Below are 144179 nucleotides of genomic sequence, written 5' to 3'. Positions count from 1 at the left end.
GTGCAGCTCAACTAGTAGAGGTTGGGAGGGGACATAATGATAAGACATTTGCATTCCTGTTATTTTTGAGAAAATGTAAAGACCTGCATATCCTCTATCGTTGCTTCACTTGACGAATTTCACATCAAGTGGGAGAGCAAATGTTCTCCATGAAAGTCACTACAGGCATTAAGAGATGAAAAAATCATCTGAAATGAATTTAAATTTATGCAGTAATTTTTTTTTAATTTAGTAATTTATTGTATTTTGTACGTTATTTCAGTTAGGAACACAGTATTGTAGATGTATGGTACAGTATTTCACCTTGTACATTGTTTTATCTGGGCAAGAGATGTCTCAAAGAATCTAACTCCAGATTTACCATTCGTTCCTAGGGGAGCCTGTGATTTGCTTAAAATTGTTTCACTTATAATTATGATTTCACAGAATGTAACTGATGTTAAGTGTGGAAGATGCAGCAGGGTTTCAGATGAGCTCAAGTTTATGGAGAGTTGTTGATGGAAGACTGGTCAAGCGAACATTGAGTAGTTGAATCTGGTTGTGACAAAAGCATAGAGTAGGGTCTCAGCGGCAAATTAACTGATGCAATGGTAGAGACAGGCGATGTTACAGACGTAGGCAATCTTTGTGACAGAGAGGGTATGGGGTCAGAAGCCCAATTAGCTTAGGAGCAGATAAAACATTGAGGAGGCAAACAGTCTGGTCCAACAGTGGACAGAGAGGGATGAAATCTGGCTGGGGGACAGTAAAGGTGGGGGGGGGGGCCGAAGAGCACGGTCTTAGCCACCCCAATCTTCAGCCTCTCCTATCCCAATCTTTGTTACTGTTCAGCAGGTAACACAAAGACACTCCACGTAACCACTTATGCAGCTACTAATCCATCTTGAAAACATTCTTGTGTGCAGTATCCATGGAAACATGCAGATGTAATTACTCAGTTGATATTGTGTCTCTTGCCTAATTTCTACAAGACGTTCAAGATGCCTCTTGATTAACCATTGTCAATACATCCTAGCAAGTGTTGTCTGGAGCCTGTTAGATTCATCGCCAATTATTTTCAAAACGAATATTATAAAATAGAGTTACAGAAATCACGAGAGTCACAGAACATGACTTTATTCCTGGTATTCTTGATTATTATTTAAGGAGATTGTACTGCCATCACACTGAAAGGATGATTGTATATTTCTGGGTGGTTATTACATCTCTTACTCTTCAGCTGAATCCGTTCGTAAAATGAAGCATCAAAATAATGTCAACCTGCCAATAGACTGTGCTGAATTAGAGTGCACAGACTAACGATGCAGTATCAATTTAAAGATGATAATCAGTGATTATTACAGCTTCGTAAGAGTCTGTTAAACTGTATTAAACACCAGTGTGTGAATTCCATCTTTTCACGCGGTGTCATTTTAAATGCTTTAATTTCCAGTCAACGTTCGTTCCATACTGATTTGCTTCTCTCCGACATGTTGCTAAGAACAGCAAAAGCAATCTGCTCTTTTGAAAGGACAATAATTATTCAAACACAATTAATTAACAAAGATTCTGCTTTTCTTATGTAAGCAGCCTATTATTGTCATTTAGCATCAGGAATGTGGAGGGCATTACTAGAACGATTGTGTATTTTCTGTGAATAATGCTACTGTTTCAGTTTGCAGTTAAAAATATATGTAGCATTAAAATGGTTCTCCAAGCTGTGCAATCCCTACAGATTAAATGTGTTGGTTTTGTTTCCCCTTTTATTTGCTGATGGAACATGGGTGTCACAGGATAGCTCAATGTGGGAAACAGTGGAAACAGCACAAGGAGAAGTGCTTTGTAACATGGGCAAATTAGAAAACCTGGCAAGTTATAAAAACTAGGACTTGATCCTTTCAAATAAAAATATTCATTAAGGTAAAATAGAAAAATAATCATTAAATCAGTCGAGTTGCATCTCACATCTACTGATCAAAAGGCCCAAAGGTTGAATTGCAGACATTTGATTTACTTCTCTTTAACATAAAATATACTGTTACTGTATCTAACAACCTGTTTATTCTGCTTTACAATCACTCGGGCGGCCATGACTGTACACAACAATGGCCCAATTTCTCCAGTTTAAATTTACCAGTCAGGATTCTGCACACACAGCTTTGCTCTTGGGGCTAACAGCGAATATCACGTTACTTGATTGGTAAAACTGATCCTACTTTCATCTAAACACAATGTTCTGGTCGGTATTCACCCAATGAAGAAATCCCTAGTGAAATAGTGGGAACATTCAGCTTTCAAACAGTGGTTTGCAATTGCAATTATTTGCAATTATTTTTGGTGACAATGAAAAGTAAATAACCACCAGCCATGATACTCTTGCATTAATGATCTTTTCATTGTGTTCAAGGGGAGGTAGTGGCATAGTGATATTGTCACTGGACAAATAATCCAGAAAACCAGGGCAATGCTCTGGGGACCCACTACAGATGGTGAAATTTGAACTCAATAAAAATCTGGAATTATAAGTCTGTTGATGACCATGAAACAATTGTCATAAAAATCCATCTAGTTCACTAATGTCCTTTCAGGAGGAAAATCTGCCGTACTTAGTTGGTCTGGCCAACGTCTGTCTACAGATCCACTGCAATGTGGTTGACACTTAACTTCCCCCTCAAGGTCAATTAGGGCACTGTGGTGGACCTCAGTTGTGCCTTTGTCCTATATGGACCACCGTTGTGTGTGCTTGTCATACCTGGACACATCCCCTTCCAGTTTGGTCCTCCCCTCGGCACCTAGTATAAAGGTGGCTGTCTCCTCCCCCTTGTTCAGTCCAGGTTGGTTATTTGTTGGGATGTGCTCCTGATTCTGTTGTGAATAAAAGCCTACACTTGTACTGGCACACCGGTAGTCTTTCACCTTATTGATAGCGCATCAGGCACTTAATGCAGGCCCGGCCAGTGACACCTACGTTCCATGAGCAAGTAAAAGAAAAAAACAACTAACAAGCCCTTAACCCAATGTCCAAGTTCATTAATACATCTGTGGAGTACACAGGGTTTACATAAAGACTCAAACGTCAGGAGTAGAATTTTCCACCAGAGAATTTTCTGTGTGTGCTGAAGTCAATGGACTTTGAACAGCTCGCTGTATTTTCCAGCCCCACCCCCTCTGTGTCGGGGCCATAAAATTCAGCCCCAAGTCTTTGCCAATGCTGGAAACGTCTGTAATGAAGCAACAGAAGGACCGTGTTTTGGTTTCAATAAGGAAGGGCAGCGCCTAATACACAAAGAGGACACCAAATGTAACAGTGTGTCACTGACAGAGAGAAGTAAAAACAGAAAATGTTGGAGAAATGTAACACCAGCATTCTAAATAAGAGGCTAACTATTGGCCAGAACTGGAAAGTGAGCAATAAGCAAGGAAGGATGAACAAAAAAAAATGTTATCAGTGTATCTAATGTCAACCCTGTTAAGAACAGTTAAAGCGATCATCCAGCTCTGTTCTTTACTTCGACCTTGTTTGTTTCCCTCAGTCCTACAAAAGGTCTAGTTTGGAGAAGACCCCACACCTGAAATGTTAGCCTTTTTCTTTCCCTTGTAGTTATTAATGGTCTTTGTGTGTCTCCAACATTTTTAGTTTATATTTCAGATCCAGAATTTCCAATTTTCTTTCTCTTTTCATCTTTCATCACAATGGCATAAAAGACATAATAAAAAGTCTTGAAGAAACTGTGTTACTTAAAAGATCCCCAACTGTTAAAGTAGCAATGCTGAGCCGTTTTGAGCCTGAAGGAATATTGACATTAAGCGTGTATGTGAAATTATGATATGTAGAAAATTGTGCATTAGAATAGGGCGGCGCGGTAGCACAGTGGTTAGCACTGCTGCTTCACAGCTCCAGGGACCTGGGTTCGATTCCTAGCTTGGGTCACTGTCTGTGTGGAGTTTGCACATTCTCCTCGTGTCTGTGTGGGTTTCCTCCGGGTGCTCCGGTTTCCTTCCACAGTCCAAAGATGTGCGGGTTAGGTTGATTGGCCATGCTAAAATTGCCCCCTGAGATGCGTAGGTTAGAGGGATTAGCGGGTAAATATGTAGGGATAAGGGGGTAGGGTCTGGGTGGGTTTGTGGTCGGTGCAGACTCGATGGGCCAAATGGCTTCTTTCTGCATTGTAGGGTTTCTAATATAGTAAAGAATGGTTTAACAGTGAACATAGCTGTGCTATACAAATTCCAAAATTGGGTCAATAATACTGGCTGAGCACCGCCAGATGTTCAACCCTTTGCGCCTATATAGGATGGAAGCAGTCTCAGACAATGCAGATTCAGCTCACTGACTACCACTGCCAGCGGATAGTTCCTGACATACATTGGGAATGCCATAGTGCATGTGGACACCAGTTTGGGCAGCAGTGGGTGTGATTGCACTGGAGGGGGTGCAGAGGAGATTCACCAGGATGCTGCCTGGGATGGAACATTTAAGTTATAAAGAGAAGTTGGATAGGCTTGGGTTGTTTTCTCTGGAGCAGAGAAGACTGAGGGGCGACCTGATTGAGGTGTTCAAGATTATAAGGGGCATGGACAGGGTAGATAGGGATCAGCTGTTCCCCTTATTTGAAGGGTCAGTTATAAGGGGACACAAGTTAAAAGTGAGGGGTAGGAGGTTATGGGGGGATTTGAGGAAAAACTTTTTTTACCCAGAGGGTGGTGACAGTCTGGAATACACTGCCTGGGAGGGTGGTGGAGGCGGGAAGCCTCACATCCTTTAAAAAGTACCTGGATGAGTACTTGGCATGCCATAATATTCAAGGCTATGGGCCACGTGTTGGCAAGTGGGATGAGGTGGGCAGGTCAGGGCCTTTCATGCGTCGGTGCAGACTTGATGGGCCGATGGACCTCTTCTGCACTGTAGGATTTTGTGATAGGTGCTGAAAGGCTGCTGACTGCCTCAACTTTGCATTCTTTTCTCCTTTGTGGTCACTGATGATTTAAGGCTCTTAATGAATAGGACTGCTGATGAACGAATAAAAATTTGTCCCTCCAATGAAACATGCTCCAGTATTCGGGATGGGCCCAAGAATTTCCACTATCTTCCCTGAAGTATCCATTCCAAACAGGCACTTAGTGACCTGAGTGATTTGCCTGCCAGTCGCACTGTGGGATGGTCCGCCATTCATGTTGTTATCGACAAGTAAACCTTGCCACAGTTTCCCTTTGCCCCCCTTGCACTGATCAGCCACATAGTGGGATGTTTGGTACCTTGGACATGACATAGATCCCACATCCCCAATTCCAGTAATGGGATTGTTCCAATAACGTCGCTTCAATGGCATGAAGAGAGAAGTGACACATTGCGAGAATGAGTACCAAAATATCCTGCCTGTGTCAAGCTCCTGCCTCTACAGTTAATTTGTCGTCATTTTCCTGTGGGGCTTTGGAGACTTGTCCTTCAAATACATAGACTGTCCCATTCATACATCCTGATACAATTCTAAGTCAAGACACAAGCAGCCCAGGGGTGGATGCCATGCTTGTTTATGTTTATATCAGCATTGTTCCTGTGATGGCAGAAGTGAGTCATTTTGCCAAACCGAATCCATGCAACCAGCAAAATGGAGGAATAGACAACTGCTCAAAATCGTTAGACCTGTGAATAATTGAGTAACACCAACGCCAGCTAAAGGGAAGTTGATTTTTTTATGTTCAGGAGAGCTTGAGGATTAATCAAAAGCACTCAGTTAAGGTAAAAATTGCAATTGATTTGCTTTGGAGGGAGGTTAAAGGGTAGAGCTGATATACACATATATACAATATTAATCATCTATTGGATGATTGGCATATGTTGTGCTAACATACCCACACACATAGACTTATAGGGGGCAATCTTAGCCTAACATGCCTGGCCACAAACCCACAGGAACTGCTGGGACGCCGGTTGACTTCAGTGCCCAGTGAAATCAACATTGCAACTGTTCTCAGCAGCTGCCGGACATATGGTTTAATTTAAAATTGCTCCAATACTGTACAATCTGCTCTCTCCACAGAGAGAGAGCCTCCAGATACATCCAAAAAATTCAACATACCTGAGCAACCACAGCTACCAACATTGATGTGTACACAGGAACCATCTGGGAGCAACTACAGCCTGCCACCAAACTGATACCAGTTATCATTCTCCTTCCTACAGTTGTGATCTTCCTCAAGATGCGCAGTTTTGTTGACTGCCCTTCATTATTAACACTGGTAGTGCATTCCACAAATTCATAACCCTCTGAATCATAGAATCCCTACAGTGCAGAAGGAGGCCATTCGGCCCATTGGACCTGCACTGACACAATCACACCCAGGCCCTATCCCCGTAACCCCATGTATTTACCCTGCTAGTCCCCCTGACACTAAGTGGCAATTTAACATGGCCAACCAACCTAACTTGCACATCTTTGGACAGTGGCACAGTGGTTAGCACTGCTGCCTCACAGCGCCAGGGACCTGATCTCGGGTGACTGTCTGTAGAGTTTGCATGTTCTCCCCATGTCTATGTGGGTTTCCCCCAGGAAACTGGAGCACCTGAAGGAAACCCACATAGACACGGGGAGAACATGCAAACTCCACAGACAGTCACCCGAGGCCAGGTCCCTGACACTGTGAGGCTGCAGTGCTAACCACTGTGCTGCCCTATTTAAGATAGAGATTAATAGATTTTTGATAAACAGTAATGTAAAGGGTTATGGGATAGTGTGTCTAAAGGTATTGAAGTGTTTGATCGGCCATGATCCTATTGAATGACAGAGTGGGCTGAATGGCTTCCTCCTCTTTCTGCCTATCCTCTGTCTATCCTCTCAGGCACTAAAGATCCCATGGCACTATTTCAAATACAACCAGGAGGAGTTTCTCCCTCGTGTCTCTGGCCAATATTTACATCAGTAATATGGATCATCTTCTCATTACCAGGTGATGCTGTTTGTGGGAGTATTTTTAAATTATTCATTCGTGGGACATGGGCGTCGCTGGCCAGCCAGCATCCATTGCCCATCCCCAGTTGCCCTGCATTAATAAAACTTCTCCTGATCGTGATCCTAAATCTGTTTAATCTTAATTCTAGGGCTGCGTTTTTTCGGCCCCCGGTGGCATGTTTTCCAGTGACTGAGGTGGCGCACTATTTACCACTGGTGGGTCTTTCAGTCCCACCGAAGTCAATGGCAATTTGCGTTGCTCACCCCACCACTGGGGAACCCGTCAGGGGAGGTCACCTTCGGCAGGACTGGAAAATCCTGCTGGCGGGAAGGGCTGGAAAATCCTATCCATTTGTGTTCTGATGTTGAACCTTTTTATTAGTCTATTCTAATCGATTTTGTTCCCTCCCTTCATAATTATAAACACTTACATTAAATCAGCCTATAATAATTTCTATACGGATAAAAACAGCCTTAATATTCCAATTTTTTTCTTTATACCAGGCTGTGTCCCAGTGAACCTGTTTCATGGCCATTCTATTGCCATAGGAGCAATTTCTATTAATGTGGAACCCAAAACTGCACACAGTATTCCACCTGTATATTGCCACAAACTTTATATAGATTAACCCTTACACATTGGTTTCTATCTTCCATATATAAGCATTCCATTAGTATTTTTATGGCCTTATTCACTGCTGTTAATGTCTTGTGAATCTGAACCCCCCGGTGCCTTTACTGTTTCACGTCACTCACTGTTCCTGCATTCAGAGCATGGTTCTTCCTTTTCATAGCCAAGATATACAATCTTACAAACACTGAATTCCATCTGCCACTTGTTTGCTCATTCCACCACCTCATCAATCTTCCCCCTTCAGTCTCCTTTGACCCTCAGGTTCATCGGATGACTAGTATCTTCTCTACTTCTGGCTATTTAATAGTTTGATCTTTAATTAAAGATTCCAGCATTTTGCGAACTGCAGATGTTAAACCAACTGGGTGGCAATTAACCAGGTTAGCTTGTCTCCATCTTTAAAAAGTACATTGGTCATTCTTCCAGCGTACATCCATTTCCCAATAGAAATTAAAAGATCACTTTTGAAGGCTTTGCCTTTCTTGGATGTATCCTTTCAAATCCTCAACACTTTGCCTTCCTTTAGTTTAACCAACTTCTCAAATTCTTTTTATTTATTATAAAATATATCACATCTCACTTTTAACCAACTCGAGCTTTATCTGCACACCCTCCACCCCACTTATTTTATTTTGCAAGCATTCAAGTAAAGAACGTTAATGTTCCTGGCAAATCTTAAAGTGCTGTGCCCCAATCTCTTCCCACTTCACCTCAGCTAGCTAGCCCCTCATCTTTCTCAACTCTGCCCAGTCTAACCACATGCCCTTATTTTTGCTTTTCTCTTTGGGTCCTTATGGTCATTACTCCTAAGGTATTCATTCACATTTAACTCATGGACTTGATCTGTTTCATTAGTCATAACCAGATCTTGCAATACCTCTCCCCTCAGATCAAATGAAATATTGACACCTGCCCCACAACATCGCTTAACTTTTTCATTCATGCCTACTTATTTTATTAGAATCATATCATAGACATGGAAGGGCATTCAGCCCATCACGTGGGGAGATGGTGGCGTAGTGGTAGTGTCACAGAGGCCCAGGCTAATGCTCTGGGGACATGGGTTCAATTCATACTACAGCAGCTAGTACAATTTCAATTCAATTAATAAATCTGGAATTTAAAGCTAGCTTCAGTAATGTTGACCATGAAACTATCTTCGAGTGTCGTTAAAACCCTCTGGTTCACTAATGTTCATGATGTGGAGATGCCGGCGTTGGACTGGGGTAAGCACAGTAAGAAGTTTAACAACACCAGGTTAAAGTCCAACAGGTTTATTTGGTAGCAAAAGCCACTAGCTTTCGGAACAGGCTGTCCCTTCGTCAGGCGGGTGGGAGTTCAGATCTCCCACCCACCTGACGAAGGGACAGCTGTTCCGAAATCTAGTGACTTTTGCTACCAAATAAACCTGTTGGACTTTAACCTGGTGTTGTTAGACTTCTCACTAATGTTCTTCAGGGAAGAAAATCTTCCAACCTTACCTGATCGGCCGACAAGTGACTCCAGACCCATAGAAATGTGGTTGACTCTCAACTGCCCTCTGAAATTGCCTAGCAAACTACTCAAGGGCAATTTGAGATGGCCAACAAGTGCTAGCCTTGCCAGCAATGCCCACGTCCCATATAAAGAATGCATGTAGTAGCTCTTTGAAGGAGCTATTCAATTAGCCCGACTCCCATGCTTTTTCCCCATACACCTGGAAATCCTTCTTACTTCAGGTATATATTCAGTTTTCCTGTTGAAAATTATTATTGAGTCAAGTAGGACATTTCAGATGGTAGCAATTCACTGCAATAAAATGACATTCTCATCCTTTTGCATGTTTTTCTACCAATTATCTTAAATCTGTGGTTTCTTGTTACTAACTCACCTGCCAGTGGAAAGTTTCTCCCTATTTGCTTCTGTTAATACCCTTCATAATTTTGAACACCTCTATTAATTCTCCTCTTAATTTTCTCTGCTCGATGAAGATCAAGCTCAGTTTGTCTAATCCTACCAGTCAACCAAAGTCCCTCATCTCTGGTAAGTCCTCTTGAACCTTGGACCAGCAAAAGTAGGAATGAGGGATTTGAGTCCACATTACTACTTCTGTTTTAAAAACAAATAAATGAATGCATACGGGATTAAAAATCTCCGGGTTTATTCAGATCACAGAGTGAACCAAGGAGTTTGACTTGGTTCTTAACCAATGTTGATTGTACTCAAAAATATTAACATTATTGACTGCTAGGAAAACACTAGATTCTAGAGAGTGAAGGTAACTTTCTGTTCAGTACTAGCATTGAAGAGCCACTAGCAGCATAACAGAAAGTCATAGAATCCCTACAGTGCAGAAGGGGGCCATTTGACCCATCAAGTCTGCACCGACCACAATCCCACCCCATAACCCCACATATTTATCCTGCTAATCCCCTGACACTAGGGTCAATTTATCATGGCCAATCAACCTAACCCGCACATCTTTGAATTGTGGGAGGAAACCGGAGCACCCAAAGGAAACCCACGCAGGCACGGGGAGAATGTGCAGACTCCACACAGACATGACTCAAGGTTGGAATTGAACCCAGGTCCCTGGGGCTTTGAGGCAGCAGTGTTAATCACTGTGCCACCGTGCTGCCCTGTCTTGACAAGTGTTGCGATGTTAAACTTTGGGCTGCCATTCTTTATAAGCAGGGGGGCCCATTCATATCATGCGATCCAAGGTTGTGCCTCAGCAAGTGACTGAGAACAGCCTCAAAAAGAGCTTCGATTACCACTGATTTGATAGCCTTTAATTAGCCTCTTTCAGGCATTGCACTGAAGGGAGTCCAGCTGACTGCCCGAGTTCGATGGGAATTCATCCTGGACTCCCCTGCTAGCCGCACCTACTTTGATAGTGGACCTCGAATTGTGCAAAGAGCATTCAGTACTCGAATGTTTAATGTAGACCAAGGAAATTTGTACGATTAATAACATTAAGAGAAATTCACAACTAGCTAGTTCACGCATAGCAATTGATTCCACTGTTCAAGTCTTCGGACTTGACACTGAATATGATTTTTGACATCACTATTTTAATCCCTATTAAAACCTGAACCCTTAACATCAGATTCAACTGTTCTGAGGCAGATTGCTTCAATGTATGGCTCAGTCAGCAGCACTCGGGCGATACTGCATTCGCGACTTTCATTCCTGTGACCACGGCTGCTAAATGTTGAATGTTTCAGGGAAGGGCCAGATGGGGGTGTCTGCCCTCACTAAACATTAAACAAAAATTCCGTCCACATATGTCAAAACGGTGAGAAAACCGGAATGATCTCCATCGGTGTGTTCAGCGCAGACTGGACTGCTTTCGTCCCATGCTTAGTTATTTTTTGGGAGAGTGATGAGTTGCATGTCGGTTCGGGGAGTGGTGGGGCCTACATACGCCAGTGAGCCTGGCTGAAAAGCGATCGGGTGCCATTTTGAAAGGGCGCCCCAATCACACAGTGTACTAGAAGACCACCTCCCTCCCCCCACAGACATCGAGACCTCCTCCCCCCCCCCCCCCCTCCCCTGCCCCCGCCCCCCCCCCCCCCCCCCCCCCCCCCCCCCACACACACCCACCAAGTGGCATATTTCCCCACGCCCGACACGGATCGTTGCCATTGGGACCCTCCCAAGGGGTCCCCCTTCATGACCCCCAACATTCCCCCCTTCATGCCCCTTTATGACTCCCCCTCATAACCCGCTTGTCATGACCTTCACTCAGGCCCCACCCCCTTGCCACTACCCCGGCACACTGACAGTGCCCAACTGATGGGCACTGCCCAACCATGTCACCGACCAGCTGGGGAGTTCACTAGCCTCCAAGCACCCCCGTGTGACCATTGTCCCTGGTCTCCGCTAATGGAGGCTAGTAGTGATTCTCACTGGGAAGATCTGGGAGCTGGAACAATGCTACTTTAAATATGCTCATCAGCCTCGCGCCCTTTCTGAACGAGATCTGGTTTGTGCCGGTTGCAAGGGACCAGGACGATTGCAAACCGTTTGGTTTGCCCACACGCAATTTTCCCCGATCAGCAATCTGTGCCAGGCACAGTGAGGCTGGAAAATCACCCCCAAAGTGTCGAGCAGACCAATTCTTTTACATGGGTATCATGCCAATAACACAAGTACGGTAAATAACAGGCGGTCCTGTGATTTGAATACCACAGAGCTCCTTCCACCCTCGACCACATTACATCACTTCCACCCAATCGCAGTGCCGCTGTGGGCAGCATGGTGGCATAGTGATTAGCACTGCTGCCTCACAGCGCCAGGAACCCGAGTTCGATTCCCGGCTTGGGCCACTGTCTGTGTGCAGGTTGCATGTTCTCCCCGTGTCGGCATGGGTTTCCTCTGGGTGCTCCGGTTTCCTCCCACACTCTGCAAGATGTGTTGGTTAAGTGCATTGACCCGAACAGGTGCTGGAGTGTGGCAACTAGGGGAATTTCACAGTAACTTCATTGCAGTGTTAATGTAAGCCTTACTTGTGACTAATAAATAAACTTTAACTTTACTTTAAAAGGCTTAGATAGATAATTTTACAAAGTGTCCTTTATCAAGTTGGACAGGCATGGGAGGATCATAATTCTATATGATTTTGGCCAAAAGGGTGATGTGTTTGTCAAGTAGGAAAAATTATTTTATTGATACTCCAACTTTCTGGCTGACTTACCAAAGGTAGGAATTCCACTAGCTAGTTGTCCTATCACTATGTTGCTTGATCGTGCAGTTTAGTTGAATAATAGCTTTGAAATATCGCTCAATATCAGGGCAGTAATCAGATGAGGCATTGGCAGAGGGACAGGAGGTCGGGACTGAATAATTCTCTAATGCTGTAAAAGCGATTACCTTTGTCAAATGGACTCAGATTGACTGACCGAGAAATCAGTGTTATCAAGTTCGCATCAGAAGTTCCAGCATACGAAGAGAGATAACTGATCAGAAATAGATGTGTACTTTTGCTATTATTACAAACTCGTGGTCGGAAGTCACCAGGTCAAAAGTAAGCTGGGTTAAGCTCCACTTTCAGGTTTAACAAATAAGAAAAACATAACATTCAGTATGAAGGTAAGTAAAATACTCGGTACACTGATACTTGATAAAAATGGGTAACTGGCTGGGCTGATAATGTCTAAAGCATCTCTATGGTCAAGTGATATCCGAGTTGGTTAGGTCATTAATTACAAATCTTCTCATTTTTGTTGATGAGTTTCATATGGCAGTTTGTGATGATGGAGTCAGTACAGCTCCCCATATATCATTCCTGTTTTTAATGCTGGCTTGACCGTTTGTTGATTTTCTTTTTTCTAAATTCCTGCAGGGTGTAACAGATGGAGTGAGAGGACATAATGCACGTCCTCCTCCAGACCACTGACCGGAATCCAGTGATTGAAAGGAGGGTGCTGTCACTGGCAGTTAACCCTTTGGCTTACTTGGGATGTACCAGGTCCTTTAGGCCCAATGTGGTCCTTATCCCCCAAGATGCTGCTCTATTTTGTTTAATTTTCCACAGGTTATCTTTATCTATCTCCCCATATTTTCCATAACATACAAAATTTAAATATTTACTTACCCACCTGTCCTTTTAAAAGTACAGTATTGTCTCCTGGTTACTGTGATGGGATTGCAATTCAATAATCATTTGCAACTTTTCCCCTCCTTCAGTTCTTTCTTGCCCCACAGCTTCCCATCTGTAATCTTGTAAAGTATGCCATCACTAATGAGCAAAAATAGAATTGGTAGCTGTCTGCTGTTTTAGGCATTTAGCTGCGTAATGTTGCTAAGGAAAACTGCAGAACTAACCTCAGCAACAAATGTGTAACACACCTCATTCCTTTAGTTCATGGCATCACACACTGCTACGAAAGAGAGTAAAATTAGAAAACATCATCAGTATTTACTAATGCTTAAATATTAACTGATCAAACATCAAAGATACTTGCGTTTTTATTGGATTGGTGTATCACTGATCAAGGTCAAAGGGGATATCGGGTTACATTGCTGCAACTTAGGTTTAAATCCAACATAGACAAGATAAAGCCTCCTCTGCCCCGATAGTCTTAATGTGCTAAGTGAAATAAATTATAACAGCTACAGTGCAATTTTCAGTGGCTATCATTCTTCAAGTAAACTACCCTCAGTGTTGTGTCGGGCACATTTAGGAGGGATAAGTGATACTGTGTCTTGACAGTCTGCTGGTGTGGGGAACGGAGAATTGCTTTTATCATTAGGGTTTATTTTATCTGGGCCAGTTTAGTGGAAACTATGGTGTATTTACACAGCTGGGCCGCAATTCTCCCATAAAAGATTAACGCAATGGGCCGGGAGATTCTCGTGTCGGACAATTCGCAGTGTCCGTGTTGGCCCACCGTTGGCCCGCCGGGGGGAGGGGGGGGGGGGTTCCTGCCGCAATGGTGTCAGCTCTGTGCCGGAAATTGGCGGGGAAGGGCGGAAATCATTTAAATACTTACTTGAATTTCATTTAAATGAGATTAGCGAGTCTGGGACTGAAATCTGCAGGCCCGCTCGCTTCTCTTCTGCCCCCCTCTCCCCGCGGGGGTTAGTTCGGGGCTGGCCTGGGAATGGTCAGGGGGGCCAGCGAATGGGCCATGGGGGGGAGCTCAGAGAGCCGTCAATGTGGCAATTGAGCTGGCCAGCAAGTGGGAGGCCGGCAGTGCGGGGTCAGTGCGAATGTGCCGATCTCAGCGCTGACAGATTGGCGCATGCACAGTGGCGCCCACTCAGTGCCATGCTGCCGGCCTCTCGGGCGGGAATAGACCCCGCCAACAGCTTTGTAATGATATTCATACTCATGGCCTCTGTAGTGCACAGAGTGAGGGAGATTCTTCTCTGAACTCCCACTGAAAAAACCAATGTGAATTACTCCAGTTTTCACGCAAATTCGACACTTCGAATTTTTGGGGGAGAATTCCGGCCCTGGTCTTACTGTGGAGAGGTGGTGGTGTAGTGGTATTGTCACTGGACTAGTAACCACACACCCAGGGCAATACTCTGGGGACCCGGGTTTGAATCCCACATGGCAAATAGTGAAATTTGAATTCAGTATACATCTGGAATTAAAAATCTGCTGATGATAACCATTTGTTGATTGTTGTGAACAAAAAACCATTTGCTTCAACTAATGTCCTTTTAGGGAAGGAAATCTGTCACCCTTACCTGGTCTGGTCTACTTTAAAATGCCCTCTGAAATGGTCAAGGGTAATTAGGGATGTGGCAATAAATGCCGGCCCAGCAGGCGACACCCACATCCCCGAATGAATAAAAGGAAAATAATTTCTCATAATTCCAGGAATAGCATTCAAAAATTCACCATTCCACAACCTAACAAAATGCAAAAGCATCGTATTTTGAGGTGAAAGCATTGCTGATTTTTTTTCTCAGATTACCTATTGGGCCACTCGCAATTATGACTTATGGTGGAATATCACAGCCCCTTCAGCCTCCGGGATCTTCCAGTCCCGCTAAAGTAAAACAGTTTTGAATGGCTCACCACGTTTTCTGGCCCCACCCCAACCGTGATGGGGCTGTAAAATTCTGCCCCTAATGGGGTAAATTTAATTAAGATTCTCAATGGAAATAAATATTAAGAGAGATGTAAAAAGTTGCTGCCAACTGACTCTCATCACATAGTCAAAGTTTTATCCCGTCGTGTCTTAATAAAAACTGACTCTTTACAATGTTACAATAATCCATAATTAATATGAATACAACTGTTGTACATCTGTATGCCTAACATTTAAAACGGAGATCTGTTAGTACAAAAAACATTGCCTTGAAGCTGCCACATCATGATAAATCCAAATTTTAATAATACTTAATTCATAAATATTTAATTTTGCTTGCAGTCAATGTGCTTATCCAAACAACACCATCAGATGTTGATGTAATGAATACACTGGAATGGTAATTAGAAGAAGCGGTTATAAAATAAATTCCCATGGGAGGATTCATTAGTAGCACCAATTACGTGTGAGATGATTTTGAACGTAACATGTACAGTTTTCAGCATGAGTGTTAATCTGCTTCTTTTGAATAATAAGAAGTCTCACAACACCAGGTTAAAGTCCAACAGGTTTATTTGGAATCACAAGCTTTTGGAGTGTCTCACCTGAGGAAGGAGCAGCGCTCCGAAAGCTCATGATTCCAAATAAACCTGTTGGACTTTAGCCCAGTGTTGTGAGACTTCTTACTGTGCCTACCCCAGTCCAACGCCGGCATCTCCACATCATCTTTTGAATAGAGCAAAGGAGTTAAGTACAAGCTCATTGGGATGGTCCTTCGGCACCCAGTGTGGATTTATCGCAGACTTAACAATATAGTGTTCAGCATTGAAAGAAAGCAATGGTTTCTAATTATGGAAAGTATCAAAAACAACATTGTGGACTTTAAACAAATATACTTGAACTTATTTATTACCAATTTTTAGTGCAATTTTGTCCATAAATACGAATTACTCTATTGTCAACATGGCCTACCCTACTCTCAAACTCTGCCACCACCAACACAGCCTATGGCATTCTCAAGCACAGGCTGTGCCAGCACCAGCACAGTCTACTTTGTTCTGAAATACAGCCTCCATCGCCATTACTATAATATAGCTTACAGTGTCCATGTGTTGAGCCTTCAGGAGTTGGCATTAAGCAGCATGTGTCTTGTGTAGTGCCAATAGCATATGAATTATTTTTCCTCATTTGATGCATGTTGCAATTATTTCGTTAGATTTTCCCTCTGTGATTATTTCTACAGTTCATATTTTTTGCTGAATCTTAGTCCATCTTAAATTAGGGGAATGTCAGTAATCTGGGGTGGGGGACCCAGGTATCCATCACCACTGTTGACTACTACCAGATGCAGAATAAATCTTCTTTTACTCAGTCCTAACAACGTGCCTTAGCTCAATCTTGTACAGGCAGTCCTCAGACCTGCTACACATTGGTTCCTGAAAACTGTGTCATAAGTCGAAATATCATAAGTCGGAACCAATTTCCCCCTAAGTACACTATTGAAAATGGATGATTGGTTCATGAATGCATGTTAATGTCAAGGCTTTCAGTTTTTTTTGTGTGTCTGCTTTGTGGTCCCAGGTAGTGGTAAAGCACTTGTCTGAAAGTATTTGTCAGCCAATAAGTCGCTGTAGGAAATTAAATCACACAGATACGCTTGGAGTATGGTGTTGGCATATTCACACTCTGTCCTCAGTGTAAGTGTCTGTCTAAGTGGGCACACAAAACCAAGACAGAGAACACTACCTCTCCCTCTCCACTGTTCCTCGTCCATCTAACATCCTGACTGTCTCTATCTCTATACCTCTATTCTGTAAGGCCACATCTTTACCAGAAAATTGGAAGGTTTCTCCTCCTCTACAGACTTGTTCAGGGTCAGTGAGTCAAAAATATAAAAGGCAGGCAGTGCAGAAAGTTGTAAGGTCAAAACCGGTGTTGTAAAGCCGAAACAGAGTGCAAATACATAAATGTTCTAAGTGCCATTCATCGTAACTCGAACGTTGTAAAGTTGGGGACTGCCTGTATAAGCATTTTGTCTTCCCTGTTGCGGGGTAACATACATTTCTCACCAATCATCCTTACACCCTCATAGCACAACACTGGAAAATTAGTGCTGAATTATGATTGTTCTGGTCTAGATGGTGACTAGCCACATTAATTTTGTGAAAGATTTTTACAAGTCAGTGACCTTTACCAGTCCAGAAAACACTTTTATCTCATCGGTCTGGATCAGAAGTGAACCCAGGCTCAAAGAAGTGAAAGGACAGTGCATTAATTTACTGTACCACTGCCAATCTGCTGAAAAGTATCTAGTGCTAAAACTAGTGCTAAATATGTTTTTATTAAGCCATGATTGAAATGTGTCATTAGGGGTCATTATGAAATTTATTCCGTGAGAATTTTTTAAACATCGCCCATATGTATATATTTAAGAAATCAGATTTAACCGTTAACACTATGACGATGAGAATGTTCTTGTTAAAAACAATGAAAGAGGAGATTTTAGTTGTTTTCCTCTATGTAGTGACCTGGAGCTGAAGAGACAGTGGCTGTGGTGTCTGGACTGAGTTTCTAATTGATTTTAATAAATATAAAAGCCTGGCAGCATTATCTGCAACTCCTCAAGAATGGAATTTTTAAAAAAAATAGGATTTGACAGTCCCTCTCTCTCTCTCTCTCTCTCAAAACATATCATTTTCATCAGGGATTAAAATTACGACCAGGACACAACATTAAATGGCAGCAAACAATATTTTTGTTTCTTTTTTAAAGAAAATGAATGTTAAAAATGTCCAAGAAGAAAAATAAAATTTGCGGGGGCAGTTAGCAGGCAGCAGCAGGAGAGCATGGACTATTACCACCAGCGGTCAGTGAGAAAGCATTCTCTCCAGAAATTATCACAAATAAGACACATTGTACAATAACCATGACTCTGCATGGCCAACTGTCCTGTGTCTGTTAGGAATTGCTAAAATGTTCTATTAGCTCCAATTTGCTTGCAAGTCACTGTTTAAAGTCAGGAGTGTTAGTACTTAGCATGATTTTTTGTGAATAGTGACCTCGACAGCTTTGTCAGAGAAAAAAGTGCAAAAGCTTACTTTGGTAAACAAAGCTAGTTTTTTTTCTCTCTCTCCTTTTTAAACTCTTGAGCCTGTATACTATGAAGCTGAGTTAATGGATACCATGTAATTTCAGTGTTAGTGACGATGCCCGTCACAAAACGGGCAGGATTGATTTTTTTTTTGCTACTTCATCTAAAAGAACAATTGTTTCTGGTGCAAAGATACAGTCGGTCTCTTGTGTACATTTGTACAGTAACATTTATAAAGTTTTCTACACTTTAAGAAAGTATTTATAATTTCATCTGTTCTATTCGATATCAGCTCTTTGAACTGCAAATATCAATTTGTGTTTTGTGCAAAAGTTTGGTGAGGTTATCATGTTCAGATTATTTATGCCAATAAAAAATTTTGAAAATCATTGCATCACAAGCCTTTCTGGTAGATTGTGTTTTTTTTTATTGCTTGTTCTTTCATTGATAGCCATTGATAGTAATACCCTAACACAGAACTAATATATTATCTTATATCCTTCAGTTTCCTCTTCTTACAGTCTCAGGGTTTTCAAAACCCAAGTTGGGCATCACCAATACATCACTACTTCACCTATATTGTTTTCCCTTGTACTCTTTTTCATCTTAATGGTCTCCAACACTGTGGTTTTTGGATTTTCACTTGCGTAGCTCATTTTAAATAATTACTTTGAATATGAAACCTCTATCACCATTCATCATTTTTGTGAGTAGTAGTGCATCACCAAATGGTTCTCCACCTAGTTTCAATCACTCGTGCTGATTTGGAGGAAGGTAGCAACAATGATGTTGGATTAAGTATTTCAGAAAAATCATTAAAAATCATTTGACACTCTCAGGGAAAGATACAATAATGTCTTAATCCAAAATCCATTTGCTGAAATGTTGATCCTTCAAAAGGGTGATAAAACACACAAAAATCGTTGGATTGTGAATGGTGGAGTGGGATGGGAGAGGTATTAAATCTTTCTGTTCTCCAACCCTAAGCCACTGCCAACCTCGGTGTGGAGATACTGGTGTTGGACTGGGGTGGGCACAGTAAGAAGTCTCACAACACCAGGTTAAAGTGCAACAGGTTTATTTGGAATCACAAGCTCTCGGAGCACTGCTCCTTCATCACCACTCACCTGATGAAGGAGCAGCGCTCCGAAAGCTCGTGATTCCAAAAAAAGCTGTTGGACTTTAACCTGTCGTTGTAAGACTTCTTATACTGCCAACCTCAGTCACTTCTAGGTTTTACAAAGTGGAACAAGGAAGTGCTGTCAAACGATTTCCTGGAGGCGAGTTGGCAACTTAATGACTTTAGTGAGACTGGAGCCTCTGATCGAACCTGTCAGGTCAGCACCCCCCCCCCCCCCCCCCCCCAAATCAGATTCCAGCTTATGTTTGAGGATCGGAGCCCCCGACTGGAATGGATCCCTCCCATTCCCCCCACCCCACGATTGTACATCATTCCTAAGCAGTGCTCCCTGTAAGATTGGAAGCCATGCCTAGCAATCAGGCTGACTTCCACATGGAGAATCTGTCAAGTTTAAAGGTTGCCCATCATGGAGTTCAAATTTGACACCATATGGGGGAGACCAGATTTCCAAGTTTCCCGCCTGGCGTAACCTCCTACCCTGTTAATATCGAGGCCAGTCTCTTCTTGCATATTTAAATGTTTTCAAGGATACAGACAGCTTTGCACACACAATGTAGGCTGTTAGTGACGCTTTCTTAGAGTGTTTGTGGGAGAAAGTTGCTTGAAGGTTCTAATGATTTATACAAAAATAAAAGTAAAACTACATGATTCAGACACTGTAAACGGTGCCGAATGTTACTTTAGTGCACAAAAAATAACAAATATCCAAATTAATCAAATTAAATTAATTGAGAATTCCAACTCTTTCTCTGTAGATGTCTTCATAAAAAAAAAGTGGCTGATATCATTTGCAACTTTTTGGTTCAATTCAGTTTAATTTCTATAATTTCATTTTATTTGACAATTTTAATCTAATGAATCATCTTTTTCTGTGACCAGCGATGATGATGGACACATTCAAGACAACTTGGGATCAGGTAAGTGGAACTGAGTCCACGAAAAGATCAGCCATGATCTTATTGTATGGCGGAGCAGGCTCGAGGGGCCAGATGGCCTACTCCTGCTCCTAGTTCTTCTAAAATTTTAAGTACCCCCATCTCCTCTCTCACCCATCCTCAGTTGATTACAATTTCTCACATACTATCCAATTACGCTCGAATTGTACACTCTTTATTCCATTCTTGCACCAGTTGGTGACATGAGATAAATAAGCACCAAATTGAACAAGAAATTGTCCTTTTCTGAAATACAATTTGCAGAATCCATGTGCGAATTAACATAGAGGAGAAACATTTTGCTTACAAGTCAAAACACTGGCTCTATTCTCTCTCCACAGATGCTACCAGACCTGCTGAGTTTTTCCAACATTTTCTGTTTTTGTTTCAGATTCCAGCATCCACAGTATTTTGCCTTTAACCTTTTGTTTAGGCCTGTATTCAGGCTTCTGGCTCATCTATCTGATTTCAGTGTGGAACTGGGCTACCTGACGTTTCACCCCTCTTTACACCTTGGTTTGCCACCAAATGGTATTACTAACTTTCATTCTGTCCAAATCTCCCGACTACACTGGCTCTTCATTCCAAAACATTGTATTTCTTTACTAATCACTCAGGGTTGATATCCATTCTAGCAAGCAAACCTTTGCATACCAGCTGATAACCAAGCATCTGGAGTGGAACTGAATCCCTTTATTCCATATTTCAGTTTTCTGTTTTCCAGGCAACCTACTGGTCTATTGCACATTTACAGCTTAGTTTGATTATTAAGCATCGATCAATAACAAGTCCAACATATCCACCACATTATATTTCATATCCAGTAGAGTGTGAACTGTATGTACAGCATACTTCCAATTCATGAATGCTGACCTATATTGCATTCTGTGTCCCACCATTTGTAATTCCCAAGGGTAGCTGTCCTCTCTTCGATGTCAGCATTACATTGTTTCATATACACTGTCACTCTTAATGTCGGGGCTTTTAAACTGGAGAAGTAGTCCAAGAAAGTGGTTTCCTTTACTACTCCCCAACCTTCAATTCCAGTATCCCCTGGTGACCTCGCTTGCGGTTATCTAAGTCCTCATCTTGTTAGCATCACATACCTATCTTGAGTCATTTTCTCTGTGAGTCTATGGGTGGGATTTTCCGGCCGTTCCTGCCAGTGGGAGCTTCCTGTCCCACCTACGGTGACTCCCTGCCATGGCAGCGGAGAATGCAAACAACGAGAAATGCCATTTGACGGCAATGGGACCGGAAGATCCAACCAATGGCGCCTCCGATGCCACAATACATGCTGTTGTAGGGGTGGAAAATATGTTTTATTTGATATTGCACATACAGGCAAAGGAAATAGTATATTGTGCATAAAGCTAAGATGTACTATATTACTTCAAAATCTTGGACTTGTGATTCTTCAAATCTTCTTCCACGGTTATCCATCTTGTGGATATTCGTGCTAAGTATCATTTTACTCTGGCTCTCAATTCTCCCAATTTCATTGTGAGTTGAAAAGAACTCGACCTTGAAATTTGGAATAAAAATGGAAAATGCTGGAAATACTCAGCAGGTTTGGCAACATCCGTGGAGAGAGAAACAGTTTAACAGGTGGAATTCTCATCAAATCCTAAATTCCCAAACATCCCTCTTTAATGTCAATCCTTCTGAAAGGTACCAGGAGACTTATTGATTAATACAACAGTCTCCTCCTCCCCATTCCAGTTCCTCATTGCCAGAAATAGATTCAAACTGAGCTGGTATTGTTGAACCAACAAGACTTGTCCATTCTCAATTTTATTTCCAAAAATAACTTTCTTCCTTGATTTGCAGGAACCATTTAGACTGGACTGATATTTGAACAAGAAAATATTATTATCCCTAGCAACTTCAGATTAATCTTCCCGTCTTGAATGATTGGAAAGCACCTCATATGGGATTTATCTCAACAATTTCGATTTCGCAGCGAATTTTGCCCATGCTTGTGAATTTACTCAGTCAGCAAAAATGCTGGCAATTGATTTTGCAAGTAATTCTTCCATATCTCCTGCTCCAGCCTGAGTAATTATCTCAGAAGATAGGAAATGACTCTGAATGGGTTAAAGCCACGTCTTTGAATGGCGGAGTCCTAGTCTGATTGGTCACCAGACTGTGACTTTTGATATCGGTTGATGAAATCTTAAATACTTCACACCATTGGTTCACCTCCTGCGCCAACACTTTTCCAACAAAGTTGGCCCTGTGAATCTGTGAAGCCATTGTTATGTCAAAGAACTACTTCTGGTAATCCAGTACCATCAACACTCAAACAGGCCGAAAAACGGGGATGACTGTTCTAAAGAAAGAAAAGCAAAAAGTCCATTGAAGCTCTTTTTGAAAAATTAATGGGAAACAAAGAAACTAGGAGCAGGAGTAGGCCATTCAGCCCTTCAAGCCTGCTCTGCCATTTGATACGATCATGGCTGATTCTCTTATCTCCAGCACTCTCCCCATACTCCCTGACAACTTTAGCGTCCAGAAATCAATTTCCTCCTTAAATATATTCAGTGATTTGGCCTCCACAGCCTTCTGTGGAAGAGAATTCCACAGGTTCACCATCCTCCGAGTGAATAAATTTCTCCTCATCTCGGTCCTAAATGGCTTATCTCGTATCCAGAAACTGAGACCTCTCTTTCTAGATCCTCCAGTCAGAGGAAATGACATCCCTGCATCCAGTCTGTCCAGCCCTGTCAGAGTTAAATCCTCTCTCATTCTTCTAAATTCCAGTGAATACAGGCCCAATCTTTCTTCATACGACAATCCTGACCTCCCAGGGTAGCATAACATATAGTTGTCAATTCCTGATTTCCTTCTCCCACCATGGAGAAATAGCCACTCAAATTCAGGAACTTAAAGTTTAAAAATGCCCAATTTATAGGAGGCGATGGCCCAGTGTATTATCACTAGACTTTTAATCCAGAAACTCAGCTAATGTTCTTAGGACCCGGGTTCAAATCCCGTCATGGCAGATGGTGGAATTTGAATTCAATTTTTAAAAATCCAGAATTAAGAATCTACTGACGACCATGAAACCTTTGTCAATTGTCAGAAAAACCTATCTGGTTCACTAATGTCCTTTAGGGAAGGAAATCTGCCGTCCTTACCTGGTCTGGCCTACATATGACTCCAGGGCCACAGCAATGTGGTTTACTCTCAACTGCCCTCGGGCAGCTAGGGATGGGCAATAAATGGGTGGCACGGTGACACAATGGTTAACATTGCTCACAGTACCAGGGACCTGAATTCAATTCTGGCATCAGATCACTGTCTATGCAGCGTCTGCACATTCTCCCCGTGTCTGCATGGGTTTCCTCGGAGTGCTCCGGTTTCCTCCCACAGTCCAAAGATATGCGGGTTAGGTGGATTGGCCATGCTAAATTGCTCCATAGTATCAGGAGGAATTAGCAGGGTAAATACATGGGGTTGGGAGGATATGCCTGGGTGGGATTGTGGTTGGTGCAGACTCGATGGGCCGAAAGACCTCCTTCTGCACTGTAGGGATTCTACGATCTCAGCTTTTTCATTATGCCTTCACAAATGTAGACTGTGTCTGGTCATTCTACCACATAAATGTTTCAGATTAAGCTCCACATTTTGTTAAAGCATTTAGCATTTATTTAAGAGGTGGTCAATATTAAATTTCACATACTTAAGCCAGCTACAAGGTTTGCTGTCATTGAGATGTTGGCAGATCAGCAGATTCCACCCAGTACCCCTTCCGCCAGTATCCCCCCACCCTCCTCACCACCGCCACCCCTATCCCACTCACACAGTCACTTCCATCTGACCATAATCAGTCACAAGGTTAAAGGGGACTGGCAGTTTGATATCTGCTATCACATTCCACAAGATGCACTGAATTAACCTTTGTTAGTCAGATGCTGTTCTCTAATCACAATTAGACTCTCAATTTGATTGTCTTTGTTCTAATTTCATGTCTAGAACTAAAGATTTTCTACATAAATTACAATAATCAGATTTTTATTATGGCCACGATAGATATTTACATAATTTAATAGGTTAGATTACCTCAGTAACTGAATTGATTCAGCAACTACTTAAACTTAGACAATAAAGGACATCAAATACCCAGGAAGGAATATCACCATAACTGTAAAAACATGGAATATGGCTCACTATCCTTCACCATGGTAACATTGCTAATCTTATAAACAAGGGGTGTGTGTTGTATTGCAGGGCCAGCAGAGTGGCGCAGTGGTTAGCACTGCTGCTTCACGGCGACAGGGACCTGGTTCAATTCCTGGCTTGGGTCACTGTCTGTGCAGAGTCTGCACGTTCTCCCCGTGTCTGCATGGGTTTCCTCTGGGTGCTCTGGTTTCCATCCACTGTCTGAAAGATGTGCCGGTTCGGTGCATTGGCCGCGCTAATTTCTCCCTCAGTGTACCCGAACAGGCACCAGAGTGTGGCGACTAGGGGATTTTCACAGTAACTTCATTGCTGTGTTAATGTAAGCCTACTTGTAACACTAATAAACTTTTAAAAAAACATGCCATTGTCTTGAAAAGGTACAGCAACTATGGTACAGCAAGAGTCAACGTGGGACTGGAGAATGGCACTGCATGTGGTATGATGTATAGAGTCACATAACAGAAGCTAGAAGTAGCACGCATGGAGACAATGGCGGACTTTCACCAAAATTTGTCAGAGTGTTGGCCGTGATCTCTCCAGATGCACAGCCTTGCTTTCCCTCCAGATTTTCTGGCACGCAATAGACCAAAAATCTGGGAGTTTGCACCTGGTGAAGTGGGACTGGCCCCACAGAGATCGGAGCACTATCTTTAGGGGGCTCCCCAAACTGCACTGGAATTAAACTACCTCCCACATAAGTATTGCGGAACTCTCCCACCCCCCCATTACTACACAAGTATCTGGGGCACTCCCCCCACCACCACATTGGTATAGGGGACACTCTTTTCCCCCCCTCACAGCCCTCAGCTCTCCTCTCTAACACACATGAGGGGAATCACCCCCAGGGGTAAGAGGTAAGAGAAGAAAAGAATCACCCAAAAAGAAATGCTGCTGTTTTGAAGTTTTAGAAGCTTAAAAAAAAATGAAGCGGCCAATTACCAACAAGCCCGGCAAAATGGTAAAAGTGCAGGAAACTCTCAGAGAAAAAAACTGGACAGCCTGAGTAAAAAAAGGCTTCTGCACTGATAGCCTTAAAGGGGTGACAGCATTTAAAGCTGTATCTACAAAAAAAGGCCATGGATCGAATATTGGACAAGACCTCAGAGAGCCCATGTGAGACCGAGGGGCTAGTAACTGGATAAAGCCCTCGGACTGTCTCTAATCTCTAACTGTGTATAATTCTATTGGGAGTTGCAGAGAGTGACAACAGCCTCGGAATGAATGCAGCTGAGTGTCTTTAGAGTACAAGCTTCCAGTCAAGGGGTAGCACATAAATGACAGATGGCATGGCTAGGATTTTACCCTGGTGGATCCAATAAATGATCAATATGCATATCCTGGAGGACACAAAGGGGTAGATTTCCACTTGCTGCCTCAATATAAAATTGGTGTTGTGGCTCAGGCATTCATTGCAGAAACACTGAATTTCATTTCCATCTGTTTCAATGCCAATGACAATAAAACAGCTTCTGTAATGGGCGCCCAATCTGCATCACCAGTTTGACACCTGGGTGGTAGGTTGAAAATCAACCCCGTAGTGTCGATGACTTGTTGGGTAGGAATGAAGCCACGAGACTGCAGTGCCACAGAGGAAGAGGAGAGACATTTGAGGAGGGCCCAATGGTCAATGATAAGGAACCCAAAAGCAAGAGGTTGAGGAAGACGAGAAGGGATGGTAGGTGACCGTTGATGTTACACCAGACTGCTAACTTTGAACAGGATGGTCCCAGGTGGTGTTGACATGGTTAAAGTCTCTGGCAGGCATTGAACAAGAAGAGTGTAACTGTAATTCAAGACTTTCGAGGAATAAAAAGTATAGCTTTTACCCAAAACTATTTGAGTGTTTAATTGTTAATTATTTTGTTGAACAAACTTTATTATTATTTATTAACCTTCTCCCGTCGGGAAAAAAATACAAAAGTCTGAGGTCACGTACCAACCGACTCAAAAACAGTTTCTTCCCTGCTGCCACCAGACGTTTGAATGGACCTACCTTGCATTAAGTTGATCTTTCTCTACACCCTAGCTATGACTGTAACACTGCATTCTGCATCCTCTCCTTTGCTTCTCTATGAACGGTATGCTTTGTATAGCATACAAGAAACAATACTTTTCACTGTATACTAATACATGTGACAATAATAAATCAAATCAAAAATCAAATTATGCTTTGGAACCACTTTAATTGGAACATGGGGAAGGTAGATGTAACTGTGAATATTCTAAGCTATGGAAGGCTAGCCATGACATTTCCTTTGTTAAGTCTCAATGATAAACAAATATGCTCAGGGACATGGTGCACTAAAATATAGAATTCACCAGTTTGGCAGCTGAGAAAAATTGACGTTTTTTAATTGGCTAGAAGATAATTTCTCAAAGATAAGATACAAGCTGGCATGCGGATACTTGTGGACATATTTGGACATGACTTTGCTCGTGAGATGTCATCTTGGCCTGAAGTATCTGTTATCTTGCAAAGAGCCCGTCTTCTGAGTGCAAACATAACCAACACTTATCTCCACACTGCCTGTGCGGAGTCTGCACATTCTCCCCGTGTCTGTGTGGGTTTCCTCCCGGTGCTCTGGTTTCCTCCCACAGTCCGAAAGATGTGCTGGTTAGATGCTTTGGTCATGCTAAATTCTCCCTCAGTGTAGCCGAACAGGTGCCGGAGTGTGGTGACTAGGGGATTTTCACAGTAATTTTATTGCAGTGTTAATGTAAGCCTACTGGTGACATTAATAGATAAACTAAACTATCACATTTACCTGTGGCTGTGGTTTTGAGACCCGCACCGAGTTCTGAGCTCATTGTCCAGCTCTATACACCAGTGGCCTACTGAAGGGTAATGTTTATTGAAAATGTACTGACCAGCTAGGATCTCAAACTGAGCCTCATCTGCCCACTCTGGCAATTCAAGTAGATGTAAAAGATCACGTTAAAGTGTTATTTCCAGAAAAATCCTGGCCAACATTTTCTTCACAGTTGAAATCTCCAATAAATTAATGAACTGATCATTCACCTATCTTACTGCTGTATGTGGGGTATTACTGACGAAGAGTGGCTGCTGTATTTATCTATATAACACTCATCGCACTTCCTAATAGAAGATTAATTGTGCAAAATGCTTTGAGATTTTGAGACGAAAGGTGCAATCTAAATGTAAATGTGTTATATTCGGATTCTGACAGAACACAAGGGCAAGTCATAGCACACTTAGCCATAGAGTGTTTGACTGGCTTGGACAGAACCAAGGCAAATATACATTGATCCATTATCCTCGAATCTCTGATAAATTCACAGCAGTCTTCAGGAGACATTCTTGATTCAAATCCACTTTGACAAATACATTTTGTTAACCGCTGCAATAAACTCCTGTTAACGTAGACTCATCCAATAAATGTTTTTATTACTTGCACAGTGATTAGCACTGCTGCCTCACAACGCCAGGGACCTGGGTTCAATTCCCGACTTGGGTTACTATCTGCGCGGAGTCTGCACATTCTCCCCGTGTCTGCGTAGGTTCCCTCTGGATGCTCCGGTTTCCTCCCACAGTCTGAAAAGACGTGCTGGTTGGGTACATTGTCCATGCTAAAATCTCGCTCAGTGTACCTGAACAGACACTGGAGCGTGGTGACTAGGGATTTTAAGTTTATTTTTTGTTAGTGTCACAAGTAGGCTTACATCAACACTGCAACAAAGTTACTGTGAAAATCCCCTAGTCGCCGCACTCCGGCGCCTGTTCGGGTAACACTGAGGGGGAATTTAGCATGGCCAATGCACCTAACCAGCACCACTTTCGTACTGTGGGAGGAAACCGGAGCACCCAGAGAAAACCCACTGGGACACAGGGAGAACATACAGACTCCACACAGGCAGTGACCCAAGCAGGAATCAAACCCTGGCACTGTGAAACAGCAGTGCTAACCACTGTGCCACTGTGCTTTTCACAGTAACTTCATTGCAGTGTTAATGTAAGCCTACATAAATAAACATTAAAGCTAAAAAAACTTAAAACCAGCCCTTTAAACCTGACTTTGCGCATTACTGAAGGAAATCTGTCTGATCAATTCTGCTGCCATCTCCTGTCAGCATCAGGAATTACAGCGACACACTGCTGATCAGAGCTCCCCAACACTCCCCTACAATAGCTCTTAACATAAAAAGCCCCGCATCATGAGATACTGAGTGACCCCAAGTTCCCACAGAGACTGTGCCAATTTAGTCGTAGCTGTGAGAGGTGCCGAATTCTGAGAAGTTTATTTTGCTGTAATCTTACATCTACCTAACTGGATGGAACCTGTGTCTGATTCACTTTACGTAGAATTCTGATGGCATATAGAGAGGACATTTTCATCCCACTATCCATCACAACATCTGGCTCCCATTCTTCAGGAGAAGAGGTGACTCTTGCTAGAAGTCATTGTGAAACATCTATGCTGCAGAATGTGTTGTGCCAAATTAAGTGTCCTGGACGTCCTCTCGCCCAATGTTACTAAGCAGCAGGTTCATTACTGGTGAAAATCTTTACTGCTTCAAGATAGTTTTCCAACATTTGGGTGCCAGTGGATAGACGGTTCTGCATATATTTAAGTGCACACTGTAAACGTTTATTTATTAGTGTCATAAGTAGGCTTACATCAACACTGCAATAAAGTTACTACGAAAATTCCCTGGTCGCCACACTCTGGAACCTGTTTGGGTACACTGAGGGAGAATTTAGCATGGCCAGTGCACCTGACCAGGATGTCTTTCAGACTGTGGGAGGAAACCCACGTAGACACGGGGAGAACGTGCAGACTCCACACAGACATTGACCCAAGGCTGGAATTGAACCTGGGTCCCTGGCGCTGTGAGGCAGCAGTGCCAACCACTGTGCTACCGTGCTGTCCCATGCACAGCACCACTTCTCCTCAGCACAGATGGTTGAGAGATGGCAGTATAACTGATATTAAACTGGTACTTCTAACCCGCAATGCAACCGTAGCTTCAGATATGAACTGTGCACCCGATAGAACATCCAATTAATGAAAGCTCAGCCAATAGTCCTGTTGGTTAGATGTGTGTTCTGTAAACAGTTCTGGAGTGATCCAATTCTAATACATGATTGGTACGCTTCCAGAAATGTTTCCAGAATGGTAAACCCCTGAACGTGCCTTCCCTTTCAGCAGGGTAATGGGATCAATGACCTCCAGTGGAGCTCAATACGGTCAAGCAGCTGCCAACAGATTTACATTATTACCCAGCTCACAAAGCTTTGTTATTAACAGGATAATGATACTCCAGACTACGAACAAAAGTTTTCAAGCTTGTCACGGTATTACCGAAGAGGTTTCACACATGTGAATATTGAGTGCCTCATTAACTCAATATTGATAAAGACTTTTTTCCTGAAACAATGGCTAGATTACTTAAAGTACAATCATTAGAACCACAACAGAGTTGCCGAGTGCTGCAAACCACCAGGGTAGATTTTTCAATTTGCTGTGCAATTAAATTGAAATTAGATTTCTTCCTCTCTGCTATGCTGAGAGTTGAGCTTGTAAGGTACAGGGCATGTAACCTCTAGGGGGAATCAAAGTTGACTAATATACCTTGGCTACTCTTCTGTTTTTGCTGAGCAATTGAGCTATGTACTCAGGCAAATTCTGATTCATTTGGGAAATGAGGACAATTGGAGACTGAGAATGTTATTGTCATTCTTCCTTCCCTCTGAGCATTTCTTTTTGAGATGGTAAGCAATCATGTCGATCGTGACTATTCACACCCTCAAAAACATCCCGGTTTCAGTGCCTCCATCAAATCTACCTCTTTCTGCACTGGATCTTCTGAAAGATCCTCCCTTTTCCTGAGCTGAGGATTCCTCTCTGTAACAGTCAATGAGTCCTTTGACTGGGCCAATGTTCCATTTCCATCCTGGTCCTTTCCCGCTCCTCTCAGAACCATGAGAGAAGTCTATCCAACCCCACCAACCTCCCAGATCAGCCTCTGCTACTTCCAAGTAATAAGAAGTTTAACGCCGGCATCTCCACTTCCAAGTAATACTCAGGGCATTTTCACACTTAAAAATTGGTATCACTTGAGCCTTCCATTTTCTACACACAGTTCAGTCAATCACCTAATGGTATAACTGGAGTGTCTTGATACATGAGTTTATGATTTTGTTATAAAGGGCACTGTCTCCCCTAGTCTGCCCCACCAACCCTACTTGACGAGTTTATGTATAATACATTTGCATTCCATGCTCCCCCATACCTCTTCCTGTGCATTGCACTGCGATGAACAAAAGGATCATTCCTCAATAAAAAAGGCCAAATATGTCCATTACTTCAGGTCATTCCCCATTTGTTTTAATGAATGATCAGAAAAGAGAGCATGTCACATTCAGACGATATATTAAGTCAGAATGCTAGCCTCTATCTGGGATTAATGCGGAGAGTCTAGTCAAACAGATCATTTTATAATATTCAAGTAAATATTGAATAACAGTTCTAAAGGCAGAATCTTTGTTACAAAACCACAAGATCTAGCAGTAAGAGCAGAAATGAACATTTCAAATGTAATTGAAAAGATCTAGAAATAACACAAACATAAATTGTATCCTCACAGAATTCTCTCCTACAATGTAATGTTCTGTTGCTGTGCAATAAGGGCATATTTTGTGTTTTAAAATCAAACATTCTTCAGATCACTCCAATTATAACCATTCCAAAAAGGGTTTTTGACTCTACTGGTATTTCTTGGGGAGGTTGAAGACAATGAAAACTAATTAGAATTAGTTCAGTTCACCTGCTGTCAATCAAATACACAAGTGATAAATGATATTTTTTATTATTCATTCGTGGGACATGGTTGGCCAGCCAGCATTTATTGCCCATCCCTAGTTGCCCTTGTTCAGAAGGCAGTTGAGAGTCAACCACATTGCTGTGGCTCTGGAGTCACATGTAGGCAGACCGGGCAAGGACGGCAGATTTCCTTCCCTTAAGGACATTAGTGAACCAGACGGGTTTAATCAACTTGATCTGCATTAACATAGCGGACAAATGCATACCATATTAACAATATAATTTATCATTTCTATACTTTAGTACAGCCTCAGGATGATTCTGTGCTGTTTTCGGTACGTATACATAGCTTTATTTCAGAGATGTGTGGTCCATTTCAAAGCACACAAAATATCCTCCAAGTAATTATACTCTGTTTCTGCGCCAGACAGAAATTTGTAAACTTGCCTCACAATGTGTGCCCTGGAGTAGAGTCTGAACAACGCAGCAAGAATTTTCTGTAAATGTAATTGGCGAGAAGATGCTAATATATGCTGTTCCTAGGGAATACATAATAATATGCTTGCTCAATAAATTTAAAGCAATTAGTATTGAGTTGTGCAAAGAAAAAGAAAAATATTAGGTGCAGCATTAAATCAATTTTATTTCACTATAAAGGAAATACTTCACAGTTGGTGATCCATTGCAATGACTATTCCATAGCGGAACTGATCGCTTAAATGAAAGACGCTACCACCGGCAACACGACAGGCCTGCTTAAAAAAAGGACAATGCACGATACCTATCTTCAAATCCCTCCATGACCTCACCTCCCTATCTCTGTATCGTCCTAGGACTTACAATCCTCTGGGAACTCTAATTCCCACCAGCACTGGCTTCTTGTGCCTCTCCCACTTCCTTCACCTCACCAGTGGTAACCTTACCTTTAGCCATCCAGGTGATAAGCTCTGGCTTGATCAAGGATCTGGACTATCAAGTTCAGTGCTGGGACCACACCTTAGAAAAGATGCTTGGATTTTGCTAGACTGATACTTGGACTCCAAGGGTAAAATTACGAGGTAAGGTTACACAAACTGGGGTTTTATTCTGCAGAATTTAGGTGATTAAGGGGTGATTTGATCAAAGTTTTTAAGATATTAAGGGGAATTGTTAGGGCAGATAGAAAGGAATTATTTTGTTGGTTGGGGAGTCCAGACTAGGAGATAAAGCCGAGAGCCAGAATGTTACCACCATTCACTCTGGTGGGATTTTCCCATTCCGCTGCAATGAACGGAGATTTAGCTGGGCGCCAAATTCTCTGACTTGGCTGCAGGGGAACCATGGTGCCCTAGGCCTTTCAGGAGTGATGTGAAGAAACACTTCTACACGGCAGCACGGTAGCACAGTGGTTAGCACTGCTGCTTCACAGCTCCAGGGACCTGGGTTCGATTCCCGGCTTGGGTCACTGTCCGTGTGGAGTTTGCACATTCTCCTTGTGTCTGCGTGGGTTTCCTCCGGGTGCTCCGGTTTCCTCCCACAGTCCAAAGATGTGTGGGTTAGGTTGATTGGCCATGCTAAAATTGCCCCTTAGTGTCCTGAGATGCGTAGGTTAGAGGGAATGGCGGGTAAATATGTAGGGATATGGGGGTAGGGCCTGGGTGGGGTTGTGGTCGGTGCAGACTCGATGGGCCAAATGGCCTCTTTCTGCACTGTAGGGTTTCTATGATTCTATATAAAGCGAGGTAGTAATCCCACAAGCAGCAGTTGATGCGACATCAATTGTTCATTTTAAATCTGAGATTGATAGATTGCTAGATTAACCAGGGGAATTAAGGGACAAGAGGCAAAGGCAGGTATCTGGAGGTTGGTCACAGATCAGCCACGATCTCAGCAAACGGTGGAACAGACTCAATGGGCTGAATGGCCTATTCCTGCTGCTATGTCCCTATAAACCTCTGTCTTCTCCACCTTTCCTACTTTAAAATGAGAAAGCAAGTAAATGGGATCTATCAATGAAAAGGTGATAAGATTTCTTTCGTGTAATTTTCATTTCCTTTTTTTAAACAATTCTCACCTTCCAAAATTTGAATTATGTACCAAAGAATGAAAAAACTAAATAAAAGCAAAGTACTGCGGATGCTGGAATCTGAAACCAAAAGAGAAAATGCTGGAAAATCTCAGCAGGTCTGGCAGCATCTGTAAGGAGAGAAAAGAGCTGACGTTTCAAGTCCAGACGACCCTTTGTCAAAGCACTTCTGAAACCAAAAGAGAAAAGAGAAAAAACTAAACGGGTTTGCATGCATTCAGCACTCTTTAATTGCTCAATTAAGTTTATCTTGTATTAGCCATATTGAACTCAACTTGTATTTGTAGAGTGGGGTGATGACAGTCACGTCACAGTCCCTGTCCAGCTTTGTGCAGCTGGCGAACTTCTCTATAATATTACACCCAATGCCCTAACATCCAAATTTCCAGAGTTTGTATGGAACAGCGGCATGAGAAGGGATAGTGCAATACAAGAGGATTTGTAAAGCACCCTTGACATTACTTAGATTTCCTAATTCCATCTCCTGTCTTTCACCTACTGTCATCCACAGCCCATCCAGAACTTTCCTCCCATCTTGTCTCAAGTCATAGAATCCCTACAGTACAGAAGGAGGCCATTTGGTCCATCGAGTCTGCACCGGCCACAACCCCAAACAGCCCCCATCCCCCGTAGCCCCGCGTATTTTCCCTGCTAGTTCCCCTGACACTAAGGGGCAATTTAGCATGGCCAATCAACCTAACCCGCGCATCTTTGGACTATGGGAGGAAACCGGAGCAACCGGAGAAAACCCACGCAGACACGGGGAGAATGTGCAAACTCCACACAGACCCAAGGCCAAGAATCGAACCCGGGTCCCTGGTGTTGTGAGACAGCAGTGCTAACCACTGTGCCACCGTGCCACTAGTTGCCCACCGCCTGTCCGCACTAGCCTACATTGGCTCCCAGTTGCACACTGTCTATATGAATGTAGCTTTGTGTTTATTTTATACAGGTCATGATTTCCTTGCTGTTTTCATCATTTCAGGAGGATACTGATGCGCTCTTGCTTCAGGCAAGTTATGACTTAACAAACCTTTTACAATGACTCAAGCTACTCCAACATTTCAAATTTAATTTGTTGTAACGTGTTTTTATTCTGTTTAATTCTGATCGCATTGTTATTATTTGATTTTATAAACAGCTTACCATGACTCAACATTGCAATATTTTGCATCTTGTTGTGAAACCAACCAAAAACTTTTGTTCTTCCCTGCTAAGGATACATGGAGTGGTGTGGAGAAACAAAAGAGAATTGACCATAGAATCCCTGCAGTGCAGAGGAGGCCATTCGGCCCATCGAGCCTGCACCAACAACATTCCCACCCAGGTCCTATCTCCATGACCCTACATATTTACCTGTTAGTCCCCTAACACTAAGGGCAATTTAGCAGGGCCAATCAACCTAACCCACACATCTTTGGACTTTGGAAGAAACCTGAGCATCCAGAGGAAACCCACGCAGACATGGAGAGAACGTGCAGACTCCACACAGACAGTCATCCGAAGCCAGAATTGAACCTGGTTCCCTGGCACTGTGAGGCAGCAGTGCTAACCACTGTGCCACTGTGCCACTCGCCATTACCTTATTTCATTCTGCGTTTGATAACCCAAATGGTAAATCTTTGCACTTACCTTCATACTATGACACAGTAAGAAGTCTCACAACACCAGGTTAAAGTCCAACAGGTTTATTTGGAATCACGAGCTTTCGGAGCACTGCTCCTTTATCAGGTGAGTGGAGGTAGGTTCACAAACACAGCATATTTGGCAAAGACACAATTGCAAGATAATTACAGATTGGAATGTGAAGAATGGTTGGAATGCGAGTAATACAGGTAATCAAGTCTTTACATCTTTATAGGTACAAACAGTGTGCATGGAGAGAGAAATAATCGCAGGTTAAAGAGGTGTAAGTTGTCTCAAGCCAGGACAGTTAGTAGGATTTTGCAAACCCAGGCAGTATGTTGGGGGTTACAAGTAATGTGACGTGAACCCAAGATCCCGGTTGAGGCCGTCCTCATGCAGAACTTGGCTATCAGTTTCCGCTTAACGATTCTGTGTTTTTGTGTGTCTTGAAGACCACCTTGGAGAACGCTTACCCAAAGATCGGAGGCTGAATGCCCGTGACCACTGAAGTGTTCCCCGACTGGAAGGGAACACTCCTGCCGGCGATTGTTGCACGGTGTCGGTTCATCTGTTGTCATAGCGTCTGCATGGTCTTGCCGATGTACCACGCCTCCTTTCCTGCAGCGTATGAAGTAGACAACGTTGGCTGAGTCACATGAGTACGTACCATGTACCTGGTGGGTGGTGTTCTCACGTGCACGATGGTGGTATCCATGTCGATAATCTGGCATGTCTTGCAGAGGTTGCTGCCGTGGTATTGTGGTCGCTGGTCTCCTGAAGGCTGGATGGTTTGCTGCAAACAATGGTCTGTTTGAGGTCAGGTGGTTTTTTGAGGAGCCCTATGCACCACTCCTCTATTGAATGGGTGGCAACATGGGCCTCATTATATCAGGTCTCCGCATCAGTCTCAGGCCTCCACTCAGGCATCATCAGCCAAGTCTGAAGAGGATACTCCATGTACCCCATGAACCATCCCTGCACCCTGGGCTCCTCCTCAAAGACCTCCGGGATATCAGAACTCCTCAATATGAAGCTGCCATGCACGCTGCCGGGGTGTCTGGCACAGATGTGCATGATATTCAGCTGATGGTCACACAGCAACTGCACATTTATTGAATGGAAGCCTTTTCTGTTCATGAATCTCCCTGGATTCTTCACCAGGGCCTCGAGAGTGACACGGGTGCAGTCTATAGCCCCCTGCACATCTGGCATCCCCGCGATGGCCCAAATCCTGCAGCCCGGGCTTCCTGCTGGGTCTTGTCCAGGTCAAATTTAATATACTGGCCACCCCAGGCATACAGGGCATCCGTGACCTCCTTGACACAATTGTAGATGGATGGTTGGGAAATTGCACAAAGGTCTTCACTGGTGGTCTGGAAAGACCCGGTGGCATAAAAGTTTAAGGCGGCCGTCACTTTCACAGCCATCGGGAGTGGGTGCCCGCCACCCCACCCCAAGGTGCCAGGTCCTGCAATAAATGGCACAGGTGTCGCACTGTGTCCTTTCGGAGCTGGAGCCAATGTCTGACAGTTGCTCGAAGGACACTCATGTGCGGAACTGCCAAGGTCTCCTCCCCCCCCCCCGGGAGCGAATGGCAGCCACATTCTGCCTCTGGTGGCCGTCTCCCTCTACTCCTGTAAGTGGTAAGGCCTGGGCCTCCTCTTCTTTATTTTGAACTGTCTTAAATAGAATTTTCAGCCATAAAGATTGATCAGAGAAGTTTGGGCTGTTTTCCTTGGTGAAGATACGTTAGAGAGGATATCCGATCAAGATATTCAAAATCATAAGGGGGCTGAGCAGAGTGGACAGGAGAAACTGTTTCCATTGGTGGAGGAATGGAGAACCAGGAGGCACAGGGTTAAGGTCATTGGCAAAATAGTGACGTGAGGATAAACCTTTTCACCCAGTGAGTGATTAGAATCTGGGAGGCGCTGCCTGAAAGTGCGCTGGAGGTTCATTCAAAGTATTCAAGAGGAAATTTGAGTATTATCTGAAAAGGAAGAATGTGCGGTGGCGTGGGGGAAGGGGGACTAGTTGAGTTACTCCTTTGGAGAGCCAGTGCAGACAAGATGGGCCGCATGGCCACCTCCTGTGCCGGACAATTCTGAGATCTTGTGATTCTCCAATTCCACAGTGATTCCGGCAGGTAAATTTCAATGTATCATAAATATACATAATGTAATTGTCTCTCATGCACAGACAGTTTAAATAAGACCAGAGTATCTGCATTGGGGAAACTCTTCACATGGCGCTGTTAGTCAGCAACAATCCCACCACACTACATGGCACAACAGTATCAGAGCAAGAGTTACTAAGCTCCTCTGCAACTCTGATCAGAATCCCCTTCCAGTTTCATTCGCTGCCAATTATCCCTTTCAACAACAATAAGAAACTTCACAAAACTCTTTGGCAAAGATTCTTAAATTCAATCTCCAAACTCTATCCCAAATAATGGTGTCCTGGTCCAGACAGCACACACTGGTTTCCCTGCTCCAACCGGACACTCCTGAGGTTTTTTAAAAATTCATTCCCCGGGCATTGCTGGCTGGCCAGCATTTATTGCCCATCCTTAGTTGTCCTTGTTCAGAGGGCAGCTGAGACTTAACCACATTGCTGTGGCTCAGGAGTCACAAGTTGGCCAGACCAGGAAAGGATGGCAGATTTCCTTCCCTAAAGGATATTAGTTATCTCTCTCTTGTGGGACAGGCTCTGTATTCAAGATCTGAAACATGAGGTAAATGTATATTTCAGATATATATTTCTTTTTCTTTACTTATTGTCACAAGCAGGCTTACAGTAACACTGCAATGAAGTTACTGTAAAAATCCCCCAGTTGCCACACTCTGGCGCCTGTTCAGGTACACTGAGGGAGAATTTAGCATGGCCACTGCACCTAACCAGCAAGGAGGAAACCCGCACAGACATGGGGAGAACGTGCAGACTCTGTACAGTGATCCAAGCCAGGAATTGAACCTGGATCCCTGGCACTGTGAGGTAGCAGTGCTAACCACTGTGCCACCATGCCACCCTATATTTCTATCTATTTCTATAGCACCAGGCATAAGCACACACTAAGTTAGCAACACTTCCACCCAAGCTATTTGGTGAGTGGGACCTGGTGGATGCTCAATGATCAGCTCAGAAGAGTAAAGATTCGCAGCTTCAAGCGGTGTTTCTTATGGAGAATCCTCCCCAAACACATTGCATGTTTTCTGGAAGCAAAAGGAATGACTGGGGTGGTGGAAATTGACAAGGTGAACCCTGTGCAGCTGCTAGCAATTCTAGGAAGTCCATTGCAAAAAGAAAAGGGGACAGTACTTTAACCCTTGCTACATTCCTCCCTCTCTTTAGCTCTGGAGAAGAGAGTCATACAGACTGGAAACATTGTCTATTGTCTCTCTCCACAGATGTTGCCAGACCTGCTGGGTTTATCCAGCATTTTTCTGTTTTTGTTTCAGATTCACAGAATCATTTTGTTTTTAGTTTAATCCTTTGTTTATTGGCTTCCTCTCAATGCTATCCTCTTGTTATCCTGCCTTTCTGGAGGCCTCTTCCCGTACCTTCTTGTAACCCAGTCATGATTCAGGAGTTAATATCCGTGGTAATGTATTGATTGCTAATGCCCCCCCACACACACCTTTGCAACTTGACACTGGAACTGTGAAGACGCTCATTTTCCCGCCTCCCTGCGCCTCTTGAAACTCACCCTCCAGCAGCTTCCCACTCCGATCCGCCCCATTTCTACATTTATTCGTACACGGCTTCACTTAGACATCAGGCTTTGAGAGTCAGGATATGACCCTGTGGTCGGGGGTTCATGCTCTCTGGAGCCTGGCTGCCTGGTCTCTGTGGGTATCATCCCACACTGTTGGGCCAGTCCCAACTATGTTTAAATCATGTTTATTTGTCCCTGTTCCTTTAGCTGTTCTTATTGCAAACTGTCGGGGTGGGTGGGAGGGGGGTGGGGGGTGGGCAGTGGTGTAAATTGGATCTTCTCGGATAGACTTCATAATGAGGTGGAGATGCCGGCGTTGGACTGGGGTGGGCACAGTAACAAGTTTGACAACACCAGATTAAAGTCCAACAGTTGGGATCACGAGCTTGACAACACCAGATTAAAGTCCAACAGTTGGGATCACGAGCTTTTGGAGCGCTGCCCCTTCATCAGGTGAGTGGAGAGGTAGGTTCACAAACACAGCATATATAGGCAAAGACACAATTGCAAGATAATACAGATTGGAATGTGAAAAATGGTTGAAATGTGAGTCTTTACGGGTAATCAAGTCTTCATGGGGACAAACAGTGTGCATGGAGAGGGGGATAATCACAGACTTCAGAATAATTTGGATTATTCTCTAAAAGGGAAAGGTCTTGGGCATTTAGTGAGTTCATTGTGACTGAGGAGATTCCAAAGGTGTGCAGGTTAGGTTGATTGGCCGGGCTAAATTACCCCTTAGTGTGTGTGTGGGGGTGGGGGGGAGGGATTATCAGGGTAAATATGTCCGGGGGATAGGGCCTGGGTGGGATTGCTGTGGGTGTTCAGGCTCGATGGGCTGAATGGCCTCCTTCTGCACTGTAGGGGATTCTGTGATTCATTCCAGGAAATTCCGATACTTGGGACCAGTTCTGGTTCAGGTTGCCCAGTGGAGGTTGGTAAGCGGGTTATTCTCCACGATTCGAACTGGACATCAACCCTAGGGGCAGGAGCATTGTGACACCTTCCCCTGCAACCTAGACTAGTTATCTTATTCTGATGTTCCCTCCCCACAAAACCTGTACCGTGCCACAATGAGAAAGAGTTCTCTCTCTCTGGCCAGCTGGGTGATGTTGATCCTCAGTACTCAAACATAACTCGAACCCACTCATGAAAACATGAAATTCCAACGCTTGCTGACTCTGTCAAGCCAAATCATAAACCGAGTGGAAACGAGACCAAATTTACCGGCTTCCAAAGAAAAAAAGAACAAAAATTTGGGTCCTGTAAAATAATATTCGTAAAACAGCGGCGGACCCACTCTATCGATTCTCTAACAATGGAAGTGGTGTCCATCCGCGATAATGTGACACCTCAGCCAAGTCCCGGGGACAAAACCCAAGCTGGATTTGCCAGGGCAACCGCTGGGCTTGGCTGTTCATTGATGAAGCACTTCACACAGAGAAGCGGCGTGTGCATTAACCAGATTGGCGGTGCCCAGTTCTAATCCAACATGGTGTTTTCTCTCTCACTCTCTCTTAGTGTCCCCGTTACATCTTTCCACTGCCGGCCTGACACCCCATTTACTGCCCAGGTTCGCTCCACTCTGCTCAGTTGGAGTGACTCCCCATCACTCTTGCATCGGGGTGTTCAGCGCCAAGTTTCCTGGAAAGGCCCGGAGTAACCGCATCTCTCCGAAACTGACCTTCCCTGTCAACCCCACAACTTCCCCCTCGTGCCCAGACCTCTCCCTCTACAACAAAAGCAGGAGATGCATTTCCCTATCCCCATAATCTCCGGCCTGAGTATACTCACCACCGAGCACCCACAACCCTCCCGTGTAGGGAGATCCTAAAACATTCAGAATGCATTCTCTGTTTTTGGTTCAGATTGCAGCTTCCGCTCTCTGCAACTGGGACCCAACGTTTCCCTCTGGGAATTGGCAGATTTTGAGGTCTATATGGTGCCCTGTGTGGTTAAATGTAACATGATGATGTTACCAGTTACCAATAGTTGAACCAATGAAGGCAGAGTGAATTTTTGTTTCACTTCATAAATAGGGACTGGAGTGGCTACAGCTCCCCTTAACCCTGCCCCGTCTGCCACTTCCCTGCCGGATTTCCATAATCCCTGATTCCTTTTAGATTCCTATAATCTCCAGCCTGAATATGTTCACCTTTCAGCACCCACAATCCTCCCGTGTGGAGGATATCCCAAAACATTCATAATCCTGAATGAAGACATCTCTCCTCACCTCAGTCCTAAATGACCCACCTCTCATCCTGGGAGGCACGGTGGCACAGTGGTTAGCACTGCTGCCTCACAGTGCCAGGAACCTGGGTTCAGTTCCTGGCTTGACTCACTCTCTGTGTGGAGTTTGCACGTTCTCCCCATGTCTGCGTGGGTTTTCTCCGGTTTCCTCCCACAGTCTGAAAGATGTGCTGGTTAGGTGCATTTACCTGAACAGGCGCCAGAGTGTGGCGACTAGGGGAATTTCACAGTAATTTCATTGCAGTGCTAATGTAAGCCTTACTTGTGACTAATAAATAAACTTTATTACTTACTTTAAAAAAGGTCATTTACCTGAGGCCAAAAGAGAAAATGCTGGAAAATCTCAGCAGGTCTGGCAGCATCTTTAAGGAGAGAAAAGAGCTGACATTTCAAATCCAGATGACCTTTTGTCAAAGCTAAAAGGCATAGAAAGTGGGAGGTAGACTGCAGGGCGAGGGAATGAAAGATGAGTCATAGCCAAAGATACAAGGGGAAAGGCTGCTAATGGCAGTCCATAGAGAGAATAGAAGGTGTGAATGGCCAAACGGCAAAGAAGCTGAAATCAGAGGATGAGCTGTGACAGATGAAGATGTGAGGGGAGGGGAATGGGTGGGAGAGAGATAAAATTTAGAAAAAGGGAGAGAGGGGAAGCAAAGGGGGAGAAAAGTCAAGGAAAGGAGGGATAAAGTAGGGGTTTCAGAGTGCAGCATCCGCAGTAATTTGTTTTTATCACTTAACTGTAGGCTTTGGGGCCAGAGGAAGCAAACCCCTCGGTATCTCCCTTGTCAAGCCCTTTCAGAATCTGACATGATACAATCAGGCTATTCGGGCAAACTCTTGTAAGGAGAGTATGGACCTTTTCTACTCAACCCTTCTCCTCATAGAATAAGCCGCTCAAGTCAGGAGTCAATGCACAGAGCGCCTTCATTGCACGCTATCTGAAGCCAGTATAATCCTTCCTCAAGCGCAGAACCCCACACTGTACACAATCTTCCAGGTGCAGTCTCACCGAAGCCCTCTACAATTAAGTGCAGCAAAATTCCCCTTCACTTGTACTCCAACCCACTTGCAATGGAGGCCAATGTACTATTTGCCTTGATTGCTTGCAGTGAACAGTTTGTGCTTTGTGTACAGTGGTACCCAGATCCCTCTGAACGTCGGCATTTATTTTAAAATTCTATTTCTCTATTCTTCCGAGCTGGTCGAATAACTTCACATCCCCACCACCCCCCCCACCCCCGACCCCCATCACCACCTTATACTCCAAACCTGCAATTTCCCTGTGCTGACTCCTTGTGTATCTCCTCCCCACAGCTCCAGTTGCAGAGAATGGCACTGGAGTGAGATTTGCTAAAAAGCGGTTTTAAACAAAACTGAGTTTCAAAGCAGTTGTGGATTCACGCAAGGACTTTCTGTTTCAGACCAGCCTCGCTGTTGCAATAAGGAACAGCTACTTGGACCCACAAACATGACACATTACTCCATAGAACACGTTTGAAGTCGTGCTGTGTGACTAGGTCGCAAACATTATGCTGTGGCTTTGGGAAATTTGAACTGGGGAAAAGGCATCACTTATCTCTGCCTCAGGGTTTGATTTGTGTCCAACACGGAGCATCCTGTTGCAGAGGGGCATTTTCACATTTTTCAGCTCAGTGTTTCTTTGCACCGCGGCGTGTTGATGTAATGTTGTATCATTTATAAACGTCGTTGGGCTGTCAACGATCCATGACTTTCTGGCCGCGCCGCTTCCTTAATGAGGGTTATATTGTTTCCAGACCAGCCATAAAAGAAACTGGTTCGACGTCAAACTTTAATTCGTTCAGTGATGACAGGGGGAGAGAGGCACATTAACTAATGCTTCCTCACGACCCTCGGCAGAGGGTGGAATTGCTGCATATTTATGCTGCTGTCAAGATCTCGGAGTAGTGAGAGAGAGAGAAAGAAAGGGAAAGGGAGGGAGCTTGGTGAGTGTCAATAGAGTTGGATGAGGGTGAAGGGATAGGTAAGTCCATTCGCTGCTGACTGGACCACACATAGGGAGACTGAGGTGGCTGGACATCAGACAATATCACCGTGGATGCAGGTAAGTGCCTAATGCATACCTGCATGTGGCTGTTTAAAAAAGAGACTTGTGCTGTTGCTTTATTCCCAGCTTTCAGATTCCCCCTCTGGAGGGTCGAGGCGGATGTGCAGAGGGCCAATACTGAGAGAGGCCAGTATTGTCTCAACACAATAGACAAATACACATTGACTGATAGCCAATGCCGGCTTGCCGAATTCGGAATCCAATCTTTGGAGTGAAATAGAAAGGAAGGGGCTAAAGTTGGTGCATTCGTTACACTTGGTGCTACTTAACTCATGATGTGGAAATGCCGGCGTTGGACTGGGGTAAACACAGTAAGGAGTCTAACAACACCAGGTTAAAGTCCAACAGGTTTATTACAGGTTTGCTACCAAATAAACCCGTTGGACTTTAACCTGGTGTTGTTAGACTCCTTACGCTACTTAACTCACCAGGAAGGAAAGGATCAAACATTATTACACTAGACAGCGAGGTTCTTGTCTTTGCACCTGAATGCCCCAGAACCGAAACCGTTATTAGCTTCTATTTGTTACAGTGCTGGAATGTGACGCAGGGATCTGTCTTTTTTTTTGGGAGGGGGGTTATCCATGTGCAAAGTTAAAATTTGAAAGGGTGGAATGCACTCCCCGCGGAAAAGTGGAAAGTCTGTGGAAAGATTCTATCCAAGTTTGCTCGCTCTGTTGTGGACTTTTCATCTCATGGTTCTCGGAAGAAGAGGACCTGGTTGCCTTTAGCAGGTACTTTTAGTAGGCCGAATTGCCTACTTCTGCTTCTAATTCCTGTTTCCATTTCTGCTCCTAATCATGAGGAGGTGCTGCACACAGAGCGGGGAGTTGATTATTTGGACTAACAGTGTGGCGTTGTGTCTTTAGGGTTAGCCACGGCGCGGTTGAGTTTGTCCTTGCTATGGGAGAGTCAGCTAACTTGTCCCTTTAGATGGTCATAGATCGGTGAAGATACATACTTTCACTGCCGGCGAGGGGGGGTGGCGGAGGGGTGGGGGGGAGTGGTTCGCCTTCCTAAACAAGATCAAGCTCCCTAATGCAAAGGAGAAACTTGAAGTTAATTCTGATGTTATTTTGCCTGGAAGACTCTTTCTTTCTTCCTGAGCCCGGCTGCTTCAGAAGCACTGACGGTTCGGCAATTATCTACTGGGTTGAATTCGTTCTGTCGTGTTGCAAACTTACTAAAAACTGACTCAAAGAGGCGGGTCTGAAACGAGGACCGGGACCTTTATTTATTCAGTAAGGTAACCCCAGAGAAGGCTCAGTTTTTAGTTGATAACATGTTGCATTGTTATAGCGCCGTTAGCAAAGGAGCCTCACGTTATCACCCAAACAGGACATGGACCCCCAGAGGTATTAGGGCAGTTGAGCTAAAGTCAGAGAGATCGGTTTTAAGGAATACCTTAACGTGAGGAGAGGGAGAGGGTGTCAGAAGCTGGTGGGGTGGAACTTTCCAAAGCTTGGGGTCCAGTGTTGGGGACAGCGGACACGAGAGACCAGAGTGGGAGGGAGGCAAAGTTATAGAAGGGATCTTTAGATGACTGTGGAGCTGCTGGAGAAGACATTGATGGGGAAGGGGGGCGGGAGGAGGGGGAAGCCATGGGTGGCACAGTGGTTAGCACTGCTGCCTCACAGCGCCAGGGACCCGGGTTCGATTCCCGGCTTGGGTCACTGTGTCGAGTTTGCACATTCTCCCCGTGTCTGCTTGGGTTTCCTCCGAGTGCTCCGATTTCCTCCCACAGTCCAAAGGGTTGATTGGCCATACCCCCAAATTGCCCCTTAGTATCAGGGGGGATTAGCAGGGTAAATGTGTGGTGTTTGGGAATAGGGCCTGGGTGGGATTGTGGTCGGTACAGACTCGATGGGCCGAATGGCCTATTTCTGTACTGTAGGGATTCTATGATACATGAGGATGAGCATTTTAACTTCAAGGCGTTAGTGAGAGCAAGATGCTCTCTGGGCTGAGGGGTGAGTGGGGTTTGGCAGGCTGTACTGAATGATCTTACACCTCCGCAGAGGTATTTTGTTTTCCAATTTATCCACGGTTCCATTGATGGTCCCGTGTGCAAAGAATATCCTGAGCAGACTGGCTCTTGTCCAGTGACTCCCAGCACCGCAGGAAGGGTCCTGACTGCATGTGTTGTTGGTGCGGTCAGGTCACCTTCCACTGTCCTGTAAAACCAGTGAACTCGGTCCAGATCCAGCTTCGAAAGAAAAGCTGTAATTGAGTCCCTGATCCGAGGTACAGCTTCGCAGTTTTACAACTGAAAAAGGCTGAATGAAGACCCGGGAGCAAAGAGCTCTTCAGACGCGTGTTTATATGTGTGCAGAAAGGAGTCACGTTTCATTCTGAAGATTAAAAAGAAAGAGCAGTTATTAAGAACAGAAAATGTTCGCTTATTCTGAACAGCCAGCCCACCATTTCCCGTTTGCATCTTTGCATGTTTACATCATACCCTTTTTCCAGTATTTACATCACATTTGGTTACATTTGACTTGTCTCTGTCTCACCAGGGACACAGTAAGACAGGGACACCCAACCCTGTACTCCACTGCCAGCGACAAGTTCAACTCCGCCAGCTGCCATTCAGCATGGTTCTCAGAATTAGGGTACATCAATAAAGTCGCACATTGGCACGCACACGCATTGCCCTCATCCCTGGAGATTGTCAAGAATTTTCCTTCCATTTAGGATTGCTTCCGTGAACGCAAAAGTTTGCGGATAGCCCCCCCCCCCGCGCTCCTCCCCACTTCCCCGGTTCAAGTTTAGCGGATAAAATGACTAATGGGAGTTCTGAATCTTCTTCATACTGGGTAAATGAATGGGGGGCAGTCGGATACATAGCTCTCATGGTGGACGGAATTGTTTGCTCTCGCAGGGTACCAGGCAGGTGCCATTAGCAGTTGGTGACATTGTACACCTGCCCATTGAGATAGTTGGTGCCCGGTTTAGTCGAGTGAAGAGTTGCATGAAATTGAGCGAAACTTTCTGGCATTTACGGGTGTGAAAGAGGGGGGTGGGTTCCTTCTTGAGTGGACGCGGCTGTATAGTTAGAAGATCAATAAAGGATTGTAATGCCCCCACCCCCCCGCCAAACAAAAAGTTTGTGAATTGCATCAATTTATTGAGAAAAAATTGTTTTTCAGTCAAAATCTACTGGGTGTCGAGTTAAAGATTTGGCACTTTTCAGCACTGACTACATTCCACACTGACATGGAAAGGGCGATTAAAGAGCAGATTGTCTGTTTTCTGAGATTAGGGTGATTTAGGATAAACGGATAATTCAGAAGTGAATTTTTTTTAGCCTCTTCGGTAAGAGCGCGCTCTTGTGGCGAGTGGAAGATGAGGGTATGGTCTTCCACTGGGCACTTTCAGAGCGAGAGGAATGGAGAACTAGCAACAGGATGTTGGGTAAAAGCAAATTACTGCAGATGCTGGAATCTGAAACCAAAAGAGAAAATGCTGGAAAATCTCAGCAGGTCTGGCAGCATCTGTAAGGAGAGGAAAAGAGAGCTGACGTTTCGAGTCCAGATGACCCTTTGTCAAAGCTTTGACAAAGCTGACAAAGCTCTCAAAGCTTTGACAAAGGGTCATCTGGACTGTTTGATAAACAGGGAAATCTTGTTTTTGTTTCAAATGAATGCTTGACAATATTCATGTGAGTGACAAAAGCTGTAGCTAATGCTGTTAGCATTAGGCAGGTTCTGAGGAAAAGAGCTAATTATAAATTGTTGCTAATTGCGGTAGTGTACATTCTTAACATTTCGAAAGATGTTTGCAGAGTTGCAAAAGTAAAAATTAATGTTCCCCCGTTTCTGGCATTTGTTTATTTGTGGTTTTTTACACCTGTAGAAAGTTTGTAATCTTCTTCTGCAATCACTCATTAACGAGCGTGATTGTCTACCTCAGAAACACAGTGTCACTGGTCATGGGTCCTGTGAGGTCTTGCCTGGCTGATCAGCCAGATCCTAGAGATACATCTCCAACCGCACATTTGGCAGGTACTTCTGGGAAGTGGGTTAGATCCTTGGACTCAAGAGCACTGGTATTCCTTTCTCAGGCTCCTTTTTTGGGCCTCCTCTCGCCGTCGGGGGTCTTTGGAGATTCGTAGAATCATAGAATCCCCACAGTACAGAAGGAGGCCATTCGGCCAATCGAGTCTGCACTGAACACAATCCCACCCAGGCTCTATTCCCATAACCTCACATTTTTACCCTGCTAATCCCCCTGACATTAGGGTCAATTTAGCATGACCAATCAACTTAGCCCGCACATCTTTGGAGTGTTGGAAGAAACCGGAGCTCCCGGAGGAAACCCATGCAGATACAGGGAGAATGTGCAAATTCCACACTGACAATCATCCGAGGCCGGAATGGAACCCGAGTCCCCGGTGCTGTGAGGCAGCAGTGCTAACCACTGTGTCACCGTGCCGCCCCAAATTGTGTCCCTTCGATCAGGAAGTTCCTCCAGGTGGGTCTTTTCTGAGCAAGAGTCTCCTAGATGTCAACATCTATGTTGCATTTTTTGAGGTAAGTTTTTAGTGTGTCTTTGAAGTGCTTCCTTTGTCCTCCTCTTCCGCGGGAGACTTCCTTGAGCTGGATGAAGATTTGTTTAGGCAGTCGGGACTCTGGCATCAGAGCGAGGGTTCCATTACAGGGCCTTCCAGTTCAATAGTAATACCAAATGGGATCATAACAGGAGTAAAATGTAGACCAGGTAAGGATGACAGACATTAGTGAACCAAATGAATCTTTATGACAATCGACAACGTCTTCATGGTCATCACTAGATTTCTAATTCCAGATTTTTATTGAATTCAAATTCCACCATCTGCCATGATGGGATTCGAACCTAAGGTTCCCAGAGAATTACCCTGGGTTTCTGGATTACTAGTCCAGTAACAATACCACTGCACCTGAGCTATCGCCTCCCCTGCTGTTGAATCTGCTTCCACAACCGTTTCAGATGGTAGATTCTAGATTATACTAACATGCTCCAAAAATAATCCCCTTGTGTCACGTTTAGTTCTTTTGCCAATTACCTCAAATCTGTGCCCATCGGAATACCAACCCTTCTGCCAGCGTATACCATTCATCCTCAATTAATCTCTCAAAACACATAAGCGCCGGAATTCCACCACCCCCCACACCCACCATGGAATCGGAGCGGGCAAGAGGCGGACAATTGTCCTGGGGTGGGATTTTCCAGTCTCACACAAGCGAGGTCATAAAATTCCACCCAATGACTTTGAACATTTTTATTAAATATCCTCAACCTTTTCAGATAACAATCCAAGTTTCTCTAGCTTCTCCACATGACTCAGAAGTTTCTCCTCATTTTCTTCTAAATATGGCCCCAGATCTTGTACTGCCCCGCTAGTGGAAAACTATTCTCCTCATCTACCTATCATCCCTTCATCATTTTGATGATATTCTAAGGGGAAAAGTGCCCTGCCCCTGCCTGATCTTTCCTAATCCCTCTGTGTCCAGTGATCTTAATGAAATCACCATGGAAAGCACTATCATTGCGATCGGAATTCAACACTTTTCCAAAGTTAGTGGTAGTAATTCTTCCTTCAATGTTACCGTCACACACTGCCCAGGCAGATTTACTTGGCATAAAACATTTAGGATGCCAGAGTCCGGACTGCCTAAAAAAATCTTCACCCAGCTCAAGGAAGTCCCCAGAGAAAGAGAAGGACAAAGGAAGCACTTCAAAAACACACTAAAAGCTTACCTCAAATGATGCAACATATATGTCAACGTCTAGGAGACCCTTGCCCAGAAAAGACCCAGTTGGGGCAACCTCCAGGGCATCACTACAGGAAATCCTCAGGGTGATGTCCTAAGCTCAACCATCTTCATCTGCTTCAGCAATGGCTTCCTTCCATCGTAAGGTCAGAGATGGTAACATTCGCTGATGAATGTTCAGCACCATTTGTGACTCCACAGATATTTAAGCGGTCCATCAGCAGTCATCATAGAATCCTTACAGTGCAGAAGGAGGACATTTTTGCCCATCTGTTTTGTGTAAAGGTGATAGTGCAAAAAGATGTCAGGGTGCAAGTGCTTAAACCCCTGTATTAAAGACCATCCAGACAGGTTTAACCCAATGGTACATGCGGCACTGTTGCCTAAGTGGGCAAAAGAGTTCCACGTTAACCACAGAAAGTTAGCAATGTCCCAAAGCAAAGTACCTTTCCGTCCGGACTTTATTAAGGCATTCGGGGTCAAATCATGCCAATCACATGGGTTCATGGGAGCCATTCTCAAACAGAGGGGGTGTGATAATAGTAATGGTGGCGACACTGTAAATGATGCAAATGCCATCTGTGAGACACCAACAGCAAGGAAGAGGTAAAAGAAGTGTGTAAATTAGACCCTGAGAGTTTCTGACCACGATCTCCACTCTGATATCCCAAGAGGGAGGAGTATGAGCGATGTCCACTTACCAACCTACCACTAGAATCTGTGAAATGCAGGTATACCCTGTGAAACAGGGGTGTCTTCCGGTCTAGGGAAGAGTAGCATCAGCATGTGAGGGTTGGTCCTAGATAATCCTATCCTAAAGGAGGGGGAGAAGCCTTAACCTCTACTACCAATGAAACACATTGGGGTGAAATTCATTACCATGTGTCACACAATGACCAACAGCTTGTTCACATGGCATACGTGGATGGGATTACTTGGGTAGCCTCAGGTTTGTCTGGGTGCGCACAGAAAGGGGATCATTTTGTTTGCCTGTATAACTCAGCCCTACTGTCTGAACAGCTTCCGGAGCTGTTATAGAGGGTTAACACTTCCAACAAACATTTTCATATCCTTCCACAAAAGAACAAAGAAGAGAGAAATACCAGCTATTGGTGACAATAGCCGCCAATAGCTGCTATTTCTATAGAGGTTGTAATTTTGAAATAAATATTTAAAGACTGAAATAAAGTTTTATATATTTTATGTATTACAGTCAGCCAATTGAGGAGGCTGTGCCAACTTTCCACGTGGCACTGCTTCAACTGAACTAGGTGCAAGATGACCTCAAAATGCAAAACCTGCATGCCCAAAAAAGTGCTCAGACAAATCTTTAGCTCTAAATCCCTACTATTCTTCTTTTGACATTTACCCATTTATTCTAGATGTCCTCTCCTTGTTCCTCCTCCTAAAAACTCTCCTGAAACAAAAGCATTTCATAGCAAGGTTAGGTTTGGCTATAATTTGCTCTATCTGTTGATTGCTGCACACCTCTGTGTGGCTGTTCCTTCCGGCAAAATAAGGTGCTGGAATATCCTGGGGCGGCACAGTGGCACAGTGGTTAGCACTGCAGCCTCACAGTGCCAGGGACCCGGGTCCAATTCCAGCCTCGGGTCACTGTCTGTGTGGATTTTGCACATTCTCCCTTTGTCTGCATGGGTTTCCTCCGGGTGCTCTGGTTTTCTCCCACAGTCCAAAGATGTTGTGGGTTAGGTGGATTGGCCATGCTAAATTGTCAGGGGGATTAGCGGGGTAAATATGTGGGGTTGCGGGAATATGGCCTGGGTGGGATTGTGGTTGGTGCAGACTCGATGGACCGAATGGCCTCCTTCTGCACTGTAGGGATTCTATCAATCTATAGAAAAGTTGATCAAGTAACCACAATTTGTTAGGACTGTTTTCATGTAGTTAATGCATGCACAAAAGTCTTCCTATTAAAGAGGGTTACAGAGGACTATAACTCTTTTGCTTAGAAAACATGGAGGAACAGAGTCACATGACTGCCAATTAGTTTTTTAACAAGAACAAAAACACTTATTAAACATGAATAGTTTGATTATAATATAATACTCCTCCACTTCCCCCTTAGCTTTACAAATATGTGCAGATTTCAAGGGTAACACCCCTGTCTGAAATGAAATAGCCAATGCCACTCAATCGATCTTCTGTGGATTTCTCCTCAGATCCCCCCAGATGTTTGTCACATGAGTGTTTCCAAGCTCCAGTCTCAAAAACACATGCTTTAAAATCTTCTTCCTAAACCAATGCTTTCTCTCAGCTGTTTTCATCAAGAATCCACCTCCAGGCTTTCCAACATTCCTCCAGACAAATCTTCCTCTTCACTATTTTAACAAGGATCAGCCATTTCTAGATTTTCCAACTCTCCTCTCAGGATTCCTTCATCCTGAATGCTTTTACACAAACCAGATCCAGCCACAATTATTTCAACTAACATCTCACAAACTGTGGTAAAATATCACAAACCTTAGAACCACTTCCAATATCTTTCTGGCTTCTCACTCGCCAAAGCCTTCTCAGTGCTGTTGGTGATTTCACTGAACAATATCCTATTCTAGTTCTAATTTCTTCTGTTCCTTTAACTTCAGGCTCCCTGGAAACTCCTCTTCATTTCTCTAGTTTCCTTAATGAGCTGCCCTTTAGATTTCTGGCACTTGCCTTCTTTGCTTCTTCCTCCATCGTATGGTTTTTCTTCTAGCAGCTCTGAGAGATGGTCCCTCTCTCCTTGCGAAACATCTATTCCTCTGGCTTCCAGATAAATATTAAACTCAAGAAGTTCTGCTCCCTAAACGTACTCCAGGTTGCTAAGCAATATCTCTTTCATTCTCCAAGCTTTTATTTACTTTTCACACTTTTCTCTCAGCACAATAGAAATACAGCTCTAACTGAAGCTAACACCCCTATACATGCAAGTACCTTTGTCTAACGTGAATCTAACTATAGTTTTACCTTTCCTTACACAGCAATACTAAATTAAACCCACTTTAATTTATAAGAAAAAGGCAAAACATGGCGGATGCTAGATTCTAAAACAAAAGCAGAAAATGCTGGAAAATCTCAGCAGATCTGACAGCATCTGACAGCACGGAGGGTCATCCAGACTCAAAACTTTGGCTCTATTCTCTCTCTACAGATGGTGTCAGACCTGCTGAGATTTTCCAGCATTTTCTGTTTTTCTGCCATTTTAATCTATAGCTTATTTCTAATATTTAACAATACAAATATAGATTTTAAAACTACCTCTGTTTTCCTGACACGCCAGCAATGTGGTTGACTCTTAAATGCCCAACAAGCCATTCAATTCAGAGGCAATTAGGGATGGGAATAAAGGCTGGCCCAACCAGCGACACCCACGTCCCAAAAAGAATAAAGAAAATAAAGAAAAACTTGCATTTATATGGAACACTTTTCATATTTTTAGGATGCCCCAAAAGTGGTTTGTAGCTAATGAAGTACTTTATAAAAATACTGGGTGAAATTTTACTGCCCTTCACACCTACAGCATTTTCTGGGCCAGCCAATGCCGCGGCTGGGGGTGGATTCAATGAGAAATCCCATGGACAGTGATGGGACCAGAGGATCCCGCCACCAGCCGATGTCAGGCCGCTGCCTGCCACTGAGAGCTACGCCTTGAGGGGAGCTGGAGAATCTGACCCGTAGTCGCTGTCGTAAGGTCGGAAGTGCGGCAGTCATTTTGTGCACAGCATAGATAGTAATAGGATAATGATCAGGTAGTCTGTTTTTCTTCCAAGGGATGTTCATTGAGAGATATTAGCCAGGACATCAGGAACAGCTGCCTGCTTGTCTTCAAATAGTGTCATGGTATTTTTTTATCCCCACTTGAGAGGGCAAATGGAGCCTTAATTTAACATTAGAGCTGAAAGATGGCACCTCTGAAACTGGAGCACCCCTCAGTACTGCAACAATGTCAAGGCACTGTTTTGTTTCAAATGCTGCTCCCCCCACTCATCCCAGCAGAAGCAATGTTAAGATATTTTGGAGACAGTTATAAAGAACAGTTCATCCCACGTTTATACGTCCATTATCTGTCTGTCACTGGCCACTCCTGGTGGTGAATATCCCTCTTAGGCTTGGTTTTAAGCTTGGGCTTTGCTACTCTGCTTTTTTCTGACAGCTACAATAGATGTGAATTCTGAGCCAAAAATCCAATTAACAAGTTCTTACTGAAGACAGTTCGTATTGGTTCTTTGCAACAAACTAGCTAATGTAGAATTTACTAACTGATTTGCATAAGTAGGTTGTATATTTCTCTGAAAACAGCTGTGAAATGTACTGGAAACTAACATGGAAGAGAAAATGTTTAATCAGTAGTATAAATTGCATCCCATAGAGGAGAGGATGGCCTAGTGGTATTATCGCTAGTCCATTAGCCCAGAAGCTCAGCTAATGTTCTGGGGATCTGAGTTCGAGTCCCGCCACAGCAGATGGTGGAATTTGAATTCAATAAAAAATATCTGGAATTAAGAATCTACTGATGACCGTGAAACCATTGTCGATTGTTGGAAAAACCCATCCGGTTCACTAATGTCCTTTAGGGAAGGAAATCTGCTGTCCTTACCTGGTCTGGCCTACATGTGACTCCAGAGCCACAGCAATGTGGTTGACTCTTGTGGTTAACTGCTCTTGGGCAACTAGGGATGGGCAATAAATGCTGACAAAGCCAGTGATGCCCATGTCCCACAGATGAATAGAAAAAAGATTGTTTTGCGAAACATTTCAAAGTTATTCCGCTTATAAAAGGGATTCAGGCTTGTAACCAAGGCGTTTTCTCAGTTGCAATATGATCATTTTTAAAAATCTGACCCTGTTCTCAACTGTGATGAATACAGTGGAAGAGAGAACAACAATCAGGAAACAAGTTAATTGTCAGATGTTCTGCCAATGAAAGATCATCGATCTGAAACATTGCTTCTTGCTCCACAGATGGTGCCTGACCTGCTGAGTGTTTCCACCATTGTCTCTTTTTATTTCAGGTTTCCAGCATCCATGACCTTTTGCTTTTGTTTCATTGTTAGATTGTCAGGCACATGTGTAACTTACTGCAAAGCCGGATGATGATCCGGGAAGTATGCCATTTGAAGAGATTACCTGAGTGAACCTTGCTAGACAAATACGTGAATGTTGCCATGTCATTAAATTACAAACACAAAAGACTCAATCAGTTCCTTTGGTATCAAATGATGAATGTAATGACCAATTAACAAAGTTTTTTTTGTTGATTCGGAAGGACAATTTCCTTCTTGATAGCAAAGCGTCTTTTTAAATCAGGTTGAAAAGGTATAAAACCAATGATGTAAACTATATTGATGCAAGTTATCTCAGATGACAGGCTATGTGGGAGAGGAGAAGAGTGTGATGATAAAGGTGTGGCAAATAATATATTGCTGTGAGATTTGGAAGGGTAAAAAGGTTCTTGCCAAATTTGAAAATTCTTATGTGACTACACATAATGTATTTTGAAAATCCTGTTTTTAAAATTATGTTAATTTGTAACTTCAAAAGTGCTGATGCCATTCTTTCTACTAGCTGTAACCTGTTCTCTGTATTGGTTCTAAAGTAATATCAATAAATTTTATTTTTAATAGGAAAGTTTTTTGTGCATGCATTAACTGCGTGAAAACAGTCCTGCCAAATTGTGGTTACTTGATCAACTTTTCTATAGAATCATAGAATGCCTAGGAGGAGGCCATTCGACCCATTGAGTGTGCACCGACCACAATCCCACATAGGCCGTATTCCCGTAACCCCACATATTTACCCCACTAATCTCCTGACACTAGGGTCAATTTAGCATAGCCAAACAGCACATTTTTGGACTGTGGGAGGAAACCGGAGCACTCGGAGGAAACCCACGCAGATATGGGGAGAATGTGCAAACTCCACACAGACAGTCACCCGAAGCCAGAATTGAACCCGGGTCTCCAGCGCAGTGCTAACCACTGTGCCACCGTGCCGCCCCAATGTTCCATCGCCTTATTTTGTCGGAGCAACATTGCGAGGGGAACAGCCACATAGAGGTGTGCAGCATTCTACAGATAGAGCAAATTATAACCAAACCTAACCTTGCTATGGAATGCTTTTGTTTCCGAAGAGGGTTTAGGGGGAGGAACAAGGAAAGGACATCTAGAATAAATGGGTAAATGTCAAAAGGAGAACAGTAGGGATTTAGAGCTAAAGATTTGTCTGAGCACTTTTTTGGGCATGCAGGTTTTGCATTTTGAGGTCATCTTGCACCCAGTTCTGTTGAAGCAACACGACATGGAAGCTTGGCACAGCCTCCTCAATTGGCTGACTGTAATACATAAAATATATAAAACTTTATTTCAGTCTTTAAATATTTATTTCAAAATTACAACCCCTCCCAATCAAAAATAATGCATTGTGTAAGTACTGACAAATCGTGCAACCCGCTTTCTTCAGAACAAAGGCTTTTTAAACTGTTATCAAAATCCTTTAATCCTAATTCAGAGGAAAGACTCCAATGCTTCCCCCCCCCCCACCGTCTGAAAAATTATTAAATCCTGAATACGGTCTCTAGTCCAAGACCAACCCAACACAGGATGAATCATAATCTCTCCCAGCAACCCAAATTCCAATCTATACTGTCGTTGGTCAGAATTAATCTGCCTTCGACCCAATGTCTGGGTGGGATTTCCCTTCCATCCCCTGCTCCCACGTGTGCGTTTTGCAGCGGTTGTCTGCCATTGGCCGGCGGTGGGATCTTCTTGCCCTGCTGCTGTCAATGGGGTTTCCTGTTGTTCGTGTCATCCACTGCCAGGGAACCCACGGTGGGGGGTTGCCATTGTCAGGACCGGAAGATCTCACCCCATGTTCCTAGCACCACACTATAGCCCGCACCACAGTTTTACCGACAAACAGAAATTAAGTGAAGTGTAATTAAAAATGCCGAACAGAAATACAAGAGACACAAAATCCCCTTACTGAATCCACCCTTTAGTGGACAATTATGTTGATGAACATAATGGCACTTCCTAATCTAATCCATTCGCCTTATTCCATTACTGCAGTAACATTTTCATCTGTTATTCTACTCTCCTATGTTTGTATGAATGATGTAGGTCCGACATCAGACATCCTACAATAAATAATTGTGCAATATCAACAGTGCCGGATTTAGACTTGGTGAGGCCCTAAGCTATATAAAGCTTGGAGGCCCCTTGTTAAAAAGTTACACCAAAAGCTCTCACAAAGGTGCGTACCAAAACAGGACCTTGGGTCGCCACAAAAAAATTGAAAACATAATTATGCATTTTAATTATTTAATAGCAAGGTATTTAAAGTGAAAAATACAAATTATTTTCAAATGAATGCATTTACTGATTACATATTTATCATTTGGCTGGCTTGATCTCTATCATAGGTTTTGGTAATTTTGGTAATTTTTTGAGTTGCTCTTCAAGCTGGTGCTTTCTTTTTCTTTTCTGGTATCCGCTCTTAAATGTTCCCTTCATTGTAAACCTTCTGAAATTTTGTGAGGCCCCTGCGGATTGTGAGGTCGTAAGCTGTAACTTGTTTAGCTTATGTCTAAATCCGGCACTGCATGTACATCTGACATAATTGGTATATGATGATGTATTTTGAGTCCCATCAATGGCTATTGTCACCAATAGCTGGTATTTCTATCTTCGTTGTTCTTTTGTGGAAAGATATGAAAATGTTTGTTGGAAATGTGAACCTCTGTAACAGCTCTACAAGCTGTTCAGACAGTGGGGCTGAGTCATAGCCAAAATAGGCAACATGCTATGTAGCCTTTCATTCAAATCATCCCTTTTAGTAAAATTTACCTGCCCATGAGCATGGAAATGCAGTTTAACAAGTGGAGCTGAGAGAAAAACACAATGTGTCACCTGGAATGGGACAGCTCAGATCCAATGTACTGCTATTCCCAGTGTATGATTGTTACCTAATATTCCCGCTTTCCTTTATATGCTATGTGTTGGGAATTTCTCTCCCTGAGTTGCCAAAACCATGCAATTGGACCCTTCCTGATCCCAAGTGAAGCCACAGTATTGTGCTGAATTTTCAGTTACATGATACAGGCAAACAAATTGATCCCATTTCTGTGCGCACCCAGACAAACCTGGGCGACCCAAGTAATCCCGTCCACGTGTGTCACGTAAACAGGGTGTTGGTCATAGTGTGACACATGGTAATGAATTTCACCCCAATGTCTTCCATTTGGAGAAGTGGTTAAGGCTTCTCCCCTTCCTTTAAGATAGGATTATCTAGGAACAACCGTCATGTGTATTTTGAAAATCCTGTTTTTAAAATTATGTTAATTTGTAACTTCAAAAGTGCTGATGCCATTCTTGCTACTAGCTGTAACCTGTTCTCTGTATTGGTTCTAAAGTAATATCAATAATGTTTATTTTTAATAGGAAGATTTTTTGTGCATGCATTAACTGCATGAAAACAATCCTGCCAAATTGTGGTTACTTGATCAACTTTTCTATAGAATCATAGAATGCCTACAGTGCAGAAGGAGGCCATTCGGCCCATCGAGTCTGCACCGACCACAATCCCACCCAGGCCGTATTCCCTGAACCCCATATTTTTACCCTGCTAATCCTCTGACACTAGGGTCAATTCATCATGGCCAATCCACCTAACCCGTACATCTTTGGAGTGTGGGAGGAAACCGGAGCACCCGGAGGAAACCCACACAGACACGGGGAGAATGTGCAAATTCCGCACAGACTATGATCCGAGGCCATAATTGAACCCGGGACTCCAGCGCTGTGAGACAGCAGTGCTAACCACTGCGCCACCATGCCGCCCCAATGTTCCAGCGCCATATTTTGTCGGAGCAACATTGCAAGTGGCTGATAGGCCACATAGAACTGTGCAGCAATCTACAGACAGAGCAAATTATAACCAAACCTAACCTTTCTATGGAATGCTTTTGTTTCCGGAGAGGGTTTAGGAGGAGGAACAAGGAAAGGACATGTAGAATAAATGGGTAAATGTCAAAAGGAGAAAAGTAGGGATTTAGAGCTAGAGGATAGTGTGGAGGAGGATGACTCTCCAGGGATAAGCCACAGTGACCAGGTCACTGGCACACAGTCAGGCTCTGTGGCCCGGAAAGGAAAGAGAGGGATTAGGAGAGCAATAATGGTGGGGGATGCGTCGGTTAGAGGCACGGACAGGCGATTCTGTGGGTGCGAACAGGACTCCAGGATGGTAGTCTGCCTACCTGGTGCTGGGGTACTGGGTGTCTCCGAGCAGATAGGAGGCATATTAAAAGGGGAGAATAAAGAAATGGATGTCATTGTACACAATGGTGCAAATGACATAGATAGGAAGAGCAAGTGGATCCTACGAGAGCAATTCAGGGAGTTGGGAAATAGGCTAAAAAGTAGGGCCTCCAGGGTGGCAATCTCTGGGCTGCTCCCAATGCCTAGGGCCAGTGAGGCTTGGGATAGGGAGATAGTACAATTGAACGCTTGGCTAAAGGACTGGTCCAGGAGGGAGGGCTTAATATTCCTGCATCACTGGGAAGTTTTCAAGAGAGGAGTCCACCTGTACAAGAAGGACGGGTCACAACTAAATTGGAAGGGCACGAATATCCTGGCTGGGAGTTTTGCTAGTGCAGTTCGGGTGGGTTTAAACTAATATGGCAAGGGGGTGGGGATCAAAATATTATGTCTGCAAGTGTAGAGGCTGGGGACAAGCTTGGGTCATGATGTGGAGATGGCCAGGACAAGGCTGGCAAAGAAGAAGAGCACTCTGGGGGAGGATGACCTCACTGGGCCTGGAGGTCTGGAGTGCATCTACTTCAATGCAAGGAGCGTAGCAGGTAAGACAGACGAACTTAGGGCCTTAATGTTTACGAGGAATTTGGATGTGGTTGCGGTGACAGAGACTTGGTTGAAAGAGGGACAGGACTGGCAGCTGAATATTCCGGGGTACAAGTGTTTTAGGCGAGACAGAGGAGGGGCCAAAAGAGGTGGGGGAGTAGCAGTATTAGTTAGAGAGCATATTACAGCGGTGCAGAGGGAGGACAATTCAGAGGGGTCGTGTAACGAGTCACTGTGGGTGGAGCTCAGAAACAGGAAGGGCGCAGTCACTATGTTGGGCGTATACTACAGGCCCCCCAACAGCCCAAGGGAAGTGGAAGAACGGATATGTCAGGAGATAATGGATAGGTGCAGGAAAAATAGGGTTGTTGTAGTGAGAGACTTCAATTTCCCTGGTATAGACTGGAAATCGTGTAGGGCTGGGAGTCTGAATGGGGAGGAATTTGTAAAATGCATACAGGAATGTTCTTTGGAACAATATGTAGATAGCCCGACTAGAGAGGGGGCTATACTGGACCTAGTACTGGGGAATGAGCCCGGACAGGTCTTCAAAGTTTCGGTAGGGGAACATGTGGCAAATAGTGACCACAATTCTGTTAGCTTTAGGATAGTGATGGAAAAGGATGAGTGGTGTCCCAAGGGCAAGGTGTTGGATTGGGGGAAGGCTAACTTTAGTGGGATTAGGCAGAAATTGGCAGCTGTTGATTGGGAGAGGCTGTTTGAGGGTAAATCCACCTCTGGCATGTGGGAGTCTTTTAAGGAACAGTTGTTAGGGCTGCAGGATAGGCATGTGCCTGTAAAAAAGGATAGGAAGGGTAGGATTCAAGAACTGTGGATAACCAGGGAAATTGAGGGATTGGTCAAAAAGAAAAGAGAGGCGTACATTAGGTCCAGGCAACTAAAAACGGAGGGGGCTCTGGAGGAATACAAAGAAAGTAGGAAAGAACTCAAACGAGGAATTAGAAGGGCAAAAAGGGGTCACGAAATGTCCTTGGCAGACAGGATTAAGGAGAATCCCAAGGCATTTTATTCATACGTTAGGAACAAAAGGGTTGTCAGGGAAAAGATCGGACCTCTCAGGGACAAAAGTGGGGAATTATTCTTCAAGCCCAAAGAAGTAGGGGAGATCCTAAATGAATACTTTGCGTCGGTATTCACAAAGGAGAGGGATGTGTTGACTGGGAGTGTCTCGGAGGGGAGTGTTGACCCGTTTTCGAGAAAATCTCCATTACAATGGAGGAAGTGTTAGGTTTTTTAGGGAATATAAAGACTGACAAATCCCCAGGGTCTGATGGAATCTATCCAAGGCTGCTCAGGGAGACGAGAGATTAAATCGCTGGGCCCCTGACGCAAATCTTTGTCTCGTCACTGGACACAGGTGAGGTCCCAGAGGATTGGAGGATAGCTAATGTGGTCCCGTTATTTAAGAAGGGTAGGAAGGATAACCCGGGAAATTATAGGCCGATGAGCTTGACGTCCGTGGTGGGGAAGTTGTTGGAGAGGATTCTTAGAGATAGGATGTATGTGCATTTAGAAAGGAATAAACTCATTAACAATAGTCAGCATGGTTTTGTGAGAGGGAGGTCATGCCTCACTAACCTGGTGGAGTTTTTTGAAGAAGTGACTAGAATGGTTGACGAGGGAAGGGCCGTGGATGTCGTCTATATGGACTTTAGTAAAGCGTTTGACAAAGTCCCTCATGGTAGGTTGGTGCAAAAGGTTGGATCTCATGGTATAAAGGGGGAGGTGGCTAGATGGGTGGAGAACTGGCTTGGTCACAGAAGACAGAGGGTGGTAGTGGAAGGGTCTTTTTCCGGCTGGATGCCTGTGACTAGTGGTGTTCCACAGGGCTCTGTGTTGGGACCTCTGCTGTTTGTGATTTATATAAACGATCTGGAAGAAGGTGTAACTGGGGTGATCAGTAAGTTTGCGGACGACATGAAAATGGCTGGACTTGCAGATAGTGAGGAACATTGTTAGAGGCTACAGAAGGATATAGATAGGCTGGAAATTTGGGCAAAGAAATGGCAGATGGAGTTCATTCCAGATAAATGCGAAGTGATGCATTTTGGTAGAACTAACGTAGGGGGGAGCTATAGGATAAATGGCAGAACCATAAAGGGTGTAGATACGCAGAGGGACCTGGGTGTGCAAGTCCACAGATCCTTGAAGGTGACGTCACAGGTGGAGAAGTTAGTGAATAAGACATATGGCATGCTTGCCTTTATAGGACGGGGCATAGAGTATAAAAGTTGGGGTCTGATGTTGCAGTTGTATAGAACGTTGGTTCGGCTGCATTTGGAATACAGCGCCCAGTTCTGGTCGCCACACTACCGGAAGAACGTGGAGGCTTTAGAGAGAGTACAGAGGAGGTTTACCAGGATGATGCCTGGTATGGAAGGGCTTAGTTATGAGGAGAGATTGGGTAAACTGGGGTTGTTCTCACTGGAAAGACGGAGGATGAGGGGTGACCTAATAGAGGTGTATAAAATTATGAAAGGCATAGATAGGGTGAACGGTGGGAAGCTTTTTCCGAGGTCGGTGGTAACGTTCACGAGGGGTCATAGATTCAAGGTGAGGGGGGGGAGGTTTAACACGGATATCAGAAGGACGTATTTTACACAGAGGGTGGTGGGGGCCTGGAATGCGCTGCCAGGCAAGGTGGTGGAGGCGGACACACTGGGACCGTTTAAGACTTATCTAGATAGTCACATGAACAGAGTGGGAATGGAGGGATACAAAAGAATGGTCTAGTTTGGACCAGGGAGCGGCACGGGTTTGGAGGGCCGAAGGGCCTGTTCCTGTGCTGTTTTGTTCTTTGTTCTTTCTTCTGAAGATTTGTCTGAGCACTTTTTTGGGCATGCAGGCTTTGCATTTTGATGTCACCTTGCATCCAGTTCTGTTGAAGCAACACCACATGGAAGCTTGGCACAGCCTCCTCAATTGGCTGACTGTGATACATAAAATATATAAAACTTTATTTCAGTCTTTAAATATTTATTTCAAAATCACAACCCCTCCCAATCAAAAATAATGCATTGTGCAAGTACTGACAAATCGTGCAACCCGCTTTCTTCAGAACAAAGGCTTTTTAAACTGTTATCAAAATCCTTTAATCCTAATTCAGAGGAAAGGCTCCAATGCTTCCACCCACCGTCTGAAAAATTATTAAATCCTGAATACGGTCTCTAGGCCAAGACCAACCCAACACAGGATGAATCATAATCTCTCCCAGCAACCCAAATTCCAATCTATACTGTCGTTGGTCAGAATTAATCTGCCTTCGACCCAATGTCTGGATGGGATTTCCCTTCCATCCCCTGCTCCCGCGTGTGCGCTTTGCAGCGGTTGTCCGCCATTGGCCGGCGGTGGGATCTTCTTGTCCTGCCGCTGTCAATGGGGTTTCCTGTTGTTCGCGTCATGCACTACCAGGGAACCCACGGTGGGCAGTGGCGGATTAACTACCACCCGGACCCCTAGGCTGAGCTTTAGTAAGGCCCCCTGACCTTGCCCCCTGCCCTCTGCCCCCTGCCCCACCCTTCGTTGAATAGAATAAAGTGACGTTAAGTGACGTTAGATAACTTATATCGTTTACTATGTGTAATGTACTACAAGTATAATATCATAAAGTTATATGAATCAGTTACAGCCCTTTTATTCATTTATGTTTCATTTTCTTTACATTTGTACTTTAAAAAGCTTCCGCATTTTTTGGTTTACAAAAGTGTCGATAACAGCATGTAAATCAACAGATCGAAGCATGTCTGATTCAATGTGCATGAGTCCCAGATGACTAAGTTTCTCATCGCTCATTGTTAAATTTCTCAACGCTCATCGCCCTTAAAAGGGTTAAACCAATTTTATTTTGCTCTCGGGCCCCCTTCCCTTCCGGGCCCCTAGGCTTAAGCCTACTCAGCCTAATGGTTAATCTGCCACTGACGGTGAGGGGTTGCCATTGTCAGGACCGGAAGATCTCACCCCATTTTCCTATCACCTGGTAAGATCCCCACACTATAGCCCACACCACGGTTTTACCGACAAACAGAAGTGAAGTGCAATTAAAATTGCCTAACAGAAATACAAGAGACACAAAAACCCCTTACTGAATCCACCCTTTAATGGATAATTATGTTGATGAACATAATGGCACTTCCTAATCTAATCCATTCGCCTTATTCCATTACTGCAGTAACATTTTCATCTGTTATTCTACCCTCCTATGTTTGTATAGGTCCGACATCAGACATCCTACAATAAATAATTGTGCAATATCATGTACATCTGACATAATTGGTATCTGAGGATGTATTTTGAGGCTAAGACCAATGTCCCATCAATGGCTATTGTCACCAATAGCTGGTATTTCTATCTTCGTTGTTCTTTTGTAGAAAGATATGAAAATGTTTGTTGGAAATGTGAACCTCTGTAACAGCTCTACAAGCTGTTCAGACAGTGGGGCTGAGTCATAGCCAAAATAGGCAACATGCTATGTAGCCTTTCATTCAAATCATCCCTTTTAGTAAAATTTACCTGCCCATGAGCATGGAAATGCAGTTTAACAAGTGGAGCTGAGAGAAAAACACAATGTGTCACCTGGAATGGGACAGCTCAGATCCCATGTACTGCTATTCCCAGTGTATGATTGTTACCTAATATTCCCACTTTCCTTTATATGCTATGTGTTGGGAATTTCTCTCCCTGAGTTACCAAGACCATGCAATTGGATCCTTCCTGATCCCAAGTGAAGCCACAGTATTGTGCTGTATTTTTAGTTACATGATACAGGCAAACAAATTGATCCCATTTCTGTGCGCACCCAGACAAACCTGGGGCTACCCAAATAATCCTGTCCACGTGTGCCACGTAAACAGGGTGTTGGTCATAGTGTGACACATGGCAATGAATTTCACCCCATGTGTTCCATTTGTAGAAGAGTGGCGCAGCGGAAGCGTGCTGGGCCCAGAGGTCGATGGGGAACATGTGGCAAATAGTGACCACAATTCTGTTAGCTTTAGGATAGTGATGGAAAAGGATGAGTGGTGTCCCAAGGGTAAGGTGTTGGATTGGGGGAAGGCTAACTTTATTGGGATCAGGCAGAAATTGGCAGCTCTTGATTGGGAGAGGCTGTTTGAGGGTAAATCCACATCTGGTATGTGGCAGTCTTTTAAGGAACGGTTGTTAGGGCTACAGGACAAGCATGTGCCTGTAAAAAAGAAGGATAGGAAGGGTAGGATTAGAGAACCGTGGATAACCAGGGAAATTGAGGGACTGGTCAAAAGGAAAAGAGAGGCGTATGTTAGGTCCAAGCAGCTAAAAACGGAGGGAGCTCTGGAGGAGTACAATGAAAGTAGGAAAGTACTCAAACGGGGAATTAGAAGAGCAAAAAGGGGTCACGAAATGTTCTTGGCAGACAGGATTAAGGAGAATCCCAAGGCATTTTATTCATATGTTAGGAACAAAAGGGTTGTTAGGGAAAAAATCGGACCTCTCAGGGACAAAAGTGGGGACTTATGCTTGGAGCCCAAAGAAGTAGGAGAGATCCTAAATGAATACTTTGCGTCGGTATTCACAAAGGAGAGGGATGTGTTGACTGGGAGTGTCTCGGAGGGGAGTGTTGACCCGTTTTCGAGAAAATCTCCATTACAAAGGAGGAAGTGTTAGGTTTGTTAGAGAATATAAAGACTGACAAATCCCCAGGGCCTGATGGAATCTATCCAAGGCTGCTCAGGGAGACGAGAGGTGAAATCGTTGGGCCTCTGACGCAAATCTTTGTCTCGTCACTGGACACAGGTGAGGTCCCAGACGATTGGAGGATAGCCAATGTGGTCCCGTTATTTAAGAAGGGTAGGAAGGATAACCCGGGTAATTATAGGCCAGTGAGCTTGACGTCCGTGGTGGGGAAGTTGTTGGAGAAGATTCTTAGAGATAGGATGTATGCGCATTTAGAAAGGAATAAACTCATTAACGATAGTCAGCATGGTTTTGTGAGAGGGAGGTCATGCCTCACTAACCTGGTGGTGTTTTTTGAAGAAGTGACCAAAATGGTTGACGAAGGAAGGGCCGTGGATGTTGTCTATATGGACTTTAGTAAAGCGTTTGACAAAGTCCCTCATGGTAGGCTAGTGAAAAAGGTTGGATCCCATGGGATAAAGGGGGAGGTGGCTAGATGGGTGGAGAACTGGCTTGGTCACAGAAGACAGAGGGTGGTAGTGGAAGGGTCTTTTTCCGGCTGGAGGCCTGTGACTAGTGGTGTACCGCAGGGCTCTGTATTGGGACCTCTGCTGTTTGTGATTTATATAAATGATCTGGAAGAAGGAGTAACTGGGGTGATCAGTAAGTTTGCGGACGACACAAAACTGGCAGGACTTGCAGATAGTGAGGAACATTGTCAGAGGCTACAGAAGGATATAGATAGGCTGGAAATTTGGGCAAGGAAATGGCAGATGGAGTTCAATCCTGATAAATGCGAAGTGATGCATTTTGGTGGGAATAACGTAGGGAGGAGCTACACGATAAATGGAAGAACCATAAAGGGTGTAGATACGCAGAGGGACCTGGGTGTGCAAGTCCACAGATCTTTGAAGGTGACGTCACAGGTGGAGAAGGTGGTGAAGAAGGCATATGGCATGCTTGCCTTTATAGGACGGGGCATAGAGTATAAGAGTTGGGGTCTGATGTTGCAGATGTATAGAACGTTGGTTCGGCCGCATTTGGAATACTGCGTCCAGTTCTGGTCGCCACACTACCAGAAGGACGTGGAGGCTTTGGAGAGAGTACAGAGGAGGTTTACCAGGATGTTGCCTGGTATGGAAAGGCTTGGTTATGAGGAGAGATTGGGGAAACTGGGGTTGTTCTCCTTGGAAAGACGGAGGATGAGGGGAGACTTAATAGAGGTATATAAAATTATGAAAGGCATAGATAGGGTGAACGGTGGGAAGCTTTTCACCGGGTCGGTGGTGACGTTCACGAGGGGTCATAGGTTCAAGGTGAAGGGGGGGAGGTTTAACACAGATATCAGAAGGACATATTTCACACAGAGGGTCGTGGGGGCCTGGAATGGGTTGCCGGGCAAGATGGTGGAGGCGGACACACTGGGAACGTTTAAGACTTATCTAGACAGCTATATGAACGGAGTGGGAATGGAGGGATACAAAAGAGTGGTCTAGTTTGGACCAGGGAGCGGTGCGGGCTAATTGTTCCTTGTTTCTCGTTTCAAGGCTTCATTCTATGATCATCTTGCTGGTGCCAGTACAGAGCGAGACTGCGGATAGTTGGGAACCTGTCTCGGGGGCAGGGAATTCATATGGTGTTCGTGGAAGTGGAAATGACTAGGGTTGGGAAGCATTTTCTGATCAGGGCCATTGTGATCTCCTGGACTCGTTTCGATCGCCTCAGGGGGTCGGAGAGGAATTTCCCAGATTTTTTTTCCCCATATTGGCCCTGGGGTTTTCACTCTGGGTTTTCGCCTCTCCCTGGAGATCACATGGTCTGGAATGGGGGGGTGGGGGTGAGTTAATAGGTTGTGATGAACAAAGCATCGTAGCTGTGAGGGACAGCTCGGTGGATAGGATATTGGTATGTAGATAGGCTGGAAAATTGGGCGGGGATCCTGGATTCAGGATTCAATCCTGGACCGGGGAGCGGCGCGGGCTTGGAGGGCCGAAGGGCCTGTTCCTGTGCTGTATTGTTCTTTGTTCTTTGTTCTTTGATCGAATCCATTCTCTGCTATTTACGTTTTCAGGATCAGTTAAAAAGAAATTGCTGCTCCCCGCAAGTATCACTGCTATTTCTTTTGTTCTATGATTGAGGGTTATAGGTAAGCCTATATATAGCCTAGGTAGGTAGGGACATGACCGGCACAACCTGTGGGCTGAATTTGTGCTGTATTTTTCTATGTTCTAAGGCTTCTCCCCTTCCTCTAGGATAGGATTATCTAGGACCAACCCTCACACGCCCATGCTACTCTTCCCTAGACCGGAAGACACTCCTGTTTCACTGGGTATACCTGCATTTCACAGATTCTAGTGGTAGGTCGGTAAGTGGACATCGCTCATACTCCTCCCTCTTGGGATATCAGAGTGGAGATCGTGATCAGAAACTCTCAGGGTCTAATTTACACATTTATTTTTCTTCTTCCTTGCTGTTGGTGTCTCACAGATGGCATTTGCATCATTTACATTGTCATCACCATTACTTTTATCACACCCCCTCTGTTGTAGGATTGATAGTGGCTCCTCATGATCCCATGCGATTGGCATGATTTGACCCCGAATGCCTTAATAAAGTCTGAACGGTCAGGTACTTTCCTTTGGGACATTGCTAACTTCCTGTGGTTAACATGGAACCCTTTTAACCACTTAGGTAACAGTGCCGCATGTACCATTGGGTTAAACCTGTCTGGATGGTCTTTAATACAGGGGTTCAAACACTTGCACCCTTACATCGTTTTGCACTATCACCTATGCATCATGTTTTACACAAAAGTCTCCTTTTACACTGTAGGGATACTGCTGATGGATTACTTAAATATCTGTGGAGTCACGAATGGTGCTGAACATTCATCAGCGAATGTCACCACCCCTGACCTTACGATGGAAGGAAGGCCATTGATGGAGCAGATGAAGATGGTTGGGCCTAGGACGTCACCCTGAGGAGCTCCTGCAGTGATGAGATGATTGACCTTCAACAACCACAACTTTCTCCCTTTGAGTTGGGTATGACTCCAATCAGCCGAGAGTTTTTTCCCGATTCCCATTGACCTCAGTTTTGCTAGGGCTCCTTGATGCCACACTCAGTTAAATGCTGTCTTGATGTCAAGGACAGTTACTGTCATTTCACTTCTGGAGTTCAGTTTGAATCAAGACTGTAATGAGGTCAGGAGCTGAGTGACCTTGGCAAAACTCAAATTGAGTGTCAGTGACTAGGTTATTGTTAAGCAAATGTCATTTGATAATGCTGTTGTTTACCTTTTCCAACACTTTACTGATTATTGAGAGTATGCTGATGGGGCTGTAATTGTCTTGTTGGAATTGTCTTGCTTTTTGTGTACAGGACATACCTGGGCAACTTTCCACATTGCCAGTGTTATAGCTGTTCTGGAACTGCTTGGTTAGGGGCATGGCAAGTTCTGCAGCACAAGTCTTCAGTACTATTGCTGGAATATTGTGAGGGCCGATAGTCTTTGCAGTATCCAGTGCCTGGATTCACGGGCCATTCAGCCTTGGATCTTCAGGTAAGCGTTCTCCAAGGCGGCCTTCGCGACACATGACAGCGCAGAGTCGCTGAGCAGAAACTGATAGCCAAGTTCCGCACACATGAGGACGGCCTAAACCGGGATGTTGGATTTATGTCACATTATCAGTAACCCCCACAGCTTGCCTCCTGGGCTTGTAGAATCTCACTAGCTGTTCTGTCTGGAGACAATACACATTTCTTTAACCTGTGCTTAATGTTCCCTCCACCCACATTGTCTGTACCTTTAAGACCTGGCTGGCTGTAGGATGCGCATTCTAATCAGTATTCTGCAACTTGATTTTGTCTGTTTGCACTGTTTGAGAGCACATTTCCACTCCATCTGACGAAGGAGCAGTGCTCCGAAAGCTTATGGTATTTGCTACCAAATAAACCTGTTGGACTTTAACCTGGTGTTGTGAGACTTCTTACTGTGTTCACCCCAGCCCAACGCCGGCATCTCCACATCAAGACTCAGTCTAGCAGCTATGAACTTTAGGACCTGGCCAGCTCAGTCTGTGGTGGTACTACTGAGCCACTCTTGGTGATGCACGTCCCCCATCCAGTGTACATTCTATGCCCTTGCCACCCTCAGTGGTTCCTCCAAGTGGTGTTCAACATGGAGAAGTACTGACTCATCAGCTGAGCGGGCGGGTGGGGACGGGTGGAGTATGGGGGAAGGAATATGTGGTAATCAGCAGGGAGTTTCCTTGACCATGTTTGATCTGATGCCTTGAGGCCTCATGGCATCCAGAGTCAATGTTGAGGATGCCAAGGGCATCTTCCTCCCAACTGTATACCACTGCGCCACTACCTCTGCTGGGATGGTGATGACGGTGTCTGGGACATTATCTGTAACATATAATTGCTTGAACGTGATAGTGTAATGTTGTTGCTTGACTTGGCAGAAGCTCCCAGATGTTATTGAGGGGGATTTCGTAGGATCCACATAGCTATATTTTCAAATTCAAGTTCCACCATCTACTGCAGTGGGATTTGAACCCAGGTCCTCAGAACATTACCTTGGGTCTCTGGATTACTAGTCCAGTGACAATACTACTATGCCACTGCCTCCCCTCAAAGTCCTCAAAAGAAGCCCATACAGCAGAACTCATGTGTGACTCGGAGCGAGTTAGCTCCTAGGCTCTGTTCCCTGCCCTGGCAGCGGGCTACTTGTAACTGGTCTCTCGCCACAGGCAAATCCTGCGTCTAAGCTATCCCTTAAAAGACATAAAGCATCAGTATTTGAATTGGTAGCTGCCAATGTGAGAGCCCCTGATGGTGGCCGAAATTTTACCATGCTGCCTGCCAACGGGAATCGGAGCAGGCGAGAGGCGGACAATGGGAAGATCCGTTGACCCTGGGTGATATTTTACGGTTTTGGGACAAGTGAGGCTATAAAATCCCGTCCGGTCTTTCTACCTCATCTGCCTCTTCCTTCTTTTCCACCACATGCTCTTCCACCCCTACCCAGCCGAGCGGCAGTTCTTGGGTATTTGAAAGGAGAAAGGCACGAGGATAGCATTGCGGTAAAGGAAAGCGTGGGATGTGTGCTTACACCATCCATGACTTGTAACTCAGAAGAGTGTGTGATGAGGGAAAGGGAAAAATGAGAAGGAGGATTAGGTATAAGAATACAATCATCTTCGATGGTTTCAACCTTGTCACTGTCCACAGCCTCAACCATGGTATCATCCACTGGGGTAAAGGCCTATAGTGGTGTCTGTACCCCATTGAGACAGGTGAGCTGCTGCTGCCCGAAGTTAGGTGCCACCTTGTTCCATGAGAGAAAGAGATGTGTGTCATTGAAGATGGTGCAATGTGTTTGTGTAATGTGGATTGTTTTAATTGAATTGCTGTCAGAGTGTAAAATTGTGAGATGTGGAGTGAGGATTGCATCACTGCTAAGTGTGTGAAGCTATGAACATTATAAATAAGTTATGACTGATTGATATTGGTGGTGAGTTGATGATGGTGTGGTGTATTGAGCAGAGTGTGAGGCCAGCGGTGCAGTTGACAAGATATGGCATTTCTTCCTCTTGCAGTCTCTTGAAGTGAGGACGGCACTTGCCACAAAGTACAGCCAATGGCAAGAACCTGTGAGTCTTTTAACATGGGGAGGATGTTGCTATGCATCTACTATATGGTTCTGGCTGACCAGGAGACGCACTCACTCTTACCATCTGCCATAGGCATATTGGGAGGAATTACAGGTTGATAATTTTTCTCCAGCCACAATGCACCTCCCCTTTAAGTAGTGCAGACCTCTTGCCCGTTTGAGGCCCCTGACCAGGAATGCCACTATTCAACTGTGCACCGAGCACTGCTACCTGCACCAGCATTCAAATTCATAGGTGCCTTCATCGAAAGGAACAGATCCAGGTAATCCCAAAATGTGATCCATCACCTAGTTTGGGGCCCTGTTTCATTTCATGACCTGAATGTCAAGGGAAGGGAATGATTGTGCAATTCTAATGACATTTTCTCCACATTATGTTTGTTGTTTCGGCCTGTGACAACATGTTGCCCGTTGGTACCCAGAGCAATTATCAGGTCAATCTCAGCCACCATTTTGCCAGTTTTGACCAACAATTGACTTCCCAAATGATCCTATTTCTTCTCTTTACACAGAGGGACCTGCTAGAAACATCAATCATTTTGTATTTTCATTTCAGGTTTACTACGATTGCAGAGTTTTCCTTTCATCATGAGGAATCTTCCTGTTACCAGTTTCTCCCACTGAAGGCTTTGGCTGTGAGTTCTATTATTAACAGGATTCGAATCTGTAGTTATTTATCTGCATTTATGAAAAGGGGCACAGAGGAAAAAAGTCTAATGAATATAAATGCCAGATGGAAACGTAGATCCCCTGTGTAAAATAGTAATTATTGCGAGGAAGAGAAAAAACAAAAATCTGATACAAGTTAATCAGTTTTGTTTTGAAGGAGAAAAATATAATGCTGGACACGTGTCTGGAGTTAGAAGTATCAAAAATATTTAGACAAAGCCTGTATAGAATATAGTTGAATAAACGTATAATCCATATCCAACAACCTGCTCTGAAAATTCTGACAGCTGTGACAAAGTCTACTACAGTAGCTACGACAATCCACAATAATCTAAATTGATCAGAAATCATACATTCACCCCTGACGGATGGTCGCCGCAATTACATACTCATACACACAAGCACACAATAAGGAGAAGGGAAAGAAAATAGTTTTATGATTAAGAATTAAACTAAAAAAAGGAAACAAAGATAGAGATGTTAGTTTATGTGAATGTTAGAGTCCATTGAGGGTTCCTTCACATAGAAGTTAAAGTTCAGGTAATTTCAGCTAGCTGACTATAGGAGTTGCCAAATTCCTTCAATGTAGCAGGATGAGGTTGGTATACAGAGACTTGGTCCACTCCACAGACAATGACAGCAATGTTCATGGGGTTTATACTTAAGGTACGCTTTGTTGTCAGGGTGGAGTGCTGCTTTGATGTTGACAGGCTGGATGTTAACAGCAGACTGCTCTGGGAATCCAGGAATGTAACTTATCCAAGGCCAGAGGAGCTTTGGTTATGTGTCAGTTTCAGGCTAACAAGGTCGCTGGTCAAAATCCATTGTTCACCTTAGGAGATAAATGCTGGCTTTTGGTTCTTCCATGGGTTCAATGAGTCATAGGGTCGTAGAGCACAGACAAAGCCCTTCAGCTCTCTTTCTTTGTTATAAGTCCAGACAGGTGCCGGGAGTGTGGCGACTAGGGGATTTTCACAGTAACTTCATTGCGGTTTTAATGTAAGCCTACTTGTAACACTAATAAATACACTGGGGTGACGGACCATTTGCTGCTGCCCTTGTTCCATTGATTGTTTCATTCAATGGACGGCATGATGGCACAGTGGTTAGCACTGCTGCCTCACAGCGCCAGGGACCCGGGTTCGATTCCTGGCTTGAGTCACTGTCTGTGCAGAGTCGGCACGTTCTCCCCTTGTCTGCATGGGTTTCCTCCGAGTGCTCCGGTTTCCTCCCACAGTCCGAAAGATGTGCTGGCTAGGTGTATTGACCATACTAAATTCTCCCTCAGTGTACCCGAACAGGCGCTGGAGTGTGGCGACTAAGGGATTTACTCAGTAACTTCATTGCAGTGTTAATGTAAGCCTACTTGCGACACTAATAAATAAAAACTTTAAACTTCTGAAACTTGAATGGGTCCACACACTGATAGATATGAGATTTCACAAGGACGAGGGTTGAGCTTTGTCCTGTAATTCTAGTTGGATGTTTTCAGAACTGTAGCCAGTTTACAAATTAGGTGATCTGTACCAGCCATGTTTCTGATCCAGAAAAACAAGCAGAGATGGTAATTTACATGATTTGACACGCAAGTGTGAGGAGAAGGAGTGACCAGGCTACGATGCCCTATCCCTCCCACTCTAATTTGCATGAAACAAGCAGTGAAATAGCAGCTCGCTAAAGTCTCAGTCGGAATTGGCAGGAGAATCTACCCAAAGCATCTGGGACACGTAAGAAACATTTCACCTCGAGATTTTTAACCTTCCAATAGCTCATCCCACTGTTTTATTTTTCTCATTATTCCAAATATATTATCACTCTTTAAACTATAAAGATTATTTCGGGTATCTGCTTTAATTGTTAAAATTTCATGTTGCTTGGTCCCGCTTTCAATTTTTTGAGATCAATCGCCTCGCAATCTGTCACAAGTAAAAACAGGCTTTACGATTGTTATTTTAAATTTATATCTCTTGAAAAAAATACTACTGAAAAATATCTGATGTAGTGTCTTCACTGCGTCCCCACGCACTGGTTTTTCAGAAGTTTAGCTGAAGTTTATGATTCTCTGCAGGTTTTGGACATTCTAATGGGTGGCATGGTAGCACAGTGGTTAGCACTGCTGCTTCACAGCTCCAGGGACCCAGGTTCGATTCCCGGCTTGGGTCACTGTCTGTGTGGAGTTTGCACATTCTCCTCGTGTCTGCGTGGGTTTCCTCTGGGTGCTCCAGTTTCCTCCCACAGTCCAAAGATGTGCGGGTTAGTTTGATTGGCTATGCTAAAATTGCCCCTTCGCATCCTGAGATGCGTAGGTTAGAGGGATTCGCGGGTAAATATGTAGGGATATGGGGGTAGGGCCTGGGTGGGATTGGGGTTGGTGCAGACTCGATGGGCCAAAAGGCCTCTTTCTGCACTATGATTCAATGAGACTTGAATTGAAATGAAAATTGTAAATTTACTTTGATCAACTCGAGAGCTCTGAGACAGCAGGGTACCAAATTTTGGGTTACATTCAACACTTTCTTGATCAGAAGACCAAGAGGTTTTTAGAAAAAAATCCATTCGCTAATTCATTCAATGATAGCAAAAGCCATCAGAGAAACACTATTAATCTGGCAGTCGGTGTCTTTTACCAAAGCCATGCTAGATCCTTTTATCTAGCACTTGTGTAAATTCCATGTGATGACGGCTAACTAACCATTCTATGTCGTTGGTACTGTGATTTGTTTTGGGGGGCTAGTCTGATGTGAATTCCGCACTTTTCCATTTCCACTGCATTCTTTGCCCTGTGAATGCACTGTGGGCAGGGCAGAATTAACAATAAAGAGTTATGGAGAACATAACAAAGTGATTCTTAGTCCCAAGTAACTTCGAGGATTTGAACCAATAGTTAATTCACAGATGTGCTTTTCCCTGGAGATAACTATTTTAGATTTGCACAAATGTAATTGGAATGGAAAAATCCGTACTGTTGAAACTATTTTATGGATGTGCGTTAGCTTATGGGCGGCACGGTGACGCAGTGGTTAGCACTCCTGCCTCACAGTGCCAGGGACCCGGGTTCAATTCCAGCCTCGGGTCACTGTCTGTGTGGAGTTTGCACGTTCTCCCCGTGTCTGTGAGGGTTTCCTCCGGGTGCTGTGGTTTCCTCCCACAATCCAAAGATATGCGGGTTAGGTGGACTGGCCAAGTTAAATTGCCCCTTGGTGTCAGGGAATTAGCAGGGTAAATATGTGGGGTTATGAGAATAGGGCCTGGGTGGAATTGCGGTCGGTGCAGGCTCGATGGGCCGAATGACCTCCTTCTGCACTGTAGGATTCTCTGTTCACTGAAGAGCATCTTTAATGAAAACATTCTCTTTTTATTGCAGCGAGGACAATTGCTCTTTGGGCCCCTCAACTAATTTTGTCGAGTGATTCTTTAAGTGAATGAGAAGTTTTATGAAATCTGAAAGAACCCAAATGTCATCACAGGTTAAGTATGTTGGATGAAAGCTCCAGATACGTGGAGATTCAGTAAAGTCAAACAGTCGCTTAACTCTGGAGAAACGCCCAAGCCATGGAGGAGAATGAGTTCCATGTCCAGCAGTTGCAACCAAACATCATATCTGTCCGACTCTTTAAACGCAAGGTGGGCGGTCTTGGATTTCTAGTGAAACAGAGGGTGTGCAACCCCCCTGTGATCATCTCTGACATAATTCACGGTGGTATAGCAGAGGAGAGCGGTTTGGTGCAGGTTGGAGATATCATTGTGGCCGCCAATGACAAGCCTCTGGTCAATGTCACTTATGAACATGCTCTGGAGATGCTGAAGAACATAACTCCAGAGACTTTTGTTGTGTTGATTTTAAGGGGTCCTGAAGGATTCTCCACCCACCTGGAGACCACCTTTACTAGTGACGGGACACCCAAAACAGTGCGTGTGACCAAGCCTTTGGTTCCTCATACCAAACCAAATGATTCACCCATTCAAAGCATCCAAAGCAAAGACAACCTCAAAGCCGAAGATGGAAGGATGAGAGATACCTATAACCCAATGCCGGAGACATGGGGCAATGAAATTGCACAGGAACCCAATTCCCTCATTCAGACCAAACGAATGATGTCTTTAGATAAGGAAAATTCTTTCAAGGAATCAGATGCTTGCTTTATCAACACAAACAACTCAATGAATGATGGAGCAGCTGAAAACGATGAACTTCTTAAAGAAATTGAACCTGTGCTAAATCTTCTGACAAACAGTAAAATGGCAGAGAATTGTGATGCTGAGGTCCAAATGGACAGGTAGGCAAACATTAAAATTTGGCCCAATTATTTTCCCACTTTGTTGTTTATTCTGGGAATGGGTATGAAAATGGGTAGGAGCGATAAAAAAACCATGATCCATGGCCTTTTTGGGGGATGGGGTAGGAATGGTCTGTGACTGACAGTCATGAGCACGTTTATAAAGGACATAGTGACGATTTTCCTACAGTTAGTGCACAGAAGGAAGTTTCTCCAAATCAGCCCCAACACATCCATATGTGTTTTCCTACAGAACATAGGAAGGCTATTTAGTACCTCAAACCTGCTGTTCAATTAAATCAAGGCTAATCTGCATTTTAATTCCATCCACTCAATTTGCCTTCATATCTCGAAGTGCCCTTGGCCAGAATGAATATGTCAATCTCAGATTTGAAAACTGCAATTGAGCCAACATCTATTGTTTTTTTCTGGAAGAGAATCACTTCTGAAGAAATGGTTCTAATGTCTCCCCTGAAGGGAGTTGAGATTTCAACATTATGTGGAAATTCCAGAGTGACTAATTATTTTGTCTAAATCCCTCTAAGATATGTGGGTGGTGGCAGAGGACTGGAGAATTGCAAATGTTACATCCTTGTTCAAAAATAGAATTGGATAATTAGCTGAAGAGAAAAGTTTGGAGGGCCCCAGGGAATGGATGTGGCAGAAGGGGTCTCACTATACTGCTCTCGCTGAGAGCAGGCATGGACATTATGGCCTAATCAATCTCTTCCATTCTACAAGTCTACAATCCCATGTTACCCTGACTCCCTCACAGGGGAGAAAAAAGGGGACAAATTTTTTTCAAAATCCGATAAACTTCAATCAAATCACTCTTTACCGCGGCGAATACAAGTCTAGTTTATGTGATGTCTCCCCATAATTTAACCTCTGGAACCCTGGTAACATTCTGGTGAATCTGCACTGCCCACTTTCCAAAGTCAATATATCCTTTCTAAGGCGCAGATCCAGAACTGTACACATTAATCCAGATGTGATCTAACCAAGACTTTACATAGCCGTAGCAAAACTTCCATCGCATTATATTCTAGCTCCCTAATTATAAAGGCTAACATTCCTTCTGCCATTTTGAGTGTTTTTGTACCTGACTGCCACATTTTAATGATCTTTATAGGTGAACATATAAATCTCTTTGGACCTCCACTGTTCCTAGCATTTCATCATTTTTTTAAAAATCCCTGGATCCATCCTTGTTTTTAGTCCAAAACAGATGAACCTTATACATAGCTGCATTGAAATCCATCTACCACAGTTTTGTTCACTTACTTTATCTAGCAATGTAGCTTCATACTGTCAAGTTCTTGATTACACTATTTACCCAAAGATTAATCCAGCAATTTTTGTGTCATCGGATATATGGCTCTCCATTGAGTTACTTAGGCCATTAATAAATATAATGAATCGTTAAGTCTCTAGCGCAGATACTTGTGGAATTCCATTAGTTACTTCTTGGTCAAATGGTATGTTGGTCTTCATAGCGAGAGGATTTGAGTACAGATGCAGGGATATCTTACTGCAGTTACACCTGGAATATTGTGCACAGTTTTGGTCTCCTCTCTGAAGAAGGATGTTCTTACTATGAAGGGAGTGCAGCAAAGGTTCACCAGACCAATTCCTGGGATGGCAGGACTGACATATAAGGAGAGATTGAATCAGTTAGGATTATTTTTGCTGGAGTTCAGAAGAATGAGGGGGAAATCTGATAGAAACCTATAAAATTCTAATAGGACTAGACAGGGTAGATGCAGGAAGGATGTTCCCGATGGCAGGGGAGTCCAGAACCAGAGGTCACAGTCTGAGGATACAGGGTAGACAAAGATGAGGAGAAATTTCTTCATGCAGAGAGCGATGAGCCTGTGGAATTCACTACCATAGAGAGGTATTGCGGCCAAAATATTGTATGTTTTCAGAGGAGTTAGATATAACTCTTGGAGTGAAAGGGATCAAAGGATATGAGGGGAAAGCGAGAACAGGTTACTGGGTTGGATGATCAGCCATGATTATAATGAATGGTGGAGGCTCAAAGGACTCAAAGGACCGAATGGCCTACTCCTGCTCCTATTTTCACTGTTTCTATTTCAATGGATTGCAAACCCATTATCGCTGCTCTCTACTCTCTGCCTTCTAACCTACCCTGTAAGCAAGTCCTCCAATTCCACGGGCTTGAATTTTAGTTAACAGTCTCTTATGCGGAACGTGATCTGGAAAATGCACTGTTCTACTTTGGTTGCTTAATACACTTGAACCAAATTCCTTTCCTGTTGTTTCAACAGGAAGTTAACAACTCCAATAAAATAGGGGGCATAAGGTATGAAGCTTTGTGGTCAAAATAGTGTCCAGGCTGTTTTGTTTTAAAACACTGTTAAAAGGTTGGCAACTGAAGAGAGCTTATACATAGATAGAAAGCATGGCAGCTATTAATACATGCCATCAGGATGATCAGTTATAACTAGCAATACAACGTGAGACAGCAAAAGTAGAGTTAATGTAATATCACAACCTTTTGCTTCATTGCTGAATGTGGTGTATGCTAGTTACTGTGCAGAGGGAACACAGTTAAGAAATGCCTAATTTATTCTTTAAAAATATCCAAAAAAATTGCATTAAACATCCACTGTGCTTACATGTTTCACAATCATAATATACTGCAGTATGTGTTTTTTTCAGAAATGACAAGCTGAGACATGTTAATGTAACATCTTTCTCATTTGTTTCAGTGCTTATCCCATTAAGCACTTAAACAAGTGAGAGAAGGGGGAGAGATACAAAAGTGTCCAGAGGGGCAATCTTTTCACTCAGAGGGTGGTGAGTGTCTGGAACAAGCTGCCAGAGGTAGTAGTAGAGGCGGGTACAATTTTGTCTTTTAAAAAGCATTTAGATAATTTCATGGGTCAAATGCGGGCAATTGGGACTAGCTTCCGGGTTTTTAAAAAAAAGGGCGGCATGGACAAGTTGGGCCGAAGGGCCTGTTTCCGTGCTGTTAAATCTCTATGATCTATGCTTTCATATCCAGCTCTGTCCAAAGTCTGTGGTTTTAAATGATAGAATCATGATTTATTGAATTGGACTATTAGAGTGGGATTTTCCGGCCGCACTCACCCCAAGGCCGGAAATTCCCGCCTGAGGTCAACGGACCTTTGCATGGTCCGCCGAATTTTCTGTCCCGCCCACTATGATTCCCGTGGCGGGCAGGGTGGGAAAATTCTGCCCTCACTTCTGCAACATTGGTGCCAGTGCAGAGTGGACTGCTAATAGGAATCTTATATCAAGCACACTTGCTATCCTGACACGGCCTCTGGCACAAGTTGGAACTGATGTGGAGATGCCGGCGTTGGACTGGGGTGAACACAGTAAGAGTTTTAACAACACCAGGTTAAAGTCCAACAGGTTTATTTGGTAGCAAATACCATTAGCTTTCGGAGCACTGCTCCTTCATCAGATGGACTGGAAGTGTGCTCTCAAACAGGGCACGGAGACACAAAAATCAAGTTACAGAATACTGATTAGAATGCGAATCCCTACAACCAGCCAGATCTTAAAGATACAGACAATGTGGGTGGAGGGAGCATTAAGCACAGGTTAAAGAGATGTGTATTGTCTCCAGACAGGACAGCCTGCAAGTCCAGGAGGCAAGCTGTGGGGGTTACTGATAGTGTGACATAAATCCAACATCCCGGTTTAGGCCGTCCTCATGTGTGCGGCACTTGGCTATCAGTTTCTGCTCAGCGACTCTGCCAGTGCCAACTTGTGTGTCAGGGGGCAGTGCCAGGTCGGGCACTTTTGGGAGCCTTATGGAGAGGTAATTTCTATGTGGGGGGCGGGGGGGGGGGAGTGTATTTTTTGTCTATATTTAGCTTTATTTTGATTACAGATGTCCTGCTTATTTTTTTTAGTGAGGGGAAAGCTTTTCTCTTCACTTTTGATGTGTTTTTTTTGTTCAGATCGGGGCGCCCTTTAAAAAGGTCGTTCTGCTCTAAGTGCAGCTGGCTTTTCCAGCTCTAAGAGTCTCCCGCGCCAGAGTGACCGTGACGACGCAAACCCCATCCACTCTTTTTTTGACTTTCAAAGTGTGAATATTCCAAGAAAAAACAGGCCAGCGAAGCTGGAAAGCTCCACACAGGTTTTCTCACCAGAACTGACAAATTCTGGTAAGATTTCCCCCACAGTCACTCAGTCACTCTCCCAGCCCTACACACACACACTCTTATTCACTTCATTCTCCTCAAGCCCGCCTGGACTTAGGCAGATAAGTCTCCAGGACTTGACAGGTAGGGAGGTGGATTTGAGACCAGGAAGAGATCGGCCATGATCTGGTTGAATGGCAGAGCAGGCACGAAGAGTTGAATTGCCTTTTCCTGCTCCTAATTCCTATATTCCTATGACTTCGCTCTCCCCGGGCCCACTGAGGCTGGTCTTGTTCCAGGCTGCACCACATTTGAGATCAGAGTTGGATCCAGAACTGTTTCTGGGTCCAATGTCCCCCGCCCTACCTCCCATCTGCCCATCACCCACTCATTCCAGTGCCAACTCCCCCATTCACGCCAGCCTCTCACCCGCTTGAGTCCTCCGTGACCTGCCAACTCCAACCCACCCGCTCCCAGTTAAACTCAACTGTCCACTTTGAGCTCCCCAACCGGAAACCATGATGTCAGAGCAACTGATGATGTGAGCTCATCCAATCGCAGGCTGGTCGCAGGCTGGTTTCTCCATGCATTGGCTGCTGATTGACTCACTAGTGCAATGCATGGGGAAGCTCGCCTGTGATTGGATGAGCAAGTCCAGAGCCTTAGCAAAAAATTCTCTCAGTGAGGTTTTGGAGGTGGGCAGTTGTCTACAAAACAGCAATGGGGTGGGCCATATCCAACCCATGGGCCAGGCCTCAGACAAGCCTGATATGACACATGCCTGGATGAATCTGATGTTACGCCTCTTCCACACATTGAGACTTTGGGCCCGATTTTACCAATCGGAGCCTAAGGGCGGGTTCTGGGCATAATACGGATCCGAGCCCGGAATCCTCTTTCCAGCGCGCCCATACGCGTTTTGCTGGCTCTAGTCCGATTCGCGCTGTGGGCGGGGTGTAACGTATCATCCTCTGGGGGGGGGGGGGGGAGGGGGGTGTGACCGATCATCCTCTGGGGGGTGGGGGGGGGTGGTGGTGGGAGGAGAGGGGGTGTGACGTATCATCCTCTGGGGACGGGGGCCGCTGCCACTCTGCGGCTGATCCCTCCTCCCCACCGGAGGACCATATCCCTCCTCTCCAGAGTGGCCGCATACTGCAAACACCACGACTGTCATTATTCACCTCAGCGGAACCCCCCGCCCCCTCCCTCCCCACCGATCGGCCGCAGAGTGGCAGCGCCCCCCCCCCCAGAGGATGATAACGTCACACCCCCTCCCCTCCCACTCCCCCCCCCCCCCCCAGGGGATGATCGGTCACACCCCCTCTCCTCCCACCCCCCCCAGGGGATGATATATCACACCCCCTCTCCTCCTCTCCTCCTCTCCCCCCCACCCCCCCCCCCCACCCCCCCCCCACCCCCCCCCCCCACCCCCCCCCCCCCCCCCCCGCTCTTCGGAGGCTGCAGCGGCGACTTCGGATTTTTATTCAGCAGGTTGATTAGAGCGCAGATCCGCATCAGACCAGAAGACGGTAAAGCAGGATTTGGCGGTAGAGTTGGACACGCGGTTCATTAAATCGATTTAAATGCATGCAAATGCATTTAAATCGTCGGACCGCCCGATTCGGGTGCGGGCCGGACCCGCGCCCGAATCGGGTGTCGGTAAAGCCATGATCTGCTCGGAATCAGGTGCAGATCGCAGTATAGGCCCGACACCCAATCGGGCCCTTTGTTTCAAATGTTTATGCTGTCTGACTTTCATCATGTTATCAATAATCCTTTCACCAGTCTTGTCCTGTAGTCCCCCTGTCCTGGTATCCTGAAATATCATCATAGAATCCCTACAGTACAGAAGGAGGCCATTCGGCCCATTGAGTCTGCACCAACCACAATCCCACCCAGACCCTATTCCCGTAACCCTCATTTACCCTGCTAATCCCCCTGACACTAGGGTCAATTTAACATGGCCAATCCACCTAACCCACACATCTTTGGACTGTGGGAGGAAATCGGAGCACCCGGAGGAAACCCACGCAGACACAGGGAGAAAGTGCAAACTCCGCACAGACAGTGACCCGTGGCTGGAATTGAACCTGGGTCCCTGGCACTGTGAGGGAGCAGTGCAAACCATTGTGCCACCATGCCTCCCCAATAAGTGGGTCAATATGGAGACAGAGCAAATGCATCACTGATGAGGGTGGGATATCTTTTAGAATCATTGAACCTTACTGCACAGAAGCAGGTTATTCAGACTGTCATGTCACGTTTTGAAAGAGCTGCCCAAATTAATCCCATACCTAACCCTTTTTTTCCTCTGAGCAAATTGGTTCACTTCAAACACATTTCTAATTGCCTGTGATGGAATCTGACTCCATTGCCTTTTCAGGTAAGTACGTTCCATATCTTAATTCTGTGTGAAAAAAAATCCCCTCTATTAATTTGCCAATTATTTTAAATCTCTGGTAGCCAACTCACTTGCCAGAAGAAACAGGTTTCCCCTACTTCCTTCATCAAAAGCCCTTATAATTTTGAAGAAAGATTACATTTCCCCTTAACCTATTCTGCTGGATGAAAAGCAATCCCAGCTTCTCCAGTCTCACTATATAACTGAAACTGCATACTCCTGGTAAATCTCTTCTTTACCCCTCTCAAAGACCTTAATAACCTATCTAAAATGTGGTGCCCAACATTGTACACATACTCCAGTTGAGGTCACCAGCATCTTGAAGTGGACTCTGGATAAACCTCATCTATGCTATTTATTATTTTGTATGATAGTTTTGGATCCCATATCTGTTGCTTACTTTCAAAATTTCTCATAGTCTTGCCTTATATTCGATCCATTAATACAACACCATTCCTACAGTCTTGTGACTATCCATAGAAAATTCTTGAACATAATTTGGGGAGGCGATGGCCTAGGGGTATTATCACTAGACTATTAATCCAGAAACTCAGCTAATGACCTGGGTTTGAATCCTGCCATGACAGAGGGTGGAATTCGAATTCAATAAAATTATCTGGAATTAAGAATCTACTGATAACCATGAAACCATTGTCAATTGTCAGAAAAACCCATTTTGTTCACTAATGTCCTTTAGGGAAGGAAATCTGCCGTCTTTACCTGGTCTGGCCTACATGTGACCCTTGTTGTGTGGTTGACTCTCAACTGCCTTTGGGCAACTAGGGATGGGCAATAAATGCTGGCCCACCAATGACGCTCATGTCCCACGACTGAATTTTTTTTAAAATTAGGGTTCGGATTCTCTGACCTTGCCCGCAGATGGGATTCTCCAGCATCGCTGCAGTGAACGGAGTTTTGGCTGAGCACCAAATTCTCCATTCCCGCTGGCAGCCTCGTTACAGTTTTTCCTTGTCAATAAGTACTCTCTGTGTTCCTGCATCATTACATTGGCAACAAGGATAAAATGGATTATGATTGCACAGCCAACCTGTGGCATCCAGTTATAATTGAAATCTGAAGAAAATAGATATTCACCCAAAATGCCTGTCTTTGGCGAATAGACCCAGTGAGATGTTGAGATCTTGCCAGACGCTGAGTGACGGAGGCGGAATGGGCCTGGATTAGTCGACCCATCTGGTTCACTAATGTCCTTTAGGGGAGGAAATCTGCCGTCCTTACCTGGTCTGGCCGACATGTGACACCAGAGCCACAACAATGTGGTTGACTCTCAACTGCCCTTGGGCAACTAGGGATGGGCAATAAATGCTGGCCAGCCAGTGAAGCCCATGTCCCATAAAAAAAAGCTGCTGACAGTTAACAAAAAAGTTGACAATCAGAAGCTTAGAAGCATATAGAAAAACATGAGGAAAATATAGCTCTCAGAAGCAAAGGCTGTGACTTTGATTATTTTAAAAAATGAAAATTAATTTAAAAAGAAAAGACAAGGAGCCACAGAGGTTTCTTTTTAAAGAAAGGCGAGCACAGGGAGCAGTGTTTAAAGTAAAAAGAAAAACTGAACAGGGAACTGCAGGATCTATCCCAGAAGTGTGGGAAAATGAGGAGGGGGAAACAGACAGGCTCCTGATCGCAGCAGCGCCTGCAGGTGGTGGAGGGGTGGATTCTGCTTAGAAGAAAAAGTTAAGAAGTTTTAAAAATGACAGTCTGGAATAGATAGCGCTGGACCTGCGAGTGCATTTAAGAAAAGGAAGGAACAGGCACGTCACAAGAAGAAGAAAAGAAATGGTCTCTCTCCAAGCAGCTAAAATAAATAGTTTGCAAAGCGTGCTGAGAGAGTTTTCTGTCAGTAAAAAGGAGAAGTTTTGGAGAGTTGGAAGAGAAGATTAATGGTTTAAAAAAAGGTTCAAAGGAGGACCTTGCGCCAATATGTCAAAAGCGCAGGAAAAGCAGAGTGAGAGAACTGGCAGCTGCGGCAGGAAAGGCGATGGCCTAGTGGTATTATTGCTAGAATATTAATCCAGAGACTCAGCTATGTTCTGGGGACCTGGGTTCGAATCCCGCCAGAGCAGCTGGTGGAATTTGAATTCAATAAAAAATATCTGGAATTAAGAATCTGCTGATGACCATGAAACCATTGTTGGAGGAACCCATCTGGTTCACGAGTGTCGTTTAGGGAAGGAAATTTGCCATCCTCACCTGGTCTGGTCTATGTGTGACTCCAGAGCCACAGCAATGTGGTTAACTCTCAACTGCCCTTGGGCAACTAGGAATAGGCAATAAATGCTGGCCAGCCAGCGACGCCCGTGTCCCATGAATAAAAAAAACTGCTGACAGTTTAAAAAAAACTGCTGACAGTTAAAAAAACAGTCTTAAAGCAAGGCATTTAAAGTGGGAATACACTTAATGCACCAACCACAAAAAGGAACAGAGGATAATGGACAGGAAAATTGGGGAAGACCTTAAATAGAGGACTACTCTCAAATAAAGTCTATAAGCAACAAAGACCTCAAGGTAGAGGCAATGCAAGACCTCAGAGGAGGCAATAAGACCTCAGGGAAGAGGCAACAACTTACCTCAGAGAAGGTACCCGTTATTTTTAGTTCCTGGTAATATTCATTCGGTGGAAGCATCTCAGGCTACAGAATTACACTGTTCTCCAAGAAACAGGAAAACCTCACAAAGACTTGATTTATAATTGTCCAATTCATGTGTGTATGTGTGCTACAGACTTCACCAGGGTACTTATTAACAAGAAGCCTCTTAGCTGCCTTGGAGAAGCCAATCGGGCTGCCCTGGACCCTATATGTCTTCAGACTGTCTTCTGCCTAAGAGAGAGCTCTACCCTTGGGGTGATTACGTTCTCTCAGTTCCAATTGGTACCTCAAGTCAGGTGACCGTCTTCTGCTGTGTTGTCCTTAAAGGGACAATCACCAAATTTTCTTTTGAAGAATTTTAAGTGACTGCCCAGATTTACCTTGTGCACACTGTTTATTATGTTGTACACCTTTATAAGATCCCATTTCAGAGCCACAGCAATGTGGTTGATTCGCAACTGCCCTCCAAGGGCAACTAGGGATGGACAATAAATGCTGGCCGGTCAGCAACATCCATGTTCCACGAATAAATTTTAAAAATCAGTCAAAACCCCAATGAAATGGTATAAAGTAGCATATATACACACAGATATACACAGACATGTTCTAAAATAAGTTGTACTGAAGTGTAGTTTTAAATTTGAATTCGCCTATAAATCACCGATGAATCAGAGAAAGTGTAAAAGACTGTTTTATTATCAATGAAGTGTTAAAAATGATTTTCGCATACAGGGGTGAAGTGGACAAAAGCCAACAGTGCTTGCAACTTCAAGCCAAGGGTGACCAGGATTCACGGAGAAAGGAAAATATGCCAATTATTCTTCCTAATCCTTATTCTGAACAGGTAAGAGAGTTTACTGCTAACACTGATTGACATCAGAGGTACATTAAATGTCGATGATGTGTCTGATATCAGAAATGGTATCAAGTAAGCGGTTGGATCGTTCCTGATTAATTATCATTTTATTGATATACTTTAAAAATATCCAATGTTCAGAACTGAAACCATCAATTAGAATGTATTTGATCCACTTGATTGCAGCATGGAAAGAAGCTTTGAGGAAAAGTATTTAATTATTTTAAACCTCCCACCATTCATTTTTTGGGTGAGTGCAATGAGTAACTGCAACATTATATTCTGCATCCTCTCCTTTCCTTTTCCCCGATGTACTTTATCAATGGTAGGTTTTGTCTGTACAGTGCGCAAGAAACAATACTTTTCACCTGTATGTGTGTCAATAATAAATCAAATCAAATCAAATAACACAATCCAAATCAACGGATCTCAACTGAAGGGTATCACAATTCTTTTTTGATATCCATGGACCAGAGAGGAAAAAAGTGATCTGCCAGAGCCTTATCTGATCAATAACCAATGTCTGATGGTTGATGGTCAGTATGAGGTTATGATTGGAGCTTATTGTCACTCTGGCGAGATTTGCAGGCGGGTGGGACCTGTCACAGGCGGGAACAGAAAATTAGCCAAAAGTCCATTGACTTTTGGCAGCGTTGGAAAGTCCAGGCTGCGGTTAAGTCTGGAAAATCCCAGCTTCTGTGCCTCGACTCACACATTTAAAATAGGTATTTGGGTGAGATTGGGACATGGCTAGTCTTCATTCAACCATAACTCAGTCATAACTCCATGCATCTGAAATCCTCCCACCAGCACCAGACATGAGAGGGGACCCTGTTTCAGCGGACAACAGGACACAGAGGCAAATTTTGGCTGGTGGCCAGCCCACCGACAAGAGCTGTCAGAGGACTGGCAGCTCAGCAACCTCTCAGCTAACGGTGGCTGCTGCTGAGCCTGCAGCTGTGAGGAGAGAATGGTTCAGTGACTGAGGCACCCTTGAAGAGGAGTAAGTGGGACTGGGGTTGCCAACCAAGATGGGGTTATGGCAACCACAGAGAACAGATGATGCCATTACCGTGGGGGCAGCCATATCCACCAAGGGTCCTTCTGTCTGTCATGGAGTGTCCAGAAAAAAGGCCACCTCCACACCGGCTTCACTGGATGGCCCTCCCAGTGGGACGTCTGACGTGGTTACATTCCTGCAGTGGTTACATTCCCTCAGAGACAAGAAAAAGCCCTTAATTGGCAAGTTAAGTGGCTCAATTGGTCTCTGTGCGGGTGGCCAGTCTGCCAGATTTCCTGCTACTGGCAAAATTACATGGTGTCAGGAAGACATTGGACATGAGTCTGATGCCATCATGTGCCAGTTTGCCAGCTCTCCCGCCTCCCTGCCTGTTTTCCCAAGAGACTGCTAAATGGAAGCCATAATGAGAAGGTAGAGGATTTATTTTTGACTGGTCGTTGGTTTGCTGTCCTGTTGTTAGTTAGATACTCTTAAAAACTTTACATAATCTGATCTGCAAGAGATTAGTGCTACTGTACTGTACAGCTGGCAATGTCCCTTCTCCACCAGACTAGTATCTCCACAAACATTCCTGAGATTCAGTTGGACTTGTAGCATCAAATCAAAAACACCCCAAGATACTTCACAGGAGCATTATCAGACAAATGTGACTCCTAAACGATATTGGGATGGGCAACCAGCTTAGTCAAAGGGATAGGTTTAATTGGAAGAGAGAGAGGAAGGCAGGCAGGCAGAGAGATTTCAGGATAAAATTCCAGAGCTGGGCTGAAGGCACAACTGCCTAATGGTGGAGCAATAATAATTGGGATGTGCAAGAGGCTTTATGCACATGTATTTGTATTTCTGAGTGTCTTGAACTGCTAGATAAAATATGAAAAGAAGATGGGTTCTCATAGTAACTCATAAAATTCTAACAGAGTTAGACAGGTAGATTCAGAAAGAATGTTCCAATAGCAGGGGAGTCCAGAACTAAGGAGCATAGATTGAGGATAAGGAGTAAACCTTTAGAACTGAATCAGCCAGAGAATTGGTGAATCTGTGGAATTCACTCCCACAGAAAATAATTGAGGCCAAAACATTGTCTGATTTCAAGAAGAAATTAGATATACCTCTTGGAGGCTAAAGGGCTCAAGGGATAGGGGGGGAAGGGGGATCAGGATATTAAATTTGATGATCAGCCTTTAAAGCAGGGGGCTTTAAAGAGAATTACAGAGTTAGCGGGAGAAACTTACAGCTTTCATTTTCAACTTGTTATCCCAGTTCTGAATACCTGTGTAACCTAATAAATACAGCTGCAGCTTCTAATACACAGCCTGATTGCCTGCCAGAATGTTTTCTTTTCTTTTTGGTAGAAATTTGAAATTTTATCGAAATAGATATTGACAGTAGAAAAATGTACCTAGCAGAGAATGGGACAAAGGGTTGCATGACAGATCAAAATGTTTCTTTTCTTGTTTGCAGTGTACTTGTTTGTCTTCTTCTCCATACCGCTAATTTTCATTATCCACCAACTGTCTCCAAAATGGTGCATGATGGGGGTCACTGCAAATGGTGCATGATGGGAGTCACTGTAAATGGTGCATAATGGGGATCACTGTAAATGGTACATTATGGGGGTCACTGCAAATGGTGCATGATGGGAGTCACTGTAAATGGTGCATGATGGGAGTCACTATAAATGGTGCATGATGGGGATCACTGTAAATGGTGCATGATGGGGGTCACTGTAAATGGTGCATGATGGGGGTCACTGCAAATGGTGCATGATGGGGGTCACTGCAAATGGTGCATGATGGGAGTCACTGTAAATGGTGCATGATGGGGATCACTGTAAATGGTGCATGATGGGGGTCACTGCAAATGGTGCATGATGGGAGTCACTGTAAATGGTGCATGATGGGGGTCACTGTAAATGGTTTTTTGTTTGTTTTTATTCCAATTCAATCAAATCAATTCCAATTCAGAGTCTCAACAAGTTGAGACATTCCCGATCCAAGCTGACAAGATAGGGCTCTCACCTCCTGTCTTGATATACATGATCCAAGCTGATTGGAATGGCATAGCTCCTCCTCCAAGGCTTGATCTCATTTGCATCTTAACCAAAAGGCCGAGATGCCGCTTTTAAAAATTGCTTCATATGAAGCTAAAATGTAACCTAATGACTTCAACCAAGCACAGCAAGTCAATACTACACTTGATCTTAGCCAAAAGGTCACTGTAAATGGTGCATAATGGGGATCACTGTAAATGGTGCATATGGGAGTCACTGTAAGTGGTGCATGATGGGAGTCACAGTAAATGGTGCATGATGGGGGGTCGCTGCAAATGGTGCATGATGGGAGTCACTGTAAATGGTGCATGATGGGGATCACTGTAAATGGTGCATGATGGGGGGTCACTGCAAATGGTGCATGATGGGGTCACTGCAAATGATGCATGATGGGGGTCACTGCAAATGGTGCATGATGAGGGTCACTGCAAATGGTGCATGATGGGAGTCACTGTAAATGGTGCATGATTGGAGTCACTGTAAATGGTGCATGATGGGAGTCACTGTAAATGGTGCATGATGGGGATCACTGCAAATGGTGCATGATGGGGGCCACTGCAAATGGTGCATGATGGGGGTCACTGCAAATGGTGCATGATGGGAGTCACTGTAAATGGTGCATGATGGGAGTCACTGTAAATGCTAATTTCAGAAAGAACTCACCTACTCTGTAACTACCCTGAATAGTCTAACTAAATCATAGTTCCATTTTTTCAATTTGCCAAACCATTTTGTAATGTCATCTGAAGAATGCTTGGCACATTGACTCCCTCGGTCTAAACCACTTACAGAACACCAGAATTGAAGCTTTTATTGCACCCACCCAACCTAGATTTGTACTGAATCCCAGCATTGGAAAGCGCTGACTCATTTTAATAAGCCATCCAGACCATCAGATTTAAAGAATTTAATCTGTGTATTGGTGTTGGCACCGTGTAGGGAAAACTCAGATTCCTTTTTAACAAAATGATATTTGGTAACTTTGCTTTGTACTTACATGTACTGATTTCAACAAGTTTTTAAAATTTATTTCAGACAATCCTATCCGAGCAAGTGTCACCTGTGGAAAGTTTGCCAAATGACAGCCCATCCAAATGTCCTCGTTTTATTAAGATAAAGAACTGGGAAACAGGTGCTGTTTTAACCGATACATTGCATCTGAACGCTGGAAAGGTAATGGTCAGCTTTTCAGATCTTCACATTGTGGTCTTTGCTGACAACCATTGAGCAAAATGTCTGGTTTTGCTCTACTTATTTAAGGAAGGATGTAAATGAGCTGGAGGTGGTTCAGAAGAGGTTTACTTGATTGATATAATGGGCGGCTCAGTGGTTAGCACCGCTGCCTCACAGCACCAGGACCTGGGTTCGATTCCTGGCTTGGGCCAGTGTCTGTGCGGAGTCTGCACGTTCTCCCCATGTCGGCGTGGGTTTCCTTCGGGTGCTCCAGCTTCCTCCCACAGTCTGAAAGACATGCTGGTTAGGTGCATTGGCTGTGCTAAATTCTCCCTCAGTGTACCCGAACAGACGCCGGAGTGTGGCGACTAGGGGATTTTCGCAGCAACTTCACTGCAGTGTTAATGTAAGCCTTACTTGTGACATGAATAAATAAACTTAAACCTGGAATAAGTGGGTTGTCTTATGAGGATAGGTTGGACAGACTGGGCTTGTTTCAATAGAACTTTGAAGAGTGGTAGGGTGACCTGAAGTGTGCAAGATCCTGAATGGTATTGACAAGGTAGACACAGAAATTATGTTCCCGCTTGTGGGTTAGTCCAGAACAAGGGGGCACTGTTTTAAAATTAAGGGTCGCCCTTATAGAACAGAGATGAGGAGAATGTTTTTTTCTCTCAGGTGTTTGGGGGACTTTGGAACTCTCTGCCTCAGAAGGTGGTGGAGGTGGGGTGTCATTGAATATCTTTAAAGCAGAGGTAGATAGATTCTTGTTGAGCAAAGGAATCAAGATCTGGAGGTAGATGGGAATGTAGAACTCAACACAGACAGATCTGCCATGATCTTATTGAATGGAGAAGCAGGCTTGGTGGGTCGGATGTTCATATTTTTAATGCAAAGAATTGCTTTACAATTCATGTTTTGTGCTTACAGGCAGCTGGGTGCACCGAGCAGATTTGCATGGGTTCAATTATGATGCCAAACCATCAAGTTAGAAAACCAAATGAAGTGCAAAATAATGAGAAGCTACTTCCATTGGCAGCAGACTTTATTAACCAGTATTATACATCCATGAAAAGGCAATTATTTAAATTACATCTTTTTAATTTGTTTATTTTTTTAAAAATATTTAAAATTCTTATTTCTTATGTTCCAACATGATCTTAGCTGACTTGAATTTCGATAATTTGTTCAAATAAAATCCTCTTGAGAGATTGCATGTTTGTATACGATGGGCAACTCAATAGTCGATTGTCCACAGGAAACTGGGCAGATCTGCTAACGGGCAAAATGGCAAAGTGCCAGTTGGCAGTGCTGAAAAGAATAATGTAACCTGATACAGAACCAGTTTATATCCCTAAAGGGAAAGAGTTCTACTTGCCAAAAAACATGGGTTACTAAAGAGGTAAGGATCAAAATAAAATGGAAAGGAAAAGCATGCAGGAGTGCAAATGGCAAAAAGAATTCCGAAGTCCAGGATGGGTAGGAAAATAGGAGGGCTTCTCACCCGCTTTTTGGGTGAGTTCAAATCTGCAATCTTATGTACTTGGACAAAAAAAACCAGCAGATACTGAAACTCGCCTATTGGGGGAGGGGGAGGGGCCTAAATTGCCCAAAAGCCGGCAGCTCGGATCGGAGGCTCGAAATGCGCATGCGCGCAAAAGCTCAAAAATGTTAGCCCTCCTGCCAGCAACACCAACCCCCCTCCTCCCCTCCCCACAACCACCCCCCCTCCCCACCCTACCGCTCCCCTGGCCCACCGCCGTGGACACAGCCTCCCCATACCCTCCCCGAACATCGGACACCCTCCCCTACGATCTCGACCCCCTCACGGACCTCACCCCCAGCGCCCCATCCTCAAACAGTCTCCCTCTTATCCCCCCTCCCCCTGATCGCACCCCTTCTCATCCCCATGTCCCCGACAAGAGAGTGTCCCTCACCCCCTCTCTCCGCCCCCCCCCATGTCCTTGATGGCAGTCTGCAACTCCCCCCCCCCCCACCCTCCCGTTTGCAGTCTCCCTGTCAGCAAACCCTCACACACCACAGTAGCACAGACCTCCCCCCACACACCCCCCCACCCCACTCCCCCCCCAACCCCCCCCCCCCCCCCCCCCCCCCCACCCACCCACCCAGCCTCAGCATTACTGACCCCAACCAGCACTGCCTCACTGGACTCAGGGGAAGCAATGTTGCCACAATGTTCTTTCTTCCCCAAACTCACCCCTGCAGCATCCACATGAACTCAGTCCCATTGCTGATTGCTGGCAGCACTAGGACTCGAGGTCAGCACTAAGACCTGAGTTCAGATACCAGCGGCAGTTTGCCCCCCTCCCTCCTCACACACGCAGGCCACCCCTGTCCCGGAATGCAACATGGCGGTTTCCATTTTCTACCCCGCTGCACACATAGCGACCTACCTCCCCGCTCACCCTCAGTGCCGCTGCGCCTACAGCAGACTTTTATAGAGCAGGTGTGTCACTCGCTGGCTGCGAACAAGGTCGTTAAGGCAAGTGAGATTGCAAGTGAACCGTGCTAATTATATTGAGATGCATGGATAAGCGTGCTAATTGACATTTCGCCCAATTTAGATGAGTTCCAGATCACCCCCGTTTTTTTTTTGGTAAGATGGGAATGGGTGCAAAATTGGGTGCAATTCCCGTTCGTCCACTCACTCCCTATTTTCCAACCTCACCCTGCCGAAAAACGGGCACCATAAGGTCGTAAAATTGCCCCCTTTGTCTCCCAACTAAATATTCAGTTACATTGGGTGCCATTTATTACAGGCATAAAGCTCTTTGCTTTGTCTTATAGGCTTGGGTCCAAGGCCCACCTTCAAAGGATCGAAGAAGTGACAAAGGAAATTGAAACAACCGGCACCTACCAGCTTAAAGACACTGAGCTAATTTACGGGGCCAAGCATGCCTGGAGAAATGCTGCCCGCTGCGTTGGGAGGATCCAGTGGTCTAAATTACAGGTACTTGCCAGGGATTGTACTTGTCTGGTGCCATCGCAAATGAAGGTGTATTGCACAGCTAGAGCTAAGGGGCAGAGAAAAGGTGAATGTGGGACAAAAAAAATGACAATTTGCTTTGCAATCGTTAAGAGGCATGTAATTGTCAAACTATAAATATACATTGAGGTCAATGCCTGTTAATTATTTAAATACACAGTCTCTTCTTCACCAGGACTTTAGTTTGTGCATGAATCATGAAAATAATGGTCGTGCCATGAACAGTTCTAAGTTCACTAGAAGCAAACCTACAAGGTTTAACACCAATTCTCCAATCAAAGATCTATCCTGACAAGTTTCATAGTATTCCTACAGTGCTGAAGGAGGCCATTCAGCCCATTGGGTCTGCACCGACTCTCTGACAGGCCCACCCCGCCCTATCCCGTAACCTCACACTTTTACCCTGCTAATCCCCCGAACCTACACATCTTGGGACACTAGGGGTCAATTTAGCATGGCCAATCCACTTAACCCGCGCATCTTTGGACTGTGGGAGGAAACTGGAGCACCCGGAGGAAACTGGAGCACCCGAAGGAAACCCACGCAGACACAGGGAGAACATGCAGACTCCACACAGACAGTCACCCTGGGCTGGAATTGAACGCGGGTCCCTGGCGCTGTGAGGCAGCAGTGCTAACCACTGTGCCACCATGCCACCCTGAGTCCACCAATTGATAAATACATCTCAATTACCAAGAAGAAAATTAAAATTATATGATTATATTATTAGAATTGCTGAGGATATGTGAGAATAATATTAACTTAAAAAAAACATAATGTACACCAGAACGTCCAGCATCTGAAAGAGAAAGATTTTTATGTGAAATTCTTTGAAGTTTCTGGTTGGCAGCCCGATATAAGATCTACCTTTCTCTTACAAATGCTCATAGCCCGATAGATGTTATTTCAGAAAACTCGTCAACAGGTGGGAATGGGTAACTTTGGTGCCACAAAATCTTTTCCTTGCGGAATTTAATCAGCATTACTGTAAGATTCTGAAATTGCACTGAAAGTCATTAGTGGGATTTCTCTATGGTACAGAAACATCCTACAGCTATGTGTTTTCATAGTACTTTGTGCTATGCACCAGATATTATATTGGTGCAGGAATACTGAGTAATATTATAGAAGAAAGGAGATGAATTGTGAAACAATAGAGCACAAAACTTGAAAATAAAATAATAGCATCTGAAAGCTTGCCTTTTTATAAGTGTGTTAATTTTGCTGTAATGTTTGCAGGTTTTTGATGCACGTGACTGTACCACTGCTCATGGAATGTTCAACTATATTTGCAATCACATCAAATATGCAACCAACAAGGGGAATCTCAGGTCGGTGCCAAGGAAGTTCATTTTATTGACCAACTTTACCTGCTGATCCATGCATAGGTAGAAAATTAGTCAGAGTCATGACTATAGGAATAGGACTTATGTTGTACAACAGCACCCTGCACGGTGACACACTTGTATGATGTTACTTTGTCAACAGTTTTAACAAGGGCCTTCACCATTTCAAATAAGTAGTATTATTTCTGGCTGGGTAATTTTTAATCCTGCAATGACTGTTCTGAAGATAGAACACAGAACATAGAAAAGCTACAGCACAAACAGGCCCTTTGGCCCACAAGTTGCGCCGAACATGTCCCTACATACTAGGCTTATCTATAACCCTCTATCTTACCAACTTCCATGAACTTATCCAAAAGTCTCTTAAAAGACCCTATCAAATCCGCCTCCACCACCACTACCGGCAGCCGATTCCATGCACCCACCACCCTCTGAGTGAAAAACTTACCCCTAACATCTCCTCTGTACCTACTCCCCAGCACCCGAAACCTGTGACCTCTTGTGGCAACCATTTCAGCCCTGGATAAAAGCCTCTGAGAATTCACTCTATCAATACCCTTCAATATCTTATACACCTCTATCAGGTGACCTCTCATCCTTCGCCTCTCCAAGGAGGAAAGACCTAGCTCTCTCAACCTATCCTCATAAGGCATGCCACCTAATCCAGGCAACATCCTTGTAAATATCCTCTGCACCCTTTCTATGGCTTCCACATCCTTTCTGTAATGAGGCGACCAGAACTGGGCACAGTACTCCAGGTGGCGTCTGACCAGGGTCCTATACAGCTGCAGCATTATCTCCCGATTTCTAAACTTAATTCCTCTATTGATGAAGGCCAGTATTCCATACGCCTTCTTAACCACAGCCTCCACCTGCGACGCTGCTTTGAGCGTCCTATGAACCCGGACCCCAAGATCCTTCTGATCTTCCACACTGCCAAGCGTCTTACCCGTAATATTATATTCTTTCATCCTATTCGGCCTGCCAAAATGAACCACCACACACTTATTTGGGTTGAAGTCCATCTGCCACTTCTCCGCCCAGTCTTGCATCTTATCTACGTCTCGTTGCAACTGCTGACATCCCGCTACACTGTCCACAACCCCACCAACCTTTGTGTCATCAGCAAACTTGCCAACCCATCTTTCCACTTCCTCATCCAGGTCATTTATAAAAATCACAAAGAGCAAGGGTCCCAGAACAGATCCCTGGGGCACTCCACTGGTGACCGACCTCCATGCTGAAAAAGACCCATCTACAACCACTCTTTGCCTTCTGTGGGCAAGCCAGTTCTGAATCCACAAAGCAATGTCCCCTTGTATCCCATGCCCCTTCACTTTCTCAATGAGCCTTGCATGGGGCACCTTATCAAACGCCTTGCTGAAATCCATGTAAACTACATCTACCGCTCTTCCCTCGTCTATGTGTCTAGTTACATCTTCAAAAAATTCAATTAGGCTCGTAAGGCATGATCTGCCTTGGACAAAGCCGTGCTGGCTATTTCTGATCATACTATTCCTCTCCAGATGTTCATAAATCCTGCCTCTCAGGATCTTCTCCATCAACTTACCAACCACTGAGGTTAGACTCACTGGTCTATTATTTCCTGGACTATCTCTTCTCCCTTTCTTGAATAACGGAACCACATCCGCAATCCTCCAAAAGGTTGTGTGATTTCAAAAAGAAATTAGATATAGCTCTTCGGGCTAAAAGGATCAAGGGATATGAAGGGAGGCAGGATCAGGATATTGAATTTGATGATCAGCCATGATCAAAATGAATGGTGGAGCAGGATCGAAGGGCCGAATGGCCTACTCCTGCTTCTATGTTTCTATATTTCTGTGTTTCTGTGCAAGGTGTTCTGTCAAAACAAGTCACTGTCCCAACTTCGTTTCAATGAAAATCCACAGATTTAAGTAAGAATTTAAAAGTGACTTTATTTCAGAAAGAAAGCTTCATTTTCAATTAACATCAACGGATGTCAGTTTAACATCTGTCAACAGTTATCAGATTGATGGTTTTACAGGTCTGCTATCACAATATTCCCACAACGAACAGATGGCAAGCATGATTTCAGAATCTGGAACAACCAGCTGATCCGATATGCTGGATACAAGCAACCCGATGGCTCAGTCATTGGAGACCCTGCCTCTGTGGAGCTAACTGAGGTCGAGTATATCAAATAACTGCTGGCTCCAACCTCCAGCATTCAGTTTTACTGATGGTTGTTTCCATATTGCTTATCTCAATGTTATATGTTCTTTGCAAATTATGGTTGATGCAGGTTTGTATGCAACAAGGTTGGAAAGGACCGAAAGAGCGCTTTGACATCCTCCCGCTTTTGATTCAAGCCAATGGAAATGACCCTGAACTATTTGAGATTCCCCCAGAAATAATCCTGGAAGTACCTTTCAAACACCCTAAGTACGTACAGCTTTGTTGAGAACATTTGATCATTTACAATTCAGTGATTGTTTTAGCTTCCGTTATGAGACAGGTTAAAGTATATATGTTGGTTAACGTTCCAAATGAACATTTATGATGCATGGTGCAGTTAATTCCAGTCCAATGCAGTTTTTTTGCCAGGAATATTGTTTTCACTCCAATTCATATTCGAAAAGTAGTCAGAGTTGTTTATTTAGCTGCAGTTTTTTTTTCCCCATTGCTTTGGCCATTAGATTTGCTGGTTCTGGATGGAAACCCAAATAAGGTGCAGTTGTCCACGCGGAACAGGACATCAAGTGTGGCACTGGTTGCCATGTCTCCCAGCAAGTGGAAGGGAGAAGTGATGGGCAGAGTCAATAGTCTCGGCTGGTTCTGTCTATCGAGCTACAGGCACCATTCGCAGCCTTTCTGAGAGTTAGCTCCATTCCTGTCGGCACTGTCGCACAGTGGTTAGCACTGCTGCTTCACAGCTCCAGGGACCTGGATTCGATTCCCGGCTTGGGTCACTGTCTGTGTGGAGTTTGCACATTCTCCTCGTGTCTGCGTGGGTTTCCTCCGGGTGCTCCGGTTTCCTCCCACAGTCCAAAGATGTGCGGGTTAGGTTGATTGGCCATGCTAAAAATTGCCCTTAGTGTCCTGAGATCCGTAGGTTAGAGGGATTAGTGGGTAAAATATGTAGGGGTATGGGGGTAGGGTCTGGGTGGGATTGTGGTCGATGCAGACTCGATGGGCCGAATGGCCTCTTGCTGTGCTGTAGGGTTTCTATGATTCTATGATTCTAGTCCGGGCAGCAAGAATGTGGGTGAAGAAAGGGGTTGATAAATTTACTCAAGACAAAATAATAATAATAATCTACAACAGTTAGAAATTGGTGGAGTCTGGCACCTTATGGTGTTGTTTGCATTTCTGTAACCTTTGGAATGTCCTTTAGGTTTGAATGGTTTAAAGATCTGAACTTGAAGTGGTATAGCCTGCCAGCTGTTTCAAACATGCTTCTAGATATCGGAGGCCTCGAGTTTACAGCCTGCCCTTTCAATGGATGGTACATGGGAACGGAAATCGGAGTCCGTGACTTCTGCGATACCGCCCGGTATTGTGTTCTCGAGGTAACTTCTATTTCCTCTTTAGAACGGCATAGACATGTTTCCGTTGACCCTTTATCACAGGGTGAAATGAATTACTTTTAAGCAAATAAAGCATATAACAGTAGATAAAACAAGAAAGAACTTGCACCTCTCTTGACCTCAGGACATCCCAAAGCACTTCACTTAAAACCTATCTCTTTGACCAGGTAGAAATCACTTGACGTGGTCCCCATGCCAGCTACCTCTGCTTCACACATCACGCCATCCCACGTAGTAGCATGAGAATTTTCCCCCAGTTCTGATTGTTGCCATCAGTGAGCCAAATCTCCCTGCATGTGTTGCTCCTGGGAACAAGTAGCTTCAATATTGGAGGCAGTGAGGATTCAAATCCAGTCAGACAATTAATGGAGTGGATTTCACTAAGGTCAATGGGGAGACCATTCAAGCGGAGTGCCTATCAGATGGCTGATCAGCAAAGGAGAGTTTACCAGCCAGCAGGGAATATTAAAACCTTTAAAGAGGAGGTGCTGGAGAGGAACTCCAGTGAGCTCCAGCAGCGCTACACCCCTGAGAACACCCACAGTGCTGTTAGGAAGTGAGTTCCAGGATTTTTCGTAGAATCACAACAGTGCAGAAAGAGGCCATTTGGCCCATCCAGCTTGCAACGACAATATTCTCACCCAGGCCCTATCCCCGTAACCCCACGTATTTACCCTGCTAATATCCCTGACACTAAGGGGCAATTTAGCATGACCAGTCAACCCTGCACATCTTTGGACTGTGGGAAGAAACCAGAGCACCCAGAGGAAACCCAGAGACAGTGAAGAAACGGATTTCTTTTATTGATTTATTTTTGTTGTAATATGCCTTTAAGGGGTGTCATCAATTTAAGGGAAGTGCATTGTGTGATCCAGCCTCAGTGTCACTTTGGGCTGGAGCAGAACACAGGCACACGGCTCTGCGACTGTGAGCTCCTCAAGCTTTCCATCCACATATTTATGTTCATGTGTGCCTGTTGTTAACAAATGAACCCACAGTGTGTTTTCCCTTGTGAACGATTGGTGCCTTTTATATCATTGCAACATACACAACAATTTGATGAGAATTATCTTAAGATAAACACTGGATAGATATACCTGTAAATGCAACTCTCAAATGTCTTTCACTCATCATTAAAAGTTCTTTCCTATTGTCTGTGTGTGAGCAACAGTGGGAGAACCCAAAGTCTAATTGGTTCTGACAGCTCCAGTTCCACCATCCAACTGATCTGATTGTGTCTGACAGTCTACGGTTCCGTCTTTCAACTGATATAATGGAGAAAAAAGACAACCTTCAACTCTGCCGAAGATAGCTGATTGTTCTTAAAGAAAGAACTTGAACAAACTGACACATGAGTTGAAATGCTGACTGTCGGCTTAAAGCACAGGCAGTTGGTGAATCTGGAAGTGACAACTACCAGTTTGGTACACAATCTGTTAAACCCAAACATGATTTGTCTGCTTGGGTGTTCACAGGGCCATATCCCCGACTGCCATTCACTGCTTAAAGACCTGCTTAAAATCAATGAAGCTGATGTAGCGATTGATGGTGTGTTCTGTAAGTTTTTCTAACAACTGTTTTATCACAAACAGTTGAATTAAATTACATCATCCTGGTCTGAAACCTACCTAGGGACGGCATGGTGGCACAGTGGTTAGCACTGCTGCCTCACAGCGCCAGGGACCCAGGTTCAATTCTGGCCTTGGGTCACTGTCTGTGTGAAGTTTGCACATTCTCCCTGTGTCTGTGTGGGTTTCCTCCGGGTGCTCCGTTTCCTCCGGCAGTCCAAGGATATGTGGGTTGGGTTGATTGGCCATATTAAATTGACCCTTATGGTTAGGGGGATTAGCAGGGTAAGTATGAGGGGTTACGGAAAGAGGGCCTGGGTGGGATTGCAGTCGGTGAAGACTCGATAGGCCTCCTTCTATGCTGTAGGGATTCTATGATTCTACTTGATCTGTAAGCATCATCACTTCTATATATATTTTCATTCCCTGTGGTGCCTCGGATATTTAACTCAGTATACGCAGAAAACTAATTCCCCTGCATTCACACTCTTTGTGTTATTGAGGTTATTGTGTTATTGTGTTATTCCTGAAAAATTTGTTTGACCAATAGAAAACATCTACAATAAGCCCTCGATTGCTGTTGAATTGGATTGAAGGAGTGGTTTAGATTTGGTAAGAAGACAAGATTGCAGTAGTACTGGAAATAGGAATGAACCTTGCACTAACAGGTAATATTGAAGGAACCTGCTTTTGTGGCAAGATTTGAAACAATCTCAGATTTGCTGATGACATTGACCTTACAGCAGCATTGAAGGGGCTAACTGATAAGGTGTGCATGGAGAATGAGAAAAGCTGTGATGTTTTGGGCAGATTTCCATTATATAATCAACTGAAATATTTTCCTTGGGTCTGTGCACAGAGGTAAATAGAAGAGGCTACAGAAGGCCAAGAAAGTGCTGGGTAGACAGGTTTTTATCATTTATTCATGGGACTTGAACATCACTGGCTAGGCCAGCATTTATTGCCCATCCCCAGTTGCCCTTGAAAAGGTGGTGGTGAACTGTCTTCTGAAACCGCTGCACCCAGGCGATGCAGGTACACACAGATTGCTGGTAGGGAGTGAGTTCCAGGATTTTGACCCAGCAGCAGTGAAGGAAGTGTGGTACAGTTCTAACTCAGGATGATGTGTGGCTTGGAGAAGCTTCGTGAATGACTTGTCACAGAAAAGGTCCTCGATGACTAAAGCGACCAGATTCTCTCTCTCTTCACAGATCCTGAACCAAAAACAGAAAATGCTGCAAAATCTCAGCAGGTCTGACAGCATCTGTGAAGAGAGAATCGAGGCTCTATTCTCCAGCATCTTCTGTTTTTGTCTCAGATTCCAGCATCCGCAGTATTTTGCCTTTATCTTCACAGATCCTGCCTTACCTGCTGAGCACTTCCAGTTTTTCCTGTTTATATTTCAGATTTGCAGCATCTGCTGTTTTTGCTCTTGCATCCTGTAAGGTTCCCTGTTAGCTGAGTTGGATAAGGATATGGCTAGTAGAATTTGGATGAATACTGGTATATGGGAAGTGGAACGTGGGAAGCTTGGCCAGAACAACATAAGAAACACTCACTTATAAAACTGTGTGTATAGAATAGGAATGCTGTGACGGTGTTTTCATAAGGTTTGTCAATGGCTGATTGTGCACTGCAGAAACTTCCATTCTCTTTATAGGGTAGTGCTTGACATGCCACTAAAATATGCTGGACCTAAAGTTCAGTTGGAATGACAGTGCCCCAATCATGAATAGACTTCAGAAACCATAAGTTTTTATGTATTTTCCAAATATCTCCTTTGGCGGCATGGCAGCACAGTGGTTTGCACTGCTGCCACACAATGCCAGGGACCAGGGTTTAATTCCCAATTTGGGTCACTGTCTGTGTAGAGCTTGCATGTTCTCCCCGTGTCTGTGTGGGATTTCTCCGGGTGCTCCGGAGGTCCGGAAGGCGTGCTGGTTAGGTACGTTGGTCATGCTAAATTCTCCCTCAGTGTACCCAAACAGGCACCGGAGTGTGGCAACTAGGGGATTTTCACAGTAACTTCATTGCAGTGTCAATGTAAGCCTACATGTGACTAATAAATAAACTTTAAACTTTAAAAAACCCTTCTCTTTTAATGGTTCTGCCTCCTGCAGCAGTTTAATCCCAAAGCATAAACCTTCTTCCTTATTGGAGCAGAAAATCTTCATGACTAAGCCAAGAGTTGGTTCAATTATGGATGTGTCAAAACCAAACACATTCCAGTCCTCACCAGTGTCCATACAAGCACAGTTTAAACAAGAAGATTCAGATAGCAATTGGGCCCAGAATGAAAATTGATTTTCACCCCATCTCTTCCAGCCTGAGACCCAGTCAAATTATGGTATTCTTCTTGTCCTGCTTGAATTCAATGAACTTAGCATAGACTGACTCTGAGACTCTTCTGGTCCACATGGCCTGGGATTTCACACTCTCTGATGTTCATACCAACTGAGACATCAACAAATTGCACATTGTTCCTCTTTCTACAGTGTGAACTAACCACAAAAATAATTGGAAACGAGGAATCTTTCTGTGGTCCTCACTCATATATAAAGAAAAACAGATCCAAGATTATCATATAGCAGAGATGAATTACTGGACCTATCATCTGCTGTTAGTCCTTGTTCTCTCAGTTTCTCAGATTTTCTCCTTTACTGCTCTTCATCTGCCAACTTGTCTTACTTTCTGTGGTTTGTTTTCTTTGCGTGGTTTGGCTTCTCTTGTTCCTCCATGACTTCCTGTTCCATGACCAGACACTAAAGTTCACCCTGTGCAATGTTCAACAAATGGCCAACATTTTTCAAGCAGCCATCTTAGATATTTTCAGAAAGTTTCTGATAATCCTGGCGCCCATAATGGAAGTCTGACCATGATTAAAATTCTGTGGTCTCCATGGGAGATCATTGCCACACATGGATTTCAATTTGCTCTCATGGAATATCGACCAGAATTCTCCGGTCTCATGCGCCCGCTAGTGCTGCCAGCGAGAATAGAGAATTTGGCGCTCAGCCAAATCTCCATTGCAGCGGGACAGGAAAATCCCAGCCGTGGGCAAGGTTGAAGAATTCCGGCCATCGAAACCAAATCAGTTATGGGATTTACTCTGGACTAATATTTGACTGAGCTCTTAAAATAATTTCATTATTCATTTATTTAGCATGTGCATAGTCATAGAGCCAATCATTAGCCTTGCCAGTTGATAGGTGGAGTTTGTTGAACCCGTTTTCAAGTTTAGTCAGTGGACACTTCTCAACAGTTATTGTTTGCACTGCATCTGCAGCCTTGATGGTCTTGGTGACCCTGTTGACGTTGGGTGGCTGCACAGAAGCCTTGGCCAGTCCAAAAACAGTTTAAAAGGGCTGATCCACCTTGCATACCAAATTCAACAAGTCTGCACTTGAGGTATCCTGGTAAACGGGAATCAAAAACTGTCAGCAATGTGAAAATAATTTCATTGAATGGTTACTTATAAATATATAGAAAGGTGAAAAAAGGACATCAGGCAATGTTTATCTCATCAATTCAGCGTTGAAACCTAATACACTACCTGTCCAATTCCAATTCTCTTCACACACCCAGTGGTGAACTTTGGCAGACTTTTGTCTGTTTCTGCAGCTAGCAATTCCTGAATCATGTCACTAGTCTGTCACCAGGGACTTATAGCTTGAGGGGTGCCGCTCCACATCAAGTGTGACTGACCAGGAGTCTCTCCCATTCTTACTGCCAGCCATTGGCGTGTTTGGAAGGATTTGCAGATTGACAATAAACCTGTTTGACTGAGTTATAAGCGGACCTTCCTTGGTCATCCAGTTCTGAGGTGGGACTCGAACCTGGAGGTCCTAGCTCAGAGGTAGGGACACTACCCACTGCACCACAAGACCTCAACTGCCCAATTATTAATGTTTAATTTGATGTTAATAAGAAGAGGTTATTAAATTATTTGCATGTGATCATCTTGCAGAATGTAGCAAAACAAATGGGACTTGACACCAGAAAGACATCCTCCCTTTGGAAAGATCAAGCATTAGTTGAAATAAATATTGCTGTCCTCTACAGCTTTCAAGTAAGTACAAGCTTCATATAATGTCATTTCTTTCCAAATAAATACAAAGATATGTTTGTTGAAGGTTTTTCTCCCTATTTAGTTTGATAAAGTGACAATTGTGGATCACCATTCTGCTACGGAATCCTTCATGAAACACATGGAAAATGAGCATAGGTGTCGAGGAGGGTGCCCTGCAGACTGGGTGTGGATTGTTCCCCCAATGTCAGGAAGCATCACCCCTGTGTTCCATCAAGAGATGCTAAACTATCATCTGAGCCCATCATTTGAGTACCAGGTAAGCTCTTAAAAACAATATTGTTTCCTTTGCCTGTCTTTTCCAGCTTAGCCTTTAACCAATTAATTAAGCTTACTTGGTTCTTAGAAACCTTATCAGCAATTCTTGATGCTTTGTGGTTTAGAGTATGTATTATTTAAGATGAATGCATTGCTCACCTACATCCATACGACATGGAAAACAAAGGAGAGCCATTGTACTATTGTCAAGATAGGTAAGCCTCAAGTGCTGAACATCCTCTTACTAAATACAACTGCCTCCCATCTTCAATTCTCAGGGTAAGTGATGCAAATCTCAAGAATTGAGCAGATATCTGCTAGTAAGTTTTGCAGATGTGATTCCAGGGATATGCTCTACAAATCTGGGAAACTGACAAAGAAATGTTGGACTTGAAAGTACTAACCACAATGAATGGAACTTATCAGAAGGTTTTCAGTTTCGATTGCTGGATCACATAGAAAAAAAAACAGAGGCTGACATACTTGGAAGAGAAGTACAATGAATAGATTTCATGTTGATGGGGCTGCTGGGCTGGTTTCGCGTTAATTGTTGCTCAGAGGCTGTGCCCTCTTGATAGCCATGTTTTGCAATTTGTATACTGCGACTCAGGCAAAAGAGGCACTTGCTACAAAGTCCTGTAATAATTTGTACCATTGAATTTAAGTGGTTTGAGGAGTCTATAATAGCATAAATCAGTTAACAGCCAAGGCTACGTGATCCGGATGGCTTTGTCCAAGACAGGACTTTGTCCAAGCAGGATTGCACAAATTGCAAAGCCACATCTATTGTTGAATAATCTTTCTTTTAAAACTTGGTTTGACTTTTTTTTTTATGGGATAATGTGAGAAACAAATAGAGGTTTACATTGAACCTTTCATGTCCTAAAATGCCAATGAAATACATTTTATTTTTAAATGTAGTCACTCCTATTATGTAGATGAATGCATTACTCGACTATTAATTTAAACATCCTCCAAGCATTCCAGTTTACTGAGACAAACAAGAACAGAAGCCGACTCTTTAATTCACTTAACAATCTCCCTTATTTAACACTTTAGGTACTAACTCAAACTTAAACAGTTGCAATACTTTTACTGAACTTTGACTCTTACCTGAACATTTATCTGAATTATTTAACTGAAAATAGATACTGCTGCGTTTTAGGAAAAACCTGGCCAGGACTATTCCCAATGTAGAATCTATCCTTGTGGTCCTCTCTGAAGAAGTTTCTTCAGGGCACACTTCTTACCATGGTATATAAAGTTGTCACTAGAAATAAAGGACTGCACATGTCTTTAACTACAAATTCTTTCAGTTGCTTCCAGAAGATTCTCTATCATCTAGCCAATTGTGTAACTGGAAACCGATCACACGGCTCGAACAGCCAATGAAATTACTTGTAAACGATGCCATTGTGCTTAGTTCAGATGGTGTGTCTCCCACATAAAGGCAATAAAATTCAATGACATCCATTCTACTCGAAAGTAAACTACTTCCCATATTTGGTCAACACAGGAAGCCTAAGATCACAGTTCCCAGACCAGGTCCTGACTCAGAGTGACTTTACGACCTACATCTGGTTTTAATTTTAAGTTGACCAAAAATCCCAGCATGCTTAACTCTCAGCCAGAATAGCCCTTTTAAAGCCACTATTGCCGCTATTGTTGTTAAAATCGTTGTCGTAGTTGTTCTGTCTCCATCTACAAATGCAATGGCTATCATGCATGGTGAGGTCAAACAGTGATGCATTAAATGAGCAGTTAATCTGTTTTTGGGGTGGTGTTAGTTAAAGACACTGGAAAACCTCCAAAACAAGAGGCTATAATCTGAAATGGGAAAGTACAGCAGGAAACTATTCTGCAACTATATCCTCTCACAATTTAACAAAACAGTTTGAGTTACAGCCTTGACAACGTACCAGTTTGCAACTACTGTAGATCATTAGCCCAATGCGCAGGCAGGGAGGAAGAAATTTGGGCAGATGTGGAATGTGATGGGACATCCCAATGTGCTAATCATGAGAATTTTCACATTGCGGAGTTTGGAAGAGTGGAGGCCACCTTACTGAGGCAGTCAGCGATGGCTTTCTCAAGCAACCTGTGAAATAAATTGCTCCAGCAAATGCTGATGAAGCTTCTTCTCAGAAATATCATTAAATCAAGGTCATTATTTAATAGTAAAGGGTCAATTTCTTGAATATTTTACAAAAGAAAACTTAGATCACATTTTGTTTTTCGATTTAACAATGTGGTTCCGAACTTATATGAAAAGCTGAGAACATCCTTATCATTGTTAAATTTGATTAATATGTGTCCTTACCTATTTCCATTCTATTAATTAATCTCAGCCCACACATTAAATTTAATTTTCCTTCCCATAACAATGTTGTCCAAATATTTCTTTCAGATGTTGGTTTTCACATATCTGGCAAATGTATTCAAATGTGCCCAATTTTAAGTTTATTTATTTTAAGTTTATTTATTCTTGTCACAAGTAGGCTTACATTAACACTGCAATGAAGTTACTGTGAAAATCCCCTATTCGCCACACTCCAGTGCCTGTTTGGGTACACTGAGGGAGAATTTAGCATGGTCAATGCACCTAACCAGCACGTCTTTCGGACTGGAGGAAACCGGAGCACCCGGAGGAAACCCACACAGACACAGGGAGAACGTGCAGACTCCTCACAGACAGTGACCCAAGCAGGGAATCGAACCCAGGTCCCTGGCACTGTGAGGCAGCAGTGCCAACCACTGTGCCACCGTGCCACCCATATTGCATGATAGCATTCAAAATAAAGCAGTGATTCTAAAGTCTTTGAACTTGGTTTTCTTTAAAATGTATTGCCCTTATAGTTACCCTGAACTGTATTCCCTTAAGAAATAGTCCTGACTTTCTGTCCTTTTAATTTCTAATTAATTAGTAATGTTATTTAACATTTGTTTAACTCACATGTCCTCAGTGCTTTAATTCATGCACATATTGTCCAAAGGGCCCTCTATCTGATTTGATTGGATTTGATTTGATTTATTATTGTCACATGTATGAGTATACAGTGAAAAGTATTGTTTCTTGCGCACTATACGGACAAAGCATACCGTTCATAGAGAAGGAAACAAGAGACTGCAGAATGTAGTGTTACAGTCATAGCTAGGGTGTAGAGAAAGATCAACTAAATACGAGGTAGGTCCATTCTCTCCTGGTCAATAGGGTTTATATGGTTACCACAAATTTACTGCCTCACAAAGCACCGGGGGTGGGTGGAGATGGGGGTCGGGGTGGGAAGTGGTGTTCAATGTACTGAAAGCACTGCTGATGATCTAGAAAAACTTTATGTTTGTTAAAACAAAGAACAACAAAGAACAAAGAACAGTACAGCACAGGAAACAGGCCCTTCGGCCCTCCAAGCCTGTGCCGCTCCTTGGTCCAACTAGACCAATCGTTTGTATCCCTCCATTCCCAGGCTGCTCATGTGACTATCCAGGTAAGTCTTAAATGATGTCAGCGAGCCTGCCTCCACCACCCTACTTGGCAGCGCATTCCAGGCCCCCACCACCCTCTGTAAAAAACGTCCCTCTGATATCTGAGTTATACTTCGCCCCTCTCACCTTGAGCCCGTGACCCCTCGTGATCGTCACCTCCGACCTGGGAAAAAGCTTCCCACTGTTCACCCTATCTATACCCTTCATAATCTTGCACACCTATATTAGATCTCCCCTCTTTCTCCGTCTTTCCAAGGAGAACAACCCCAGTCTACCCAATCTCTCCTCATAGCTAAGACCCTCCATACCAGGCAACATCCTGGTAAACCTTCTCTGCACTCTCTCTAACGCCGCCACGTCCTTCTGGTAGTGCGGCGACCAGAACTGGACGCAGTACTCCAAATGTGGCCTAACCAGCGTTCTATACAGCTGCATCATCAGACTCCAGCTTTTATACTCTATACCCCGTCCTATAAAGGCAAGCATACCATATGCCTTCTTCACCACCTTCTCCACCTGTGTTGCCACCTTCAAGGATTTGTGGACTTGCACACCTAGGTCCCTCTGTGTTTCTATACTCCTGATGACTCTGCCATTTATTGTATAACTCCTCCCTACATTATTTCTTCCAAAATGCATCACTTCGCATTTATCCGGATTAAACTCCATCTGCCACCTTTCCGCCCAATTTTCCAGCCTATCTATATCCTGCTGTATTGCCCGACAGTGCTCTTCGCTATCCGCAAATAAAGTAACACTTCACGTTTGACAAATCCTGCCATACTAACACCTAAATTGTTTTGGTGAAGTTTTGAGTGAATTTGATATCATCTTGCACCATGCAAGAGCAAAAATGCACTATTTTAAATGTCATTCCAGACCAACATAGTCATAGAATTCCTACAGTGCAGAAGCAGGCCATTCTGCCCATCAATTATCATCATAGAATCCCTACAGTGCAGAAGGAGGCCATTTGGCCCATCGAGTCTGCACCGACAACAATCCCACCCAGGCCCTATCCCCGTAACCCCACACATTTACCCCGCTAACCCCTCTAACCTACGCATCCTGGGACACTAAGGGGAAATTTAGCATGGCCAATCAACCTAACTCGCACATCTTTGGACTGTAGGAGGAAAGCAGAGCACCCGGAGGAAACTCACGCAGACATGGGAGAATGTGCAGACTCCATACAGCCAGTGACCCAAGCCGGGAATCGAACTCAGGTCCCTGGAGCTGAGGCAACAGTGCTAACCACTTTGCCACCGTGCCGCCCGCATTATGCACCGCATTATGCACCGACAAGAATTCCTACCACAGGCCCTATCCCTGTAACCCTACATATTTACCCTGACATTAAGTGGCAATTTAGCATGGTCTATCAACCTAACCTGCATCTTTTGGACTGTGGGAAGAAACCAGAGCAGCTGAAGGAAAGCCACGCAGACATAGGGAGAACATGCAGACTCCACACAGATGACCACCCGAGGCAGGAATTGAACCTGGGTCCCTGGCACTGTGAGGCAGCAGTGCTGACCACTGTGCCACTGTGCCGCCCATAAACATTATACATAATATATAATGTCACCTCAAGTGTATATTTTCCACAGTAACCTGATTGAAAATGGAATGGACATTACCAATTAGTAATGCCAGTAGAATTTTTCTACTGTCAGAGCGAAAACTAATTAAGATTTCCTTCGCAAACTTGAAACATGCTGCTCGTGAATTCTCGCCCTGTGCATTAATCTCAGAATTGAGATCCCCATGTTCCTGCCTGTAATGGATGCATCATTTCATATTCATAGATCAACTGTATTAACTATTGTTTCCGTGCAGACAGATCCTTGGTTGAGTCATGTATGGAAAGGAATTAATGGGACTCCTACCAAAAAGCGAACCATTGGATTTAAAAAGCTAGCAAAGTAAGTTTCTTGTATTCAACACATAATAGTTTATAGGAGCTGTATACTGTACAAAATGTTGCATGATAGTTGGATTTAGTACTTCTGTTTGTCAGTATGTGCTTTCTACTTGTGACCATGAAACTCTTGTCTTGCTTTTTTAAAGGCACAGTCATTAATCCAGTCTTATGTGAATTGAACTAGTGGCAGCCAGAATCCTGGTCCAAGATTGAATCATGACATTGTTTACAAGTTCATTAGCTACGGTTTTGAGAGAGGCATGATTCAGACTTAAACAATGGTGTAAGATGAGATATCTCCCTTTTAAATTTCAGTGGGTAATTGTTCAAATTCCAGTCCTGGGAACTCTTTCTGGGAAATAAATAAGCTCTTTGAACTGGGAAATTCCTTGAAACATATCTGAGAAGGAAGCAGTGTGGTTGAAATGTCTCGCATAAGAAAAGAAATTGGTTTGAAACTTGCAGGAGAATGTTTATGTTAATGCTCACACAAACTACAGGAAGAAACATCGCTTAAGTTAGTTAAAAAAGGATAGTTTCGGGTTTTTTTGCTTCTGATCCTTTTATTGTTTAAGGTGTGAGGTGCGAATATATAATTGCTTTAAAAACAGAAAATGCTGGAAAATCTCAGCAGGTCTGATAGCATCTGGGGAGAGAGAATAGAGTCAACATTAACCCTAAATTTTTATATGCTTGGTTGTTTTTAAATTTAAAACCAGAGGCAGTTAACTCCTGGCCCTTGAGTTAAAACAGAAGAAAGTGGTATTACCGTATTGAAAACTTTTAGTCGCATGTTAATGTAATTTGACTGGGCATTTGAAGAAGCTATAATCTTTTCTTCATATGATAACCAATTTTGCTGATACACATCACTCTAAAGCTTCAAAAGATATTGCCTCGGCATCACTTTCAATATGTTTTACACCATTAATACTCCAAGCACCATTAGGAAAGCAAGCCACTGGAGCTAGGCATTGCTGGCTCCCACATATTTCCCTTGATAAAACAAGACTGGTGTTTTCCGAATCACAATCACATAGCGAAACAGTTAAGCCATGCCAGCTGGCTTCTTGATACTTGACAGAACCGAATTCATGTCATCGGAACTTTCTGGGACTCGCATCTGAATTTATAGTTGAAAGAAATGGGTGGGGTGACTGTGTCTAACACCCTCCTCTCAATGACCTGTTAGAGTATGCTGTCATTTACTTGCACATTGAAGACACCCAGTCCTAAAACTCTGGCATTTTTGTTTGAAAAGGGTGGTGAAATTCTCTACTAAGTTGATGGGACACGCAATGGCCAAAAGAGTCAAAGCCACCATCTTGTATGCCACAGAAACTGGGAAGTCCCATGCCTACGCAAGAACATTATGTGAAATTTTCAAACATGCCTTCGACGCCAAGGTGAGAAACAAGTTTGTCTTAATTCATTAGAGTTATTTCGTCATGATATGTTCCAATAATTGAATGCCTCACGGTATCGGGGAGATTTCCTCGACTGTGTTTGGATTCAGCAGTGCAGTGAACATTGAAGAATGGCACTGGCTAAACACAAAGAAATCTGTTGATTGTCCTCAATTTAAATGAATAGAAAAAAACCAGGGCAATTGTCTTCACTGGTCTGCTCACCTAACTATCCAATTTCCTATCAATCTCAACGCTCCATTCAGTGAGTCGAATATCATCTCCCCTTTAGGAATGATAAATATATCCACGTGCTGTGTTTATTCCACGGTGGTGGAAATAGAAAATAGAAAAGTACCTGCTTTTGAGTAGTGCAAGTGGACAACACCAAATTTGAACCGGTTCACTTGCACACAGCCCTCTATACAGGGCAAAGCAGAGTCCTGAGCCAGCTATCCATTCCAATGCAGGCTTTGTTTTAGCAACATCTCGTTGCCAGTGACACTTGTAATGCTTGAGAAAGCACCCTTGGGGCATTTGATCCTTGGTTGATGTTACTAAATTTCTTCTAAGATCAAAGTAAAATGTCACCAGATGTTGTTGACTGACACAGGGCTAATGGGGTATTAGTTTACATTCTCAATGCTGGATTGATGTGCTTGTGGTTATCCTGCCATTCCTACACGGATGGCAAGGAAGCACAAATGGCTGTGGGTGGTGGTGTGTTGGGCGGGTGGAGAGGGGGTAATGCGTGATGGTGGGATTTTTAGCTTTGGTTGATGGTGCAAAACAAGTAATAGTGAGCCAGTGTCCTGTTGTATGATCTTTCGTATCCATTGAAGTCAATATAATGAAGAATCAATGGAAAATGGGCTGTCAACTCACTAACATCCATTTCACATTATCACTCAAAGCCTTGATTTCCCACAAAGTGTGTAATGTAAATGCAGGATTATTGGGAAATCCTTAAACTAAGAATATTATGACTAACTATGGTGAAAATAAGAGTGTAGGTGTGGCACAGCTATCTGTTAATCAGTGAAATACATCACCCCGTATTGTCAGGAAATAAAACATTTGATAGTCAGGGTGGCACGGTGGCACAGTGGTTAGGACTGCTGCCTCACAGCGCCAGGGACCCTGATTTGGTTCCCGGCTTGGGTCACTGTCAGTGCACTTTCTCCCCGTGTCTGCGTGGGTTTCCTCCAGGTGCTCCAGTTTCCTCCCACAGTCTGAAAGACGTGCTGGTTAGGTGCATAGGCCACGCTAAATTCTCCCTCAGTGTACCCGAACAGGTGCCGGAATGTGGTGACTAGGGGATTTCCACTAGGGTAACTCCATCGCAGTGTTAATGTTAGCCTACTTGTGACAATCATAGAATCATACAGCGCAGAAGAGGCCCTTCAGTCCATCGAGTCCACACCGACACATTAGAAACACCTGAACTCCCACCTAATCCCATCTGCCAGCACTTGGCCCATAGCCCTGTTTGTTATGACATGCCAAGTGCCCATCCAGATGTTTTTTAAAGGATGTGAGGCAACCCGCCTCTACCACCCAATCCATCGCGCAAACCAGGCTCCCATCCATTGACTCTGTCTATACTTCCCGCTGCCTCAAAAAAGCAGCCAGCATAATTAAGGACGCCACGCACCCCGCACATTCTCTCTTGACCTTCTCCCGTTAGGCAAAAGATACAAAAGTCTGAGGTCACGTACCAACCGACACAAAAACAGCTTCTTCCCTGCTGCCATCAGACTTTTGAATGGACCTACCTCACATTAAGTTGATCTTTCTCTACACCCTAGCTATAACTGTAACACTACATTCTGCACTCTCTTGTTTCCTTCTCAATGAACGGTATGTTTTGTCTGTATAGCATGCAAGAAACAATACTTTTCACTGTATGATAATACACGTGACAATAATAAATCAAATCAAATCAAAATCACCCTCCCAGGCAACACATTCCAGACCGTCACCACCTTTTTCCTCACATTCCCTCTCAAATTCCTGCCACTCACCTTGAACCTATGTCCCCTCGTGACTGACCCTTCAACTAAGGAGAACAGTTGCTCCTTAACCACTCTGACCATGTCCCTCATAATCTTGTACACCTTGATCAGGTTACCCTTCAGTTTTCTCTGCTTCAACAAAAGCAACCCAAGCCTACCTAATCTCTCTTCATAACTTAAATATTCCATCCCAGGCAGCATCCTGGTGAATCTCCTCTGCACTCCCTCCAGTGCAATCACATCCTTCCTATAATGTGACAACCAGAACTGCACACAGTACTTTAGCTGTGGCCTCACCAAAGGTCTATACAACCCCAACATGACTTCCCTGCTTTTGTTACCTATGCCTCAATTGATAAAGGCGAATGTCCCCCATGCCTTTTCCACCATCCTACTAACATGCTCTTTTGCCTTCAGAGATCTGTGGACAAACACGCCAAGGTCCCTTTGTTCCACAGAACTTCCTAGTGTCCTACCATTCATTGAGTATTTCCTTGTCAAATTACTCCTTCCAAAGTGTATCACCTCACACTTTTCAGGGTTAAATTTCATCTGGCACTTCACCTGCCCATTTGACCATTCCATCTATATCTTATAGCCCAAGACCCTCCGTCTCACTATTAACCACCCGTCCAATCTTCGTGTCATCCACAAACTTACTAATCCTACCCCCCACGTAGTCATCTATGTCATTTATATAAATGACGAATAAAAGAGGGCCCAACAGATCCCTGTGGTACACACTGGACACTGGCTTCCAGTCACTAAAGCAGCCTTCTGTCATCACCCTCTGTCCCCTACAACTGAACCAATTTTGAATCCACTTTATCAAATTACCTTGATTACCATGTAAATCTACCTTCTTTACAAGTCTCCCATGTGAGACCTTGTCAAAGGCTTTGCTGAAATAGCACTAATATATAAACTTTAAAACTGTATACTCAAGTTATAGCAATTCCTTAATTTATATAATGCACCTGATACTGGATTTTTCATGAAAGATCCTTAACTTATGAATATTGCTTATTGTTAACCATGTGTTTAACTTACAAATCGTTTGATTCAAGCACAGTGGAAGAGGCGGCAATGAGAATTTGTGGTGTTATTAATTAGCTCCAACTTTTGACAAATGACTATTAAAGGCCATTGCATTTGATAAATAAGAACAAACAAAACAAAGAACAAAGGAAATTCCAGCACAGGAACAGGCCCTTCAGCCCTCCAAGCCTGCACCGACAATGCTGTCCAACTGAACTAACACCCCCTACTCTTGTATGGGATAAGTTTAAGTTTATTTAATAGTGTCACAAGTAGGCTTATATTAACACTGCAATGAAGTTACTGTGAAAATCCCCGAGTCACCATATTCTGGTGCCTGTTTGGGTACGCTGAGGGAGAATTTAGCATGGCCAATGCACCTAACCAGCACGTCTTTTGAACTGTGGGAGGAAACGGGAGCACCCAGTGGAAACCCATGTAGACACAGCGAGAAGGGGCAGACTCCCGCGCAGACAGTGACCCAAGCCGGGAATCGAACCCTGGTCCCTGGCTCTGTTCAGCAGCAGTGCCAACCACTGTGCCACCCCACGTTGAGATAACATAGTTCAATCTGAAAAAGAATGGAGTTGAAGTTTGCTGTGACTGCCTGAATTCCATTTGTTTTTGCAGGCCATGTCCATGGATGAATATGACATTGTGCATCTCGAGCACGAAGCACTGGTGCTGGTAGTTACAAGCACCTTCGGCAATGGTGACCCTCCTGAGAATGGAGAAGTATGAAAATAAATAAAAGTTACTTGAGTGTGTTTCCAAAAGACTGGGGGAGAGGCGCAGAATTCTCTAACCTCGCACGCTCTGCCCCCACTGCGATCGAGAATGGAGAATTTGGTGCTCAGCCAAACAAAACTCCATTCACTGCAGCAGCAGTGGAGAATCACAGCGGCCAACAAGGTCAGAGGTTTCTGGCGTAGCAGTAAATTGAAGATCGCCAGAAATCAAAATGTAGACTTTTGATTCTGGTTATAGTTTTCTTGAATGCTGGCATGACCTGAGTACCAGTTGTGCCAATACAACCTAATGTCAGCTAATATCCTTTTTAAAAATTTGTACGGAAGTAAGTATTAAAATATCGAATGTTTGTGCCTTTATGTGGGTTTTTAATGACCAAGAGTCCTGCAGTATAACTTATGCACTCAGCCTAAGGGAGATTACGACACAGGGTGTAAAACCCCTGGGGCAATCCCTGTGATAGGCTGCACACTGCTGGATGAGTTTGCAGCGTAAAGGAGATTTTCTCCCTTTATGTACTGACTTATTTGTATTGAGATTTCTTACAAAACTGCACAAAGTATCCCTTGTCCCTCCCTCTTTCCTTGCATCAACTTTAGATGAACGAGGAAAGCATTGCCAAGAGTGCAGATTCTTTCCTCTTTCCCAACATGTACCACAGTTTACCCGTCGAGAAATTGTTCATGTTTAAAATGCCTTTTATAATATAAAGTAAGCATAAATCAATGTTAATCTGAAACTACGAAAAATGAAAAGATTCCTGTTATGTGGGTGGCACAGTGGCACAGTGGTTAGCACTGCTGCCTCACAGCGCCAGGGACCTGGGTTCAATTCCCAGCCTCGGGTCACTGTCTGTGCGGAGCTTGCATGCCCCCCATGTCAGCGTGGGTTTCTTCCGGGTGTTCTGGTTTCTTCCCACAGTCCAAAGATGTGCGGGTTAGGTTAATTAGCCATACTAAATTGCCCCTTAGTGTCAGGAGGACTAGTTGGGGTAAATGCATGGGGTTATGGGGATAGGGCCTGAGTGGGATTACAGTTGATGCAGACTCGATGGGCCGAATGGCCTCCTTCTGCACTGTAGGATTCTATGATTCTATACCTTGAATCTTCTAACCTTGCTGTCACCATAATATATGTTTGTTCTTCTGAGTTAAGTATTCGATACAGAGCTCTATCCTGGATAGCATTTAATTGCCATGCTGTATTAGAAGCCTTTCCCTAAGGTCGGGATTCTGATTCCCAATCTTTTCCCAGGGCCTCAAAATTGTGGAACTTCCCTTCCTCTCACTATTTTTTGCATCTTAAACTAAACCATTCTTTTTTGATATATAGGGACTGGAACTTCCTGGCTGTTCACACCGGCAGGCTCTTCTGGTCCTGACAATGGCGCAACCCCACCATGGGTTGCCCAGCAGCGTGGGGTGGGTGCAATGGGAAATCCCATTGACAATGGCGGGATCAGAGGGCTACCTCCCACCACCGAGAAACATGCCACAGAGAGGCCAGAGAATTTCACCAGGGTCTGAAATCGATTACACCTGTTTAATGGGCCTAAAATGAGACTCCTTAGATAGCCGACATATTGATAGATTTACATAGCCAGTCTATTAAATAGATTAAAATTCAAAGTTAGCCATGTTTCTGGGGTTTATATAACCTCCTCATTAACGGCTAATGTGAATGAATCAGTTGCTTTGCTTGCTCCTTTAAAGTGGCATTAATGTCCAAGAATCTCCATGTGTAGAGCCACAATCCATTCCACCTAGCTCATCCGCTCCTTGGGAAATTCATCGTTTGGACTGGAAGTTGTATCTGGAACCAACGGTCCCAAGTTTCACCTTTTTAATCACAATGAAACCTGTACACCTATATCATTCTGTTGTTACCATAGAACCATACAGTAACGAAGGAGGCCATTTGGCCCATTGAGGCTGCACCGACTCTCCGAAAGAGCAACTTACCCAGGCTAAACCACCACCCCCACCCCCACCCCCCCCCCCCCCACCCCCCCACCCACCCCCGTCCTATTCCCGTAACCCCACACATTTTCTGGCTAATGTGCTGTGAAATTTTAACTTCTAGAACCTTTCAGTCTCTCCGTTGGAACTGCACTTATCGATTTTACAGCAACACCCTTCTGCTAGACACAGAACCATCAACTACAAACACTGCTACAAGAAGTAGAATAAACAACTGAAAACTGAAGGCTTTAGTGTCAAAAACGCCTGAATTTTCACTGTCTTGTCGGGTGTGCAGAGACAGGAGAATTCCTGGCTCTGTGATCCCGACCTTTAAGAACGGCTGCCCGGAAGCCGGATTTTCGATCTGAGGGAGATCTGGACTAGATTAGAAGTCAAGATGGCCGACCCCAGAAGAAGGCTGCCAGGTGCCGAGGCTGGCTGGATGGAAGACCTGCCATGGGGGTCCAGGCACTGTGTCCAGCAGAACTTTTAAAATAATTTCTCACAGAATGTGGGCTTTGCTGGCTAGGCTGCCATTTATTGCCCATCACTAATTGCCCTTGAGAAGGTGCTGGCGGGGGTCCACCTTCTTGAACTGCTCCAGTCCATGTTTATTCCCTAGTATTATAGAGTGTTATAGTAAGCATCTTATTTTTATACTGATGTCTTTAGCGGGTATAATCTTGAGCGAATGAAGTCATCGGCATCACAGGCTTTCGCAGGCTTAGCCTTACCACGAGGGTCCTGTGTTACTACCAGCCTCCAGTTCTGATCCATGCTGTACTGTATTTCAATATTTTTATAAGTAAAGAAGAATGAATATCACAACATGTTTGACTACTTTTTGTGGCCAAGTTACCACACCTACTTAGGCTTTTGCTCACAAAAGGTCACATACAGATGTAGATAAGATGTAGATACCTTTATATCCTGCTTCATCGGCTTATCCTGGGCATAAGGTCTTGTTAACCTGTCTTTCATCAATAGTAAGGAGCGTTTAATTTGTATAACTCGGTAGTTCAATTCACATTATGTTTTCCCTTTCCTTTCCTAGCATGCAGTCTGACTGCTGACTCTATTTTGAAGATTTAAAACAATTCCCACATATTTTTCCTTCTCGTGTTTGGCATTGTGGACCATACCAAACCATTGGGCGGTACAGTAGCACAGTGGTTAGCACTGCTACCTCACAGAACCAGGGACCCAGGTTCAATTCCAGCCTTAGGTCACTGTGTGGAGTTTGCACATTCTTCCCGTATCTATGTGGGTTTCCTCCGGGTGCTCCAGTTTCCTCCCACAGTCCAGAGATGTGGGGTTAGGTTGATTGGCCATGCTAAATTGGCCCTTAGTGTAAGGGGGATTAGCAGAGTAAATACATAGGGTTATGGGGATCGGGCCAAGATGAGATTGTTGTCCGTGCGGGCTTGAATGGCCTCCTCCTGCACTAGAGGGATTCTATGATTCTACCAAGGGATGGGGGAGTCCAGAACTAGGGGTCATAGTTTGAGAATAAGGGGTAAACCTTTTAGAACTGAGATGAGGAGAAATCTCATGAGTGTGGTGAATGTGTGGAATTCACTACTATAGAATGTAGTTGAGGCCAAAATGTCTGATTTCAAGAAGAAATTAGACATAACTCTTGGGGCTAAAGGGATCAAGAGATATTGGGGAAAGGGGGGAATCATGATATTGAATTTGATGATTAGCCATGATCAAAATGAATGGCGGAGCAGGCTTGAAGGGTTGGATGGCCTACTCCTGCTTCTGGGTTTTATGTTGAATGCTGGAACAGACTCAAAGGGTTGGATGGCCTACTCCTGCTCCTATTTCTGTTTCCAATCACCTACGTTTCTCAACATCAAAAAGTATTGTTTTTATAACATTTGAAGCAGTGCTGCCTTTATGAAAAATTTGGTTTTTTTTGAAACAAAGAAAAGCTTATGATCATTCTCTTCATAATGCAGAAGTGACATGATGAGGCACACTGATGCAATTATTATATTGTGCCCTTGTGAATAAATGCAGTTTTAAACGAATGGTTCTTCAAAATGAAAGTATAACTTTCTCATCTCATTTTTCTAGAAATTTGGATCTGCCCTGATGGAAATTAGACATCCTAATTCAAATTCACCAGAAAGGAAGTGAGTGAAATTTAAACATCATTGCTGAATAATTACCCGATATATTACTAAACTGAGGCAATCTCTCACCTATCAACAGAAAACACAATTCCTGAGCCAATACCGAGCTTGTTTTATTTTTGACCTCAGTTAAGGCGTCCCTAGGTAATAGTGATCATAACATGATGGAATTTCACATTTAGTTTGAGGGAGAGAGGAGATCTAAGTCGAGTGTTTTAACCTTAAAAGGGCAATTATGAAGACATGAAGGCAAAGCTGGCCAAAGTGAACTGGGAAATTAGGTTAAGGGACAGGTCAGTAGAGATGTGGTGGCAGACATTTTAGGAGATATTTCGGAATACTCAGAAAAGGTACATTCCAGTGAGGAAAAAAGACACTAAGGGAAGGAGAATCAAATTGGAAGAAAATGCAAAGATCAGAAGATTTGACAAAATGTAAAGAACAGCAAAGACTGACTCAAAGATTAATCAGGAGAGAGACATTAAAGTACAAGAAACAGCTAGCTAGAAATATAAAACGAGATGAGTTTTTACAGATATTTAAAAATGAAAAGAGTTAGTACAGAGTGTTAGTCCTCTAGAGAGTGTTAATAATGGAAAATAAGGAAATAACAGATGAATTGAACAAATTTGTTTTTGTCTCTTCACTGTAGAAGATACAAATAACATTCCCGAAATAATTGTGAAAGGGAGGGTGGGTCTGATGGGGGCGGCGGCTGTGCGGGGGATCTGGTGGAGGGGTCATGCAGGGATGGATTATGAAGATAGTCATGTTCGGGGGGGCATTTTGGGCTCATGATGGGTGGATGTTGGGGGTCATGATAGGGGGATTTTAGGGGTCATGATGGGGGATGTCGGAGGTCATAATGGGGGATGTCAGGGGTCAGGCAGGGAAACCCATTGTGAGGGTCCCAATGCCCCGATGAAGGTAACCCACATCGGGGAGGGGGTAGGGGAACATACTGTCAATGAGGGCAATCCCGATGTCTGTGAGGGGACGGAGGGGGTCTCCCAGTGCACTGAGATCGAGGAAGGAAAATGGGGGTTGTTGTTTATTGCTGGGGAATAGAATATATAAAAAGAGATCTTTTGCTCCAGATATAGAGGGTGTTGGTGAGACCACATCTGCAGTACTGTACACAGGTGTGGATTTCTTATTTAAGAAAGGGGAGGGTGGGGGTGTTTATCTGATGGGGAAAGGTTGGACAAGTTGAGTTTTGAAGAACAAGAGGTGATCATACTGAAACATAAATCATCCTGAGGGAACATGATAGGGTGGATGCTGAAAAGACGTTTCCCCTTGTGAGGGAGAATAAAATTAGGATATAAAAATAACAGCCCTCCCATTATGATGGAGATGAAGGGTTGGAGAGCAGTGGAGGCAGGGTCATTGAATATTATAAGGCAAAGGTTGATCAATTCTTGACTAACAAGGGAGCCAAAGGTTATTGGGGGTAAGTAGAATGTGGAGATGGGGTTACATTCAGATCAGCCATGACCTTACTGAATGGCGGAGCAGGCTCGAGGGGCAAAATGACCTACCCCTGCTCCTAATTCATATGTTTGTATTATATATAAAACAAATGTATCTTATTGATTCCCTATCCAGAAGCTACAAGGTTCGCTTCAACAGTGTGTCCTCATGGTCAGATACCCGTAAATCTTCAAGTGATGAACCAGAACACAAAGATACTTTTGAGAGTACCGGGCCTTTAGCTAATATCAGGTAAGTGCATTCCAAACCCATTCAACTTGCACTTATTTTACAACCCTGCAAAATAAGCAGCATTGTAAAGTAAATTCTAGCAGCACAGGGGCCCAACTTAAAGCATGGCTCAACCCCTCGCACTGGGGAAAAAGACCTGCCACTGGCAAACACAATGACCACTGCAGATTATACAGGAACTCACGGCCGTAGTATTTTGTGAATAGATCATTTAAAATAAAATATTCGACAAATTTTCTTAATCAATGCACTCGAAATAGAAGAAAGGAAGTTACATCCCACAATGTTTTTTTATAGCACATGTCACCCTGGATTTTAAACTTTGCTGGAAATGTCATTGAAAAAAAAAGCAAAGCTTGAGAAAAGCCATCAGACTGATTGAGGGTTTTTTTGTCTGAAGTATTGGTAAACTGCAAGTAGCATAAAGAAAGTGAGCACTCGTGAATATCGAGTTTGAACGTATTATTTTTGCAGATTTTCGGCCTTTGGTCTTGGCTCTCGAGCCTATCCACATTTCTGTGCATTCGCCCGAGCTGTTGACACTCTACTGGAGGAACTTGGAGGAGAACGGATTATGAGGATGGGAGAAGGGGATGAACTCTGTGGGCAAGAGGAGTCATTCAGGACTTGGGCTAAGAAAGTTTTTAAGGTGATTTACTTCTGACTTCTGACTTCTTCATACTAATTGGGGCTCGCGTTGCGACCTCTCAGATTCTTTGGGGGTCATTTTCAATTTGGCCATGAGTGTAAATCAGGCAAAATGAGAATCTAATGGAGATGGATACCTGGGGAGGTATATAAGGGACAGTTGAACTGATACCATCTAATTCGCATTATTGGCCAATGTCAAAGTTACCCTCATTGCTTCTTTTTCAGGCATTCTCATGAAGCTGAAGTATTTTTGAAAAGTGTTGATTACAATGCGGCCAAAGTGTGTCAAAGTATTAGCAAAGCATACAGAAGCAACAGAATATTTAAAATTCTCGGGTAGAATGTGAAAAAATAATATTAAAGTAACAACAGAGTATTGAAACGTATTAAGAGAGTATAGGAGCAAGTGTGGTGTAGCTCATCACCACCTTCTCAAGGGCAGTTTGGGGTGGGCAGCAAATGCTGGCCGAGCCGGTAAGGTTCACATCCCATGAACAAATAAAAGGAAATCATTAATATAGAGTTGTAATGCATGTCGAAAGTGACAAAAAAGGCACTGTAGAAGAATAGGCAGCACAACAGTTCTGGACGCTCATTTGAGTCATACCAATGATCAGGATGTGTGGCATCATAGAGGATGCCTGTTGTGATTTCTCTAACTCCTCTCCCCCGCCAGGAATTCCCAGTTTTAGCTAAACGCCGCATCAGGATTAGAGAGAAAGTGCTCAGTGCAACGCACAGCGAAAAGGGGAAAGGTCAGAAGACAGGGTTTTCCAGAGCCACTCATGTACTCCCTAAAATCTGGAGCGGAATTCTCCGGCCACGCTCGCCTCAAAACCGGAGAATCCCGCCCGAGGCCAATGGACCGCACCCCCCCCCCCCCCGCCCCTCGGCACCCCCCCCCCCCCCCCCCCCCCCCCCGCCCTGCCACCTGCTACAATTCCCATGGCGGGCGAGACGGGAGAATTCTGGCCCTGGAATTTCGTGTGAGGCTATGTCAAAACATAAAATAATTTGTTTTTAATAAAAAGGAAAATTGCATTTGTGTTGAAGAGATGTCACAAGCCCTAATGTTGTCCCAATTAAATACTCATGCTATAATCCCACATCTGGCTAAACACACATGACCTGCATTTATATAATGCCATTGACGTAGTAAAATGCCCCAATGTTCTTCACAGGATCTTTATCAAACAAAACTTTGACCTCAAGCCACACAACAAGATATTAGTAAAGATGTCAAAAGTTTGGGTATTAAGGAGTGTGTTAAAGAAGGAGAAAGTTTTAAGTTTATTTATTAGTGTCACAAGTAGGCTTACATTAACACTTCAATGAAGTTACTGTGAAAATCCCCTAGTCGCCACACTCCGGCACCTCTTCGGGTACACTGAGGGAGAATATAGCATGTTCAATACACCTAACCAGCTCGTCTTTCGGACTGTGGGAGGAAACTGGGGCACCCGGAGGAAACCCATGCAGACATGGGGAGAACATGCACAGACAGTGACCCAAGCCAGGAATCGAGCCCGGGTCCCTGGCGCTGTCACCCAAAGAGAGCGGAGAAGTTCAGGAAAGCAAATAGCCACCGTTAACCTTTTGCCTAAAACTCCAGTTAATCACCAGTTGCCAGGGTTTCTCTGAGCTTAGTCTATTAACCTATAACTGCACTGATTTTTAGGCAGCCTGTGATGTATTCTGTGTGGGGGACGATGTGAACATTGAAAAAGCCAACAACTCCTTAATAAGTAATGACCGCAGCTGGAAGAGAACAAAATTTCGCCTGACCTACCAGACTACAGCACCCGATCTCACAGGAGGTGCGTGTTAATATGAGTAACGTGAACATATTTAAGAATATTTTGATTATTGTAAGTAATTTTTGGTGTTTTTCTTTCTTCTGGTAAAGCTCTCTACAGCATTCACAAAAAGAAAGTTTATGCTGCAAGATTGTTATCGCGACACAACTTGCAAAATCCAAAATCCAGGTAGAAAATGTTTTGCTTCACTATCATAACTTTCAGAGGGAGAACAACTTCAGTGGAATGATGTATTTCATGTTGAAATGTTAAGTAATTGTTGCCTTGTTGTCCCACTGTTCATATGGATTTTAGTTTAGATACAGAGGGCGATATTTTCCAGCCACACTTGCCCCAAGATCGGAAGTTCCCACCCCAGATCAATGGACCTTTGCATGGTCCGCTGACTTTTCTGTCCTGCCACTACAATTCCCGTGGCAGGCAGAACGGGACGGGATGGGAAAATTCCATCCAAAGTTTCCAGTGTTAAATGTAAGAAGAGTTTGGCATTTATATAGCGCCTTTCATGACCTCAAGAATTCCCTAAGTGCTTTGCAGCCAATTATGTACTTTTAAAGTGTAGTCACTGTTGTAATGTAGGAAATCTGGCAGCCAATCTTCGTACAGCCAAAGTTCAACAACAATGGAGTCCAGGAGGACATGCCAGAAGCAGCACCAGGCGTAACTAAAAATGAGGTGTCAAGCTGATGAAGCTACAACACAGGACTATGTGTATGCCAAACAGTGGAAGCAGCAAGTAATAGACAGTGATAAGCAATCCCACAACCAACAGATCAGATCTAAGCTCTGCAGTCCTGCCACCTCCAGTCTTGAATGTTGGTAGACAATTAAACAACTCACTGGAGGAGAAAGCCCCATAAATATCCCCATCCTCAATGATGGGCAAGCCAAGCTCATCAGTACAAAAGATTAGGCTGAAGCATTTGCCGCCATCTTCAGCCTGAAGTTACAAATGGATGCTCCCTCTCAGCCTCCTCTTGAGGTCCCCAGCAGCACAGATTCCAGTTGATTCACTCCATGTGATATCTGGATTCTGCAATACCTATGAACCCTGAAAACGTGCCAGCTACAGTAGTGAGGAATTGTGCTCCAGAAAGTGCCATGCCCCTAGCCAAGCTGTTCCGGTAAAACTACAATACTGTTATCTACCCAGTCATGTGGAAAATGGCCCAGTCCTGTCCACAAAAAGCAGGAGAAATCCAATCAGGCCAATTACTGCCCCATCAGTCCTACTCGCGATCATCAGCAAAGTGAGGGAAAGTGTCGTCAAAATGTTATCAAGCAACACTTACACAGCAATAACCTGATCACTGATGCTCAGTTTGGGGTCCACCAGGGATACTTGGCTCCTGACCTCATTACAACCTTAGTCCATCCACAAGCCACTCAGTTCAAGGGTAATTAACGGTGGGCAGCTGGACAGATGCCCACATGCCATGAAAGAATAAAAAAAGGCACTTCCACCTACCGTCTTGACTCCTTTGTCCATGTGTATGGACCAAGGTTGTAATGAGGTCAGGAGCCAAACGGGCAGCTAAGGCTCAACCACATTGGTAAGTCTGGAGTCATATTTAGGTCAGACCAGAAATTTCCTATCCCAGGATGCACTGGATGCCAGGTCATTGGGCGGGATTTTCCTCCCTCTCCGCGGCATGTTTCGTGGTGACGGGAGACAGTGCATCGTTTGCTGGCAGCAGGATCTTATCGTCCCGCCATTGTCAAATAGGTTTCCTGCTGAACGCACCCCTCGCTTCCGGGAAACTTGCGACAGGAGTGTGCTGTCAGCGGAACCGTAAGATCCTTCGGCATAAACAGCAGCAAGATTTCAGCAATTGAGTAAATTTAAGTTTTAAGTTTATTTATTAGTGTCACAAGTAGGCTTACATTAACACTGCAATGAAGTTACTGTGAAAATCCCCTAGTTGCCACGCTCTGCCGCCTGTTCGGGTACACTGAGGGAGAATTTAGCATGGCCAATGCACCTAACCAGCACGTCTTTCAGACTGTGGGAGGAAACCGGAGCACCCGGAGGAAATCCATGCAGACAAGGGGTGAACATGCAGACTCCGCGCAGACAGTGACCCAAGCCGGGGATCGAACCTGTACCACTTACACTCAAATCTTGTCAGACAGTTCTTCGCAATTAGCACATAAATGTTTCAGTACAGACACTGAATTGATACCTTCGTCCATAAAAGTTTCAAAACCCTCAACAATTAATCGAGGGGTAGGAAAGGATGAGTCCTGCCATCCATCCTCACCCAGTCATAACTGAGTTAGAATGAATTTATCACCAGTGATTGGATTAAGTACTCCCCTCATTTTGCTGGCTACAGGATATAAAATAAAATGATTATAGCTAATCTCACTCCAGATTCCACACAGACAGTGACCCAGGCTGGGAATCGAATCCGGGTCCCTGGCGCTGAGAGGTAGCAGTGCTAACCACAGGAGGAGATGGGCAGATTTTTAATTAGTAATAGGTTAACAGTTATGGGGAACGGGCAGGAAAGTGGAGTTGAGGCTGAGACAAGATCAGCCACGATTGTATTGAATGGCGGAGCTGGTTCGAGGGATTTAATTGCCTACTCCTGCTACGAGTTCTTACGTTCTCTGTCAACTCATACGTGACCTGGTGCTAAATTTTCCAGGTGCCGCACTGTGCCACTATTCCTTATTAACACTGTGTGTTACAACAGTCCTCATTTTGGATTACTTCGCTCTGCAGTTCCTTCGATGACCTGTGTGAATGCACTGCCCACTATGGTCCTGAGAGAAATGGACAGGGAGGTCTGAGGTGCCCCTGTTTAGTTAGTGGCCTTAGAGTAAGGAAACTTGGAAAAATCTGTCAGACTCCCAGCACTTTGTCATTATAGAGTGATGCTGGTTGGAAATTAAGCATGCATAGGTAGATATCGGTAAGGGCAGGGCTGTGCTTTACTCTGTCCCCCTTTATGGCCAAATAGCCCGATGATGACCCTATTTGGGGTTGACACATTTTTTTCAAGGTTATTCATTAGTCACAAATAGGCTTACATTAACATTGCAATGAAGTTACTGTGAAAATCCCCTAGTCGCCACAGTCCGGTGCCTGTTCGGGTACACTGAGGGAGAATTTAGCGTGGCCAATGCACCTAACCAGCATGTCCTTCAGACAGGGGGGGGAAATCGGAGCACCCGGTGGAAACCCACGCAGACACGGGGAGAACGTGCAGACTCCACACAGTCACCCAAGCTGGGAATCGAACCCAGGTCCCTGGCATTGTGAGACAGCAGTGCTAACCACTGTGCCATTGTGCCGCGCACCGGAAGAGGCATTGATTGGTGGCCATGGAATCATGTCCCAACAAGATTCACAATCGTCATGAGCTCCTGGAAAATGTTTTGAGGGCGAGTGCAATGAGCAAAAACAGGAGTGTTGGTTTTGTGACATCTTTAATCTGAATGCTTGAAGCACCGTTTTGTCTTTCCCTCTAGCCGTTCCACAATTTTACTCCGGATGCACACAGACAAGCAGAACGAGTTACTGTACCAGCCTGGCGACCACCTTGGGGTCTTTCCTGGTAACCATGAAGATTTGGTCAATGCCTTGATTATCCGATTGGAGGATGCACCTCCTGTAAATCAGATCATGAAAGTTGAGTTTTTGGAGGAGAGAAACACAGCTTTAGGTAATTATTGAATGTATATTTTGGATTTTCATAGAAAAGTACCAGCATGCCTGGCCAAAACTCTCTGAAGCTCTCAGGTGCACCAGCCTTCTCATTGTTGAGTATCGAGTCACTTGAAATTTAATCAAGGCAAAATTTGAGATTTCCATATCTAATTGTCTTAATAACTGCTGCTATTTAGATTTATATTTTACTGGTATGATACCCTAACGGTTAGTACCATACTGAATGGGGGGAGCTGATTTCTCCATTCCCTCCTGATAGACGCATAAACATTGACTTCACTGACGGAAGTACTGGGCCAGATGAGCCGGTTCTTGTACCTGAGACCATTGTTGGAATTTTACTGCCTCGCACGCCCGAGGCTCGTAAGATCCCGCCCAAGGTCAACAGAGAATGCTGTTTGGTGAATGTCGCCCGCCCAGAGCGGGCATAGCAAACGCAGCAAATACCAAACAGGAAGGAGCACACCTAGACAATGTGCCCACCCATGCTGATCTCAACAGGGTTCCACTAGGCATATAGGATCAGTTTTGGAAGATGTGTGCAGGTTGATAGAAACTGAAGGGAACAATCTTCCATTCACTGGGCTCAACAATGGGGTTTAGGCCAGAAACTCAACAGTCAGAGATCAGGGCCTGTGGCCTACTCTGTGGCACTGAATAGGCACTCCTAATTAGATCGATTGATCAAAGATTTGTTCCCACACAGCTGTCTTTGGTATTTACAATGGACAAGCTGTGTACCGGGACGGTGAAGCAAGAAAATTGCCTCTCCTATCTGTGCTTCACCTCCAGTGCTCTGTGAGAAGAGCTTTGCTGCCAAGCAGATATGTTGCTAGCTTGGGATCATCCCATTGAGGTGGCAGCGGAGGCTTCTGTCCATCCTTTAGATACTCCTTAGGAATTGAGCGATAATTGTGGGAGCATGTGCCAGAACTCTCGGTGTGTGCTCCCAGCAGGTCCAGGAACCGTTGTGGATATACAATCCATAGAATCCCTCGAGTGCAGAAGCAGGCCATTCAGCCCATCAAGCCTGCACCGACAACAATCCAACCCAGGCCCTATCCCCGTAACCCCACAGATCAACTCTACTAATCCCCCTGACACTAAGGGACAATTTACCATAGCCAATGAACCCAACCTGCACATCTTTGGAGTGTGGGAGGAAACCAGAGTACGCGAAGGAAACCTACGCAGACACGGAGAGAATGTGCAAACTCCACACAGACAATGACCCAAGCCGGGAATCGAACCTGGGTCCCTGGCACTGTGAGGCAGCAGTGCTAACCACTCTGCCACCCTGTCGCCCTTAGTTGCAATTTTTTGTATGCCATTTAAAACAAGTGAGCGAATGCCAACTCTAAACATTAATGTGGAGACTTTCTTGTTGATCCTGAGAAATGTTCAGTTTCCAGATACAGGGAAGCGGAAACTGGGGCACAAATGCTTTGCAATTAGTCATCCAGCCCTGAGATTTGTAAGGACTTCTGTATTTCTGGAGGACATGCAGAGCCAGTGTAACAATGCAGATGAATTGGGAAGTATCATGCACAGACCTCCAGACTAGCCCTCTGCTGACTGGATGCAAAGATGTGCAGAGAGATTGCCTGAAAACATTGATGATGAGTCTTTCACTGCAGAATGGGGTCTTTGGGTTAACCCGAGGATGAAGGATAGTAAAGGTTAAAAAAAATGCACCATGGGTGCAAATGGTGACGTGGGGTAAAATCTCATGGGATTCTCACTGGCAAGATCTCGCAGCAAGATCGCCCAATCAGCGAGATTTACAACAGGTCTGGAGCAACGTGAACCAGGTGAAGAGACCAGGCCAGGGGTGCACAGGTAAGTACAGCCCCCAGGGAGAAGAGGGACATGCCCAGATAGTGCAAAGGGACAGTGCCGGGTGGGGGGGGGGGGGGGGGGGGGGGGTGGGGAGGGGGGTAGGGGGTTACATTCCTCTGGGTGGGGACTCCATAGGGAGATTCGTGTGTGTGTGTGTGTGTGTGCTCCCTGTGTACATGAGGGGGTGCCCATGGGGCGGCCCCTGTCAGGGGGTACCATTTGCTTGTAAGGGGTGGTCTTTGTGTCTGTGGGTGGGTTCTTTATTTCTGTTAACCAGAAATTAGGGCGTCCCAATCTCTGGAAACCCTGGGTCTGGTTTTAGCACCAAGTTGCGCCCATTTTCGGGTGCGGAAACTTGGGTAACGCGATCCACACCCGCCTCCGCGCCGGTTTCCTCTTTACCAAGACCCAAAAATGGCCATGATTGGGACTGCGCCCAAAACGGGCGCAACGGCCCGTTGCATGCATTTGCATGCATTTAAATTGACTCAATGGGCTGCACGTCCAACTTTACCGGCACTTCCCCCTTTATCACCACGTTCGCCCATCTGGAATCGGCGCAAAACTGACATGCTGCACAAATGTCCGAGCAGTTAGTGAGGAGGTAAGTGCCGAGCGTCCAACGGCTCTCTGCTGGAGATCGATGGGGGAGGGGCAGTGAAGGCGGGTTCACTGCCACTCTGCCTGATATCAGCGGGGGGGAAGTAGGGGGGAGGGGCCCGCACTCGGTCTGGGTGGCAGAGGGGGTGAAGGGATAAGAAGGTCAGTAATGTTGTGGGGGTGGGGCAACGTCTGTGGGGGTCAGGCGGAAGGCATTAACCAGCCCGGGAGGGTTGTGGCAGTGGAGCAGCATTCTATCTTTTTTCGAATCTGCGCATGCGCATTGGAGGTGCCGATTGGAGCTGCAGGGATTCAGGCGCGTTAAGCCCCGCCCACAGGCTTCTGCAGCGTGATTCGGACTCTCTGATATTTTATCAGGCAGAGTGTGTATGGGGGCACCTCAGAACGGGTCTAAAAGTCGGATCTGAAACATTCCCAGTTTCAAGTCCGCCCTGTACTTAGAATCAAAATGGTAAAATCGGGCCCTCTACGCTCTTTCAGGCCACAGCCCACCAGCATGACAGCATGGGACATTTCCCGGATTTTTTCTTCTATGGTGAGAAAAGGCAGCTGGGGAGCTACACAATACTTTTCCCGTATGGTCCAGCACTGAGAAGAAAAAATGAAAAATTCTGCCCAATTTCCTCCCTCCCCGACCCCACTCCCTGCCTATCAGCACAAACTACAACGACAATCAGAAGGCCTCAAAGGTGGCGGCCGAATGCACAGCCCCTCAGCTTTGCGGCAACACACCTGTTTTCCAACTCCTTCATCATTAATCCAATCCCAGTGCTGGGCTTTGCCGGGAAATCTGCACAGGTTTCCCTGACGTACATGGCCCAGAAGGTAAATTGGCCGATAAATGTCCCTGTATTTGAGGTTGCAGTTTGTAAAATCTCCTCTGTCCTCTCAGGCGTTATCAGCAACTGGAGTGATGAGAATCGAATTCCACCTTGCACCATCTTTCAAGCGTTTAAGTACTACTTGGACATCACAACTGCCCCAAACCCACTCTTACTGCAGCAGTTTGCTCTCCTGGCTAAAAATGAGGAACAGAAGAAAAGGCTTGAGGTTCTCAGCAAGGTGAGTGTCTTGTCGCTGCCTTTTTGTTTCAAGTCATGGGGCGGATTATACGGCCTTGCTCGTCCCGAAACCATAAATTCCCGTCCAAGGTCAATGGACCTTTCCATGTTCTGCCGCTCGCCCTCTCCGATTCCCGTGGCGGACAGTACGGTAAAATTTCAGCCATTAAATTATTTCGGCTAGCTTTATATTTTGAAAAGCAAGAGTGTGAGTCTCTTACCAGATATAATGTCCACTTCCCATAAACCGCCCCCTCCCCATAAAGAATAGCATGCCTCACAATCAAAATGTGTACCTTAAACATAAATACCAACTCTAACACGACAAGCAGCTGGTTCCCTGCAATGCACCACACTTGTAAATTCTCATAGACAGGAAAACGTCTATATTTTGCGCAACAAAATAATTTTTCAAACCTTGTATGTTTAAGAAAAACACTTACCTATTGAACATGTTGAAAGCAACATTGAAGGGATTGCGTCAAACCCTGCACAGGTACACAGTACTTGACCCCGAATGCTTTCAAAATTGGCTAAGGGATTTCTCCATAGTTTCACTGGCATTGCATTCACATTGGCTGGAGCTGCAAAGGCTTACTACAACTCTACATGAGATGATCTCAGTTTAGTCAGCAGCTTGCAAGATCAGTATTTGTCAAGGAAGATCTATCTGTCGGCATATTGCCCAACTAGCGATCGCTGTACTCTGAAGCATTAATCTCTGGGTCTGTGCTATTTCTCCTCTTGGCGTTAGAAATAATATTGATTCGTGTCTGTTCCAGTACCAAGTTCTTCAGGCGGAATTTTCCCGTCCCGCCCTCCACGGAATCGTAGCAGGCGGGGGCAAACCATGCACATGTCCATTGACCTCGGGTGGGAATTTCCAGTCTTGGAGCGAGCGTGGCTGGAAAATCCCGTGCTTTACCTCCCAACACCAGAAATGTTTGGTTTATACCTGTTCTCTGTAGTGTATGAAAGATACACCTTTGGAATATTTTTTACTATGCTTGAGGTGCTGGTTTAATAAAGACTATGAATTCTATTGGTAGGGATTGCAGGAGTATGAGAAATGGAAGTGGTACAATAACCCGACCGTTGTGGAAGTGCTGGAGGAGTTCCCTTCCATTCAGGTTCCAACGACCCTGCTACTTACCCAGCTTCCCCTGCTTCAGCCTCGATATTACTCCATCAGCTCATCTCCTGACATGTGCCCGGACGAGATTCACCTTACAGTGGCTGTTGTTTCTTATCGAACAAGAGGTACAGGCTTCAATAGTGTGAGACATGCTCATCGCTGCTATTGTTGTCGGGTGTTTTTTGTTAGGATGGATTCCTATTTATAAATAGCAGTAAAATTATGCCCAAGAATAAGTGTGAAGAAATGAAGTTATGTCAGTGGCTTTGCGACGCTATCTGGTATATGAATTCAAGCCTTTTCTAGTGAGCATGTTGGCAAATTGTGATGATTGTCCCTTTGAGGGCAACACAGCAGAGTAAGGGTCACATGACCAGACAGGACTCAGAGGGGGGAATTTTACCATGCTGCCCACCATTGGAATCGTAGCGGCGCGGCGCTGACCATGCAAAGGTCCGTTGATCTCAGGTGGGATGTTGGGGCGAGCGTGGCCAGAAAATCCCACCCAGAGCGTGGAATCACCCCATGGTGACATAGGTCCCTAGGCAGAGACATTTTGGGAGTTAGCTACAGACTTCAGGATGCTGTACAATTCTTATTCATAAATACCTTTTGTGTTTATCAATGAAACCTGTGAAAGTGCATCATCACACAAGTACAAGCTCCACCTCATGCATTTGACTGCTCTGAAACATAGAAGAACATACGAGAAATGATGGACAGGGAAAGATTTTCTGATCCTTCCCAATAGTGTGTCCTACATAATTCATGTTCCCTCCAATATGAAGTCTCTGCACCCCACCCAAGACCATGTGATCTCCTTGGGAAAGGTAATAAAATAACAAGCCAATTGGGAGAAAGAAAACCATTGGGAAATTCCTCTCTGACCCACTTAGACATTTCAAATGAATCCGAAACATCACTTTGACCCAGGAATACACTGCTGTATCTATCTTATGTACAAGGTGATTTCTGCCCCAACTGGGAAAAGCCCCAGTCCCATCCTAGCGTTTGCTTGAAGGTTCAAAGTCTATTGTTCAGGGCACCATGGATGTTGAAAAGGACAAAAGAGCCAACAAGGATAAATCAAACTGGATCGATTGGGTGGCGCCTCACAAATTATAGATAAAGACCAAAGAGGGTACAAAGTTCCTCAGTTTTGCAGTCTCGAGGAAGAATGAGTTAAACAGATTTTGGTGCAATGAGTCCTAATTTCAACATAGCAAGAGAGCATGAAAGAGGAAGGGTGAATAGGATGGTATATTTAGAGCTCAGAAGGAGCTCTGGGAAAATGTTTACCAACAGATAGCGTCGACATGCAAAACCATGACTATTATATATTTTAAAGCATTGCATGATTGCTTTAAAAGGCCATCACATGATTTGATAGTGATGCCATTAGGGTGCTTGCACAGTGTTTTACTTTCAGTTTGTACTCTGCACATGCCAAGAGGTCCTGGAATATATATGTTGTTGTTGTTAATTTGAATCGACATGTGCACACCATAGCTTTTTCCTTTTGTTAAGACCCACAACCCCTAACATTGTAGGACATTGCAATGACTGAATATAAAATATACTCATTTGTCTAAGTATGCAACTGTAAGTGTTGGAACGGAACATAAGGAAAAGGTAAATTAAAATGACTGGGATTGCAACATACTAGTCCCACACTGGAGTCAGCTATTAATAGGATGAGAGTTGGTGGAAGAAGATTATTGGTATCTCAAGGAGTGTGATCTAATTTATGTTGCTTGGTACTTGTTTTACGTTAAGTGTTCCACATTGTGGCTTGGTAACAATGCGCCTTGCATTCTATTCAATGGCAGTATGTGGTAAATTCCACTATCCCACAGGATATTTCAGAGGATATTTCAGTGATGACTACTCCCTGCCCCATCCTAGTGACCAGTTACGGAGGCTGGAGAGCTTGGTTTGAGTGATAGAATGTTGCGTGATCAGGGTGGATGAAAACTAAAAGAGAGCGGAGATTAACCAGCAATTTAAGTGAACTATGTTGTGGTTGTCTTTGACAATGAGCTGATGTGTTTACAGATGGTGAAGGGTCGCTACACCACGGAGTATGCTCGTCCTGGCTTAACAGAATCGACACAGATGAAACGGTGCCATGCTTTGTCAGAGGGTAATCTGTTTTTTTCTTGCAAGTATGACGTTTAAAGCTGTCTATGAAAATGTGTTACTTTCATGCTGAAATGAGAGTTCAGTATGTCCTCAAAAGTCATTAAGTGGCCATATTTCCATTTGTATGCCAGACTCACAGAAGCCTTGCAACTAGATTTGTACTACATTGATACAAATACAATATTACAGATTTCAAGTTTCTCAAAGTTTAGCAATCATAGTATCTAGTGACAGAGAATTGTTTTCATTTGTTTTTTTTCCCCAATTGGGTGCAGAGCTCCTTTGTTCCGATTGCCAAAAGATCCAAAGGTTCCTTGCATTTTAATCGGGCCAGGAACAGGAATCGCACCTTTCAGAAGCTTCTGGCAGCAGCGTCTGCATGATATCGGGCACAAAGGTAAGTCATCGATACAAGCACAATAAAAAGCAGAGCTTGAAGCACACCAGTAGTTACAAAGTGGTTCATCCCAACAGGACTAAGCATGAATGTAACATGGAAAAAAAAATGATGACATATTTTGCTTAGGACTACTTAACTGGATGAAGACATTGAAATGAAGGAGGAAAGGGTATGAGAAAGGATAGATTCCTTAGGGGCACTTTTTCCCACTTCATGTCAATGATCTCCTTCAAACATTTTGTGCAGTAAGAAGTCTCACAACACTAGGTTAAAGTCCAACAGGTTTATTTGGTATCATGAGCTTTCGGAGCGCTGCCCCTTCATCAGGTGACTCACCCGATGAAGGAGCAGCATTCCAAAGCTCGTGCTACCAAATAAACCTGTTGGACTTTAACCTGGTGTTGTGAGACTACTTACTGTGCTCACCCCAGTCCAACGCCGGCAACTCCACATCATGGCTACCACAAACATTCTGCCCCACTCTTTGGGTGGAATTTTACTGGCATGTCCGCCCAAGTTCTGTACGATACTGCCCGAGGCCAACGGAGAATGCTGTTCTCTGAGCCTCGCTCACTCCTGGAATCGGGGTAGGCATGCCGGTAAAATTCCGGCCATTGTTGCAAATCTAGCTCGACATCAATCAAATTCTTTCTGAGGTTTCATCCTCAGTATGCTTCAGTCTGCGCAGTGCCGAAATTGCCTCCATGACCTTCAGTGGCAGGGACATCTTTCTTCTTTCATTTATCTGGAAGCACGGAGAACGATATTTGCCGGTGGCACAAAAATGATTGAGAGCAAATCACATTCACACCCTATTTTCCATCAGGATATCTGCTCACCCTCTCAAGTCTTATTTAACTTTAATCGCATTACCTCATGAAGGTTTGTTACCTTGCTTCTATATTTTAGGTGTAAAACCATGTCCCATGACACTTGTATTTGGCTGTCGACAATCAAAAATCGACCACATCTATAGAGAAGAGACTATTCAAGTGAAAAGTAAAGGTGTCTTTCAGGAACTCTATACAGCTTACTCCCGCGAACCAACAAAACCAAAGGTATTTAGACAATCTATCAATTGTGGTGGGTTTTGTGTACTTTGCTAATCATAGAATCCCTACAGTGCAGAAAGAGGCCATTCGGCCCATCGAGTCTGCATCAACTCATACCCAGGTTTAACCCATAACCACATGTATTTACCCTGATAATGCCCCGAATCTGCACATCTTGGGATACTGTGGGACAGTTTAGCATAGCCAATCAACCTAACCCTCACATCTTTGGACTGTGGGAGGAAACGGGAGAACCCAGAGGAAACCTACGCAGACATGGGGAGAATGTGCAAACTCCGTGCAGTGACCCAAGCTGGGAATCGAACCCAGGTTCCTGGAGCTGTGGGGCAGTGGTGCTAGCCATTGTGCCGCTGTGCCACCCCATGTTTGAATATTTTATGTTGAAATATTTTATTTAATTACATTTGTGTAATTTTTAATTTTTTTAGAAATTATGAATGGGATTCTCCTGAAAAAATTCCAAGTGTCGAATTCGTGTAAAAACTAGAATAAATCCCGCTGGATTTTTCAGCGGGATTTTGAAAATGAATCTCCCACCCTCTGTACATCACAGAGAGCCCGAGCGTGAATCTCATTAAAAAGCTGTGGGCGGTGCCTATTCCCGCTAGAGAGTCCGGCAGCATAGCGCTGAACGGGCCATTGCACATGCGTCGATCTGTCAGAGTGGAGATCAAAGCATGCACAGTAGCCCTGCACTGCCGGCCTCCCAATCGTAGGACAGCCCCATGACCCTGCATCACTGCTCCTCCGACCCCCCCACACCCCGATCGCTGGCCCCCTGGATGTGTCCGGGTCAGCCTCGACACCCTCCCCGTCCCTTCCCCTGGCAGTCCTGATCTCCCCGCCCCACCCATCGGCAGCCTCGACCCCCCCCCAGTAGGCCCCGCCCCCTTGGCACTGCCTGATGCCCGGTGGGCAGTGCCAAGGTGCCTCCTTGGGCATTGGCACCTTGCCCCTTGGGCAGTGCCGGGGGCCAGGCTGGCACTGCCAAGTTGGCAATGCCCAGGGGGAACCTCCCCCCCCCCCTTACGTCCGAGCTCCTGGTGAGCATCCATGGCGCCCTTCACTCTAGTGGGGTCAGGCAGGCAGCTCCCCACAAGTGGAGAGCTATTTTAAACCCCACTGGAGTGAAACACGCTTGGCAGATGAGGGGAGAACCAAGCAGGCCCAGAGACTTCAGTCCTGGGCCCACTAATCACATTCAAATTTGCGTTTAAATAATTTATGCAGCTCTGCACCAATTTCTGGTGCGGAGCTGACGGCACCAGAAATCTGGCTGCCAGAGACTCGTGGAGGCCGGGGTGCCCAGTGTGGAGCCCGCTACACGGCTTCCGCTGGAGTCTCCCGGCCTGCTGCGCTGCTAAAGCAGCTCAGCGGGCTTTGAGAATCGCCCCCAATATCTATTTGCTTAAAAATAAAAGCCATTCTCGTAAATCAGCTTTGGGGACATTGGAAACTTTTAATGATTTAAATAGCAAACCCCTGTTAATCAAAATGCTGGGTCTATTTGTAAAAAGTTTATTTATTAGTCATAAGTAAGGCTTATATTAACACTGCAGTGAAGTTACTGTGATATTCCCCTGGTCACTATACTCTGGTGCCTGTTCAGGTCAATGCACCTAACCAGCACATCTTTCAGAATGTGGGAGGAAACTGGAGCACCCGGAGGAAACCCACAGAGAGAATGTGCAAACTCTACACAGACAGTGACCCAAGCTGGGAATCGAACCCAGGTCGCTGGCGTATGAGGCAGCAGTGCTAACCACTGTGCTACCGTACCGTCCTAAAAGACAGTTTTTAATTTAAATCCCCATCTGTAGGGGATTTCTGACAGACTGAGTTTGTGGAGATTCCAAAGACTCTTCTGTGCACCTGCATTAGCCATTGGGAATGTTTAAAATTTGGTAAATGTGATATTAGCTGCAGCAGAAACTTTGAGCGAGGGGGTTTATTTTAGGGCATTTTAAATTAAACTTTTGAAACATATTCTTTCACTGAGCTGCAACCAGTCAAGCAAATGCCCATTTGCCATTATGTGTATGAAGTCACCATCGACAAGGTTTCCAGATACCTTGATGCTGTACCATTTAATGCAACTTGAAATTTCAAAATATGATTTATTGACAATCAACACGCTGAAGTATCTGTCTGGTTTCAGAAATACGTGCAAGATGTTTTACGTGAGCAGCTTCCTGACCAAATATTCAAACTGCTACATGAACAAGGTGGACACATCTACGTTTGTGGCGATGTTACCATGGCAGGTGATGTGCTGAAGACCATTCAGCACATCTTGAAGCAGCATGGACAGACCTCATTAGAAGATGCCGGGGTCTTCATCAGCAAGCTTAGAGTAAGCATTTGTATAGAACCGCTCGCGTACCTGTTCAGGAAAGCTGAATATGTTCCAAAGCTAATCAATTACTTTTAAAATGTGGATCATATATTAAAAAAGTAATAAATCCCAGTTTGTGTTTCTACCCTAATTTCGGGTGTAGATGAAGAGGCTGGGTACCAATTATGCAGAATTGCCAGAAGGAAAACAAAATGAATGCAAAGAATTTTACACAAGAAGCAGATAGCTCAGAACCCACAAGTATATTTCAGTATTTTGCTGACTCTTGCCAGCAGAGCACCCCGCCCGTGGGTTTCCCACCAGCGTGGGGGTGACGTCAATGGGAATTCCCATTGACAGCAGCGGGAGCAGAGAATCCCACCGCTAGCAAACAATGCGCCACCTCCTCCCGGCAGGAAACACACGGCTGGGAGGCTGGAGAATCCCGTCCCATATATTCTAACATGTTACATGTACAATTCAAAACTTAGACCATGGAGGTATGTTTGACGTATCAAGAGCCCAAGTGTAATACAAAGTAATTGTAGAAGTAAGAAGTTTCATTAACAAGAATGTACCTTTTGCTTTATATCCCTTGTTCCTTAGTACGAAATAGTAAGTGGAGCTTATTTTTTAGACAATATTAAGTATTAATGTGAGGATGATTCCCCCCCCTCCACCCTCACCCCGCGTCCCTCCCCACAAACCAGTCACACCCTCTGGCTGGCTGAATGTATATCTTATCAATGCCTTCTTTAATATTTCAGGATGAAAACCGTTATCACGAAGACATATTTGGTGTTACTCTCCGTACGTATGAAGTTACAAACCGCCTTCGATCTGAATCCATTGCTTTTATTGAAGAAAGCAAGAAAGACGCAGATGAGTAAGTATGCAGATAAAGAAGTAAGAAATTGCTGAAAGCTCAGCAGAAATAATTTTGTGTTGCTTATAGAATCTCTTGGGATAATAGGCATTGTAGTTTAAAATATCCAGGAGCTGGTTTTAAGTCAAAAGTTTATTTCATCTTCCTTTGAAAGGAAATAGGATTCAGATTATTAAAATACAGAACTGGGGAGCATACAGCATGGAACTAGCAAATTAGTTGAATTAGATCAATAAAATAAAGCTCATGAGAATGAGATTGAAATGGATTCTTAAACTGCAAAGTATAATATGGGTAGAAGTTAATATCAAAAGCAAAATATTGGGCCCGATTTTACCAAAACCTACCAAAATCGCGGTAAAGTCGGGCGTCGGGCCTTTAACGCGATTTGCACCCGAATCTGAGCAGATTGCGGCTTTACTGACACCCGATTCGGGCGCAGGTCCGGCCTGCGCCCGAATCCATTTGCATGCATTTAAATCGACTTAATGAACCGCGCGCCCAACTCTACCACCAAATCCCACTTTACCACCGCGCGGCCCAATCTGGATCCGCGTTTTTAGCGAACTGCAGAGTAAAAGTCCGAAGCGGATTTCTATTCTGCAGGGGAATCTCCGAAGCCCATCCTCCCTGACCATCCTTCGCGGACCCCCCCGGCTAACCACCCCGGCAAATCCCCCCTCCCCCCGGGATCGGACCCCCCTAGGAGGCAGGCCCCCCTCGGCAGAGCACACCCCCAACCTACCTCGATCGCTGGTCTCCCTCCACCATCCTTCTGACCTGCAGTCCTTCGAGAGCCTGCAGCACCTTCCTGGCCTTCCGCTGGCGTCCGCCGGAGGAGGGGGGCGGGCTCAGATGGATCTCTGGTTGCTGCGGGGGGGATGGATTTGGGAGAATCTTGCAAACTGCAAATAATGTAGCATCTTCTTTGTGCTGCCTAATTATCTATGGGAAAGGTAATTAAACTACAGTGTCCTAGTGAGCAATTAGTGACCTGTATAATACATTTGTGATCTGTAACTGGATTGTTGATGCTCAAATGTTCAGAGTCCTGTGGTGAACTTGGAAGAATTGTCCCCATGGTGGAACCTGGTTGGAAATAAGGTTCAAGGAGATTATTAAATCTTGTTTTCATCTGAACATTGCACAGAATTAGAGGAATTCCCTTTGGAAGATAATGTCATAATTATTATCGCAGGAACTAAAAACCTGACAGTCAAAAATCTGGGAAAATATTTTGAAATATTTTGAAATATTTTCCCAAATTTTTGACTGTCAGGTTTTTAGTTCCTGCGATTATAATTTTGACATTATCTTCCAAAGGGAATTCCTCTAATTCTGTGCAATGTTCAGATGAAAACAAGATTTAATAATCTCCTTGAATCTTATTTCCAACCAAGTTCCACCATGGAGACAATTATTCCAAGTTCACCACAGGACTCTGAACATTTGAGCATCAACAATCCAGTTACAGATCACAAATGTATTGTACGGGTCACTAATTGTTCACTAGGACACTGTAGTTTAATTACCTTTCCCATAGATAATTAGGCAGCACAAAGAAGATGCTACATTATTTTCAGTCTGCAAGATTCTCCCAAGTCCATCCTCCCCCCCGCTCTCTGCTCTCTCTGCTGTTTTTTCTTTCGCGCCCGGGCGCGCTGCTTCGGATTTTTCTCGAACTGCTCATGCACAGTTCAGAGCTCCGATCGTTCCGGCAGCGCTAAGCCCCGCCCACAGCGCGGATCGGACTGGAGCCAGCAAAAAGCGTATGGGCGCGCTGGAAAGAGGATTCCAGGCTCGGATCTATTTGACGCCCAGATTCGGCACTTAGACTCATTGATTGATGCTGGTTCAGCTTGGTATAACTGTAACTGCAAAGTTAGTAATGAATGGACTAATGTTGCAAAAACAGTTTCTAATCCATCAGGCACCAAGGTCAAAATTGCTCTTTCTAATTTCAAATGTCCTATTTATACTTGTGACGTACAAAATCATTGCTTGATTGCATGTACAGTGGGCCCGATTTTTACCATCAAGTTGCACCCGTTTTCAGGCACGAAAACTTGGTGAAGTCGGGCGTGAGGCGAGTAGCATGATCCGCGACCGCCTCTGCGACTGTTCCCTCTTTACCAAGCGCCTAAAATGGCTACGATCGGGACCGTGCCCGAAACGGGTGCAACGGCAATTTAAATGCATTTGCATGCATTTAAATTGACTTAATGGGCTGCACGCCCAAACTTACCGGCATTTCCCCCTTTACCACCGCATTCACCCATCCAGATTCGATGCTAAACAGACAAGGTCCAGTTTGGGCTCTCCAGCTTCTGGAGGTAAGTTCAGAGCTTCCAGTGGCTCTCTGACTCAGATTGGTGGTGAGGGGGGGTAGGGAGGCTGGTCAGATGGCTCTCTGATGGGGGGGGGTGGGAGGGAGGCGGGTCAGATGGCTCTCTGGTGGGGGGGAGGGAGGCGGGGTCAGATTGCTCTCTGATGAGGGTGAGGGGGGCAGGTTAGTTTGCTCTCTGGTAGAGAGGAAAGGGAGGCGGGTCAGATGGCTCCCTGGTGGGGGTGAGGGGGGTAGGTCAGATAGCTCTCTGGTGGGGAAGAAGGAGGAAGGCGGGTCAGATGGCTCTCTGGTGGGGTGGGGGATGGGGGTCCGCTGCCACTCTGCGTGCGATCGGTGGGAGGGAAGGGGGCAGGGGGCTGCAATCGGTCTGGGTAGCGGGGGGGGTGGGGATAAGGGGGACAGTTATGTTGCGGGGGTGGGGCAATGTTGGGGGGCCAGGGGAGAGACATTATCGGGCCCGGGAGCGATGTGGCAGTGGAGCGTTTTTCTATTTATTTTTTACTGCACATGCGCAGTTGGAGGCACCGATCGGAGCTGCAGTGTTTCGGGTGCGATAAGCCCCATCCACAGGCTTCTGCAGCGTGATTCAGAATTGCTGCTTTTTTTCAGGCAGAGTGCGTATGGGGGCGCCTGAGAACGGGTCTAAAAGTCGGATCTGAAACACTCCCAGTTTCAGCACTTAGAATCAAAATGGTAAAATTGGGCCCAGTGTGTGTGAACGAAGACTAAGGGGTAGATTGTGGATCAGACTGTTTCTGGAAAGCAGCGCTGTCTGATCTACAGCACCTGTTTTGTGCCCCTACTGGGCTAATTAAAAACCTACCTCAAAGTGTGAGAGCTACAAAGAAATGTTCAACATCGATGGTCATTCCCAACACTCATCGAATAAAAGACATGGAGGATTCCATCACATTTCAATGCCAAGTTTAAAAGAACACATCGTAGAACACTCTAGTTATATCTTCTACTTTATAATGTTTGTCGCTGGACATTCAAAGTAAATTATGTTTTATTGTTTAGAATGTTGAAAGATTCGGCAAAGGCTGTGAGAAGTATGTAACCCGACAATCTTTTACACTAAAAGGTGCACTAAAAATCTTGCAGTTAAATTAAATCCACTAAGTTATTCTTCTAGTTTTACTAATGCTACGATCTTCCCCTGTTCATCTCATTTGCCGCAGAGTGTTCTGTGCTTGATTCAGAAGTTCACATGTCAACAAAACCCTTGATCACGGCCTTTAGAAGAAGATTCTTTCAATTCTGAAGACTTCATTGAGCATCACAGTCTACACGAGTGCAGATGCTGGTGACGGGATATAGTGAAAGCCTACTTAATCTTTTATATTTTTACACAAGGGAGATGGTTCTGTAATTTGTTACATGGTGTCGCTATTGTTGTGTCAATTTTTCGCCAACGTGCTGCTTTTAAGTAAGTGCAACGCCTGCTGCAAGCAAACGAGAGACTTCTCTTCAGACAAAAAGAAAGTTATTGCATGAAATAAAAGCAACTTTATCACTTCCTTTGAAAATATTAAGAGTTTGGCATCCACAGGCTCCATCCTACAGCGCCAATATATTAATTCAGTGAAGATATATTTGAAAGGTCTACAGGAGTTACCTCCTTGATGTTTCAAAGAATGAGTGGCAGATGCAGGCCGCTAACTTGCTTTGTGCATCTCTTCCAAGTTAGCAACAGGCATAACAAACAATTACGTGTTTCTTCTTTGTGAAAGTGCAGTCCTGTTGTTTGCATGCTTTGAAGATACCAGATGTGATAATTCCCATATTACGTGGCAAGTGGAGGATGGCTAAATTGGATCTGTTTAAGAATGCAGCAACGTGCAATCACTTATTCAGGAGGGCGAGCTATCAGTTGGTGCAGCATAATGGTGTTATTATGTTCTGTGTCTTGATGGGGTCTCCCCAACAGTTCCATTAATAGAGAGGTTACAGTTTCAGCCAGAAGCCAGATTTTCATTGACTCGGGCTGGGTCGGGAGGCTCCCAAGACCTGGATTCCTGCCCCCTTCCTGTTTCTGGCGATATTTACCAGATCAAGAAAAGGATGGAAATGGCCATCTCGCATGTAGCTCTCCTACCCTTGCAGGCTCCATTAAAGGGTCAGAAATTTCACCCCCCGCACCCTCCACCCCACCAATAATTTTGATTGAGCAGGGCCCATCCTGTTAATCATGATACCTCAGAGGAGTCGTGAACCAAGAGGGAGCATTAGTCCTGAGTTTGGAAGCCCAAAAATGTAATTCAGCATTCCCTTTGAAATACCTTTCTCCTCTTATATTCTCATACAGCTCTTAATCCATCATAGTATCAATGACAAAGCTTTCATCCACTTCACATCTCTTAATCACGTGTACATGGGCATTGTTAAAAAAAACTCTTAAAAGAATGATCAGTTTATTACAAGGTAATAAGGATTTCAATCATACAATGCTATCATCCCCTGCAAGCTGTGATAACGTTGCCAAAAGAGCTGAGTTGAATAGATATTTTTGGAGCTGAGTCAAGAATTCATAGAGACCATCTGGCAACTATCAACAAAGCAGGCTGAATAGTTGGCCGGACATCTGCCATCTCTTTCGCACAAATCCAGCCCAGTCTCAAATATTGCAAATTAAGACAATCTATTGGTGGGACTAACAGGATGTCTAGTAAAATATGGGAACATGACTCAAATAGAATTCATTCTCAGTGACCAGCTCAAGAGGGGCAACCTAGGCTCAGAACTAGGGAGAGAGAAGATGGAAAGGGAAAATATATTTGAAGGAGCAAGGACATGATTTCTAATTAACATTCAGGGTAGAAATGAAGTCTGAGTTTGATATTCAGATAAAGCCAGGATTTAGCTAGTTCCGGAATACAACACTAACATCGTGCCAATGATTTTTTTGGTTACATTATTAACCCTTTAAATACTAAATATACTTTACAACTTTGCAAAGAGTGTTGTCTTGTGATACCTTTTAATGTCAAACATGATCATACTAAATTGAAGAAATATGTGAAATCTTTCTCCAAATCAAATGAGTTATCGAGATTAATCGTAATTATGAAAAAGGAATTAGTAAGGTATTTTATCAATGCGAGGTCTCAAGCAATTATGGCTTTTGTTATGAACATGATGTGATCAATAACCAGTCAATACTAATGGATATTCAAGCTTCCTGTCCTTCTCTCATTATTTAACATCCACCTACAGCCTGCAATGTTCTGCTTCTTTTAGACAGAACTTGGTTGCATTTAATAAATGAATTTATTTAAACAACAGTAGTTGAATTGAAGCAAATAGTTTTTTCTACAAATTGGGAAGGAGATGGCCTAGTGATATTATCGCTCGGCTCTTAATCCAGATACCCATGGTGGGATTTGGCCCAGGTTCAAATCCCACCATGGCAGATGGTCGAGTTTGAATTCAATAAAAAATATATGGAATTAAGAGTCTGTTGATGACAATGAAACCATTGTCGACTGTGGGAAAAACCCATCTAGTTCACAAATGTCCTTTAGGGAAGGAAATCTGCCATTCTTACCTGGTCTGGTCTACATGTGACTCCAGAGCCACAGCAATGTGGTTGACTCTCAACTGTCCTCGGGCAACTAGGGATGGGCAATAAATGTTGGCCAGCAGTGATGCCCATGTCCCATGAATGAATATTTAAAAAAATAGCCAGTGACTTTTAGTGAAATCGATGCTGATGGAAAACTATAAAATAATTGTTTTAAGCAATCTGCCATTTATACGGCAGGATGTAACTGGACAAATCCCTATTAAGGAGCCTCAATGGCATTACACACCACATGAGCAAAGTTTTGTATCTCCAATCCACAGTATTTTCTGTATAATTTGATTGCAATGTAAATGTCCCAGAGATTGTTAGACAACATTGAACAGATATTGCCTGTGATCTAATTAATTTGCATAGAGTGACAGGAAAGAGCATTGCATAACACAGACCTAATATGGAGATACATACAGAATAGTCTAAGGGAATTACACAGAGGTTACAGGTGAGGACATAAACCAAGAGTGGCCAATGAATCAATCACCTGAAATCAACTATATTAACCCTCCCTTCCCAGCATCCAAGAGAAAATGCTGGAAAATCTCAGCAGGTCTGGCAGCATCTGTAAGGAGAGAGAAAAGCTGACGTTTCGAGTCCAGTATTTTCTCTTTTGGTTTCAGATTCCAGCATCCGCAGTAATTTGATTTCATCCTCACATCCAATTGTATTTTGTCACTGATTTATCTGTAACCTGAGACCTGATAACTGTCTCCATTTCATCTGCAATATTGATGTATCAATTGTAACATGTCAGACAAAGACAATTCATTAAGGTGCATTTTCTTTCCATGGTCATCTGATAGTATGTTTAGCGTAAAGATTTTTCAGCGATGTATTTTGATGAAAATAAGGACAGGTAGCAAATTTAGCAAAATGTTTTTTAAAAAGGGTCAGGGCTGAGAGAAGGGCCATTCAGCCCATCATGATTAATCTTCTAGTACCTTGAATTACCTATCCATAGTTTTAACCAATTCAATATTTTTTTTAAATGATACTCTTGTCCCAAAAGATTGCACTTTTGAACAAAGAAGGCCTCCTGACATCTTTTAAAAAAAATTCAGCTTCCATTAATTTCGATTGAAGAAATTTCACCTGGTCCTCCTTTCCTGACGTACCATTTAATGTTTTAATAAGACCCTCCCTCAGCTGCTTCCTTTTAAGTTATAACATTTAAACTTCTCTAATGTCCCATCCATACATGTTTTCAGGTGG

General features: G+C 44.2%; 1 protein-coding gene across 1 annotated transcript; it reads left to right on the top strand.

The window, feature by feature from the left end:
* Positions 1–42892: 42892 nt before the first annotated feature.
* nos1 (nitric oxide synthase 1 (neuronal)) lies at positions 42893–142140 on the top strand. The gene is made up of 30 exons (XM_078226992.1): positions 42893–42965; positions 73959–74871; positions 84759–84870; positions 85966–85980; positions 89004–89126; positions 90057–90202; positions 91935–92097; positions 93373–93464; positions 95506–95647; positions 95764–95903; positions 96856–97030; positions 102584–102685; positions 102768–102962; positions 108284–108369; positions 109630–109774; positions 113458–113562; positions 117621–117679; positions 119288–119404; positions 119879–120053; positions 121734–121872; positions 121962–122040; positions 125350–125543; positions 128901–129070; positions 130119–130329; positions 132260–132347; positions 132622–132743; positions 133656–133804; positions 135978–136172; positions 136922–137040; positions 140569–142140. The coding sequence occupies exons 2-30, from the start codon at positions 74147–74149 to the stop codon at positions 140582–140584; spliced, it is 4299 nt and encodes a 1432-aa protein (XP_078083118.1). The 5' UTR covers positions 42893–42965; positions 73959–74146; the 3' UTR covers positions 140585–142140.
* The last annotated feature ends 2039 nt before the right edge of the window (positions 142141–144179 follow it).

The sequence above is a fragment of the Mustelus asterias genome, chromosome 13 (genome assembly GCF_964213995.1).
Source record: "Mustelus asterias chromosome 13, sMusAst1.hap1.1, whole genome shotgun sequence".
In the NCBI taxonomy this organism is placed as follows: Eukaryota; Metazoa; Chordata; class Chondrichthyes; order Carcharhiniformes; family Triakidae; genus Mustelus; species Mustelus asterias.
Note: the sequence above shows the minus strand (reverse complement) of the source record. Positions and strands in the feature narration are given on the sequence as shown.

Excerpts from the sequence above, each read along its gene's own strand:
- nos1 (XM_078226992.1), top strand. The coding sequence starts at position 74,147 with ATGGAGGAGAATGAGTTCCATGTCCAGCAGTTGCAACCAAACATCATA. Across the intron at positions 92,098-93,372 it reads TCCAGTGGTCTAAATTACAG|GTTTTTGATGCACGTGACTG; the intron begins GTACTTGCCAGG and ends TAATGTTTGCAG. Across the intron at positions 120,054-121,733 it reads GGGCTAAGAAAGTTTTTAAG|GCAGCCTGTGATGTATTCTG; the intron begins GTGATTTACTTC and ends ACTGATTTTTAG.